Consider the following 144,179-nt stretch of genomic DNA (forward strand, 5'->3'; position numbering starts at 1 on the left):
GGATGTGTATGTGTGTGTAGAGACAGCAGAGGGTTGTCTGTGTAGAGACAGCTGAGGAATGTGTATGTGTAGAGACAGCTGAGGGATGTATAGAGACAGCAGAGAGATGTGCGTTTGTTTAGAGACCGCTTAGGGGGGTGTGTGTGTGTGTAGAGACAGCCGATGGATGTGTATGGGTAGAGACAGCTGAGGGATGTATAGAGACAGCTGAGGGATGTGTATGGGTAGAGACAGCTGAGGGATGTATAGAGAAAGCTGAGAGACGTGTAGAGACAGCTGAGGGATGTGGATGTGTAGAAACAGCAGAGGGATGTATAGAGACAGCTGAGGGGTGTGTATGTGTGTGTGTAGAGACGGCAGAGGGATGTGTTTGTGTGTGTAGAGACGGCAGAGGGACGTGGATGTATAGAGACAGCAGAGGGATGTGTATGTTTGTGCTCAGAGACAGCAGAGGGATGTGTATGTTTGTGTTTAGAGACAGCAGAGGGATGTGTATGTTTGTGTTTAGAGACAGCAGAGGGATGTGTATGTTTGTGTTTTTAGAGACAGCAGAGGGATGTGTATGTGTGTGTAGAGACAGCTGAGGGATGTGTAGAGACCGCAGAGGGATGTGTGTGTTTAGAGACAGCTGAGGGATGTAGAGACAAGAGGCTGTGTAGTGATGGCAAGAGGCTGTGTGGGCCGGGAGACTGCAGGAGGCTGTGTGGGCCGGGAGACTGCAGGAGGCTGTGTGGGCCGGGAGACTGCAGGAGGCTGTGTGGGCCGGGAGACTGCAGGAGGCTGTGTGGGCCGGGGAGACTGCAGGAGGCTGTGTGGGCCGGGAGACTGCAGGAGGCTGTGTGGGCCGGGAGACTGCAGGAGGCTGTGTGGGCCGGGAGACTGCAGGAGGCTGTGTGGGCCGGGAGACTGCAGGAGGCTGTGTGGGCCGGGAGACTGCAGGAGGCTGTGTGGAGTCTGCAGGAGGCTGTGTGGAGACTGCAGGAGGCTGTGTGGAGACTGCAGGAGGCTGTGTGGAGACTGCAGGAGGCTGTGTGGAGACTGCAGGAGGCTGTGTGGGCCGGGAGACTGCAGGAGGCTGTGTGGGCCGGGAGACTGCAGGAGGCTGTGTGGGCCGAGAGACTGCAGGAGGCTGTGTGGGCCGAGACACTGCTGGAGACGCGTGGGTTGGGCTAAGGGCAGAGGCGTCAGTGCTTAGAGGAATAACAGACAGTGTTACAGTTACACTTGTGCATTTATTTATTATTATCTGTTCAGCCAATAGAGACGCTTCGAGTGACAAAGGATCGACGTTCTGATTGGGCGTCATGTTTCACTTTATGAGAGACACCGAGCCACAAGACCCGGCCATGTTCCTCATGTGAGTGTGCGGCCAATACGACTGCCAGCCTTGTGTGCAAGTGCCACCCAGAGTCTCACACTGTTCCTCTCTTACAGGGACCCGTTCGCTCTGCATCGCCAGCACATGCGCCACATGTTCTCCGGGGACTACGGCGTGTCCCCCTTCCTGAGCCTCACCGACGGCAGTGTCAGGGGGCTTCCCCGGCCCGCCCCCTCGCGCACAATACAGGTCAGAGTCCCCCCTTTATGTCTCAGCCATGCTGCTTACCTCTGGGAACAACTGCACTCTATAGGTCGCTGCCAGTCACATGTTCTGTATGTGCTGAGTCTGTGCAACTGAACAACAGAAGCAAATGGCTGCCATTGTATCCTGTACCTGCCTGGCACATTCTGCTCAACCTCAGTGTCATTGTGCAAATACAATGGCTGGGAGTTACAGTTGAATTAAACCATTTGGGCAAATTACATATGGAGTAAAACATTACCGATGATGTTGCTCATAGCAGCCAATCAGATGCTTTGCTTTGGTTTTCTAATTGTTTTTTATTGCTTGAATGGTTGTTGCCATGGGCAACATCACTGGTAATGCTACACTTTTTACACAGCATGATAAGTATACCCCCTATAACTGTGTGTAAGCCCCCTTACACTTTATTTCTCCAACTTTAAAACATAGGAACAAAGAAAATAGTAATTGGGGGACGTGCTCCATAAACACTGATTTTCCAGGGTTCCTCACCCAAATCACCTCTAGGGTCCCATTTAACCTAGCAACCAGGCAGTGATTTGAAAGAGAGACAGGAATATGAATAGAGGAGGGCTTAGATAAAAAGATACGTACTAAAAAGGAAAAATAACAATAAAACTGTGGCCTCTCAGCAATAGTTTTTTGCTGCTGGGGTCAGTGACCCCCCCCCCCCTCCTATTTGAAAGAGTCAGAAGAAGGCGGCAAATAATTTTTTTTTAAAAAAACTATACAAACTAAAAAATGAAGACCAATTAACATACTAAAGGTTAACCTGAAGATGAGCCACCCCTTTATTAATAGGAAAGGAACATCCCAGTGCAATGCATTGTGGGTTATTCCGTTCCTGCATGCTGTCTGTAAGCTGTGGAGAAGTTGTTACAGTTTGTAACATCAATGTTTTAGTCCCTCCTCCCCTGCCAGGATTTCAAATGATACAGAAAGAGAAGAACTGTTTTGCAGCTGGATTTCAGCATATAAATGGTATTTATTCCTACTGTTTGAAGGAACAGATTACAGGGATAGGGATATTAGGGGTTTCTGTGTAGTTCCCCTTTAACCAAATACTGGCACGTAACTGTACGGTGAGTGTGGCACAATAATCTTTGGCTCACTGTGCTGAGAGTTTGCTTGTTTCCCTGTGTTCCTTGTTGTACTGGATTTTCTATCTCACAATGACTTCCTTTCCTTTCCATGTTCCCTCTCGGTGCTGCCGTCATCGTGGCCCTTACCAGCAAGGTGCGGTTACCCCTTATGGCATGATGGGAATGGTGAGTGCAACAGTAGCAAGCACGTGTACTGTACATTAAAGGGAAAATATACCTCTCAGATGTACTGTACATTAAAGGGAAAGTATACCTCTCAGATGTACTGTACATTGAAGGGAAAATATACCTCTCGGATGTACTGTACATTAAAGGGAAAATATACCTCTCGGATGTACTGTACATTAAAGGGAAAATATACCTCTCAGATGTACTGTACATTAAAGGGAAAATATACCTCTCGGATGTACTGTACATTAAAGGGAAAATATACCTCTCGGATGTACTGTACATTAAAGGGAAAATATACCTCTCGGATGTACTGTACATTAAAGGGAAAATATACCTCTCGGATGTACTGTACATTAAAGGGAAAATATACCTCTCGGATGTACTGTACATTAAAGGGAAAATATACCTCTCGGATGTACTGTACATTAAAGGGAAAATATACCTCTCGGATGTACTGTACATTAAAGGGAAAATATACCTCTCGGATGTACTGTACATTAAAGGGAAAATATACCTCTCGGATGTGCTGTACATTAAAGGGAAAATATACCTCTCGGATGTGCTGTACATTGAAGGGAAAATATACCTCTCGGATGTGCTGTACATTGAAGGGAAAATATACCTCTCGGATGTACTGTACATTAAAGGGAAAATATACCTCTCGGATGTACTGTACATTGAAGGGAAAATATACCTCTCGGATGTGCTGTACATTGAAGGGAAAATATACCTCTCGGATGTGCTGTACATTGAAGGGAAAATATACCTCTCGGATGTACTGTACATTAAAGGGAAAATATACCTCTCGGATGTACTGTACATTGAAGGGAAAATATACCTCTCGGATGTACTGTACATTGAAGGGAAAATATACCTCTCGGATGTACTGTACATTGAAGGGAAAATATACCTCTCGGATGTACTGTACATTAAAGGGAAAATATACCATCTCTCTAACCAGGAACAAGATTAGGGACAGGTTGAAAGACTCTGCCAGTCTGCATGGTGACGGGGAAAGGGTCTGTAGGAGTCAGAGGCCGACTAATCTCCTTTATCATGGTTTCCTCTCAGTCTGAGTAACTATGTCTGTCTGTAAAACAGACAGTTTCAATAGTGTTTAGGTACATTTTTTACATAAGGGTGCGTAATTTGCCCTTTTAATGAACAGAACAACCAGAAGCGCAGGCATTCAGACCAGTAATACATTTGTGTTATGTGGGTTGATGGAGTTCATTAATCAATTATGAAGCAATTATCTAAACCTCCTCGATAAAAATGAATCTCTTTACCAAAAGGCTTTTGGTAAATGAGGCTATGTTTTATAGAAAACATGTGTCCCCCCTGGAGGTGTGGTCTAATAGATCCCACAATCCACTGGGGGAAGATAATACTATTTTTGTCATATGTTTGTGCTCATTATACACATGCATTGGCACCAACATGGCCGCCTACAGCCGGAGCTCCCTACGTAGGTTGCACAGTGGCCCCGGGGGGCATTATCTTGCAAGAATAGTATTGTTTTCCCCAATTGGAGTCCAAGCTCTATTAGACTGGGGGGGAAACATGACACACATCCGCCTGTAAAGGAAATGCTAATACTGCTAACAGCCATGTAGGTAGGGAAATATTGCGGCCTGTTATAGATTAGACAAAAAAGATAAATCATGTAAAGAAATGTTTAGATTTTTTCTCTTGATGTGGTGGCATGATTTGTGTGTACTATAGTATGTAGGTCAGTGTGACCCGTGAGTCATGCCTTTAACTCTATAGCAACTCAGGCATTCGCTGTGCTCTCGGGGTTACGGCACCGTCTCTTTGTTTCATAGATGTGGGAAATGGATATTTTATGTGGTACGGAATGTTTGAGTCTGCTTTCAGATGAACTCGGGCTGGGGAATTGGTACATATTGTGGGAGGCACAGTAGCCATGCTGTCTAGAGCCGTCTTTTGTTGCCTTTTTGTTATATGGGGCCTAGATAGCTTGGGGGTGAGTATCCGTATCTAAAGTACAAGGTCTCATTTGCAGAGTGCAAAAACAATTGGCATGTTTTTGCTTGATGCAGTGGGTCCCTGTACCCCCTGACCTGCAGTACAAGGATGCATTGCACCCACAGTGCTGGGCTTTGTACCTTGTGCTAGGGTCAAATTGTAGGAACAGGCACAAGTGCCTCATAGATAGGCCCCAGTGTGGCAATGTTGCCCGTAGGATTAATGAATAAGACCTACAGTACAGACAGTTAGTCTTTGCCGGTTAAAGCCCAAAGAAGAGCAACTAAATGGTATGGAAGTGCTCCATAATGAGGAAAGAGGGGCAGGTTTTAATAAAGTCGCACTGGGGAAAAGGTGCTTAAGGGGAGAGATATTCATGTATTAATCCAGGGGTCCCCAGCCTCTAGAGAGCAACACAAGCACCATAGAAGTTCATGGAGGAGCCAAATAAGGGCTGTGATAGGGTGCATAGAGGCCCCTAATAGCCAATCAGCTTACAGGGGGCTTTATTTGGTAGTAACTCTTGTTTTTATTCAACCAAAACTTGCCCCCAAGTCAGGAATTCAAACATAACTCCCTGGTTTGGGGGCACTGAGAGCAACATCCAAGGAGTTGGGGAGCGACATGTTGCCCCCGAGCCACTGGTTGGGGATCACTGTATTCATTTATAAGGGGGCCTTATAATAAACACTCTGACACTTTATTCAGCAGAAGGCTGTTCCAACTGACACGAGGGCACCCATTACGATTAGTAGAAAGGAGGTTCCAACTAAATATTCAGAAAGGGTTTGTTGCAGAGAGCTGTGAAGGTATGGGATCAGTGGTACTGGCTGATACATTAGATAGCATAGCAGGAGGGGGGAGCCAATCACAGCCCTGCAGTCACATAAGCACAGACAGGCTTCAGTTCCCTATCAGGTCAGCCTAGCTGCTGATTGGTTCCTATCCTACAGTGCAGTGTGCTGAGTGCCGGCCCCCCCTGCCCAGAGAACTCAGCCAGCAGGAAGTGGAACAGGTGGGCGGGGCTAGTGGGGTTTTGGGGGAATTTCTCAATAAATTAGTCCAAAAAACAACTTTTTTTTAGGCGCAATCCTTCTATGTTTAGAGGAGTATAATTCCCTGGTACATTCCTAATATTTACATGATATGTCAGCAGATCTGTGGGAGGGAGGATATTCTGCGCTGTTCTGGTTGGGTCCATTAAAGGCTTATTTATTTATATCTGCTATTTTCAGGACCTTATGTGCCCCCTAATTGATTTGCACTTGGGAGCCCCACCCAGAGCAGCCATTATTGGACCAGTCAGTTGGTATAGAGCATAAGCTGCCCTCGTTCCATAGCTAATGAGCTCACACTCCATATTACAGGGCGACTTGGCACCTTTAGGAATACATTACAATAAGTGTGACATATAGACACGGGCCCCTCCTCCCTAATAGCAATGGTTCCAGTATGTAATGCTGTTTCCTGCTTTCTTAAAGGGGAGGTTTATCTTTATGTCAGCTTTCACTGTATTATAAGCAACATTTTAATTGGTCTTCATCTATTTTTTTTTTTTTACAGTTTTTAAATCAATCTGCAGCCTTCAAATGGGGGTAACTCACCCAAGCAGCCAAAAAAAACTATTGCTTTTTATTCCTTCTCTTTTCATACAGGACCTTTTCTATTACTCTATCAGTCTCAATTAAACCTCTCCCTGGTTGCTAAGGTAATTTGGACCCTAGCAACTGGCTGCTGAAACTCAAAAATGGAGAGCTGCTGAACAAAAAGTGAAATAACTAAAAAACTATGAATAATAAATAATGAAGACCAATTGCAAAGTGTCTCTCTCTATATCATTATTACTCTCTATATCAGTGCCCAGTTATCTAACCCTGACCTCTGTCTGTCTGTGCCTAGGGCGGCGGATTTATGGACATGTTTGGGATGATGAACGACCTTGTGGGTAATATGGTGAGTATCTTGATCTTCTTTATTGATTTTACCTCAGTTTTGTCACCGCCTACATGTATAACAACTTAGTGTTTTATTTAGATGCATGGAATACCTAATTCCTCCAGTTAGCTTCTTTGTGACCGTCCAATGAGTGGCTGCCCCCGGGGCTACACAACGGGGTATTTATATAAACTATAGTAGGGTTTCTGTAGCAAACACCCCAGCTGTACCAGTGCAGGAATGGCTGCCCCCGGGGCTACACAGCGGGGTATTTATATAAACTATAGTAGGGTTTCTGTAGCAAACACCCCAGCTGTACCAGTGCAGGAATGGCTGCCCCCGGGCTACACAGCGGGGTATTTATATAAACTATAGTAGGGTTTCTGTAGCAAACACCCCAGCTGTACCAGTGCAGGAATGGCTGCCCCCGGGGCTACACAGCGGGGTATTTATATAAACTATAGTAGGGTTTCTGTAGCAAACACCCCAGCTGTACCAGTGCAGGAATGGCTGCCCCCGGGGCTACACAGCGGGGTATTTATATAAACTATAGTAGGGTTTCTGTAGCAAACACCCCAGCTGTACCGGTGCAGGAATGGCTGCCCCCGGGGCTACACAGCGGGGTATTTATATAAACTATAGTAGGGTTTCGGTAGCAAACACCCCAGCTGTACCGGTGCAGGAATGGCTGCCCCCGGGGCTACACAGTGGGGTATTTATATAAACTATAGTAGGGTTTCTGTAGCAAACACCCCAGCTGTACCGGTGCAGGAATGGCTGCCCCCGGGGCTACACAGCAGGGTATTTATATAAACTATAGTAGGGTTTCTGTAGCAAACACCCCAGCTGTACCAGTGCAGGAACGGCTGCCCCCGGGGCTACACAGCGGGGTATTTATATAAACTATAGTAGGGTTTCTGTAGCAAACACCCCAGCTGTACCAGTGCAGGAACGGCTGCCCCCGGGGCTACACAGCGGGGTATTTATATAAACTATAGTAGGGTTTCTGTAGCAAACACCCCAGCTGTACCGGTGCAGGAACGGCTGCCCCCGGGGCTACACAGCGGGGTATTTATATAAACTATAGTAGGGTTTCTGTAGCAAACACCCCAGCTGTACCGGTGCAGGAATGGCTGCCCCCGGGGCTACACAGCGGGGTATTTATATAAACTATAGTAGGGTTTCTGTAGCAAACACCCCAGCTGTACCGGTGCAGGAACGGCTGCCCCCGGGGCTACACAGCGGGGTATTTATATAAACTATAGTAGGGTTTCTGTAGCAAACACCCCAGCTGTACCGGTGCAGGAATGGCTGCCCCCGGGGCTACACAGCGGGGTATTTATATAAACTATAGTAGGGTTTCTGTAGCAAACACCCCAGCTGTACCAGTGCAGGAACGGCTGCCCCCGGGGCTACACAGCGGGTATTTATATAAACTATAGTAGGGTTTCTGTAGCAAACACCCCAGCTGTACCAGTGCAGGAATGGCTGCCCCCGGGGCTACACAGCGGGGGTATTTATATAAACTATAGTAGGGTTTCTGTAGCAAACACCCCAGCTGTACCGGTGCAGGAATGGCTGCCCCGGGGCTACACAGCGGGGTATTTATATAAACTATAGTAGGGTTTCTGTAGCAAACACCCCAGCTGTACCGGTGCAGGAATGGCTGCCCCCGGGGCTACACAGCGGGGTATTTATATAAACTATAGTAGGGTTTCTGTAGCAAACACCCCAGCTGTACCAGTGCAGGAATGGCTGCCCCCGGGGCTACACAGCGGGGTATTTATATAAACTATAGTAGGGTTTCTGTAGCAAACACCCCAGTTGTACCAGGGCAGGGCAACAGTACATTATATTGTAATTACTTTTATACACTTTCATCATTTTTTGGTGTTACTGCCCCTTTAAGCAAACTAAAAAATCATTTAACCACTGAATAAACCCTGTAGGATTGTTAGTTACAAGGTTCTGCTTTATTATTGCAGAGAAAAAGGAAATTATTTAAATAAAAGATTATTTGCTTCTATGAAAGATGGCTTTCCTGTAATACTGAACTTTCTGGATAAGGGAGCCCATACCTGTATTTCATTCCTTGGCAATACTTTCCTGCTTGTTCCCTGTATTATTATGGGTCTTTTATGGTTTCTAGAATGTAGGAAACGAATGCATTTTGCACTATATGTATTTCCCCCTTTGTCTTGCTTGTTTCCTGCCTCCTACTCTATTGTCCTTTATTTCCCTACACCCGCTCTGTGCCAGCCGACCAACCCTGCCCCATGAATCAGCCGCGTGTGGGACCAGTAAGCCAGGAGCGAATCGGAGTGGGAGAGTTGGTATAGCAACTCGCATTAAGTGATTTGTCTGCTATTCCCACAGTGTCCATGCAAAGTGGCAAAATATACATTAAATAATAGTTCCCTTGTCCCTCAGCACTTTTGCCTTTAGTTATTTCCTCTCTGCTTTGTTTCTTTTGCCTTTATTCTCTAAGGGTGAAGACACATGGAGCTACTTAGTAGCAGCTACTTGTCACGGCTACTTAAATAGACAATGCTGATCATTTATTGATAATTGTCTCTACGTGTGTTTTAGCAGAGGCAATTCTCGGTATTGTCTATGACCGAACCCAAAAAACTGGGTTTGGTGCATCCCTACTAATAACTACCCCCCCAGTCATCCTCTGATCTGCACCTCTTACTGTTTTACAGGAGCAAATGACATCTGGATCAAACTGCCAGACCTTCTCTTCTTCCACGGTTATCTCATATTCCAACATGCCAGGGGGCAACACCCCCAAAGTGTATCAGGAGACCACACAGACTCGCATGGCGCCAGGGGGGGTAAGTAGCGCCCACAGCAATCCATTAGCCCCCTCTACTGTGGGACCATTTACTGGCCTGTCATTTCATGATGGGGATCTTGTTAGCTTACTGAAGTAGTAACAAAGATTTATTCCTAGTTTGAGTAGTGCCTTTGCTATTTTTAGTCTCTTAATTATTTCAATAATTGGTCAGCAGCTCTCCAGTTTGGAGTTATAACAGCTATGTTGCTAGGGTCCATATTACCTTAGCAACCAGGGAGTGGCTTGATTGAGAGACTGATATATGAATAGGAGAGGGGCTGGATAGAAAGATAAGGAATAAAAAGTAACAATAAAACTAGAGCCTCACAGAGCAATAGGTGTTTGGCTGCCGGGGTCAGTGACCCCCATATAAAAGCTGCAAAGAGGCAGAAGAATTGGGCAAATATTGGGGGAAAAAACTATAAAAATGAAGACTAATTGGGAAAACTGCTACAGATATGCCATTCCATAACGTAGTAAATGTTAAAATAAAGGTGAAATACCTCCTTAACTGGTACTTAGCCCTTTAATAGAGTAGGTGCTTCTAGTACATGTAGGAATGGCAGCTCCCCCCCCCCCCAGAGAGAAGGGTAAATGTTCCGCTGCGGAAGGTTCTACCCTGCCTGTTTGCATTGGGGCTTCCCTCCCATTCGCTCAGTGCTGTAGCCCCAGGCTTTGTCTGTGCTGTGATTTTTGCAATTTGCAAGTAATTAACACATCAGAGCAGGTAGCGGCCGCAGATGCCACAGGCTGGCAGTTAGGAGTTGGCAGTAACAGCCCGAGGGTGTGCAACATATGAGCATCCGTGTAACGTGACATAAGTGTTACTGGGGCTCTATCGAAGTGACATATGGCGGTGGGAAACCATGTGACAGCTCCGGGGGGGGGGTGGGGTGTCCTTGTAATTATTATAATCTGCTTAACCAAGTAGGGAATCCACCATTGTCCTTACACTGTGTGGCAATAGCATTCAGTACTTTCCTGTCAGGGCTGAATATCCTTATTCTAAATGCTCCCATTTAGCCCACATGTGCAGCTTACAGTCTAAGGTCCCTATCACATTCCCATCAGTCCCTGCCCCAGTGAGCTTACAATCTAAGGTCCCTATCACATTCCCATCAGCCCCTGCCCCAGTGAGCTTACAATCTAAGGTCCCTATCTCATTCCCATCAGCCCCTGCCCCAGTGAGCTTACAGTCTAAGGTCTCTATCTCATTCCCATTAGTCCCTACCCCAGTGGAGCTTTCACTCTAAGGTCCCTATCTCATTCCCATCAGTCCCTGCCCCAGTGAGCTTACAGTCTAAGGTCCCTATCTCATTCCCATCAGCCCCTGCCCCAGTGAGCTTACAATCTAAGGTCCCTATCACATTCCCATCAGTCCCTGCCCCAGTGAGCTTTCACTCTAAGGTCTCTATCTCATTCCCATCAGTCCCTGCCCCAGTGAGCTTACAATCTAAGGTCCCTATCACATTCCCATCAGCCCCTGCCCCAGTGAGCTTACAATCTAAGGTCCCTATCACATTCCCATCAGTCCCTGCCCCAGTGAGCTTTCACTCTAAGGTCTCTATCTCATTCCCATCAGTCCCTGCCCCAGTGAGCTTACAATCTAAGGTCCCTATCCCATTCCCATCAGTTCCTGCCCCAGTGAGCTTACAATCTAAGGCCCATATCACATTCCCATCAGTCCCTGCCCCAGTGAGCTTACAATCTAAGGCCCCTATCACATTCCCATCAGTCCCTGCCCCAGTGAGCTTACAATCTAAGGTTCCTATCACATTCCCATCAGTCCCTGCCCCAGTGGAGCTTACAATCTAAGGTCCCTATCACATTACCATCAGCTCCTGCCCCAGTGAGCTTACAATCTAAGGTCCCTATCACATTCCCATCAGTCCCTGCCCCAGTGAGCTTACAATCTAAGGTCCCTATCACATTCCCATCAGTCCCTGCCCCAGTGGAGCTTACAATCTAAGGTCCCTATCACATTACCATCAGCCCCTGCCCCAGTGAGCTTACAATCTAAGGTCCCTATCTCATTCCCCTCAGTCCCTGCCCCAGTGAGCTTACAATCTAAGGTCCCTATCTCATTCCCATCAGTCCCTGCCCCAGTGAGCTTACAATCTAAGGTCCCTATCACATTCCCATCAGTCCCTGCCCCAGTGAGCTTACAATCTAAGGTTCCTATCACATTCCCATCAGTCCCTGCCCCAGTGAGCTTACAATCTAAGGTCCCTAACACATTCCCATCAGTCCCTGCCCCAGTGGAGCTTACAATCTAAGGTCCCTATCACATTACCATCAGCTCCTGCCCCAGTGAGCTTACAATCTAAGGTCCCTATCTCATTCCCATCAGCCCCTGCCCCAGTGGAGATCCCTATCACATACACACACTAGGGTGTATGGCAGAGGGCAGTGGGTATTACCCAGAGCAGCTCATCGGGCAGCACCTTACACCTTTATATGACAGCAGACAGGTGGCTGCAGAGTGGCTGCTGGGAGACAGAGGGACTGTTGGGTTTATAGCGCTTTGTTCCCCTGCAGATTCGCGAGACACGGCGCGCAGTACGGGACTCCAACAGCGGCATGGAGCAAATGAGCATCGGCCATCACATCAGAGACCGATCCCACATTGTGCAGCGCTCACACAACCGACGTACAGGAGACCAGGAAGAGAGGCAAGAGTTCATCAACATGGATGAAAGTGAGTATTTGCCTGTCATTTACTGACGTTTATATTCCAGTTGCCCTGCCTCCAAGGTTGTCTTTGATTGGCTTAAGTTGCCCTTTAATTTTGCACTCCCCTTACCACTGTGTGCCTCTAACTAGCCTGTTATTTACAAGTGCAAACATACTGTCCCCCCTCTCGGGTTATGTGTGGTACACTCCGCCACTCGCTGGGCTGTACATGCCATGTGACCTGGGGAGGAGCCATAGCTGCGCTGGTTACTAGGCTTCCATGAAACCCAAATGCCTGACTAGTTGCTTCTCATTGGCTCGCCAGATGATGCTGCTAGTTTTGATGAAGAATGGAGCCGGCAGACGACCCGTTACAGAGGGCAGCGAGGAGTGGCTTACAGGAGACAGGGGGCTGCAGAAGATCAGCTCGCTATCCAGGGACCAGAAGATAACACTGCCAGGCCATCCCGCCGCTACGACTGGTGAAACTGTGAGTAAATACTGTCAGCCATGTATTTCTGCTTCTTTCCTTTCCTTTAATGCCCTTGGGCCAAACTCCCCCACCCTTTGTGCCCCACAATCAGGCATTGCTCATAACAAGGATAGCTACAAGAACCCCCCCCATACTGTGATACTGTGGGAACCTCTGATGTAAATGAAAGACCGGCGCTAACCCACCTCCAAAGGGCTCGAAACCTTCCCCTCTTTAGTTTTCAATAGAAGCCCCAGATATTAGATTTTTTTTTCTATTTACATCTACTTTCCATTATTTCTTTAGCATATTGCATGCATTTCCTAGAACGCTGTGCCTTTAAGCTTCTGCCAGTCCCTTGCTGACATAGTCTTCATAGTTATTCTCCCACTTGCCCTTACTTTCCCTTTCCCCCGCACCTGCTTAGGCTGCCATGTCCCTTTCTTAAACTTGCTTATTCTAGCGTGGCTCCCTCCCATCTCTGCTTGATTCCGCCCTGCCCTTCTTATTCTAGCTTGGCTCCACCCTACCTTGCTTTGTCTGCCCCACCCTGTTTGTTTTGGCTTGGCTCCACCTCAACCCCTGCTTAGTCTGGCTTGACTTCAGGCTTGCTTCCCTCCCTCCCGCCCCTGCTCAGCCGGGCTCGATAGACTCCCGCCCCTGCTCAGCCGGGCTCGATAGACTCCCGCCCCTGCTCAGCCGGGCTCGATAGACTCCCGCCCCTGCTCAGCCGGGCTCGATAGACTCCCGCCCCTGCTCAGCCGGGCTCGATAGACTCCCGCCCCTGCTCAGCCGGGCTCGATAGACTCCCGCCCCTGCTCAGCCGGGCTCGATAGACTCCCGCCCCTGCTCAGGCCGGGTCGATAGACTCCCGCCCCTGCTCAGCGGGCTCGATAGACTCCCGCCCCTGCTCAGCCGGGCTCGATAGACTCCCGCCCCTGCTCAGCCTGGGCTCGATAGACTCCCGCCCCTGCTCAGCCGGGCTCGATAGACTCCCCGCCCCCTGCTCAGCCGGGCTCGATAGACTCCCGCCCCTGCTCAGCCGGGCTCGATAGACTCCCGCCCCTGCTCAGCCGGGGCTCGATAGACTCCCGCCCTGCTAGCCGGTCGTAGACTCCGCCCTGCTCAGCCGGGCTCGATAGACTCCCGCCCCTGCTCAGCCGGGCTCGATAGACTCCCGCCCCTGCTCAGCCGGGCTCGATAGACTCCCGCCCCTGCTCAGCCGGGCTCGATAGACTCCCGCCCCTGCTCAGCCGGGCTCGATAGACTCCCGCCCCTGCTCAGCCGGGCTCGATAGACTCCCGCCCCTGCTCAGCCGGGCTCGATAGACTCCCGCCCCTGCTCAGCCGGGGCTCGATAGACTCCCGCCCCCTGCTCAGCCGGGGCTCGATAGACTCCCGGCCCCTGCTCAGCCGGGCTCGATAGACTCCCGCCCCTGCTCAGCCGGGGCTCGATAGACTCCCGCCCCTGCTCAGCCGGGCTCGATAGACTCCCGCCCCTGCTCAGCCGGGCTCGATAGACTCCCGCCCCTGCTCAGCCGGGCTCGATAGACTCCCTCTCACACTTATTCCGATGCTGTACTGCTTTAGTGTTTCGTATGGAAATTCTCACTACTGTTCTCATGCACAACCTTTTACTTTTGCAGTTTGAGATCTGCACATTTGGACTCAACAGATGGAGCAAGAAAACTCAGAATGTTCTGAATATTCCCAAAGGAATAAATCCCCCCTCCCCATGCCACTATTCCGCCACACCTCACTCCTTACCTTCCATACCCCGTTCCTCCCTCCCCATTGTCCCCCAAACTACCTCCAATACTCATCTTTAAACCCCCCTCCTTTTTCGCTTTTAATACCACCCTTCGTTGGTTGGTCACCCCTCGCCGTCCTGATGCTTCCCCCACTTCTACCTCTCGTTCCCAGTCTTTCCAGTGACTTTCCATTCCAGCAAATTTTATATAATTTTGCCAGCAGTAATGTATTCTAAACAATAGGGGAGGTTCAGTAGAGAGGGTGTGACCAAGAGATGGCGCTGTTTTTGTGGGGGGGAGGGGGGGGTTGCAGGGAATGACACTGATGCTGTGCAGGAAGGGGAGGAGTCAGAAAGGAAGAATAGCAGACTGTGCATGAATAGCATAAGGAATGACCCCCGGCCGACAGATGTTCTGCAGCAAGCAGAGACCTACTCATTGCAATGAAGGAATTATCCTGTGGGTGCTGAAGGATTGACGGCATAAATGCTCCGAAGGGCAGAGGGGGGTGACAGGCTCTGCAGAGTGGGGGAAATACGCTCTGCATTAAAGGTTAAATGACACACTTGCACACATGGTGGGAGAGCAGCTGTGAGGGTTTGGAGGGCAGGGTGGGAGACTGGAGCCGTACATCTGATAATGCGTAGGGATTGTAGTATAGTATAGGGTTTTTGTTTAATTTTTTGCAATGTTTATTATTAACTGTTCAGTTAAATTAATAAAGGAGAAGGTGTCACACCGTGCGCCTCCTGTCTGTCTGTCTGTGTGAGTAACGCGCCGCCCTGAGTACTAATATCCCTTGTCTACCCCCAAGTACAACCATGTCCGACTGCTCAGGGGGCTCCTGTCTGTCTGTGTGAGTAACGCACCCCCCTGAGTACTAATATCCCTTGTCTACCCCCAAGTACAACCATGTCAGATTGCTCGGGGGGCTCCTGTCTGTGTGAGTAACGCGCCCCCCTGAGTACTAATATCCCTTGTCTACCCCCAAGTACAACCATGTCCGACTGCTCAGGGGGCTCCTGTCTGTCTGTGTGAGTAACGCGCCGCCCTGAGTACTAATATCCCTTGTCTACCCCCAAGTACAACCATGTCAGATTGCTCGGGGGGCTCCTGTCTGTCTGTGTGAGTAACGCGCCCCCTGAGTACTAATATCCCTTGTCTATCCCCAAGTACAACCATGTCAGATTGCTCGGGGGGCTCCTGTCTGTCTGTGTGAGTAACGCACCCCCCTGAGTACTAATATCCCTTGTCTACCCCCAAGTACAACCATGTCCGACTGCTCGGGGGGCTCCTGTCTGTCTGTGTGAGTAACGCACCCCCCTGAGTACTAATATCCCTTGTCTACCCCCAAGTACAACCATGTCCGACTGCTCAGGGGGCTCCTGTCTGTCTGTGTGAGTAACGCACCCCCCTGAGTACTAATATCCCTTGTCTACCCCCAAGTACAACCATGTCCGACTGCTCAGGGGGCTCCTGTCTGTCTGTGTGAGTAACGCGCTGAGTACTAACATCCCTTGTCTACCCCCATGTACAACCATGTCAGATTGCTCGGGGGGCTCCTGTCTGTGTGAGTAACGCGCTGCCCTGAGTACTAATATCCCTTGTCTACCCCCAAGTACAACCATGTCTGACTGCTCAGGGGGCTCCTGTCTGTCTGTGTGAGTAACGCGCTGCCCTGAGTACTAATATCCCTTGTCTACCCCCAAGTACAACCATGTCCGACTGCTCGGGGGGCTCCTGTCTGTCTGTGTGAGTAACGCGCCGCCCTGAGTACTAATATCCCTTGTCTACCCCCAAGTACAACCATGTCCGACTGCTCGGGGGGCTCCTGTCTGTCTGTGTGAGTAACGCACCCCCCTGAGTACTAATATCCCTTGTCTACCCCCAAGTACAACCATGTCCGACTGCTCGGGGGGCTCCTGTCTGTCTGTGTGAGTAACGCACCCCCCTGAGTACTAATATCCCTTGTCTACCCCCAAGTACAACCATGTCTGACTGCTCAGGGGGCTCCTGTCTGTCTGTGTGAGTAACGCGCCCCCTGAGTACTAATATCCCTTGTCTATCCCCAAGTACAACCATGTCTGACTGCTCGGGGGGCTCCTGTCTGTGTGAGTAACGCGCCCCCTGAGTACTAATATCCCTTGTCTACCCCCAAGTACAACCATGTCTGACTGCTCAGGGGGCTCCTGTCTGTCTGTGTGAGTAACGCGCCGCCCTGAGTACTAATATCCCTTGTCTACCCCCAAGTACAACCATGTCTGACTGCTCAGGGGGCTCCTGTCTGTCTGTGTGAGTAACGCGCCCCCTGAGTACTAATATCCCTTGTCTATCCCCAAGTACAACCATGTCTGACTGCTCAGGGGGCTCCTGTCTGTCTGTGTGAGTAACGCACCCCCCTGAGTACTAATATCCCTTGTCTACCCCCAAGTACAACCATGTCTGACTGCTCAGGGGGGCTCCTGTCTGTCTGTGTGAGTAACGCGCCCCCTGAGTACTAATATCCCTTGTCTATCCCCAAGTACAACCATGTCTGACTGCTCGGGGGCTCCTGTCTGTGTGAGTAACGCGCCGCCCTGAGTACTAATATCCCTTGTCTACCCCCAAGTACAACCATGTCTGACTGCTCAGGGGGCTCAGCGCTTTTGCAGTTTCCTTTCATCTTCACTGCTTGTATCATGAATATGTGATAAGATTGCCCCCTGCTGTTGCTTACAGGCAGTGACCCGACAGAACTGCACCAGTTTAACCAACTGAAGTGTCCCCTGGCTCTTCCCTGCTCCTTTCTATTGCCCCTGTCACACTGAGTGATGAGCTGAGCAGAGAAGGCTCAACAGATGGTTCCTCTATAAGTAACTGAAGCTTTTGCTGTTCTGTCCAGCTCTTGTCCTGAGAGAACAGCAGGGGGCGCTCCTGTTACACATTCATTTTTATTATTATTAACATTTATTTATAAAGCGCCAACATATCCCGCAGCGCTGTACAATAAGTGGGTTTCATACATGGGACATACAGAGTAACATATAAAGCAACCAATAACCGATACAAGAGCTGAAGAGAGCCCTGCCCAAAAGAGCTTACAATCATGGTTTTAAACGAGCAAAGGAACATTAATTTAATGAAAGTACAAAGTAATACATAGTTACCCAGTAATAACTAAAGCCTCCCATACCATCTGTCAGTTTAATTGCTCTTCTCTATTTGTCTCTTTGGAGTACTGAGACCCAAACTGCAGGGTATATTCTACATTGGGCCTTATCAGTGCTTTGTAAGGGGGAAGAATGTCCCTCTCCTCCCATTAATCTATACCCATTTAAAGGGAAACTATATCCCCAAACAATGTAGGTCTCTCTCAAAATATATTGCATAAGTTTAGTAGTATGTGGGTATTACTAAATAGAAAGCCTGGGCGGGCACGGCTGTACGGAGTGTAGGTATTTCCCTATACTGAGCGCCATGCAGCATTGAGATGGAGACCATGGTTTCCTCCTAAAGGGAAATCCTGCGCTGTCTCATTAAACACACAAAGGAGACACAATTAGTCGGTGCCTAAAGGGCTTATTGGAATACGGTGGCGCAGCTGAACCCTCTCGGGGCGGCAGCGCTCACACAATGGCCACAGGGTACGTTCCTTGTACAAACACTGAGCCCCGTCAATCTCTGCTGAGCCATAAAGCAGCTGGGAGAATGCGGCTGAGCCAATGAATGGCACCGGCGGGTCTGGGGGTGGCGCTGTCACTGGGCCTGCTGGGGGGGCGGGGAGGAGTCCTGACCTGACCTGCAACTGCCTTATCTGTGACCTAATGGCCATCAAATAGGAAGTGCTGTTGCTGCAAACTGGAAGTGACATCGTCAAAATGTTACAATAGGGGGTACTTTATTCACTATATATTATAAGGAACTCCTCGGGGACTTATAATATCCCTATATGTTACAATAGGGGGTACTTTATTCACTATATATTATAAGGAACTCCTCGGGGGCTTATAATATCCCTATATGTTACAATAGGGGGTACTTTATTCACTATATATTATAAGGAACTCCTCGGGGACTTATAATATCCCTATATGTTACAATAGGGGGTACTTTATTCACTATATATTATAAGGAACTCCTCGGGGGCTTATAATATCCCTATATGTTACAATAGGGGGCACTTTATTCACTATATATTATAAGGAACTCCTCTGTGACTTATAATATCCCTATATGTTACAATAGGGGGTACTTTATTCACTATATAAGGAACTCCTCGGGGGCTTATAATATCCCTATATGTTACAATAGGGGGTACTTTATTCACTATATATTATAAGGAACTCCTCGGGGGCTTATAATATCCCTATATGTTACAATAGGGGGTACTTTATTCACTATATATTATAAGGAACTCCTCGGGGGCTTATAATATCCCTATATGTTACAATAGGGGGCACTTTATTCACTATATATTATAAGGAACTCCTCGGGGGCTTATAATATCCCTATATGTTACAATAGTGGGTACTTTATTCACTATATATTATAAGGAACTCCTCGGGGGCTTATAATATCCCTATATGTTACAATAGTGGGTACTTTATTCACTATATATTATAAGGAACCCCTCGGGGGCTTATAATATCCCTACATGTTACAATAGGGGGTACTTTATGTCACTGGGCAGATTTCTGTCCCTTTCTGCCGGCCCATTGGCCACAGAGTGTGTGTGAGTCCGGGGGCTCCAGTTTGCAGGCTAATGGCTCTCATATTTGCCCACCTTGGGATATGGGTTGCTCTTTCCGTCACGCTAGCGGCTGGGGAGTCGGACCCTACGGTACCTGCTCAGGTGATGGATGACTCTGTTGTGTTTGAAGCAGAAAGAACAAACACAGGGTAGCAGGCAATCTACAAGGTCTCCATTCATCACTGTGTTTGCGCACGTAGGGGCCCCGCGTTGTGCTTGCTAATCACATACGGATCCCGCCGGCTCAACCCAATACGGATTGTGGGCGACACCGCGCCGTTGGCCAAGCGAAGGTTCTGAGCGACGCTCACCTTTGTGCTGATCAGAACGATAAGGCCGTCTGAGAGCTGCTTAGAGCCATTAATGCCGTAGGTTTTTCAGTTTTTCAGTTTTTTAGCTTTTTGTTCGGCAGCTCTCCAGAATTTCAGTAGCTATCTGGTTGCTATGGTCTTGTTTACCTTAGCAGCCACACAGTGGGTTAAATGAAAGACAGGAATTGGAGAGGGGCTGAATAGTAAGATAAAAGTAACAATATTAATACATTTGTAAGTGCACGGATCAATAGTTTGTGGCTGTCTGGGTCAGTGACCCCCATTTGAAAAATGAAGGAGTGGAAGGCAAATAGTTTAAAAACTAGTAAAAAATAAATATTGAAGACCAATTGCAAAGTTGTTAGGACATTATATAACATACTAAAAGTTAATGTAAAGATGAACCACCCCTTTAATGCACTTTTTACCCCTTATTCATGTTCCTGGGCTGCTCTCTTTCCCATGGCCAAGCACAGGGCAGTTCTGACCAAGAAAACATGGGCTTCCTGACCTGCTCCAGAGAGGAAAGCAGTGTTTATGGGCAGATACTCACTGTAGGGGCCGATTGTCTATTAACCTGTTCACCAAGGTCAGCAGAATGAACTGCCTCCTAGCTCCGCCCTTCTACATGACCATGGGAAAGAGAGCAGCCCAGAAAGGAAGAGAAGTGATATGAGAAGTGATATGAAGGCACCTTTACCCAGAAAAGCTCAGGAAACTGTTGTGTCTGGCAAAAACCTAGTGAGGTGCTGCTTAATTTTAGTTTCTGGTTGGCAAGGAAACCGAGGCCTCATTGGCGCCGATTGTCGTAGCGTCTCGTGAGCGTCTCGCACAGGGATTAGAGGGGTGCGAATGAATTCCGTTACTACTTGTTACTCAGCAGCTTTGCCTTTTCCTCTTGTTGTTCTGAAAGAGAGCATCAGGGGTGCCATCTTTAACCCCCGGGGAGCCTATAAGCAGGATATTTGGGTCCATCTGAAAACTGGCAAATGTATTTCATGGTCACCAGGAAAGAGAGGGCTCAGTACAGCTAGGGGCTTCCTGTAATGACCCGGGGCAGCTGGGGCCCCTGAGTGGGTATGGGGGCCCCAGTGGGCCTGGGAAACCCAGTTGGACACTAGGGGTGATCTATGTGCCTGTGCCCAACCTGTGCCCCCCGCCAACGTATGTGCGCCTGTAATGCCTACTGTACTCTGAGTCTTATTAAAGTACCAATAACATCAAGCAATGGCAATTTATTGGCATAATATACTCTCCTTTGTAGCATTTGCAGCATTCCCAGAAAGCAAGGACCTTTACATTCTGCAGGGCTTTCTGACCCCGCCATGGAAATGTAACATTGTAACAGACCACCCGTTGCTTATAAAAGCTTGCAATCTAAAGGCCTGGGGAACAACTGACCCTTAACCTTTGTTGGAGAGACGTTGCCCCCCAGAGGGGGCCCCCCCTGCCGCTGGGTCTCCATGGAGAACTTCATGGTATAGTAGGGGGTATCGCACCCAGCCCAGCCCTACTTTATGGCCTCTACCCGGAACCAGGGTCGGACTGGTGTGTGTGGGGCACACAGGGGCCGCCCACACCCCCCAAGGGTTTACTTGGAAGGGTTGAACTTGATGGACTCTGGTCTTTTTTCAACCCTGTGTAACTATGGGAGCAGCGGTGGGAATCTGGTCTGGGCCAGCGGGGCCCACTAGGATTTTCCCGGTATCCAGCCCAGCCTGGAGCAACTCCCCTTTGATGAATCATACGTGGGTGGGATCAGCCACCAAAGGGGAGGGGTCTGTGCACCTACCTGAACCCGCACATGATCCCCCAAATTTCAACCCCCTTTTATGCCAAACCCTATGTGACCCCCCCACCTGTACCCACTCCCTGCCTGATTTGGTGCTGGATCACCATTGGCCCTATATGGGTGTGTGCCAAGGGGCCCATAACCTGGTGTGGGGGCAGAGCCGGGGTGTGACAGGGGCATATTGTGGGAGGAGTTAGAGGGGGTACAGCTCAGGGCCAAAGCAGCACTGTATCTATCACTGGGTAAAGTAAATGTGTGTGTATAGTACTCTCACCAATGTACAAGCAAATCCCTACACGGTTGCCATGGGTTACTAGACCTGCAGCAAACTTGACTTTGATAATATGAAGTTGTTCTTTAACAGCCTGTCAGCTCAATAGGAAAATGTAGCCCCCCCCCCCCCCCCCATTGCGGCCGCGTCCCATAGCCGCCACCCGCCGGACAAACACATATTTAATATTCTCTTAAATATTTTATTGGGTTTTCTCTAAAGGGAAAGCTGCGCCAAACTGTAGGGATGTGTAACCCTTTCTCTGCCATGTACTCTCTACGGAGGGTCCCGAAACGTTGCTCTTTGCTTGTTTTTATGTACTTGGGCAAATAAAATACAATTTTTTCACGATTTACATCTTCAGTGTGCTACTGGATTTTTTTGCTGTTGGATATTGACCCCCATGCAAGGTGAGGTTCTTCCAGTATTTGCACCTGATACCCGTTTGGGTAAGTTAACAGAGGGTTGAGCTCCCCAATACTGCTATTGCTCTCTACAGTGGGTGGCACCACAAGGGTTAAAGGTGAATCAAAATAAAAACCACTGGGAGGGGGGCAATTTGGCACCCCCAGGGATTTTTACCCCAGGATATGTGCCCCCCCCAGGATATGTGCCCCTGCAGGGTATGTGCCACCCCAGGGTATGTGCCCCCGCAGGGTATGTGCCACCCCAGGGTATGTGCCGCCCCCCCCAGGGTATGTGCCCCCCTAGGGTATGTGCCCCCGCAGGGTATGTGCCACCCCAGGGTATGTGCCGCCCCCCCCCCAGGGTATGTGCCCCCCCAGGGTATGTGCCCCCGCAAGGGTATGTGCCACCCCAGGGTATGTGCCGCCCCCCCAGGGTATGTGCCCCCGCAGGGTATGTGCCGCCCCCCCCAGGGTATGTGCCCCCGCAGGGTATGTGCCACCCCAGGGTATGTGCCGCCCCCCCAGGGTATGTGCCACCCCAGGGTATGTGCCGCCCCCCCAGGGTATGTGCCCCCGCAGGGTATGTTCCCCTCCAGGGTATGTGCCGCCCCCCCCCAGGGTATGTGCCCCCGCAGGGTATGTTCCCCTCCAGGGTATGTGCCCCCGCAGGGTATGTTCCCCTCCAGGGTATGTGCCGGCCCCCCAGGATATGTGCCCCCCCAGGGTATGTGCCGCCCCCCCAGGGTATAGACTGTATGTTTTGTGACAAAGTGCTGTCTCAGTGGGAATGTTCTGTTGGATGGCAGATATACAGCCCCAGGCTGGGCTACTGGCTCCTTTATCTCTCCAGGGCCGGATAGGCTAGCGCCCTGGAACATGGCTAGAGTAGACTGAAGCCAATCAGGCAACACATGGAGCCCTTATGGGGAGCCTGGCTGTGCGGCAGGGGTAACTGGGAGGCTGTGAGGGGCAGGCTGGATGCAAACTCCCCTCATTCTGGGACCCCCACAGAGAGACTGCCGGGCAGTAAGGATATTCTTGTTCCATTCATGGCAGCCACACGCTGCTGAGACTTATTGGCTGTGTGTTACTGGTATGTGTTTGGTACTGGGAGAGGTAAGTGGGCACAGGGTGTGTTTGGTACTGGGAGAGGTAAGTGGGCACAGGGTGTGCTTGGTACTGGGAGAGGTAAGTGGGCACAGGGTGTGCTTGGTACAGGGAGAGGTAAGTGGGCACAGGGTGTGTTTGGTACTGGAAGAGGTAAGTGGGCACAGGGTGTGCTTGGTACTGGGAGAGGTAAGTGGGTACAGGGTGTGTTTGGTACTGGGAGAGGTAAGTGGGCACAGGGTGTGCTTGGTACTGGGAGAGGTAAGTGGGCACAGGGTGTGCTTGGTACTGGGAGAGGTAAGTGGGCACATGGTGTGCTTGGTACTGGGAGAGGTAAGTGGGCACAGGGTGTGATTGGTAGAGGTGTGAGTTGGCACTGAATGTGATTGGTAGAGGTGTGAGTTGGCACTGAATGTGATTGGTAGAGGTGTGAGTTGGCACTGAATGTGATTGGTAGAGGTGTGAGTTGGCACTGAATGTGATTGGTAGAGGTGTGAGTTGGCACTGAATGTGATTGGTAGAGGTGTGAGTTGGCACTGAATGTGATTGGTAGAGGTGTGAGTTGGCACTGAATGTGATTGGTAGAGGTGTGAGTTGGCACTGAATGTGATTGGTAGAGGTGTGAGTTGGCACTGAATGTGATTGGTAGAGGTGTGAGTTGGCACTGAATGTGATTGGTAGAGGTGTGAGTTGGCACTGAATGTGATTGGCAGTAGTTGGCACAGCCAGGCTGAATGTGAGGCTTGTGGGCACAGACTGTTGGTACATGGGCACGTGGCAGGGATGGAGCAGAATTGACCCTTTAGATACTGGATGTAACCAGGGAATGTACAGAGAGAAAGGGAGGGGGGGAGTCAGGGCACAGAGACAGGAGTGGGGCGGCAGTCTCTCTCTCTCTCTCTCTCTCTCTATATATATATATATATAGAGGGGAGGGACATGGGGGTATGTAGCGCAGAGGCAGAGAATGGCCCCCCAGACACACAGAGAGAGAGAGAGAGGCGCAGTCAGGCAGTGACAGCCCAAACACGGCTATGGGAGGGGGCAGACAGGCACAGACATTCCTATAGAGACAGCGAGAGAGGGAAGTGGACATCTGGGAGCAAAGAAGAGACAGCTGGTATTAGTGATGCTCTCTCCTGCATCTCCATGGCAACCAGTGGGCATCTCACAAAGAGAGGGAGAAGGGGAGACGCAGCAAGAAACAGAGACAGAAGGAGGGATTTATAGAGACAGACAGACACTCAGTGTAACTGTATCCCCTGTCCCCTCTCCTACAGCAGAGCATCACTCCCCGGCACCGCTCACCATTACCCCATTAACCCCTTGTGTGCCAACAACCTCCCATGCCTGCCATAGACCTGCAGAGCATCTCTCCCTCACTCCTGTCTCTGCCACAGACCTGCAGAGCATCTCTCCCTCACTCCTGTCTCTGCCACAGACCTGCAGAGCATCTCCCCCTCACTCTTGTCTCTGCCACAGACTGCAGAGCATCACTCCCTCACTCCTGTCTCTGCCACAGACCTGCAGAGCATCTCTCCCTCACTCCTGTCTCTGCCTCAGACTGCAGAGCATCTCTCCCTCACTCCTCTCTCTGCCACAGACCTGCAGAGCATCTCTCCCTCACTCCTGTCTCTGCCTCAGACTGCAGAGCATCTCTCCCTCACTCCTGTCTCTGCCACAAACCTGCAGAGCATCTCTCCCTCACTCCTGTCTCTGCCACAGACCTGCAGAGCATCTCTCCCTCACTCCTGTCTCTGCCACAGACCTGCAGAGCATCTCTCCCTCACTCCTGTCTCTGCCTCAGACTGCAGAGCATCTCTCCCTCACTCCTGTCTCTGCCACAGACATGCAGAGCATCTCTCCCTCACTCCTGTCTCTGCCTCAGACTGCAGAGCATCTCTCCCTCACTCCTGTCTCTGCCACAGACCTGCAGAGCATCTCTCCCTCACTCCTGTCTCTGCCACAGACCTGCAGAGCATCTCTCCCTCACTCCTGTCTCTGCCACAGACCTGCAGAGCATCTCTCCCTCACTCCTGTCTCTGCCACAGACCTGCAGAGCATCTCTCCCTCACTCCTGTCTCTGCCACAGACCTGCAGAGCATCACTCCCTCACTCCTGTCTCTGCCACAGACCTGCAGAGCATCTCTCCCTCACTCCTGTCTCTGCCTCAGACTGCAGACCATCACTCCCTCACTCCTGTCTCTGCCACAGACCTGCAGAGCATCACTCCCTCACTCCTGTCTCTGCCACAGACCTGCAGAGCATCTCTCCCTCACTCCTTTCTCTGCCACTGACCTGCAGAGCATCTCTCCCTCACTCCTGTCTCTGCCACAGACCTGCAGAGCATCACTCCCTCACTCCTGTCTCTGCCACAGACTGCAGAGCATCTCTCCCTCACTCCTGTCTCTGCCACAGACTGCAGAGCATCTCTCCCTCACTCCTTTCTCTGCCACAGACCTGCAGAGCATCTCCCCCTCACTCCTGTCTATGCCACAGACTGCAGAGCATCTCTCCCTCACTCCTGTCTCTGCCACAGACCTGCAGAGCATCACTCCCTCACTCCTGTCTCTGCCACAGACCTGCAGAGCATCACTCCCTCACTCCTGTCTCTGCCACAGGCTGCAGAGCATCTCTCCCTCACTCCTGTCTCTGCCACAGACCTGCAGAGCATCTCCCCCTCACTCCTGTCTATGCCACAGACTGCAGAGCATCTCTCCCTCACTCCTTTCTCTGCCACAGACCTGCAGAGCATCTCTCCCTCACTCCTGTCTCTGCCACAGACTGCAGAGCATCTCTCCCTCACTCCTGTCTCTGCCACAGACTGCAGAGCATCTCTCCCTCACTCCTTTCTCTGCCACAGACTGCAGAGCATCTCTCCCTCACTCCTGTCTCTGCCACAGACTGCAGAGCATCTCTCCCTCACTCCTGTCTCTGCCACAGACCTGCAGAGCATCACTCCCTCACTCCTGTCTCTGCCACAGACTGCAGAGCATCTCCCCCTCACTCCTGTCTATGCCACAGACTGCAGAGCATCTCCCCCTCACTCCTGTCTATGCCACAGACCTGCAGAGCATCACTCCCTCACTCCTGTCTCTGCCACAGACCTGCAGAGCATCTCTCCCTCACTCCTGTCTCTGCCACAGACCTGCAGAGCATCTCTCCCTCACTCCTGTCTCTGCCACAGATTGCAGAGCATCTCCCCCTCACTCCTGTCTATGCCACAGACTGCAGAGCATCTCTCCCTCACTCCTGTCTCTGCCACAGACCTGCAGAGCATCTCTCCCTCACTCCTGTCTCTGCCACAGACCTGCAGAGCATCTCTCCCTCACTCCTGTCTCTGCCACAGACTGCAGAGCATCTCCCTCTCACTCCTGTCTATGCCACAGACTGCAGAGCATCACTCCCTCACTCCTGTCTCTGCCACAGACTGCAGAGCATCTCTCCCTCACTCCTGTCTCTGCCACAGACCTGCAGAGCATCTCTCCCTCACTCCTGTCTCTGCCACAGACCTGCAGAGCATCTCTCCCTCACTCCTGTCTCTGCCACAGACCTGCAGAGCATCTCTCCCTCACTCCTGTCTCTGCCACAGACTGCAGAGCATCTCCCCCTCACTCCTGTCTCTGCCACAGACTGCAGAGCATCTCTCCCTCACTCCTGTCTCTGCCACAGACTGCAGAGCATCACTCCCTCACTCCTGTCTCTGCCACAGACCTGCAGAGCATCTCCCCCTCACTCCTGTCTCTGCCACAGACCTGCAGAGCATCTCTCCCTCACTCCTGTCTCTGCCACAGACTGCAGAGCATCTCCCCCTCACTCCTGTCTATGCCACAGACTGCAGAGCATCACTCCCTCACTCCTGTCTCTGCCACAGACCTGCAGAGCATCTCTCCCTCACTCCTGTCTCTGCCACAGACCTGCAGAGCATCTCTCCCTCACTCCTGTCTCTGCCACAGACTGCAGAGCATCTCCCCCTCACTCCTGTCTCTGCCACAGACCTGCAGAGCATCACTCCCTCACTCCTGTCTCTGCCACAGACCTGCAGAGCATCACTCCCTCACTCCTGTCTCAGCCACAGACCTGCAGAGCATCACTCCCTCACTCCTGTCTCTGCCACAGACTGCAGAGCATCTCTCCCTCACTCCTGTCTCTGCCACAGACTGCAGAGCATCTCTCCCTCACTCCTGTCTCTGCCACAGACCTGCAGAGCATCTCTCCCTCACTCTTGTCTCTGCCACAGACCTGCAGAGCATCTCTCCCTCACTCCTGTCTCTGCCACAGACTGCAGAGCATCACTCCCTCACTCCTGTCTCTGCCACAGACCTGCAGAGCAGCACTCCCTCACTCCTGTCTATGCCACAAACTGCAGAGCATCTCCCCCTCACTCCTGTCTCTGCCACAGACCTGCAGAGCATCACTCCCTCACTCCTGTCTATGCCACAAACTGCAGAGCATCTCCCCCTCACTCCTGTCTCTGCCACAGACCTGCAGAGCATCACTCCCTCACTCCTGTCTATGCCACAAACTGCAGAGCATCTCCCCCTCACTCCTGTCTCTGCCACAGACCTGCAGAGCATCACTCCCTCACTCCTGTCTCTGCCACAGACCTGCAGAGCATCTCTCCCTCACTCCTGTCTCTGCCACAGACTGCAGAGCATCTCTCCCTCACTCCTTTCTCTGCCACAGACCTGCAGAGCATCCCACCATTGACATCTCCTTGGTCTAAACACCACTTCATTAAAATCTTCTCCCCCCCCCCCAACCCTGCAGAACATTGCTCCATTCACCCTCGCCACTGAGTGTCTCCCTTTTAACCCATTCCTTGCCACAGAGTAATACTACTGCACTCCATTTTTTTTATATATTTAAATCCCCCTTTCTTCTTCCTGCAGAACATTGCACCATGCACACTATATCCTTGCCATGGAGCTGCAGAGTATTACTACTTTACTTCATTTCCTGCCACAGAACAGCAAAGCATCAGCTGCTTTTTGACTCAGTAAAAACCATTAGAATCTCCCCACCTGTTCCCTCTGCAGAGCATTGCACTCAGTCAGGCCCCTCCGTTAACCCCCTCCCTGCCACAGCACAACAGACCCCTGTATGATGCAGTAATGGACAACTAAGGGTAAAGCAAAGGACGAGAAGGTGGAGAAACTGTGAGAGGGCTGGGTAGGGGGAGATGGAGATAATGTGCGAGAGGATGGAAGGGAGAGAGTGTGTGAGGGTGGGAGAGAGAGCGCAGTCATCCTGCCAGACAGTGCGAAAGAGAGAGAAGGATCAGACGCTCCCCCAGAACCAGCCTGCACCCCCAAACTGAGGTCAGAGCAGTGAGTGTGCAAGTTGGTGAGTGAGTGTGAGTGAGTGTGAGTGAGTGTGCAGCAGCTGAGTGTGAGGGGGAAGCAGCAGGTGTCTGTGCATTGCTTGCTGGGTAGGGTTGTTGCACAGATACAAGTAAGAAGTCTAATTTCCCCTTTATTTATACAGAGACAGGCTGCAGGGTTACATAAGTATATACATTATACTGGGGCAAGGGCACCCTGCTGCACTGGGGGGGGGGCAGCTGGTTTATCTGCGTTGCTGGTGCCCGGGGGGGTCAGTGGAACACAAGTGTTTGTTAGAGGATCAGCTCTGGGGTTATTAGCTTTGTTGCCTAGGTACTGAAGTGGTGTTGCCATGATGATATGGGGGTTTCAGAGGAGCATGACGAGGTATTACATTAAATACCCCCCCTGCCCGCTCCCCCCTCCATCAACTGTGACTTCTGCACCTCTTTAATTATCCCCCCCTTCCCTGCAGAACAGACACATCTCATTCCAGCCACAAGCTACAGGTATCTGGGCAGCCGGGGGGGCTATTGGTATTATACAGGAATGTCACTGGGAATGGGGGTGTTAGTATGAAAGGGTAAGTGAGCAGTGAATTTGGGGTAACTGTGCCCGGGAATGATGTTTGTGGGTACCCTGTGTGTGGCTGGGGGGGTCGGTATTGTGCCTGGAGTGAGTATTGGAGAGGCTGAAGGGGTTAAAGAAGTGTTTGTGCCTTTGGGGAAAGGACACAGTGTGTGGGTACCAGTCCCACTGAAGGAATGAGGGGTTTCAGGCTTGGGGGGGGGGTCAGAAGTGGGGGACCCTGGCAATGGGGAGTCTTGGCCCCGTGACTCAGAGGGTTACTGGGATGCTGGGAGCTGCTTTGCCTTGTGGGCCACAGCTTGGCTGATGGAAATACTGACGGTATCTACTAACTGTTGTGTTGCACAGTATAGGGGCCCCTAGGGTTCTGGGGGGGGGCCCAGGTCAGTTCCCCTCCTGCCCTACACTGAGACAGCAGGGCTGTACTACTGGGGTATTACTAACAGCAGGGCTGTACTACTGGGGTATTACTAACAGCAGGGCTGTACTACTGGGGTATTACTAACAGCAGGGCTGTACTACTGGGGTATTACTAACAGCAGGGCTGTACTACTGGGGTATTACTAACAGCAGGGCTGTACTACTGGGGTATTACTAACAGCGGGGCTGTACTACTGGGGTATTACTAACAGCAGGGCTGTACTACTGGGGTATTACTAACAGCAGGGCTGTACTACTGGGGTATTACTAACAGCAGGGCTGTACTACTGGGGTATTACTAACAGCAGGGCTGTACTACTGGGGTATTACTAACAGCGGGGCTGTACTACTGGGGTATTACTAACAGCAGGGCTGTACTACTGGGGTATTACTAACAGCAGGGCTGTACTACTGGGGTATTACTAACAGCAGGGCTGTACTACTGGGGTATTACTAACAGCAGGGCTGTACTACTGGGGTATTACTAACAGCAGGGCTGTACTACTGGGGTATTACTAACAGCAGGGCTGTACTACTGGGGTATTACTAACAGCAGGGCTGTACTACTGGGGTATTACTAACAGCAGGGCTGTACTACTGGGGTATTACTAACAGCGGGGCTGTACTACTGGGGTATTACTAACAGCGGGGCTGTACTACTGGGGTATTACTAACAGCAGGGCTGTACTACTGGGGTATTACTAACAGCAGGGCTGTACTACTGGGGTATTACTAACAGCAGGGCTGTACTACTGGGGTATTACTAACAGCAGGGCTGTACTACTGGGGTATTACTAACAGCAGGGCTGTACTACTGGGGTATTACTAACAGCAGGGCTGTACTACTGGGGTATTACTAACAGCAGGGCTGTACTACTGGGGTATTACTAACAGCAGGGCTGTACTACTGGGGTATTACTAACAGCAGGGCTGTACTACTGGAGTATTACTAACAGCGGGGCTGTACTACTGGGGTATTACTAACAGCAGGGCTGTACTACTGGGGTATTACTATCAGCAGGGCTGTACTACTGGGGTATTACTAACAGCAGGGCTGTACTACTGGGGTATTACTAACAGCAGGGCTGTACTACCGGGGTATTACTAACAGCAGGGCTGTACTACCGGGGTATTACTAACAGCAGGGCTGTACTACTGGGGTATTACTAACAGCGGGGCTGTACTACTGGGGTATTACTAACAGCAGGGCTGTACTACTGGGGTATTACTAACAGCAGGGCTGTACTACTGGGGTATTACTAACAGCAGGGCTGTACTACTGGGGTATTACTAACAGCAGGGCTGTACTACTGGGGTATTACTAACAGCAGGGCTGTACTACTGGGGTATTACTAACCGCAGGGCTGTACTACTGGGGTATTACTAACAGCAGGGCTGTTCTACTGGGGTATTACTAACAGCAGGGCTGTACTACTGGGGTATTACTAACAGGAGGACTGTACTACTGGGGTGTTACTAACAGGAGGACTGTACTACTGGGGTGTTACTAACAGCAGGGCTGTTCTACTGGGGTATTACTAACAGCACGGCTGTACTACTGGGGTATTACTAACAGCAGGGCTGTACTACTGGGGTATTACTAACAGCAGGGCTGTACTACTGGGGTATTACTAACAGCAGGACTGTACTACTGGGGTGTTACTAACAGCAGGGCTGTACTACTGGGGTGTTACTAACAGCAGGGCTGTACTACTGGGGTGTTACTAACAGCGGGGCTGTACTACTGGGGTGTTACTAACAGCGGGGCTGTACTACTGGGGTGTTACTAACAGCAGGGCTGTACTACTGGGGTGTTACTAACAGCAGGGCTGTACTACTGGGGTGTTACTAACAGCAGGGCTGTACTACTGGGGTATTACTAACAGCAGGGCTGTACTACTGGGGTATTACTAACAGCAGGGCTGTACTACTGGGGTGTTACTAACAGCGGGGCTGTACTACTGGGGTATTACTAACAGCAGGGCTGTACTACTGGGGTATTACTAACAGCAGGGCTGTACTACTGGGGTATTACTAACAGCAGGGCTGTACTACTGGGGTGTTACTAACAGCAGGGCTGTACTACTGGGGTATTACTAACAGCAGGGCTGTACTACTGGGGTATTACTAACAGCAGGGCTGTACTACTGGGGTATTACTAACAGCAGGGCTGTACTACTGGGATATTACTAACAGCAGGGCTGTACTACTGGGGTATTACTAACAGCGGGGCTGTACTACTGGGGTATTACTAACATCAGGGCTGTACTACTGGGGTATTACTAACAGCAGGGCTGTACTACTGGGGTATTACTAACAGGAGGACTGTACTACTGGGGTATTACTAACAGGAGGACTGTACTACTGGGGTATTACTAACAGCAGGGCTGTACTACTGGGGTATTACTAACAGCAGGACTGTACTACTGGGGTATTACTAACAGCGGGGCTGTACTACTGGGGTATTACTAACATCAGGGCTGTACTACTGGGGTGTTACTAACAGGAGGACTGTACTACTGGGGTATTACTAACAGGAGGACTGTACTACTGGGGTATTACTAACAGCAGGGCTGTACTACTGGGGTATTACTAACAGCAGGACTGTACTACTGGGGTATTACTAACAGCGGGGCTGTACTACTGGGGTATTACTAACAGGAGGACTGTACTACTGGGGTATTACTAACAGCAGGGCTGTACTACTGGGGTGTTACTAACAGGAGGACTGTACTACTGGGGTATTACTAACAGGAGGACTGTACTACTGGGGTATTACTAACAGCAGGACTGTACTACTGGGGTATTACTAACAGCGGGGCTGTACTACTGGGGTATTACTAACAGGAGGACTGTACTACTGGGGTATTACTAACAGCAGGGCTGTACTACTGGGGTGTTACTAACAGGAGGACTGTACTACTGGGGTATTACTAACAGGAGGACTGTACTACTGGGGTATTACTAACAGGAGGACTGTACTACTGGGGTATTACTAACATCAGGGCTGTACTACTGGGGTATTACTAACAGGAGGACTGTACTACTGGGGTATTACTAACAGGAGGACTGTACTACTGGGGTGTTACTAACATCAGGGCTGTACTACTGGGGTATTACTAACAGCAGGGCTGTACTACTGGGGTATTACTAACAGGAGGACTGTACTACTGGGGTATTACTAACATCAGGGCTGTACTACTGGGGTATTACTAACAGGAGGACTGTACTACTGGGGTATTACTAACAGGAGGACTGTACTACTGGGGTATTACTAACAGCAGGGCTGTACTACTGGGGTATTACTAACAGGAGGACTGTACTACTGGGGTATTACTAACAGCAGGGCTGTACTACTGGGGTATTACTAACAGCAGGGCTGTACTACTGGGGTATTACTAACAGCAGGGCTGTACTACTGGAGTATTACTAACAGCAGGGCTGTACTACTGGGGTATTACTAACAGGAGGACTGTACTACTGGGGTGTTACTAACAGGAGGACTGTACTACTGGGGTATTACTAACAGGAGGACTGTACTACTGGGGTGTTACTAACAGGAGGACTGTACTACTGGGGTATTACTAACAGGAGGTCTGTACTACTGGGGTATTACTAACAGGAGGACTGTACTACTGGGGTATTACTAACAGGAGGACTGTACTACTGGGGTATTACTAACAGGAGGACTGTACTACTGGGGTATTACTAACAGGAGGACTGTACTACTGGGATGTTACTAACAGCAGGGCTGTACTACTGGGGTGTTACTAACAGCAGGGCTGTACTACTGGGATATTACTAACAGCAGGGCTGTTCTACTGGGGTATTACTAACAGGAGGACTGTACTACTGGGGTGTTACTAACAGCAGGGCTGTACTACTGGGGTATTACTAACAGCAGGGCTGTTCTACTGGGGTATTACTAACAGCAGGGCTGTTCTACTGGGGTATTACTAACAGCAGGGCTGTACTACTGGGGTGTTACTAACAGGAGGACTGTACTACTGGGGTGTTACTAACAGGAGGACTGTACTACTGGGGTATTACTAACAGGAGGACTGTACTACTGGGGTGTTACTAACAGGAGGACTGTACTACTGGGGTATTACTAACAGCAGGGCTGTACTACTGGGGTATTACTAACAGGAGGACTGTACTACTGGGGTGTTACTAACAGGAGGACTGTACTACTGGGGTATTACTAACAGGAGGACTGTACTACTGGGGTATTACTAACAGGAGGACTGTACTACTGGGGTATTACTAACAGGAGGACTGTACTACTGGGGTGTTACTAACAGGAGGACTGTACTACTGGGGTGTTACTAACAGCAGGGCTGTACTACTGGGGTGTTACTAACAGCAGGGCTGTACTACTGGGGTATTACTAACAGCAGGGCTGTACTACTGGGGTGTTACTAACAGCGGGGCTGTACTACTGGGGTATTACTAACAGCAGGGCTGTTCTACTGGGGTATTACTAACAGGAGGACTGTACTACTGGGGTGTTACTAACAGCAGGGCTGTACTACTGGGGTATTACTAACAGCAGGGCTGTTCTACTGGGGTATTACTAACAGCAGGGCTGTTCTACTGGGGTATTACTAACAGCGGGGCTGTACTACTGGGGTGTTACTAACAGCGGGGCTGTACTACTGGGGTATTACTAACAGCAGGGCTGTTCTACTGGGGTATTACTAACAGCAGGGCTGTACTACTGGGATATTACTAACAGCGGGGCTGTACTACTGGGGTGTTACTAACAGCGGGGCTGTACTACTGGGGTATTACTAACAGCAGGGCTGTACTACTGGGGTATTACTAACAGCAGGGCTGTACTACTGGGGTATTACTAACAGCAGGGCTGTACTACTGGGATATTACTAACAGCAGGGCTGTACTACTGGGATATTACTAACAGCAGGGGCTGTTCTAACTGGGGTATTACTAACAGCAGGGCTGTACTACTGGGGTATTACTAACAGCAGGGCTGTACTACTGGGGTGTTACTAACAGAGGACTGTACTACTGGGGTATTACTAACAGGAGGACTGTACTACTGGGGTGTTACTAACAGCAGGACTGTACTACTGGGGTATTACTAACAGGAGGACTGTACTACTGGGGTATTACTAACAGCAGGGCTGTACTACTGGGGTATTACTAACAGCAGGGCTGTACTACTGGGGTATTACTAACAGCAGGGCTGTACTACTGGGGTGTTACTAACAGCAGGGCTGTACTACTGGGGTATTACCAACAGGAGGACTGTACTACTGGGGTATTACTAACAGCAGGGCTGTACTACTGGGGTATTACTAACAGCAGGGCTGTACTACTGGGGTATTACTAACAGCAGGGCTGTACTACTGGGGTATTACTAACAGCAGGGCTGTACTACTGGGTATTACTAACAGCAGGGCTGTACTACTGGGGTATTACTAACAGCAGGGCTGTACTACTGGGGTATTACTAACAGCAGGGCTGTACTACTGGGGTATTACCAACAGGAGGACTGTACTACTGGGGTATTACTAACAGCAGGGCTGTACTACTGGGGTATTACTAAACAGCAGGGCTGTACTACTGGGGTGTTACTAACAGCAAGGACTGTACTACTGGGGTATTACTAACAGCAGGGCTGTTCTACTGGGGTATTACTAACAGGAGGACTGTACTACTGGGGTATTTACTAACAGGAGGACTGTACTACTGGGTATTACTAACAGCAGGCTGTACTACTGGGGTGTTACTAACAGCAGGGCTGTACTACTGGGGTGTTACTAACAGCAGGGCTGTAACTACTGGGTGTTACTAACAGCAGGGCTGTACTACTGGGTTGTTACTAACAGCGGGGCTGTACTACTGGGGTGTTACTAACAGCGGGGCTGTACTACTGGGGTGTTACTAACCAGCAGGGCTGTACTACTGGGGTGTTACTAAACAGCGGGCTGTCTACTGGGTGACAGCGGGGCTGTACTTACTGGGGTGTTACTAACAGCGGGGCTGTACTACTGGGGGTGTTACTAACAGCAGGGCTGTACTACTGGGGTGTTACTAAACAGCAGGGCTGTACTACTGGGGTGTTACTAACAGCGGGGCTGTACTACTGGGGTGTTACTAACAGCGGGGCTGTACTACTTGGGGTATTACTAACAGCGGGGGCTGTACTACTGGGATATTACTAACAGCGGGGCTGTACTACTGGGGTATTACTAACAGCAGGGCTGTACTACTGGGGTATTACTAACAGCAGGGCTGTACTACTGGGTATTAGCTAACAGCAGGGCTGTACTACTGGGGTATTACTAACAGCAGGGCTGTACTACTGGGGGTGTTACTAACAGCAGGGCTGTACTACTGGAGTATTTCTAACAGCAGGGCTGTACTACTGGAGTATTTCTAACAGCAGGGCTGTACTACTGGAGTATTACTAACAGCAGGGCTGTACTACTGGAGTATTACTAACAGCAGGGCTGTACTACTGGAGTATTACTAACAGCAGGGCTGTACTACTGGAGTATTACTAACAGCAGGGCTGTACTACTGGGGTGTTACTAACAGCAGGTGCTGTACTACTGGGGTATTACTAACAGCAGGGCTGTACTACTGGGGTGTTACTAACAGCGGGGCTGTACTACTGGGGTGTTACTAACAGCGGGGCTGTACTACTGGGGTATTTACTAACAGCAGGGCTGTACTACTGGGGTATTACTAACAGGAGGACTGTACTACTGGGGTGTTCTAACAGCAGGGCTGTACTAGCTGGGTATTACTAACAGCAGGGCTGTACTACTGGGTGTTACTAACAGCAGGGCTGTACTACTGGGGTATTACTAACAGCGGGGCTGTACTACTGGGGTATTACTAACAGCGGGGCTGTACTACTGGGATATTACTAACAGCAGGGTGACTTGGGTTACTAAGGGGACTTACTGGGGTATTACTAACAGGCAGGGCTGTACTACTGGGGTATTACTACAGCGGGGCTGTACTACTGGGTTACTAACATCAGGGCTGTACTACTGGGGTATTACTAACAGGAGGACTGTACTACTGGGGTATTACTAACAGGAGGACTGTACTACTGGGGTATTACTAAACAGCAGGGCTGTACTACTGGGGTATTACTAACAGCAGGACTGTTACTACTGGGGTATTACTAACAGCGGGGCTGTACTACTGGGGTATTACTAACATCAGGGCTGTACTACTGGGGTGTTACTAACAGGAGGACTGTACTACTGGGGTATTACTAACAGGAGGACTGTACTTACTGGGGTATTACTAACAGCAGGGCTGTACTACTGGGTATTACTAACAGCAGGACTGTACTACTGGGTATTACTAACAGCGGGGCTGTACTACTGGGGTATTACTAACATCAGGGCTGTACTACTGGGTGTTACTAACAGGAGGACTGTACTACTGGGGTATTACTAACAGGAGGACTGTACTACTGGGGTATTACTAACAGGAGGACTGTACTACTGGGGTGTTACTAACATCAGGGCTGTACTACTGGGGTATTACTAACAGGAGGACTGTACTACTGGGGTATTACTAACATCAGGGCTGTACTACTGGGGTATTACTAACAGGAGGACTGTACTACTGGGTATTACTAACAGCAGGACTGTACTACTGGGGTTATTACTAACAGGAGGACTGTACTACTGGGTATTACTAACAGCAGGGCTGTACTACTGGGGTATTACTAACAGCAGGGCTGTACTACTGGGGTATTACTAACAGCAGGGCTGTACTACTGGGGTATTACTAACAGGAGGACTGTACTACTGGGGTATTACTAACAGCAGGGCTGTACTACTGGGGTATTACTAACAGCAGGGCTGTACTACTGGGGTATTACTAACAGCAGGGCTGTACTACTGGGGTATTACTAACAGCAGGGCTGTACTACTGGGGTATTACTAACAGCAGGGCTGTACTACTGGGGTATTACTAACAGGAGGACTGTACTACTGGGGTATTACTAACAGCAGGGCTGTACTACTGGGGTATTACTAACAGCAGGGCTGTACTACTGGGGTATTACTAACAGCAGGGCTGTACTACTGGAGTATTACTAACAGGAGGACTGTACTACTGGGGTGTTACTAACATCAGGACTGTACTACTGGGGTATTACTAACAGCAGGGCTGTACTACTGGGTATTACTAACAGCAGGGCTGTACTACTGGGGTATTACTAACAGCAGGGCTGTACTACTGGAGTATTACTAACAGGAGGACTGTACTACTGGGGTGTTACTAACATCAGGACTGTACTACTGGGGTATTACTAACAGCAGGGCTTGTACTACTGGGGTATTACTAACAGCAGGGCTGTACTACTGGGGTATTACTAACAGCAGGGCTGTACTACTGGGGTATTACTAACAGCAGGGCTGTACTACTGGGGTGTTACTAACAGGAGGACTGTACTACTGGGGTATTACTAACAGCAGGGCTGTACTACTGGGGTATTACTAACAGCAGGGCTGTACTACTGGGGTATTACTAACAGCAGGGCTGTTCTACTGGGGTTAACAGAGGACTGTACTACTGGGGTGTTACTAACAGCAGGACTGTACTACTGGGGTATTACTAACAGCAGGGCTGTTCTACTGCGGGGTATTACTAACAGGAGGACTGTACTACTGGGGTATTACTAACAGGAGGACTGTACTACTGGGGGTTATTACTAACAGCAGGCTGTACTACTGGGGTGTTACTAACAGCAGGGCTGTACTACTGGGGTGTTACTAACAGCAGGGCTGTACTACTGCGGTGTGTTTACTAACAGCAGGGCTGTACTACTGGGTTGTTACTAACAGCGGGGCTGTACTACTGGGGTGTTACTAACAGCGGGGCTGTACTACTGGGGTGTTACTAACAGCAGGGCTGTACTACTGGGGTGTTACTAACAGCGGGGCTGGTACTACTGGGGTGTTACTAACAGCGGGGCTGTCTACTGGGGTGTACTAACAGCAGGGCTGTACTACTGGGGTGTTACTAACAGCAGGGCTGTACTACTGGGGTGTTTACTAACAGCGGGCTGTACTACTGGGGTGTTACTAACAGCGGGGCTGTACTACTGGGTATTACTAACAGCGGGGCTGTACTACTGGGATATTACTAACAGCAGGGCTGTACTACTGGGGTATTACTAACAGCAGGGCTGTACTACTGGGTATTACTAAAGCGGGCTGTACTACTGGGTGTTACTAAACAGCAGGCTGTACTACTGGGGTATTACTAACAGCAGGGCTGTACTACTGGATATTACTAACAGCAGGGCTGTACTACTGGAGTATTTTTAACAGCAGGGCTGTACTACTGGAGTATTACTAACAGCAGGGCTGTACTACTGGAGTATTACTAACAGCAGGGCTGTACTACTGGAGTATTACTAACAGCAGGGCTGTACTACTGGATGTATTACTAAAAGCAGGGCTGTACTACTGGGGTGTTTACTAACAGCAGGGCTGTACTACTGGGTATTACTAACAGCAGGGCTGTACTACTGGGGTGTTACTAACAGCGGGCTGTACTACTGGGGTGTTACTAACAGCGGGGCTGTACTACTGGGGTATTACTAACAGCAGGGCTGTACTACTGGGGTATTACTAACAGGAGGACTGTACTACTGGGGTGTTACTAACAGCAGGGCTGTACTACTGGGGTATTACTAACAGCAGGGCTGTACTACTGGGGTGTTACTAACAGCAGGGCTGTACTACTGGGGTATTACTAACAGGAGGCTGTACTACTGGGGTTTACTAAGCCAGCCGGGGCTGTACTACTGGGGTATTACTAACATCAGGGCTGTACTACTGGGGTATTACTAACAGGGGCTGTACTACTGGGGTATTACTAACAGGGGGCTGTACTACTGGGGGTTAATTACTAACAGCAGGGCTGTACTACTGGGGTATTACTAACAGCGGGACTGTACTACTGGGGTATTCTAACAGCGGGAACTGTACTACTGGGGTATTTACTAAATCAGTGCTGTTCCTGGGTGTTCTAGGAGTGACTGTACTACTGGGGTATTACTAACAGGAGGGCTGGTACTACTGGGTCATTACTAACAGGAGGGCTGTACTACTGGGGTTTACTAACAGGAGGACTGTACTACTGGGGTATACTAACAGCAGAGGCTGTACTACTGGGGTATACTAACAGCAGGGCTGTACTAACTGGGGTATTACTAACAGCGAGGACTGTACTACTGGGGTATTACTAACAGCGAGGCTTGTACTACTGGGTATTACTAACCAGGGCTGTACTACTGGGGTATTACTAACAGCAGGACTGTACTACTGGGGTATTACTAACAGCAGGACTGTACTACTGGGGTATTACTAACAGCAGGACTGTACTACTGGTATTACTAACAGCAGGACTGTACTACTGGGGTATTACTAACAGCGGGGCTGTACTACTGGGTAATTACTAAGACATACAGGGGCTCCTACTTTTTACTACTGGGGTTTACTAACAGGAGGACTGTACTACTGGTATTACTAACAGGAGGACTGTACTACTGGGGTATTACTAACAGGAGGACTGTACTACTGGGGTGTTACTAACATTCAGGGCTGTACTACTGGGGTATTACTAACAGGAGGACTGTACTACTGGGGTATTACTAACATCAGGGCTGTACTACTGGGGTATTACTAACAGGAGGACTGTACTACTGGGGTATTACTAACAGGAGGACTGTACTACTGGGGTATTACTAACAGCAGGGCTGTACTACTGGGGTATTACTAACAGCAGGGCTGTTACTACTGGGGTATACTAACAGCAGGGCTGTACTACTGGGGTATTACTAAAGGAGGACTGTACTACTGGGTATTACTAACAGCAGGGCTGTACTACTGGGGTATTACTAACAGCAGGGCTGTACTACTGGGGTATTACTAACAGCAGGGCTGTACTACTGGGGTATTACTAACAGCAGGGCTGTACCTACTGGGTATTACTAACAGCAGGGCTGTACTACTGGGGTATTACTAACAGGAGGACTGGTACTACTGGGGTATTACTAACAGCAGGGCTGTACTACTGGGGTATTACTAACAGCAGGGCTGTACTACTGGGGTATTTACTAACAGCAGGGCGTGTACTATTGGAGTATTACTAACAGGAGGACTGTACTACTGGGGTGTTACTAACATCAGGACTGTACTACTGGGGGTATTACTAACAGGAGGACTGTACTACTGGGGTATTACTAACAGCAGGGCTGTACTACTGGGGTATTACTAACAGCAGGGCGTACTACTGGGTATTACAACAGCAGGGCTGTACTACTGGGGTGTTACTAACAGCAGGGCTGTACTACTGGGGTATTACCAACAGGAGGACTGTACTACTGGGGTATTACTAACAGCAGGGCTGTACTACTGGGGTATTACTAACAGCAGGGCTGTACTACTGGGGTGTTACTAAACAGCAGGACTGTATACTGGGGTATTACTAACAGCAGGGCTGTTCTACTGGGGTATTACTAACAGGAGGACTGTACTACTGGGGTATTACTAACAGGAGGACTGTACTACTGGGGTATTACTAACAGCAGGGCTGTACTACTGGGGTATTACTAACAGCAGGGCTGTACTACTGGGGTATTACTAACAGCAGGGCTGTACTACTGGGGTATTACTAACAGGAGGACTGTACTACTGGGGTGTTACTAACAGCAGGGCTGTACTACTGGGGTATTACTAACAGCAGGGCTGTACTACTGGGGTATTACTAACAGCAGGGCTGTTCTACTGGGGTATTACTAACAGGAGGACTGTACTACTGGGGTATTACTAACAGCAGGGCTGTACTACTGGGGTATTACTAACAGCAGGGCTGTTCTACTGGGGTATTACTAACAGCAGGGCTGTTCTACTGGGGTATTACTAACAGCAGGGCTGTACTACTGGGGTATTACTAACAGCAGGGCTGTTCTACTGGGTATTACTAACAGCAGGGCTGTACTGCTGGGGTATTACTAACAGCAGGGCTGTACTACTGGGGTATTACTAACAGCAGGGCTGTTCTACTGGGGTATTACTAACAGCAGGGCTGTACTACTGGGGTATTACTAACAGCAGGGCTGTTCTACTGGGGTATTACTAACAGCAGGGCTGTACTACTGGGGTATTACTAACAGCAGGACTGTACTACTGGGGTATTACTAACAGCAGGGCTGTACTACTGGGGTATTACTAACAGCAGGGCTGTACTACTGGGGTGTTACTAACAGCAGGGCTGTACTACTGGGGTGTTACTAACATCAGGGCTGTACTACTGGGATATTACTAACAGCAGGGCTGTACTACTGGGGTGTTACTAACAGCAGGGCTGTACTACTGGGGTATTACTAACAGCAGGGCTGTACTACTGGGATATTACTAACAGCAGGGCTGTACTACTGGGGTGTTACTAACAGCAGGGCTGTACTACTGGGGTATTACTAACAGCAGGGCTGTACTACTGGGGTGTTACTAACAGCAGGGCTGTACTACTGGGGTATTACTAACAGCAGGGCTGTACTACTGGGGTGTTACTAACAGCAGGGCTGTACTACTGGGGTATTACTAACAGGAGGGGTGTGTATGTTTAGTACCGGTGGTATATACATATTATAGGGCTGTAGTACTAGAGTATTACTAACAGCAGGGGTGTGTATGTTTAGTACCGGTGGTATGAACACAATATCCCAGCTGTACTATCAGGGTACTATGAGCATTATTCACGTAATTGTAGTTCTGAAGATACAGAGTATTAGCAATTTACTGCTTATAGGAGACATATCATGTAAATATTAGGAATGTACCAGGGAATTATACTCCTCTAAACATAGAAGGATTGTGCCTAAAAAAAGTTGTGTTTCAACTAGTCCCGCCCACCTGTGCCACTTCCTGCTGGCTGAGTTCTCTGGGCAGGGGGGCCGGTGGCACTCAGCACACTGAACTGTAGGATAGGAACCAATCAGCAGCTAGGCTGACCTGATAGGGAACTGAAGCCTGTCTGTGCTTGTGTGACTGCAGGGCTGTGATTGGCTCCCCCCTCCTGCTATGCTTCTGGCAGGGACTGTTAGGACACGCCCACCCCTTATCTGAAACCCAAACAGGGACTTGAGAGGATCTATAGGGAGCTCCAATAAAGGGGCCATTGTTACAGATAGGGTTAATGTTTAGCCCAAAGGGAAACCAGCACCGTATATTATTCATAATTGCCTACAGGGTTAGGGTTTTACCCCATTTATCCAGTATGTCTCCTTTAATCTTATGTTCTGGTTTGGAATGTCCGTGCCTGGTTCTAGCAAAGTAGCATTAGGGTATCATTTAGTATTAGTGCAGCCCTACTGAGTATTGCCCCCAGCACTGGGGTTTCAGTGTAGTATTTGCCCAATAGGGCTGTTCTGCCCCCAATAAGGGGTAATTATATCTTAGTTGGGATCAAGTACAGGTACTGTTTTATTATTACAGAGAAAAGGGAATCATTTAACCATTAAATAAACCCAATAGGGCTGTTCTGCCCCAATAAGGGGTAATTATATCTTAGTTGGGATCAAGTACAGGTACTGTTTTATTATTACAGAGAAAAGGGAATCATTTAACCATGAAATAAACCCAATAGGGCTGTTCTGCCCCCAATAAGGGGTAATTATATCTTAGTTGGGATCAAGTACAGGTACTGTTTTATTATTACAGAGAAAAGGGAATCATTTAACCATGAAATAAACCCAATAGGGCTGTTCTGCCCCAATAAGGGGTAATTATATCTTAGTTGGGATCAAGTACAGGTACTGTTTTATTATTACAGAGAAAAGGGAATCATTTAACCATGAAATAAACCCAATAGGGCTGTTCTGCCCCAATAAGGGGTAATTATATCTTAGTTGGGATCAAGTACAGGTACTGTTTTATTATTACAGAGAAAAGGGAATCATTTAACCATTAAATAAACCCAATAGGGTTCCCTTTCATGTTGCACCCCCATACCTGGCACAAACACACACTAATGCCAGTACAGCAATAGGAAAGCCATAAGTGCTTTTACTTAGAACATTTTGTGCTGCAAGTTGCGCGCCACCTACCAAAATGCAGCCATTGGTGGGCACAAGTACAGGGGCAATGGGGATGTATGTCTGAGCAGCAACAGGGCATTTTGGGCGAAAAAGACGACAGTTAGCCCTGATACTTAGCACTACTGCTACTAGAGGAATTCTTTATCTGTAGGAGGGTGTGGGGGGCTTGCAGACTGCACTAGGGTAACGGGGCAGTAATAGGGTGCTGCACACTATATCGGGGTGCAGTATCAGATAATTAGAATCACATACACATTGTTGGAAACTGTTTACATAAATGCCAACACAAAGTTCACTGTGCTGATTAATTGGTGGCATTAATAATTAAGCAATGACATAATGAATGTATTATTATACGTATATGGGCAGTGTTACAGCATTGATACTACAGTGATACACGGGGTATTAGGGAACTAGAGGGAATCGGGCAGTGTTACAGCATTGATACTACAGTGATACACGGGGTATTAGGGAACTAGAGGGAATCGGGCAGTGATACAGCATTGATACTACAGTGATACACGGGTTATTAGGGAACTAGAGGGAATCGGGCAGTGTTACAGCATTGATACTACAGTGATACACGGGTTATTAGGGAACTAGAGGGAATCGGGCAGTGTTACAGCATTGATACTACAGTGATACACGGGGTATTAGGGAACTAGAGGGAATCGGGCAGTGATACAGCATTGATACTACAGTGATACACGGGGGTATTAGGGAACTAGAGGGAATCGGGCAGTGTTACAGCATTGATACTACAGTGATACACGGGTTATTAGGGAACTAGAGGGAATCGGGCAGTGTTACAGCATTGATACTACAGTGATACACGGGGTATTAGGGAACTAGAGGGAATCGGGCAGTGTTACAGCATTGATACTACAGTGATACACGGGTTATTAGGGAACTAGAGGGAATCGGGCAGTGTTACAGCATTGATACTACAGTGATACACGGGGTATTAGGGAACTAGAGGGAATCGGGCAGTGTTACAGCATTGATACTACAGTGATACACGGGTTATTAGGGAACTAGAGGGAATCGGGCAGTGTTAGGGTGTATTGGAGAAATAGCTATAGTATTGGGGTGCTAGGAGTAAATGATATTGAGGGGATATTAGCAGGGGGAGAGGATTGCAGGCAGCGTGGGTGCCGTACAGCCGGCTGTGCTACACAGGGCAGCGTCTCAGCTTTGCAAGGAAAATGATGATAAATCCGTAATACTGGAGGGCGGTAAAATCTAATATGGGTTTAGTGCAATATCCGAACTATCCACAGGGGAAAATTAGAATCTAACAGGTTAATGGTGCGTTATCAGGATAGTGCAAGCTTTACTGGGGTACGAGTTTAGTATTAGTAAAGCAGAATAATGCAGGCTAAGGAAGGCAGGCTGTATTACAATAACACATAACTGTACATACACAGGCCCCCGGGCTAATGATACAATAACACATAACTGTACATACACAGGCCCCCGGGCTAATGATACAATAACACATAACTGTACATACACGGGCCCCCGGGCTAATGATACAATAACACATAACTGTACATACACGGGCCCCCGGGCTAATGATACAATAACACATAACTGTACATACACGGGCCCCCGGGCTAATGATACAATAACACATAACTGTACATACACAGGCCCCCGGGCTAATGATACAATAACACATAACTGTACATACACAGGCCCCCGGGCTAATGATACAATAACACATAACTGTACATACACAGGCCCCTGGGCTAATGATACAATAACACATAACTGTACATACACAGGCCCCCGGGCTAATGATACAATAATACATAACTGTACATACACGGACCCCTGGGCTAATGATACAATAACACATAACTGTACATACACAGGCCCCCGGGCTAATGATACAATAATACATAACTGTACATACACAGGCCCCCGGGCTAATGATACAATAACACATAACTGTACATACACGGACCCCTGGGCTAATGATACAATAACACATAACTGTACATACACGGGCCCCCGGGCTAATGATACAATAACACATAACTGTACATACACAGGCCCCCGGGCTAATGATACAATAACACATAACTGTACATACACAGGCCCCCGGGCTAATGATACAATAACACATAACTGTACATACACAGGCCCCCGGGCTAATGATACAATAACACATAACTGTACATACACAGGCCCCCGGGCTAATGATACAATAACACATAACTGTACATACACAGGCCCCCGGGCTAATGATACACGGGGCCGTACATGGAAGCCAATACGTGCCCGGCTGATCCGGTTGCTTCTCGTTCATGTACCAATTACAAAGTTCAATTAGTGGCAGAGGGATTTTTGCCAATAACGGCTCTTTCTGTGCGGCCGCCGTAGCATAAAGCAGGGCAGATAAACACCAGAACACATTTCCCACATCAATATTTTTAAGTGGAGCAGCTAAAAGAGGCCAATTTGGAGCTGGGGTAATTAAGGGGATGTCGGCGCACACAGGCTCCGCCACTGACGGATGCAGCATCAGAAAACGATGGCAGGAAGGGACTGGCCGACCGGGTAACCGTCCATGTGGAACGGGCTTACACAGGCAATCAGAACTGTCTCCCTGCAAACATATCTCCCCTCCCTCATCATTTATTGCTCAGGCGATAACCCAATCTCTGCGCCTTATCTCCCCGTCCCTCTGGTGGCCTCATTACGCAGGTAAATGGTGAGCCGCTTCTTCCATTTGCCGCTCTGGAGGTTAAATCTGCCTCATTACGGAGGATACATTGCTTTCCCGGTGCCCAATGCCAGCTGCCGTGCCACCGACACTCCCTATAAAATCATTATATGCGGCAGGAACCTCTTCAGCAATGTCGGGGATATATCAGGGGCTCCGGAGTAATGTTCTTACAACTCCCAGAGAAACCCCTACAGACCCCAAGCACTAAACTGCATTTATAAACCGTACGGCACAATCCCTACTGCCCCCGACTCCTCACATTCACTAAGTATTCAGGGACCAATTAAAAAAGCCCTTTGTAAATAACTGTTTTCATTTATATTCATTTGTATTCAACTTGCAACCCTCCAGCTAGTGATGTAACAATAAGGGAAAGGCCCAGGAGTGTAGGGGTACAGGTATGGGATCCCTTATCCGTAAACCTGTTATCCAAAAAGCTCAGAATTACGGAAAGCCTGTCTCCCATAGACTCCATTTTAATCAAATAATTCAGAATTGTAAAACTGATTTACTTTTTCTCTGTAATAATAAAACAGTACCTGTACTTGATCCCAACTAAGATATAATTACCCCTTATTGGGGCAGAACAGCCCTATTGGGTTTATTTCATGGTTAAATGATTCCCTTTTCTCTGTAATAATAAAACAGTACCTGTACTTGATCCCAACTAAGATATAATTACCCCTTATTGGGGGCAGAACAGCCCTATTGGGTTTATTTAATGGTTAAATGATTCCCTTTTCTCTGTAATAATAAAACAGTACCTTGTACTTGATCCCAACTAAGATATAATTACCCCTTATTGGGGCAGAACAGCCCTATTGGGTTTATTTAATGGTTAAATGATTCCCTTTTCTCTGTAATAATAAAACAGTACCTTGTACTTGATCCCAACTAAGATATAATTACCCCTTATTGGGGGCAGAACAGCCCTATTGGGTTTATTTAATGGTTAAATGATTCCCTTTTCTCTGTAATAATAAAACAGTACCTGTACTTGATCCCAACTAAGATATAATTACCCCTTATTGGGGCAGAACAGCCCTATTGGGTTTATTTAATGGTTAAATGATTCCCTTTTCTCTGTAATAATAAAACAGTACCTGTACTTGATCCCAACTAAGATATAATTACCCCTTATTGGGGCAGAACAGCCCTATTGGGTTTATTTAATGGTTAAATGATTCCCTTTTCTCTGTAATAATAAAACAGTACCTGTACTTGATCCCAACTAAGATATAAATAATCCTTATTAGATGCAAAACAATCCTATTGGGTTTAATTAATGTTTTATTGATTCTTTAGTAGACTTAAGCATTCTGGATAACGGTTCCTATACCTGTACCCAGTAAGGCCCTAGACAATGAGCAATATCAATATATCTTTGTAGAATAGGTCAATTTACCAATCTTTTGTTGCCCCAAAATGTAATTTGCTGGGGGCCCAGGGCCATGTTGGCGCGAGGGCCTGGCTACACTAGGTTTCTTGCCTGTGCTGCAGTGAATACATGTAATGGGATTGTAGGGCCCCCCTGCAAGATGGAGGGCCCCAGATACATGCTTTTAATATGTTATAGAATGTCATATTCCTAGCAACCTTGCAATTGATCTTCATTATGTATTCTTTATCGTTTTATAATTATTTGCCTCCCTCTTCTGCCTCTTTCCAGCTTTCAAATGGGGGTCACTGACCCCGGCAGCCATAAACTATTGCTCTGTGAGGCTCCAGTTTTATTACTGTTACTTTTTATTCCTTATCTTTCTATTCTGTCCCTCTTCTATTCATATCCCTGTCTCTCCATCAAACCAGTGCCTGGTTGCTAAGGTAAACAAGCCCCTAGCAACCAGATAGCTGCTGAAATTCCAAACTGGAGACAGACAAATACATTTGTAACGTGTATTTGTTTACATATCTTAAGTGGATTAAATACATTTAAGATCCGATTCTGCCAACGTCAGTATTTCGCTCGGGCTTTTCAGACAAGTCTAAGCGAGTCCGTCCGTGGAAACGCCAATCAGCCAATCTGGCAGATAGCAGTTTACATCAATTTGCTGGCTATTTACACAACGCTCCTAGTTTACAAGACGGGATCTCACAAGCTCGTGCAAACAAATCAAGCAACATCCAGCCATGAATTATTTATCTCTCCCAAACGCGCCCATATTAAACTCATGGCTTTGTATGAAAACAGAGATTAGAATGTAAACATAAAGGCAAATGGTTCTGTTTGCTGCCTATAGCAATTACAGGGGAACGCCAAGAGCGGCTCTTGTACAGGCACCTTTCCTGGGGGGGATAAAAGCCCCCGGTGCTTGGGATGATAGGAAATTGCCCCAGGCTGCAGGCAAAGGGGCGACTGATGCTGATTGTTTTAAAAGGGACACTGCCATGATATTTATGGGGCACTTTCTATTTCTAAATGACACTGTTACACAGCAAATAATTCCCTCTGCCATTTAACCTTTTATTCTTGTACCAACAAATGTATTTGTAGCTGTAATATTGGTGTGTAGGCGCCATCTCAGTGCCTTGTGCATTAGAACTGCTTTCAGCTAACCTATTGTTTCTCCTACTCCCATGTAACTGGAGGAGTCCCAAGCCGGACTTGGATTTCTTACTATTGATTGCTATTCTGATACCTACTGGGAGCTGCTATCTTGCTCCCTTCCCATTGTTCTGCTGATCGGCTGCTGGGGGTGAGGGGGGGGGATATCACTCCAACTTGCAGCGCAGCAGTAAAGTGTGCCTGAGTCTGAGCTTTCAGCCAGCGCTACACATTAGAACTGCTTTCAGCTAACCTATTGTTTCTCCTACTCCTATGTAACTGGAGGAGTCCCAAGCCGGACTTGGATTTCTTACTATTGAGTGCTATTCTGATACCTACTGGGAGCTGCTATCTTACTCCCTTCCCATTGTTCTGCTGATCGGCTGCTGGGGGTGAGGGGGGGGGATATCACTCCAACTTGCAGCGCAGCAGTAAAGTGAGACTGAAGTTTATCAGAGCACAGGTCACATGGCTGTTTAGAAGTTCAGAGACATGGAACGTGTCCCTGGTGTTATAAACTGAATCAGTACAGGGGAGCCAAGTTACAAAATTAGGGAGATGTCATTGATTCCATTTTGAAGACCAAGGACCTGTGCGCCTGGTTACGAGATACTTCATTGATGCCGTTTCTAAGATCAGAGATCAGTTCTGAGTCAGGCTGTAAAACCAGCGCTAATGCTCAGGAGCATTTATACCAACAGAAGGTCACATTCATGGGATTTAATGGGCAAGTCTGACATGTTATTAGGCCAGATATGTCAGTATCAGACTAACCTGCCTGTCCTCCCTGCAATTAACTGCTGCCCTATTGTGCACTAAATAGTGTATTGCTACTGCTTTACCCTATCCTCCCAGAATTCCTTGCCCAATTTAACCCTTAACATTAATGATTCAAGCAAAAGGCTTCTCCTGAAATGGAGTAACAATGGTATTGTTACGTCTTATTACTTATCTTTCTATTCAGTCCCTCTTCTATTCATATTCAAGTCTCTCTTTCAGATCACTGCAATTGAAGACCAATTGCAAATTGTCTCAGATTAGCACTCTCTACATTAGCACTCAATAGTAAGAAATCCAAGTCCGGCTCAGGACTCCTCCAGTTACATGGGAGTAGGAGAAACAATAGGTTAGCTGAAAGCAGTTCTAATGTGTAGCGCTGGCTGAAAGCTCAGACTCAGGCACACTTTACTGCTGCGCTGCAAGTTGGAGTGATATCCCCCCTCCCCCCCAGCAGCCGATCAGCAGAACAATGGGAAGGGAGCAAGATAGCAGCTCCCAGTAGGTATCAGAATAGCACTCAATAGTAAGAAATCCAAGTCCGGCTTGGGACTCCTCCAGTTACATGGGAGTAGGAGAAACAATAGGTTAGCTGAAAGCAGTTCTAATGTGTAGCGCTGGCTGAAAGCTCAGACTCAGGCACAAGGCACTGAGATGGCGCCTACACACCAATATTACAGCTACAAATACATTTGTTGGTTCAAGAATAAAAGGTTAAATGGTTGAGTGAATTATTTGCTGTGTAAACAGTGTAATTACAAATAAATTGCCCCTGATCTTCTAAACTGAATATAAGTAAACCCTTATCTTGTAACCCAACCCAATGAACTTGCCCCAATAATGTCACCTAACTAAAAGACCTTCTCCAAAATGAAGCCAGTTTCCATTTCATCTTTATCATGTAATCAGGGATCTCCCAGCCACCTATAGCATTGCAGAGTTGGTAACACATGGTTGTGTCAAACCACGGAGATAGGACCCCCAATGAGTCATAACCAGGCTCCATAACGAATAGAAATAACAGTCACAGAGGCAGAAAGTGGCTGATACATAAACATGTGGTTGGCAGTTAGAAGGTCACTCCTGATTGGGCAACACATGAAGTTGCGGCTAATTATCGCAAGGCCTTTATTTTTAGAAAATAGCAGAAATACATATGTTATACAAATAACTGCAATGATGCATCGCTTACTCCCAGGTTTAATGGAAAAAGAGCGAATAGTGTTAAACATTATTACTGAAAGTTTAGTCATACCTTCTGGTTACACAGCTACGGGTGTTCGACACAACCATAAGCGCAGACCCCGCTTTAACCCATTTAACACTGACAGACGCATTTCGCACTTCATTTGTATTAGCTGCGGGGCAGTTCTACATATTATGCGTCTTTTACTGGCAATTTCAGGCGGGAACGTTTACTTCATCTACGATAATGAAAACCCAACCCAAGTTTTCTAAATCTGCCTTTCTGTGTTATTCAACTTTTGCAATAAGATATTTGACTCATAAAAGCCTAAAAAAATATAAATTACCTATTTTCCAATACATACATTGTTTATTATATAAAGAAGCCCATTATGTCTTACAACAGGGGTCCCCAACCTTTCTTACTCGGGAGCCACGGTCAAATGTAAAAAGAGTTGGGGAGCAACACAAGCACCATAAAAGTTCATGGAGGAGCCAAATAAGGGCTGTGATTGGCTATTAGGGGCCTCTATGCACCCTATCAGCTTACAGGGGCTTTATTTGGTAGGAAATCTTGTTTTTATTCAACCAAAACTTACATAGTTACATAGGGTTGAAAAAAGACCAGTGTCCATCAAGTTCAACCCATCCAAATAAACCCAGCACTCACAACCCACACCTACCAATCTATACACTCACATCCATAAACTATAAATACAACCACTAGTACTAACTGTAGATATTAGTATCACAATAGCCTTGGATATTCTGATTGATCAAGAACTGATCCAGACTTGCCCCCAAGTCAGGAATTCAAAAATAACTCCCTGGTTTGGGGGGGCTGAGAGCAACATCCAAGGGGTTGGGGAGCGACATGTTGCCCCTGAGCCACTGGTTGGGGATCCCTGCCTTACAAGAACCCAGATACTAAATATAAGGCTGATGCCACACTTGGCGTTTTTACGCTGCGTATTTTCTAATTCTCTCGGCGGCTGAAAAACGCTCGATATCATCATCCATAGAAATAACTTAAACCGTCTCGATGGAAAACACACTATGTGTAAATACGCTAGAAAACGCCTTACCACGGACTTTTCATGCGTTTGCCGAAATACGCCGTTATTTGCACAGCAAGCTATTCCTATGTATACACAAAGGCAGCTGCCAGACCTAGCGGAAATACGCGGCGTTTTGTTACTATTTCGCACTATTAGCACCATGGGAAACGGGATTTGCTACGTCACCAGTACTAGGCTGAAAAACGCCATAGTCAGGGGCTGTGTGGCTTGTGCGGCGTTTTTAGGCATTGAAAATACACAGCGTAAAAACGCCACGTCTGGCATCAGCCTAACAGTTTTATTATTTTTATAAAGGCATAAAATAAATGATCTGGTTTAAGTGAAACTGCTTACAAGTTAAGCTTAAATATATACACAGGTATGGGACCCTTTACCCAGAATGCTCGGGCCTTGGGGTTTTCCTTCTGGGCAAATTTGGTGCAATTATTACATAACCCCAGATGCTAATAAGCATGCATTAGAAAGATAATGGCTATTAATGTGTAACCGTCTGTGACTTGTCGCTATACTTAGGGGGGGGTCCACCATAAAGACTTTTTTATAGGTGATTTTAAGTGTTTTCATGGGCACTGCCCAACGGCATTCCCATTTTGTGAGATGGTGGGGATATTAATTAGCTAATAGTTTTAAAATGCAATAAAGGTTACGTTTCAGTGCCAAGGCAGAATACTTTTGGGCAACTGGTACCTGAACTGGTCCAATCTCATATCATGAGGGAGATAATGATCCAATAGAGTAGATTTAACCTTGCACTATAGTATTATAGGGTGCACTAGAGATAATGATCCACTCCAGGACTTTTTGAGACCATATATCATGTAATCATTTGGGGGTGGTTTTGTAATAAAAGACACTAAGTTTGCCCAGGATCAGTAACCCATAGCAACAGGCCTGGATCTCCATGATGAGGGATTGGTTGACAGCTCTGCTGGTCCTTTGTTCTTGTGGGGCGTCTCCTATCCTGTCCGATATATCTTTTAAATATATTCTTTTTCCTGCTTACTTTATCACTCAGTTCTGACCCCTAATTAAACAGATTTGTTGTTACCTGCCCTAACCGTAATCCTGTTATTGGATCTGTGCCTCAGCTTGCTGCCAGCCTGGCCTTTGGTTCTTTTATATGGACTTCAGTCTGCTGTTACTTATTTCTGTCTTTTTCTTCCTCTCATTAAATCCTTCATAGTGCACAGTTACTTAAGGTGGCCATACACGTTGGCGAGGTCACCAAGCGAGTGGATCTTCTCCCAATATTCCCATATCGATATCAGGTTAATTTAGGCTAATTCGGTCGTTTATTAGAACGCCGGAATAGGCGCAGTCGGTTTGGTGACCACATCCAGGAGCCGATGCAGTCCCCGATCCGACTAAAGGTGGCCATACACGGGCCGATTGTAGCTGCCGATAGCGGTCACTTAGACTGATTCGGCAGCTTATCGGCCCATGTAGGGGCACAAACGACGGGCCTGCCCAACCAACATCTGGCCTGAAATTGGGCATATAGCGATCGGGCAGGTTAAAAAATTTAACTATTTGACTATTACCAGCGTTCTAATTCAATCTCTTGGCCCCAAGGCCAAACGACCGAATTAGCCTAAATTCACCCGATATCGCCCACCCGTAGGTGGGGGGATATCGGGAAAAGATCCGCTCGCTTGGCAACCTCTCCAAGCGAGCGGATCTTAATGTGTATGGCCACCTTAAGTAACTGTGCACTATGAAGGATTTAATGAGAGGAAGAAAGACAAAGCAATAAGTAACATCAGACTGAAGTCCATATAACAGAACCAAAGGCCAGGCTGGCAGCAAGCTGAGGCACAGATCCATTAACAGGATTAAGGTTAGGGCAGGTAACAACAAATCTGTTTAATAAGGCCATGGGTCAGAACTGAGCCGATTTCAGGCCAGATGTCGGTCGGGCAGGCCCGTTATTAGTGCCCCTACACAGGCCGATAAGCTGCCGAATCTAAGGGACCAATATCGGCAGTACAATCGGCCCGTGTATGGGCACCTTTACTCCACTAACATATGTAAACATGGAGCCCATAGCCTCCTGCCTGCCAATCCCACACCTGTGCCTGGCACTAGTGCTGCCAACTTTGTTTTGGAAATAAATACTGACCTGTCTCTGCCGCCTGTCTTTTCTATTATAACATTGGCACGGTGTATCCTGACGCCGGCCAAGCCACACACATACTAGCCAGGTGCACTCTCATTATCAACAACAGCCGGAGCTTTCCAGGTTGGATGTAAATATAATAAACATATCCAACAACTATGACATAAATAAATCCCGTGTACTCATGGTGTGTTGTGGAATTGAGGGCCCGGGGCTAATGTGCCTAATACAGACCCTGTGGAAGTCCCTTCCCCACACACACAGCTCAGTGACAGGAAGTTCTTATTTACAGGGCCTCACAGCGCAGCGCCATAGTTACCGAGCATAAACATGCCTACAAAATGGAAACTGCTCCACAGGCCCTGTCATTTTCAGAGAAATGAGTGTGCGCTGCGTGTAATTCACTGACAAACTGTACCACAGAGTTTCCATTCACAGGAAAACAAACGCGCCGGCCCATTTCTGTGCCTGGGAGCCGTCTCAATGAGTCCAATCCAGCCTGATGCCGCTGCGCCATGACGCTCTCTAATTGCTCACATTCACACGCAGGAGCCGCACTATTTATAGCTTGTTGCTCTTGTCGTCGTGTCAGTATATTGGGCAGAAAGTGGGTGTTTGCCAGGGTATATGTATAGGGCACAGCAGAATGCCAGTACATGTATAAGGCTTGCGTTAGGGCAGTAAGTACAGGGTGGCAGTGAGCCTGTGTTGCGCCCAGGGGGGTTCCCTCAGGTGTCCTGGTGCCCTGGCAGTGCCCGCCCCAATCCCTGACTGACATTTTGTGAGTGTTAGAGACACACTGGCCAATCATGACCAGCCCAGCATTTATCCACCAGCAGAGAAACGGCACAACATAGCCCTCAAGGCGGCCATACATGTTACAGTGACAATCTTTCCTGCGACCACTGGTCCCAGGAAAGATCGTTCGTCCCCTCCACTAACGTTAAGAGCTGAATCGCCAGATATGCAGGTAGGAACACTAGGAATTCTACCCCTATCTGATTCAGCATTAAAGGAGACATAGCCTATGAAAATTAACAATGTACCAGTGAATTATACTCCTCTAGATATAGAAGGATTGTCCCTAAAAAAAGTTGTGTTTTGGACTGATATATTGAGAAATTCGCCCCAAACCCCACTAGTCCCGCCCATCCATTTCACTTCCTGCTGGCTGAATTCTCTGGATGAGCTGGGGAGCCGGCGGCCCTCCGTACCCTGCACTGTAGGATAGGAACCAATCAGCAGCTAGGCTGACCTGATGGGGAACTGAAGCCTGTCTGTGCTTGTGTGAGTGCAGGGCTGTGATTGGCTCTCCCCCTCCTACTGTGCTTCTGACAGGGACCGTTAAGACACGCCCACCCCTCATCTGAAACACAGACAGGGGCCTGAGAGGATCTATAGGGAGCTCCAATAAAGGGGCTATTGTTACAGATAGGGTTAATGTTTAGCCCAAAGGGAAACCAGCACCGTATATTATTCATAATTGCCTACAGGGTTAGGGGTTTTATTCATTTATCCTATATGTTTTCTTTAAAGTATAGGCGCTATTCAGATGCCTTCAAAGATGGACAAGACAACCAATATCCATGGTCGCCTCATCAACCCACCATACAAGCACCGAATATCATACAAAACATCATTTTGTACAATAATATTGGTGCGTGCATGGGCTCCTTATTGGTAACTACATGGTTACAATAGTAACCTCAAATAGTCCAATACTTAACAATACATTTGAACCTAGATTTGTTGTAAACTCTCCTTAAAACTGCCCCACTGTGCCCCCTAGTTCTAATGTTACATATCGTATAGTTACATATAGTTACATAGGGTTGAAAAAAGACCAGAGTCCATCAAGTTCAACCCTTCCAAGTAAACCCAGCACATGACTTTTTATTTACCTTGTGAATTAAGGGTAAAAACACATGGAGCTACTTAGTAGCAGCTACTTGTCACGGCTACTAAATGCCAGAAAATATGCTGCCATGGACAATAATGAGAACGGCCACTGCTAAAACACGTGTATCAGTAAATGATCAACATTGTCTGTTTCTGTAGCCGTGACAAGTAGCTGCTACTAGTAGCTCTGAGTTAAAATGACAGTTGCTGGGTTGGATTTGGGGGGGTGGGTTTTAGTTGATTTCTGTGATTTTGCTGATCACTTTGTACATACAAATTGTGGATTTGGCGCTTCTCTATTACAGATGCAAGACAATTCTCCAATGAGGATTTTGGTGACCATTAAATGTATTAGGGTGAAGACACACAGAGCAACTAGTAGCAGCTACTTTTTCACGGCTACTAAACGCCAAAAAATACCCTGCCATAGACAATACTGAGAATTGCCTCTGCTAAAACACACGTAGAGACTGTTCTCAGTAAATGATCAGCATTGTCTGTTTTAGTAGCCACGACAAGTAGCTGCTACTAGTAGCTCTGTGTGTCTTCACCCTACAGATGCAAGAGAGGCATCTTACTGTTATCTCACATACAGAGATGCTTCTGTTATTGTGGCTTCATGCTCTGACACAGGAATAAGTCATCAGGAGGAAGGCCATACTGCTTCTTTGTTGTGTGTTGAAAGCTTCCAGCTCAAGTAGCAGGAACAAAGAATTTACATTTATCAGGTGGGCTTCTTATTGGAGGGTTCTTTCGCATTTTATATGCGGGGACTGGCATTTAAACTGTATTGTTCGGGATAGCTTTGAGCATACATTGAGGTTGCTGGACTACAGCTCCCAACATGCTTATGGGTGAAGACACACAGAGCTACTAGTAGCAGCTACTTGTCATGGCTACTAAAATAGACAATGCTGATCATTTACTGATTTAATTGTCTGTGTGTGTTATAGCAGAGGCAATTCTCAGTATTGTCTATGACAATATTTTCTGGAATTTAATAGAAAAGTAGCTGCTGCTAGTAGCTCAGTGTGTCTTCACCCTAATTCTGCAAAATGCGAGAAAGGTTTGGCTGAGCAATCAGCTTTTACATCATCATTTACCAGTCTCTGACCAATGAATTAGCCCCATATTTTTGAATATATGAATTTACGAAGTCCGCAAACAGATGTATTTGGGCGACAAATTTACCCACAAAACTTCAGTGCTGTCTTACGTGCCTAATTCTTCCTTCATAGGTCTCGACTAGGTGGGTGAATATGTCACCCAAGGAAAATCTTTGCTGCAGACGTAGCTCCGGTGAGGAGGCAGAAGCTGCTGAGAGGGGGCGGCTAATGTGACATTGCTTTTGTCTTCCATGAATACCCCCTGTACCCTAGGGAGGTGGGTTTCCTGAGATCTCTAGGCACTGTGTGTGCATATATAGTGAGCGTTATCCTAACTGATAACTTTAATAAAAGGGCAAAAGGGGCATTTGCCCAGGACCCACGGATTCTGGGGGCCCACTGTGTCTGTATTAACTTATCCCACAACCCCCAATAGTTTAGTCTGAATGTAACCAGTTTTGTGTGGGACTCCTCTTGACTATAGCTTGCCTTTCATTTTATTATGGTTGTGCAATAGTATGTAGAAATATGTGTGAATTTAGTGAGAAAGGCTGCTGGTATGAAAGTGATCATTGTTCATTTTCTGCAGTCATTTTCCCTGCATGTCTGGAATTGATATGCTCATAATCCATCGTCTGTAGTGATTTTATCGGCATAACTGGGATAAATATGGTCATTGCCTGTATTGCAGTTATTTTTGAGGCATGTCTGAAACTATAGTATGTACAAAATAGGGCATTGTTGCTGGGAATAGAACGTGAGTAAGGGAGACAGGCAGCTCTCTGAATATATTTAATAAGCGCAGATGCACTTTTGAAGAGAGAGTATGTATAACTGCCATTTTAGGCAAGATGATGTGAAGGAAGGGTTGCCTGTGTAGAGTGAAGGGGCTCACCAAGTGGTTCTTTGCCCAGGGCCCACCTAGACCTTTTAACAGTTAGGACAGAGATTGAACGATGAAGAGCCTTTATAATGTAATGCAAAAATCTGTTTGTGCCAAATATTTGAATTGCAGTAGACTAGTAAATACTAACTGCTGATTGGTTGCTATTCATTACTGGACTGGACATGAAGTTATTGCTGTTAAAGATGCCTATTTGATTTCATATCTCCGCAGGAAATGATCAACCCATGGTGCGGGTAACCTGCTGCCCAAGATGAAGTGGTACGTACGATTGTTAGCGGCAAGTAGGGACTGTGAGCGTGTCGGGATGATTAAACTGAATACTATTACCTGATGGTAGGCAGAAGGGCACGTGGGGGGGATTATCCAATGATGCACTTTTAAGGCCTGTCGACCAAACAAGTAGACAAAACTGGGCAAACCCTGTAACTTCTAGGTTAGTAGGTAAGCTCCACATACGTTTATCTACCCAACCATATTACCCCATCCATGGCCACCTTTACTGAGTCAAGTTTTGGGAGATTTTTGATGAGCATCTGGCGTTGCATTGAAAGAGCTGTGCTATGGAATTCCCAGTAAGTGGTCATCAACATAACATCACTAACATAGAATCTAGAACTGGAGTTTGAAAAAGCAGTAGTAAGATGCTGATGGTTGACTATAGGTAGGGAGGACCTGGCTGTTGACTCCAGACAGCATCATCATTCTGGTTCCCTAGGACCCTTAGGAAGACATATTTATGGGCTTACCATCACATGCATGTCTCATGTGGTGGTGGGGTGGGGAGCAGGGAAATGAAGGACCTTACTTCCACCCATGGTCTTTCCTTTGTAAGGTGGGGCCACTGACTATAGGGATGAGGAACAGTTTAAAGTGCTGACTGTATGTCGGAAAATAGTAGTTCATTAGAGCAGTGCTGGCTGTGATCTAAGGTGGGATGAGGGTGGACTATGGAATAGTGGTGGCAGCAGACTGCAGGGTGAAGAGCAGTAGAGTAGTGCTGGCTATGGACTGTTGGGGAGAAGCAGTAGAGTAGTGCTGGCTATGGACTGTTGGGGAGAAGCAGTAGAGTAGTGCTGGCTATGGGCTGTTGGGGAGAAACAGTAGAGTAGTGCTGGCTATGGGCTGTTGGGGGGTGGGAGAGCAGTAGAAGAGTACTAGCATTGGATTGTTGGGGAAGGAACAATGGAAGAGTGTTATTTGTAGAGTGTAGAGAAGTTCTAGCTGTGGACTGTAGGGATAAGGAGCAGTAGAAGAATGCTGAATGGGGACTGTAGGGATAAGGAGCAGTAGAAGAATGCTGAATGGGGACTGTAGGGATAAGGAGCAGTAGAAGAATGCTGAATGGGGACTGTAGGGATAAGGAGCAGTAGAAGAATGCTGAATGGGGACTGTAGGGATAAGGAGCAGTAGAAGAATGCTGAATGGGGACTGTAGGGATAAGGAGCACTAGAAGAATGCTGAATGGGGACTGTAGGGATAAGGAGCACTAGAAGAATGCTGAAATGGGGACTGTAGGATAAGGAGCACTAGAAGAATGCTGAATGGGGACTGTAGGGATAAGGAGCAGTAGAAGAATGCTGAATGGGGACTGTAGGGATAAGGAGCAGTAGAAGAATGCTGAATGGGGACTGTAGGGATAAGGAGCAGTAGAAGAATGCTGAATGGGGACTGTAGGGATAAGGAGCAGTAGAAGAATGCTGAATGGGGACTGTAGGGATAAGGAGCAGTAGAAGAATGCTGAATGGGGACTGGTGGGATATTGCCGGCCATGGGATGGCTCTATAGTACTAACTAGATACACAGAGAGAATGAGTAACCCAAGTGCCAGTGTAAGCATTAGTTGGCTAACAGGTACCAATGTTGTCTCTTTCTCTCCTAGGCCTGGTAGCGCTCCATCCTCCCCCCTCTTCTATTGTTTACTCTTGATTGGCACTTGCTCAGTGTTTCCCTTCCATACATTACCCCACCCATCTCTCACCTCCATGTCGGCTGCAACCCGACATCCACATCCCTCCTTTCAGGCTGCTCAGTACCAAGCGCACCCTCCTTTCCATCCTACCTCAGATCATTCACACTTGCCTCTCCATACAGCCGCCCGGCGCTCAGCCCATCTCCTCCACTCTGCCCCTCACTCCCCCTTCCCAGTGGCCCAAGCACAAAAGCTGTCAGCCAGGACAGCAACTTTACCCAAAAAGGAGCCTCACCATCTTCATCACCATTCAGGGAGCCCACGGGGAAAGCGCCAGTCCCCTGCGCCCAGCGTTCTTTTCCCAGTTGCCTTTGAAGGAGCAGCTCCTCCTTCCCAATACCCCTGGGCCATTGTGTGGGGTCCCACAGTATCAGATGAAGATGGGGGCGCACTGAGCTCGGCTTCTTCCACGCCTCGTTCTGGTTACCACCAAGATGGGGGCTCCCATGAAAACAAGAAGCCTATAGGTCTGGACCTGAGAGGAGCACCAACAACTTTACGACCCCCAATCTACCCGCCTGTAGATGAGGGTAAGAACGCCTTCAGCTAATGTAAATAAAATACAGTCGAAAGATTCCCTATGCGCAATATGCAGTAACTGTCATTCTGTCTCCAGAAACTGACCCCCAGTTGTACGTCACCATTGTCATCTCATTGCTGATCGTGTTGGCGGCCACTGGAATTATTATCAAATTCTGGTAAGTCATCGGCTGGGGAAATAAAGTTTGTAAGATAATAAAACTGATCTCACCCACAATCCACTGGTTTATTTGGTTGCTGGGGTCAGTGACCCTTCTTCAGGTGCAGGCTAGAAACTGACAGAATAGGAAGGTTAATCATTTAAAACATATATAATAAATAATGAGGACCAGTTTTGCTTAGAATAGGTTGTTCTATACTAATAACTTACATATGTTATAGAAAGGTGAACTTCCCCTTTAACTATGGAAGTAACTTTGTAATCTGGGCAGAGGGAGAAAAGTAAATCCTAATTTCCTGCGTTTCCTCTCCAGCTGTGAGCGCAGACAAAAGAGAAGGCGCCACCGCAGCGACCGCTGCCCTTTACCCGAGGAGGGGAGCCTGCAGCCTCTAACGGACCTCTCCCCGGACACCGATATCTCTGGGCTTCATGCTCTCAAGCTTGGCGATTCCAAGAGTGGGCCGGATATACGGATTGGCCCCTGCAGGACAAGCAAGTAAGGGAAAGACTTGGCCCACAGAGTAACTTCTATATTTGATGATAGGAACGTTAGTATAACCAGTAATAGAGAAGACAATGTTCTTATTTTTACCAAACTACCCCCCCCCAGGCAAGCTTATGGGGCATAACAAGGCCTAGTTGGACACAGGGCCACCATTAGAAATCATGGAGCTCCATACCACTTAAGGCCCCCATACCCGAGCCGATTGTAGCTGCTGATATGGGTCCCTTAGACAGATTCGGAAGCTTATCGTCCCGTGTATGGGCACTACCAACAGGCCAGATCTCGATCGGGCGGGTTAGAAAATCTAGTCAGATCGGGGACCGCATCGGCTCGTTGATGTGGTCCCCGGACCGACTTTGCCTATACCCGTCGTTATAATTCGATCATTTGGCCCCAGGGCCAAACGATCGAATTACCCTGGATTCTCCCGATATCGCCCACCCGTAGGTGGGGATATCGGGAGAAGATCCACTCGCTTGGCAACATCACCAAGCGAGCGGATCTGAAGGTGTATGGCCACCTTTAGTTAGGGCCCAGTTGTCCCTTCCAACTAAGAATGGGCGCCCAAAGAGGTTCCTTTCCTGAACAGCAGGTGGTGCTGTTGTTTCTAATATTACCATATCAGCGGTTTAAAAACTGCTAATATCTTGAAAACTGGCAACAAATTTGTTCTAAGGGTTAAGATTACCTTTACGTCTTCTACAGGGGAAAAGGGGAGACCTTGGCCCCTTATCAGAGGCTGCAGGGAGGCATTTAACACCTTCAGTCCCAAGCAGGGAAGGGAAAGCCAACCAGGCTTGTTGTACTGTACAGAATGAGTTGCAAGTACAGGAGCAGGGGGTGTACCCGTTCCCCTAGTATATACATCTCCTTTAGGCCTTGGAAAGGCAAGTCGCAGGAATAGGACTGAGGCGCTTAATGTGCAAAGCACAGAGTTTGTGTGTCTGTACAGGAGAGCATTATGCCTCGTCATTGATTTCCAATAGCAATCAGTTGGCTGTCTCTCGCTCTGTTTGTCACTCTCCATCTGTTATTCTGCTGATCTCTCACTCGCTGCCGGCTTCTCCCAGTGTCCATCATTATGTCGGCCTCTCTCTTCCTGTTAATAGAATTTAATTACGCCGTCTTGGCTCTCGCTCTCACTGTCAGTTCTCCCCATCTGCCTCTCCGGAGTCTGTGGCTGTTACAGTAACTGCCTGTCCCAGTGCCTATGGTTACCAGTACCAGCCCTTACCCGCCTGTTCCTATACCTGCGTCTTGCCTTGTGTTTCCATCCTTCCCTTTGTTACTCCAAGTCCTACTTACAGATGTAACCAGTAGGCACGGGCCCCCTGCAGCCTGGACTTTTGTTTATTTCTTTATAATTGACAGTTTGGTCATTTCCCTATGAGACCAAACTGTAAATTATATCCTTATAAACAGTGCTTAGTGATGTTATCTGTCACATGACTTACTGAAACTTGTATATTAGAATAAATAAAGTACCCCTTGTTGTAAAATATGAAGATATTAGCAGTCACCTCGGAGTTCCATGACCTCGGCCTTTGGCCTCGTCCCTTTATATAGTAATGCAACTTCTCTGTGACTTATAATATCCCTATATGTTACAATAGGGGGTACTTTATTCACTATATATTATAAGGAACTCCTCTGTGGCTTATAATATCCCTATATGTTACAATAGGGGGTACTTTATTCACTATATATTATAAGGAACTCCTCTGTGGCTTATAATATCCCTATATGTTACAATAGGGGGTACTTTATTCACTATATATTATAAGGAACTCCTCTGTGGCTTATAATATCCCTATATGTTACAATAGGGGGCACTTTATTCACTATATATTATAAGGAACTCCTCGGGGGCTTATAATATCCCTATATGTTACAATAGGGGGCACTTTATTCACTATATATTATAAGGAACTCCTCTGTGGCTTATAATATCCCTATATGTTACAATAGGGGGCACTTTATTCACTATATATTATAAGGAACTCCTCTGTGGCTTATAATATCCCTATATGTTACAATAGGGGGCACTTTATTCACTATATATTATAAGGAACTCCTCTGTGGCTTATAATATCCCTATATGTTACAATAGGGGGTACTTTATTCACTATATATTATAAGGAACTCCTTGGGAGCTTATAATATCCCTATATGTTACAATAGGGGGTACTTTATTCACTATATATTATAAGGAACCCCTCGGGGGCTTATAATATCCCTATATGTTACAATAGGGGGCACTTTATTCACTATATATTATAAGGAACTCCTCTGTGACTTATAATATCCCTATATGTTACAATAGGGGGTACCCCTACCATAGAAGTATGGCAGCATAGGGATTCCCCTGTACTAAGCACAATTCAGCAGGAACAGCCCCCTAAGTTTGCACATAGCCTGTACAGAGAGATACCATAAAACTATGGCACATAGTGATTCCCCTGTACTAAGCACAATTCAGCAGGAACAGCCCCCTAAGTTTGCTCATAGCCTGTACAGAGAGATACCATAAAACTATGGCACATAGGGATTCCCCTGTACTAAGCACAATTCAGCAGGAACAGCCCCCTAAGTTTGCTCATAGCCTGTACAGAGAGATACCATAAAACTATGGCAGCATAGGGATTCCCCTGTACTAAGCACAATTCAGCAGGAACAGCCCCCTAAGTTTGCTCATAGCCTGTACAGAGAGATACCATAAAACAATCCCGTTATATGTATATCTGTACTGACCTGTAATCAGACTCTGTTCCCTCCCATCTCTCAGGATACCCGTAGTGACCATGTGATTAGACTGTTAGCTCAGAAGACCTGCATGAGGCGGTACGTGAAGGACAGAAAGGCTACTTGCTCTGCCCCGGCTCTTAATACCCTAGGGGTCAAATCCTTATTATTCCAAGTACCCCGTGGATTTGTGTCCGTATGACCAGGAGGAAGGAACTATGGCCTGCTGGGAGTCAGAGACAATGGGGCGCCCCCGGCTGGGCAGCTCTGCGGGGATATGTATATATGTGTATGTATCAGGGCAGTGGTGCCAGTCTCCGTGTAGCTGTGCCTGATGGTCCGTGTGTTCAGTAGAAACCATCGTGATAAAGGGCTTCCCCACACTGTGTCTGTGCCAAGCATCCACGGGAACCATCGCTACCACTCGCTATTGCACATCCACTGGGCTCTCTGCATTTTTATTTGTGTTTTTAATAAAATACGTTTGGAGTGGAATCTGCGATTGGAGAGCCCTTCTGCTGCCGGCCCTGAGGCTCTCTAGGGGGCGCCATATGGGGGAAAGAAAGACTATACCATTGATTGCGCCCTATAACAGTGAGGCTGGGCATCCTGCAGGCTCCAGTAGGGGCGCTACCCGAATAACACTGGCTATTATACCCCTGGCCCTGCCTGCTGCCTCAGCGGGAGGTTGACAAGGACACTTTCAGCCCCCCAAAACCCCAGTTTGACTTCACTGGCGTAGTTGGCAAATCAGCAGGTAGGGCCAGTGCCAGTATTACAAATGTTCTGCCAATATATGTTCCGGTAAATATGTAAGGGCCACAACCCTACCCATAATCCCTCCCTTCCTTGACTCTCTTATGCAGCCTTTTATATAGAGGCCTATGCCACGCCCACTTCTCCTCCCATTGCCCCACCCCTAAATGATATCACAGCTCGCCCCCACTTTGGTATGTTATAGAATGGCCAATGCTAAGCAACTTTTCAACTGGTCTTTTATTATTTATTTTTTATAGTTTTTTTAATTATTTGCTTTATTCTTCCGACTCTCTGCAGTTTTTAAATGGGGGTCACTGACCCCGGCAGCATTATGGTGAGGCTACAGTTGTATGGTTATCGTTACTTATAGCTTATTTTTCTATTCAGGCCCTCCCCTATTTATATACCAGTCTTTCATTCAAACCACTCCCTGGTTGCTAAGGTAACTTGGACCCTAGCAACCAGATAGCTGCTGAAACTATAAACTGGAGAGCTGTTGAAAAACAAAATAAAATGACTCTCCCAGTCATTTGGCCTAGAGCCAATCAGATCATCCTGATCTGACCCAGTGGGTAGGTCACCAAATGAGCGGATCATATAACGCACACCCACCCTAATTACAATGATAAATATAGCAGGAGTGTAACGTCCCCATGACTATACATTCTGCGTTTGACAAGCCGACAGCCCCCCAGTCAGAGCTGGCAGGTAATTAGAGCGCTATGAGTCTCCCGGGGGCCGGGGAATCTACTTATTCCTAATGTCATTCTCAGCCATCATTAGAACAACTGCAGGGAAAGCGGCGGAGAGTCCCTGTTTGAGCGCTCGCGGCCTAGGAATAAGAATGGGGGGGACATCACACATCCTCTCTCTGTAGCAAGTGATTTATTCAGCAATCAATGGCTGCCTGTTGAACGTGCCCTTCACTTTAGTGCTGCCGGGGCGCTACGGGGATGGCGGGGAAGGTGCACGCAGGGAGGGGGCTTATTGATTCACTGGCTCTATACATTATACACAATAATCCCTCCTTTATACTACATTACATAGAGTGATAGATATAGAGATAGATAGATAGATAGATATAGAGATAGATAGATATAGAGAGAGAGATAGATGATAGATAGATGGGTGATAGATACAGTAGATATAGAGAGATAGAGAGATGATAGACTGACAGATAGATGATAGATAGATAGATTGATTGATAGATATAGAGAGAGAGATATAGATAGATAGATAGATAGATAGATAGATAGATGATTGATAGATAGATAGATAGATAGGTGATAGATATAGAGAGAGATAGCTATAGAGAAAGATCGATAGATAGATAGATAGATAGAGATAGAGAGATGATAGACAGACAGATAGATGATAGACAGATAGATAGATGATAAATAGATAATAGATAGACAGACAGACAGACAAATAGATAGATAGACAGATGATAGATAGACAGATAGATAGATGATAGACAGACATAGATAGATATATGATAGATAGATAGACAGACAGACAGAGAGATAGATGATAGATAGACAGACAGACAGATACAATTAATGGGTTTATACATTAAACATACAGACAAACATACAAAACAACCAATACCTGATCCAATAGGTATACAAAAAGAGCTTACAATCTAAAAGACTTGGACCTTGCATTGTGCTGTCATATTGGCAGATAGGGGCCTGGGCTTTATTTTCCTGTCGGATTGGGGGCCGTATCGGCTCACTGAGGCAGTCCTCAGCTCGTATCCCCCACCATTGTAATGCAATAATTTGACCCTAGGGCTAAACAATTGTATTAGGATGATATTGCCCACCAGGTTGGCATACAATGGGATCTGCTCTATTGGTCCCCTCACGGAATGATTAGATCTTATAGTGTATGGCCACCTAAAGCCCCTTCAGGCCGAGGCGGCAGTTTATCTGCCCTTCCTGACAGACAGGGGAAGGGAGATATGCATCAGCTTGTTGCAGTGCCTGCATTGGCCTTCTTTATGATCCAATCATTGCCGAGGGCCAAACACATGGATCAGCCTGATACGGCCCAGCAGATAGGCGGCCATACTGGGCAAAGATACGCTTGCTGGTGAGATTTTATTTGGAAATAAATTAGATTTTATATTTTCCTTTATTATGCAAACAGCAGTTTTTGGGTTTTCTTTACAGAAAGGGGGTGTCCGTTTAAAGAAGGCTGATGGTACAAGGGCTCCCTCTAGAGGCCAGAGCTCTATCAGCAGGTTTTGCATTGGTCACAGAGAGAAATGATAATGAGCCCCAATCAGCATCTCAGTGTGTTCCTCTCCCCCCTTTATATGAATCCCCACTGACCCCCCCCTTTATATGAATCCCCACTGACCCCCCTTTATATGAATCCCCACTAAACCCCCCTTTATATGAATCCCCACTGAACCCCCTTTATATGAATCCCCACTGACCCCCCTTTATATGAATCCCCACTGACCCCCCCTTTATATGAATCCCCACTGACCCCCCTTTATATGAATCCCCACTGACCCCCCCTTTGCCCCCTGGCCCTTTATATGAATTCCCCACTGACCCCCCCCTTTATATGAATCCCCACTGACGCCCTTTATATGAATCCCCCACTGACCCCCCCTTTATATGAATCCCCACTGACGCCCCTTTATATGAATCCCCACTGACCCCCCTTTATATGAATCCCCACTGACCCCCCTTTATATGAATCCCCACTGACCGCCCTTATATGAATCCCCACTGACCCCCCCTTTATATGAATCCCCACTGACCCCCCTTTATATGAATCCCCCACTGACCCCCCTTTATATGAATCCCCACTGACCCCCCTTTATATGAATCCCCACTGACCCCCCTTTATATGAATCCCCACTGACCCCCTTTATATGAATCCCCACTGACCCCCCCCTTTATATGAATCCCCACTGACCCCCCTTTATATGAATCCCACTGACCCCCCTTTATATGAATCCCCACTGACCCCCCCTTTATATGAATCCCACTGACCCCCCTTATATGAATCCCACTGGACCCCCCCTTTATATGAATCCCCACTGACCCCCCTTTATATGAATCCCACTGACCCCCCTTTATATGAATCCCACTGACCCCCCTTTATATGAATCCCCACTGACCCCCCTTTATATGAATCCCACTGACCCCCCTTTATATGAATCCCCACTGACCCCCCTTTATATGAATCCCCACTGACCCCCCTTTATATGAATCCCCACTGACCCCCCTTTATATGAATCCCCACTGACCCCCCTTTATATGAATCCCCACTGACCCCCCTTTATATGAATCCCCTGACCCCTTGATCCCCCCCCCTTTATATGAATCCCCACTGACCCCCCTTTATATGAATCCCCACTGACCCCCCTTTATATGAATCCCACTGACCCCCCTTTATATGAATCCCCACTGACCCCCCTTTATATGAATCCCCACTGACCCCCCTTTATATGAATCCCCACTGACCCCCCTTTATATGAATCCCCACTGACCCCCCTTTATATGAATCCCACTGACCCCCCTTTATATGAATCCCCACTGACCCCCCCTTTATATGAATCCCCACTGACCCCCCTTTATATGAATCCCCACTGACCCCCCTTTATATGAATCCCACTGACCCCCCCTTTATATGAATCCCACTGACCCCCCCTTTATATGAATCCCACTGACCCCCCTTTATATGAATCCCACTGACCCCCCTTTATATGAATCCCACTGACCCCCCTTTATATGAATCCCACTGACCCCCCTTTATATGAATCCCCCCCCTAATGACCCCCCCCCTTTATATGAATCCCACTGACCCCCCCTTTATATGAATCCCCACTGACCCCCCTTTATATGAATCCCACTGACCCCCCCTTTATATGAACCCCCACTGACCCCATTTGCTAAGTGCTGTTTGTTCCTCAGTATTTGGCCACGTTTGGCTAATGGAGCCATTTGTATTATGACTGGATCCACTCTTGTTCCAGCACAGGCTTTTGTATGGGAGAAGCGGATATTATAGGAAAGGCTGCCTTTAGAAACCCAGACTATAAGGGAACAGTGAAAGCATTAGTGCAGGGAAACGTAGTTCATGTGACTCATCTAAAAGCCACATATAATAGGTCATTTCTCTGAAGAGGTCCCCTGGCCAATCATAGCGCAGCGGGCTTTTGAGCACGGTCGCCATTAGAAACCCACTAAAAACTCCACAGACGCAATAGAAATACAATATTTAGGGATGGTTAGGGTTTTGGGGAGAATCCCTATTTGCTCTCATAGATACACCTATAAACCCAACCTGACAGCCAGTGTTTTTGGGTAAAAACCTATTTAATGTCCCAGATATTGGAGCTAATATGTTCCTTTATTTGGAACCTTGTTACAAGCTCATTTGGGGAGGTAAAAAAAAAGTTTTTTTCTAATTACTGATTCTGGAAAATTGCTTTGAATAACATTTACAATCATTAGCCGAAAAGCTTTGGTAAAGTTCCCCTTTAATCATAGATAAAGCGCTGCTGAAAGAGTGTATGTGGTGCTAATATAATTAGCCTTGGGGAGGGGCCTACGCAGGCGACAGTTAGTGTTATGGAAAGGCTGAATAATGTGTGTGGGAATGAGCAAGGAAATAACAAGAGGAGCCGTGGGCTATCAGTGGGTGGGCAACCTATACAGCCGAGGGGAGGAGGGACCGAGTAACAGTGCTGCTTACTCCCTACTGCTGGCTGGCACACACACAGTTAAACATATATATAAGGAGGGGTCAGAACTACACATAGGGCCCAGGTTCTAGATTAATAGGCCCCAGAATGTGCTTTATTACTTGCTTTCCTCTCCTGTGCCTTTAGCTTTCAAATGGGGGTCACTGACCCCGGCAGCCAAAAATACTATTGCTCTGTGAGGCTCCAGTTTTATAGTTAGTTATTATTACTTATTGTTCTACCCAGACCCTCTCCAGTTCATATTCCAGTATCACATTTAAACCACTGCCTGGTTGCTAGGGTAATTTGGACCATAGCAACCGGCGGCTACAGTGCTACACTGGAGAGCTGAACATAAAGCTACATATTTCGAAGACCAACTGCAAATTGTTTTAGAATTGCACTCACCCTCTACATCAGGGATCCCCCAAACTTTTTTACTCGTCAGCAACATTTATATATAAAAAATGTTGGGGAGCAACACAAGCATGAAAAAAGTTCCTAGGGGCGCTCAATAAGGGCTGTGATTGGCTATTTGGTAGCCCAGTTGACTGTCAGCCTACAGGAGGCTCTGTTTGGTAGTACCCTTGCTCTTTATGCCTCCAAAACAGGCACCCCCACTGGGTGGGGATCCCTCAGGTTGTGGGCATGACCTGCCCACTACAGGTATCAGACCCCTTATCTGGAAACCCGTTATCCAAAAAGCTCCGAATTAAGGAAAGTCTGTCTCCCATAGACTCCATTTTAATTAATTAATTCAGAAATTTAAAACGGATTTCTTTTTTCTCTGTAATAATAAAACAGTACCTGTACTTGATCCCAACTAAGATATAATTACCCCTTATTGGGGCAGAACAGCCCTATTGGGTTTATTTAATGGTTAAATGATTCCCTTTACTCTGTAATAATAAAACAGTACCTGTACTTGATCCCAACTAAGATATAATTACCCCTTATTGGGGGCAGAACAGCCCTATTGGGTTTATTTCATGGTTAAATGATTCCCTTTTCTCTGTAATAATAAAACAGTACCTGTACTTGATCCCAACTAAGATATAATTACCCCTTATTGGGGCAGAACAGTCCTATTGGGTTTATTTAATGGTTAAATGATTCCCTTTTCTCTGTAATAATAAAACAGTACCTGTACTTGATCCCAACTAAGATATAATTACCCCTTATTGGGGGCAGAACAGCCCTATTGGGTTTATTTAATGGTTAAATGATTCCCTTTTCTCTGTAATAATAAAACAGTACCTGTACTTGATCCCAACTAAGATATAATTACCCCTTATTGGAGTTAATTAATGTTTTATTGTATTTTTCGTAACTTAAGGTATGGAGATCCAAATTACGGAAAGACCCCTTATCCGTATTACCCTTGGTCCTGAGCATTCTAGATAACTGCTCCTATACCTGTACAAGAAGCCTCAGAACAATAGCCTCTGTCTACACAATACCCTAAATCTGCCCCGCCAACCCAGGAGGGGTCTATCTCTATATATATATATATATACAGTATATATCTATCTATGCTGGAAGTGGCATGAGCAGCCTTACGTAGGGGTCAGACTAGAGAAGGCGGCTCAGAGAGAGAGAAGGAAGGGGCTGCCCGCGCCCATATGCCATCTCCAATCCATCAGAAGGCGGATGCACTCACAGTAGCCACTCAGCATTAGGGTAAAGGAGCAGATCCACTGGGAAAACAAGGGAAATGCATTTACACACCCCGGGGCCCCCATTGATTGCAAAATAGTCAAATGCCTGGGAGAAGCCAGTACTGGCAATGCCTGGGCTAGCTGCCACTCAGTATGGCCGAGACTCTTATAGAAGCCCTGTTTGCCTCTGTATTTGCCTAATGGAAGTATAAGGAGAGATACCTATTTCCCTGACTGTGCCGGCACAGTGCTTCTGTCCTTCTCTGCCTACTTGTCTAATTCCCACGGACATAAAAAGCTGAGCCTGTGATTGGGGGGTTCGGGGCTGCCCCTGGGAACTGACAGTCAGGAGCCCTGACAGGGGCCATCCCATCCTGCTAACCATACATGAAATAGGCACATTCTGAACACTGTTCTATGTCAGTCCATATCAGTATGATGTAGAGAGTGTTATTCTGAGACAATTTGCAATTGGTCTTCATTGTTTATTATTTGTGGGTTTTGAGTTATTTTGTGTTTTTTTGTTCAGCAGCTCTCCAGTTTGGAATTTCAGTAGCAAGCTGGTTGCTAGGGACCAATTTAACCTAGCAACCAGGCAGTGGTTTGAAAGAGAGACAGGAATATAAATAGAGGAGGAGCCTGAGTAGAAAGATAAGTAATAAAAAGTAACAATAGCAATAAAACTGGAGCCTCACAGAGCAATAGGTTCGTGGCTGCCGGGGTCAGTGACCCCCATTTGAAAGCTGGAAAGAGTCAGAAGAGACAGGCAAATAACGCAAAAACTATAAATAAATAATGAAGACCAATAGAAAACTTACTAAGAATAGGCCATTCTATAACATACTAAACATTAACCTGAATGTTACCCCTTGGGACCAGGCTCGCGCCTATAGGGTGCAGATCCCCCCCCATCTATATTGCTCCTGGGGAGAATGGCTGGCCTGAAGGCGTGTGGGTAGCCGGAGCAATTGATCCATAGAAGCGAGGAAGGGTTCCAGCCATGTCCCGGGGATGTTCATGGGCAGCGGGGCTATAAATACAGCAGGCTGGGCACACAGGCATTCTGGTGGCACTGACCCTTCCTGCGCTGGTTCCATCTATTCACTTTCATTTTATGGGTCAGTAACGTGCAATTCCTTTGTAGCCATTCCCCATAACTTATTCCTTTGCCTCCCGTCTCTGCACCGGCCCGGCTGTGTGGGCGCTTATTATACTGGAATTGGTTTTAAGACAACTAATAGCTCAGAGTTCTGATAAAAACCCAGTCAGATCTGGGATTGCGCTGATTGGGATAAAGGCCAGCAAATAACCTTCACATGCTGCTGCTTTACTGATTATTATTTATATAGTGCAGGCATTCTGTAGTGCTGCACAGAGATTATACTGCATCCCCATCAGCCCCTGCCCCAGTGAGCTTACAATCTAAGGTCCCTATCACATTCCCATCAGCCCCTGCCCCAGTGAGCTTACAATCTAAGGTCCCTATCCCATTCCCATCAGTCCCTGCCCCAGTGAGCTTACAATCTAAGGTCCCTATCACATTCCCATCAGTCCCTGCCCCAGTGAGCTTACAATCTACGGTCCCTATCCCATTCCCATCAGTCCCCTGCCCCAGTGAGCTTACAATCTAAGGTCCTATCACATTCCCATCAGTCCCTGCCCCAGTGAGCTTACAATCTAAGGTCCCTATCCCATTCCCATCAGTCCCTGCCCCAGTGAGCTTACAATCTAAGGTCCCTATCACATTCCCATCAGTCCCTGCCCCAGTGAGCTTACAATCTAAGGTCCCTATCACATTCCCATCAGTCCCTGCCCCAGTGAGCTTACAATCTAAGGTCCCTATCACATTCCCATCAGTCCCTGCCCCAGTGAGCTTACAATCTAAGGTCCCTATCACATTCCCATCAGTCCCTGCCCCAGTGAGCTTACAATCTAAAGTCCCTATCACATTCCCATCAGTCCCTGCCCCAGTGAGCTTACAATCTAAGGTCCCTATCCCATTCCCATCAGTCCCTGCCCAGTGGAGCTTACAATCTAAGGTCCCTATCACATTCCCATCAGTCCCTGCCCCAGTGAGCTTACAATCTAAGGTCCCTATCACATTCCCATCAGTCCCTGCCCCAGTGAGCTTACAATCTAAGGTCCCTATCTCATTCCCATCAGTCCCTGCCCCAGTGAGCTTACAATCTAAGGTCCCTATCACATTCCCATTAGTCCCTGCCCCAGTGAGCTTACAATCTAAGGTCCCTATCACATTCCCATCAGTCCCTGCCCCAGTGAGCTTACAATCTAAGGTCCCTATCCCATTCCCATCAGTCCCTGCCCCAGTGATCTTACAATCTAAGGTCCCTATCACATTCCCATCAGTCCCTGCCCCAGTGAGCTTACAATCTAAGGTTCCTATCACATTCCCATCAGTCCCTGCCCCAGTGAGCTTACAATCTAAGGTTCCTATCACATTCCCATCAGTCCCTGCCCCAGTGAGCTTACAATCTAAGGTCCCTATCCCATTCCCATCAGTCCCTGCCCCAGTGAGCTTACAATCTAAGGTCCCTATCACATTCCCATCAGTCCCTGCCCCAGTGAGCTTACAATCTAAGGTCCCTATCACATTCCCATCAGTCCCTGCCCCAGTGAGCTTACAATCTAAGGCCCCTATCTCATTCCCATCAGTCCCTGCCCCAGTGAGCTTACAATCTAAGGTCCCTATCACATTCCCATCAGTCCCTGCCCCAGTGAGCTTACAATCTAAGGTTCCTATCACATTCCCATCAGTCCCTGCCCCAGTGAGCTTACAATCTAAGGTCCCTATCTCATTCCCAGCAGCCCCTGCCCCAGTGAGCTTACAATCTAAGGTCCCTATCACATTCCCATCAGTCCCTGCCCCAGTGAGCTTACAATCTAAGGTCCCTATCACATTCCCATCAGTCCCTGTCCCAGTGAGCTTACAATCTAAGGTCCCTATCACATTCCCATCAGTCCCTGCCCCAGTGAGCTTACAATCTAAGGTTCCTATCACATTCCCATCAGTCCCTGCCCCAGTGAGCTTACAATCTAAGGTCCCTATCTCATTCCCATCAGTCCCTGCCCCAGTGAGCTTACAATCTAAGGTGCTCATCTAACTGCTCAGTGATGTTTCTAAGCAGTTCTGCAATTTGCATTATTTATTTTTTCATTTTTAGAGGTATTTAAGTTAATATTAACTGCAAATAAAATGACTTTTGTAACAACAGCACCACCTACTGGTCAGTTCCTGTAGCTGTACAGGCAAAGAGATCTACCTTCAGAAAAAAAACAGGGAAGGGTTTTGATGTTTTCTGCTCAGAAAGGAGATTGGAAAGGGCATCTGAGGCTTCTTCCCAAGGCAGAGCAACATATAAAAACTTAAATACCTCTGAAACCGAAATACATAAATGATAAAAATTGCATGAGTACTTAGAAAAGCACTCATTTTAGAAAAAAAACTGGCACATCGTTACCACTGAAATAAGGTTTATTGCTTGTTGCAGCACATGTATGTGATAAATATGAAATGATCCCAGATATAAATGGGCTCGGAGAAGCTTGTTCCGCAAAACAAAATAAAATTGTGGTGAAGCTGAAATGTTTAATTATGCTCTTTGATAAAGAGAAATAGTGAATGTAGGAACCGAGAGAGGATCCTCTGGGGGCTGAGCGGATAGACCAATGGGAAGGAATAGGAAAGGCGGTATCCGAGCCTTGCACAGAATCCTTTCATTGATTTGCATGTAACCGAGGGGTCAGGGGATATTGATTCGTCTAATAAAACAACAAATAATGACTGATAATCACCACTGGAGAGAGGGAGGCTTTGAAGGGAATGTAAAGAAAGTCATTAAAGGATTTCGATAAATGTTGTAATTAGGGATAAAATGTAATGCGTGGACTAAATGTAACGAGATGATGGAATCATAAATTCCTTTTATACCTGGTTTAGGAGAATCAGAGTCAACAGTCTGGGATCATGGATCAAGCTTTCCAAACTGAGGGTCATATGGGTACCCAGACATGCCCATTAATGGCACGGGGGGTAGAGGGGGCACCTATGGTTACAGGGCGGAGCTTCATTGCACTGAAAAGCACGGCAATCTGTGCACTGCAATGCTCTGTAAATATTTATACATTTATATATAATATCTATGGCCCAGTGACCATGGAAGACAATGCCATTAGCAGGGCACACAGCTGCTTTAGTATCTTCCCACATTTTTATTAGCGTATTTGTGTGCAAGTGACAAATGTAGTTCATAAGGCACAAGGAACCTGTGTCAGATCAATAGGCTGCCGGGCTCGCTAGATCAGGACACACCAGCGCCAGTCTCGTGTCTCCCCCTGCTCTGAATTACAGGAGGCAGAATCTGCATCGGCTTCCCAAAGATCCAAATCTGAAAAACACAAACTTAGACTTTTGTTTTCCAATAATCAATATACTGAGGGCAATTCTGTTTATTTCTATACCAGGGATGTCCAACCCAATGGCCCTCTGGCTGCTGTTGTACTACAACTCCCACAATTCCACATTACCAGGTTCTGTGTCTTAGTACTGTACGGCCGCCCTTACTATAAAGTGCTCCAAGCAAGCCCTTAGAAGCTGAAAGACTCAGTTGCCTATGAATAAGAATGAGAGCAGAGCACACACTTATGTTAGAGAGCTATTCAGGAATCAATATTTCTGCTGCTGAAACCTGCAGAACATCAGTTCACGTCACAGCCCCAATCCCTTGCTGAGCTGCTTACAAAATTTATGGAGAGGAAAGGAAAAGATGCTAAACTGGGAGAAAAGGGGTAGAGAAACAAGAAGATACCCACAGAAAGGCAAGGGGTATATCAGAAGAGAAAAGAGGAGGCAAGAGTAGATGGGACGGGGGGGGGGATGTAGGAGGGGGCAGCCAAAGGGAAAGGAGAAAAAGGGGAAATATTGGGAAAAAACTTAAATATGCACAATATGGCCAAAAGTATCTGGACACTCTGTCTAATATAACATCCTCGGTTGGAAAAGTTCTCGCCTCTTTGTCAGCACAAGAACTATTTGAAGGGACCTTGGAGCTAGGTAATCAGGCAAACAAATTTAACATCACCATTTGCCATTCCAAGCATCTCCTGGGGTGGTGTAAAGGGCACGGCGGCCATTGGACTCAACCTCTGGTGCTTTAAATGCCTATCTGGAAGACTATCAGGGAAAATGCCTGGAGAACACTATCTGCCAGAGCGCATAACACAGGCTATAGACTATAATTGTGAGTGTTTACATTTGGGAACATTATGTGCTCCTACTTTGTGGAACAGTTTGCGGGGGAAGCTTTGCTTTTTTAAGCACAATAATGCACAAGCACAATAATGGGAACCTTCCCAGAGGAATAAGGGCAGTTATATCAGCAAAGGGAGGGGCAAATCCATATTAATCACCTTGCTTTGGGAATGAGAATGATGTTGGATAGACAGGGGTCCAGATCATTTTGTCTATATACTGTAGTGTACTTGAGTGTCCTCCTTAGAAAATTCATATCTTCTAAGTTTTAATGTAAATGTAAATATATGGGGCCAAATCAAAACATTGTCCACCAGTATTTGATGCAAATAGTGACCTCTGCTCACCTTCCTCTTCCTCGGATTCTGTGTCTGGAGCTGGTTCCAGGAAACCTGAGCAGAACTGAAACTGCAAAGCTTTTCTGTAACAAAGTACACAACACTGAGAGATCAGCAGGCTGCATGACAACACACACACACAAATATGGACCCAGTCTGGTCTGACTCTGGAACTGATTGCCCTGCACTAGGCCCACACTGCACATTTCAGCCACATTTTACCATTATTATCAAGCACTAAACACCTAAATGTAAAGAATGATCCCCATATATATATATATATATATATATATATAAATTGCAGTATGAAACAGTACCCTAACTGTAATCATAGAAATACACTACATTTGCCCCATTTTCATTCAGTAAAGGTGCAGTGCCCACAAATGATCCCTTCAAAAGAGGGAATATCACACTTTTCTAACTCACTCGTCTTGCAGCTTGGTCCCCTTTGGGCATTCCTCCCACAGCAATAACTCCCGTCCCCCTGTCACCCAACAGGAGCGACCATTTAGTCTTTTGGAAGCATAAAGACACATGATGCGGGGAAGATCTGGATGTGAGAGCGTGCCCAGGTACCTTCCCGTGTCTCCATTACGAACTTCGAACAGCCAGGGCAGGAAAAAAGAAAACAAGAAATGTTGGCAAACAGGTAAAAATTAGAAATGATTTGATATATATGAAAAAAGATTGTTTCTCTTTTTAAATTCAGTGTGACTGGTCGGTTTGAGGTGCTATAAAGGTGTCTGACAGCAGTGCATGATTGATCAGTGTGAGGTGCTATATAGGTGTCTGACAGCAGTGCATGATTGATCAGTGTAAGGTGCTATATAGGTGTCTGACAGCAGTGCATGATTGATCAGTGTAAGGTGCTATATAGGTGTCTGACAGCAGTGCATGATTGATCAGTGTAAGGTGCTATATAGGTGTCTGACAGCAGTGCATGATTGATCAGTGTGAGGTGCTATATAGGTGTCTGACAGCAGTGCATGATTGATCAGTGTAAGGTGCTATATAGGTGTCTGACAGCAGTGCATGATTGATCAGTGTAAGGTGCTATATAGGTGTCTGACAGCAGTGCATGATTGATCAGTGTAAGGTGCTATATAGGTGTCTGACAGCAGTGCATGATTGATCAGTGTAAGGTGCTATATAGGTGTCTGACAGCAGTGCATGATTGATCAGTGTAAGGTGCTATATAGGTGATCAGTGTGCAGTTTTTTTATACAGCACCTACCATTAAGGTATCCGTATCCGTGGTCAATATTATAACCAGAGGCGATCAGAAGATTGTCTGATGTGAGAGCGACAGAATCAACAAAACCAGAGTCGTGAAGGTGATTAGATAAACGCGTGAGACAGTCTGAGGGCAAAAAAATGGGAAATAACTCAGAATTACCTTATGGCAAACTGAGGTGAGGCCAAAGCCCATGTTGGCTTACAGCGTGTATGGAGAAGAGCAGCTTGGTGCAGCTAGAAGATACAGGAATTACAGAATTTACTAGGCAGGAAAGGCCTAGAACAGGGAAATCCACAGCCTACAGCTGATGCTCACTGTCAGCTCTCAGTGCCATTATAAACCTCATTAGGGTAATTTAATGATGAAACCCGGTACTTAATTATCTGTACTTCCTATTCTGGTTCGATCTTGTACCCCCATCTAAGAGGCTAAGAGGGGTTTCCTACTGTGCTGATTACTATGAACGAGAAAAGCAAAGTAAAGCAGTTTATGGCTGAAGAGTGCCCTCAAGTGGTAGCATTTAGCCTGGCCAAAGAGATCACAGCTTTATTACCTTGCTTTAAGGTGCATCTTTATATTATATGATCATCTAGATCATCTAGAAACCTTTGAAATTAAAAGCCTTTAAAATCAGCCTACTGGATAGCTATATAGTAAATAGTTACCACTGCTGCATGGCTGGAAGTGCCCCTTAGGATGGGGGTTGTATATGTCTCTGCTTCTGAATTAGTGATCTCCAACCAGTGGCTCGGGGGCAACATGCTACTCCCCAAACCCTTGGATGTTGCTCCCAGTGACCTCAAAGCAGGTGCTTATTTTTGAATTCCTGACTTGGAGGCAAGTTTTTGAGGCATAAAGACAGTTGTGTTGTCAAACAGAGCCTCCTGTAGGCTACCAGGCAACATAGGTACAACCATTTAGCCAATAAAAGCCTTTTTGGCACCCTTAGGAATGTTTTTATGCTTGTGTTGCTCCCCAACTCTTTTTACTTTTGAATGTGGATTTCAAAAAGGCACATAGGGGGTGATTTATCAATGGTCAAGTTTGTTTTTTGCCAAAAAAACTTGAATTCGAGTTTCTATAGAAGTCAATGGGAGTGGTCCTAGGCAAAGTCAAGCCATATCTTCAATCTGAGTTCACAAATTTTATTTGAGTTTGTTTCGAGTTAGAAACTCAAACATTTGAGTAGTCGAATTTTTTTTTATTTGCACAAATTTACCCTGGTTCCTGGTATAATGACACCTATCAAACCCGAACAGTTAAAGGCTGGAATCTCTATACCCCAACAGCCTGAGGCCTGCCTGTTTGATAGCCATTATCTAGAGAGAACAAGCCCTTACCCTGTTTCCAGTTGAACACCTTCATGGTTGCCCTACGTGTCGCTATGTACACATTGCCAGCAGCCACACAGAGGGAGGTCAGGCCTCGCAGAGAGTGCATCTGAGCGTCACTGGAGTGCAACAGACTGAGCAAACCTGAACAGGAAATCCGCCACACTTTCAGGCAGCCGTCAACTGAGCCAGAGTAAAGGAACTCAGAATGAACCTGTAAATGGGGACATTGGATGAGAAGATCACAGAAGCCATAGTCACACAATGTATCCTCGCTCATGTTACCTCTACCTGTAATTGCAATATCACTTGCTTCTCTGCTAATTGTCTGTTATGGGTATTAAAGGGGGTTGTTTACCTTTGTACAACATTCACAAATTTACATTAATAGAACAATCTTTGCCATATACATAGTTAACAACAAATGTGCAGTTGAAGAGATATTCCCCTCAGAATCATCCCTCTGCTGATCCTTCACTTCTGCATAGGCCCTATAAATGCTACAGTCGCTTTTTTACTTCCTCATATGATGTCATACATAGTACTGGAAGCAAACTTAGCTCCTATTGGCTGTGTCTTCTGTTAGTCTGGCATTGCTTCCTGTGCCTGTGACTGACAGAGTGCTGCAAATCTGACATTATTATTATTATTGTGTGTTAAATTTGTTAAATATGCCGAGTCTGTTTGCCTGTGCAATTGCAAGGGAGAAATTAACCAATGACTAATGACCATTGGTTGCACAACGGTTTACCAATGAAATGGTCCAATAGGAAAAAAGTAAGGGCAAGGCCTGGATGATGATGATGTAAGCATATAGGAAGTTCTCAGGGTATCAGGTTCAAAATAGGCCCCTCCCATCCCTTCAGAAAACTGATCAGAAAGACAGAAGAAGGACGTGTATAAAATGATTTTACGATGTCCTATTTACTTTCTTATTGAAAAATTGATTTTCTAACACGCCGATAGCATTGTTGGTGCTTCAATAAGATTTGGACATTAAAGGTAAACAACCCCTTCATTTTGAGACCTGTGCTACTTGGATATTACCTTGTAAGTTTCCCTAACATTGTCTTAAAGAAACGGTAACACCAAATGTTTTAATACCAAATTCCCCCCAAAACAGCTATAATGATAGGTGAGGCTTACTCCCCCTTTGATTTATTTTAAACTATTGGCTTGAATTTTACTTGCAAAATGTCCCATAGCAGAAAGACGAAAAGGCGAATTGAATTCCTCTGTGGCTGAACCGGAAGCTTTTCATCAGCATCTGCAGTTTCAATTCATGTTTTTATTTCTTTGGGGGTAATGTTGTGAGCATAAATTTAAACTGCAGATGCTGATAAAAATCTTAGGTGCTTTAGGTCTTCTGACTTCCAGTTCAGTCACAGAGGAATTCAAGCTGCCTGTTGCCTTTTTGCTGTGGGGCATTTTGCAAGTAAAATTCAGGCTGAACATTTAAATAAAATCCAAGGGGAAGTAAGCCTTACCTACTACTAAAGCAGTTTTTTTTTTGGGGGGGGGAATTAAGTGTTAACCTAATTTGGTGTTACTGGTCCTTTAACAATACCCTTTGCTACCTACAGGACTGGCACAGTGTCCCTGTAAGGCTAATAACTCAAGCAAACTGGAAACATTGAAATCCTGAAGTCTGCTTTGGCCATAGGAACTCTTGTACAGCGCTGCAGAATACATTGGCGCTTTATAATACCTGTAAGGCTGTCACTGCCTCATCGTGGGCTCGCTTGGAGAATACCGTCCCTTGAGTGTGAAGATCCCAAACTTCTACTTTCCCACCATCTGTAACACACAAGAATAATATCAACCAACCCTCAACTGCCATTATTAAAAGTCAGACGCTGCAGCCCCCTGGTAATTCCAATACTGCTCCTTTCCATACTCCCTCCCTGTCCCAGAATGCATTTGGAAGTCTCACCTGATCCAGATACCAAGAGCGGCGTATCAGGAATGTGCGTGAGAGAGGAGACCCCTGAGTATGTGTAGATACTGAGCACTTGGTGACCTAAAAGGAAAAGAGAAGCTCATTGGGTGAGTAAGCAGCTGCGCAACAGGGAGAAGGCAGTACAGAGAGGCAGAGGTCTGCTGAGCAGAATACTACACCTATGACTCCTAATGAATGTAGTCTTCAAAAGAACTGCCTGGTAAGATGTGATGTGATTCATTTTGCTGTGCCCTCATAACACAGTAGGTCTACCTTGTGTCCAGCCAAGCTTGCCATTTCTGCCTAAAGCTATTAAAAGGTAGTAACTCCTATTTATACTGTATATTTACAGTATAAATACCAGTTTACCCTATTGGTGTAACAACAGGACCACCAAGTGTGGCTTCAACTTCAACCAAATTTAAAACCTATAAGTGCTTCTGTCCATTGTTCCTGTTCCCTAACATGTCCATTGTGGTCTTCAATTAGCTACAGCCAAGGCCAGAAGATTGCACACCAATGGGCAAGGTCACCTGAATGGGCTGGAAAGCTTGCAGCTCTGGAAACTGAAGGCCACATGTGGTAAGCTTTGGGGGCAATGTCTGCTCTAGATACATATGAAAGACTATTCTCAAGGTAAATTAGAGTGAAATTTGAGGTGAAAAACAATCTGATGTCTTAATTATTCTTGGATATATGGCTAAATGACTGCTACACCAATGGTTTCCTATATCTGTAACCTTGTTATGAGCTAAGGGGCGCCCTGACAACAAATGCTGGGCCTCCAAGGGTGACTTAAACTGCCCATTACTTCCTTCCTTATTCCTATTTCCTACCATGTGTATTGCTCTCTCTTCCTAATACTTGTCATATCCATTATTATTTTTCTATTACATGCCAGTTCCTCTGCCTTCTTGTTTATATTACTTATCACTTCCTCTGTTCCTATTACAGGTATGGGATCCGTTATCCCATGCAAAAATAATTACAATTTTTAAAAATTATTTTCTTTTTTTCACTGTAATAATACAGCAGTACCTTGTACTTGATCCGCACTTAGATATACAGTAACTAATCCTTATTGGATGAAAAACAATCCTACTGGGTTTATTTAATGTTTAAATGATTTTTCAGTAGTGGAGATCCACATTACAGATAGACCCCTTATCCAGAAATCTCAGGTCCTGAGCATTCTGGATAACAGGTCCCATACTTGTACATGTTATTTCTTCTAAACTTTACCATTTCCTCTGTCCACTATTACCAGTACCTGAAATTTCCTACATCTGATGTTCCTGTTACATACAGTACCTCTGGTGTTAACCCCTACTACTTCCCCTACCTGCCACTTCTTCCACCCTTTGTTATCTATCACTTACTCTTCACTGCCGGCACCTACAGCTATATTGGGCACATCCAGGTCCTGTGTGCTCCCTACCTGTATTCAAGTTCCACACTTTGATGCTGCAGTCCGACGATCCACTCGAAACAAGCTCTTCATTAGGTGCTACAGAAGACGAGCCTGATAAATAGCAAAAGGATATATATATATAATCATCCAGCATCTGGAAAAGAATTAAACTGTGAATAGGCAGCTCTGGAAGCTGCAATTCCCCAAAGTTTCGCTAAAAGCACAAAATGTCGCTCCAACCTACTTAACGCTGCAGCTCCAACTTTAGAGATAAGGGTGAGACAAGTGACTCCTCCAGTATGACCACATAATGTCTTCAACTCTGATCCAGAAGAGATATCCCACACACGGACAGATGTGTCACAACTGTTGGTGAAGGAGAGAAGCGGCTCAGTGATAAACAGGGGCATGCAAGTATTAAAGGGGAACTCAACCCAAACACAACCTAAGCTTTTTAAAAAGTAAACATAATTTCAAGCAACTTTGTAATATACATCAATTAAAAAAATGCAGCCTCTTCATGATTTTTTTAAGTAATAATATGGTTTGGAACAGTTCCCTAAGCCCCGCCCCCTGTTCCCTCCCCTACTGATCTGGCTGACTAGTTTGAGACTTAAATAAAATGTGACAGCATACGTAATGTCAATAAGGAAAGGAACATTACAGTGCAATGCATTGTGGGTTATGTAGTTCCTGCATGCTGTCTGTAAGATGTGGGGAAGTTGTTACAATTTGTAACATCAGTGTTTTAGTCCCTCCTCCCCTGCAAGGATTTCAAATGATGCAGAAAGAGAAGAATTGTTTAGCAGCTGGATTTCAGCATATAAATGGTATTTATTCCTACTGTTTGAAGGAACAGATTACAGGGATAGGGATATTAGGGGTTTCTGTGTTGTGAAGGGCTCTTTAACAAAAAGAATAGTTCCCCTTCAAGAAGGATAAATGCTTAGGTATAAACTAAAATGATGAGAGGACATGGATGAAAGGTATCCAGAGTCTGAAAACCAGAATGTAACAGTGTCACAGAATCGAAAATCTTACCTTCCTGATACTATCGATGTCCCGTGTATAAGGGCACATGTCACCATATCATTGTGTCCCTTTAAAGAGCGAACATGGAACCTGGAGTTTTGCAAAGGAAAAGAATCTAGAAAAACGTAAAGATTTACTGTTAGTGGATGCAGTGCTAAGGGCAAAAAAGTGAAAATCTGTGCACAATAAAATGTCGCAGAGAGCTATCGATTCACTTTATTACCGGTGGGAAGGCATTTTGGGAAGATTATTCGCCTACAGTAGTGACTAATCTGTGGGCGACTAATCTCTCTCTGTGCCCCTGCCCTTAGCAGGGAAGATCTGTGCTTCTAAAGATGCCCCCAGTAGCCCCCCATCTTGTTTTTTTACTGATTCACTGTACAGGCTCTGGGCTGCTGTCACTTACTGACCTACAATATACAGTATACAGTATATATGCAATATAACATTCACAATACAAGGCTAATTTGCTATTAATGTAGATTCACATTACATGGCGGCATAGAAACCAATGGGTTCTGCATCACAATAGATTAATAATCCACAGGGAGCTGCTGAGGACAACTTTGAAAGACTGAATCATTGCTGCTTTAGGGCTGATAAACCTTGGGGATTATATAGTAAATAAATAAAATACAGCATTTCTAGCCATATATTGTATATTAACCGCTCTCTGTATATGCAATATAATTGTACTGACCGCTATGCCACCAAAACACTGCCAGTAAAATATATCTGTAGGCAGATTGAGGGTTATAGAATGTAATGGAAGCAGCCATGTACCAAAAAAACCATATATCTATATAGTGAACTATTTACCTTATAGACTGCTTTCTTCACAATAATGACACTAGATTTCACAATTCTACATGGAGCAAGGAAGGGGTGGAATGTAACACTCCTACATTACGTAAAGACTCCATCAAACACAGGGATTGTAATGGGCAGTTGTACCACGACACTGATGAGGACACAAGCAGAATAAGAAGGGCCGGCAGTCCTTACCTTTAACGGGTGGAGTACGTCTTGGTGATGATTTAGAAGCAGGGGGTGAGGAGAGATTGTTGGAGGGTTCTAAGGCATTGTCAGCAGGTTCAGAATGAACAGGTAAGGCCAACCTGCAAAGACAGCAGCATGATACAAACACTGGGGTTAGGGTTAACCAAGCTTCACTGACCTAAAACTCCCAGACACTCTTAGTTACTTAAAGGGGACATATTATGAGAAAAACAACACTGTGCCAATTAATTGTATATCTAAATATAGAACAACTGTGCTTTAAAAAGTACCAGCCTCACCCATTTGCCCCACTTCCTGCTGCCTCCTTTCCCAGGCTGTGCAGGGGGGCCGGTGGCACTCAGCACACTGCACTGTAGGATAGGAACCAATTAGCAGCTAGGCTGACCTGATAGGGAACTGAAGCCTGTCTGTTTGTGTGACTGGGCTGTGATTGGCTCTCCCCCATCCAACTGTGCTTCTGGCAGGGACTGTTAGTACACCCCCCATCCTTTCATTTGAAACCCAGACAGGGACCTGAGAGGATCTATAGGGAGCTCCAATAAAGGGGCCACTTTTGCAGATAGTTTTAATTTTTAGCCCAAAGTGAAACCAGCACCGGATATTATTCATAACTGCCCACAGGCAATCCTGGGGTAATCCTGGGAGTTGTAGTTACAGAAGCAGCATCATTGTCCAGTTTGCATCATTACTATTATGCATTAAAGGCAAACAAAGCATTATCATCCTGCAGACCTATCAGGGGCCTCGGTACGTGCTTTCTCTTTCTTGGAATCCAAAGTCACACCCTTAGCCAGCAGTTCCTCTAGTTCACAGCGAAGGTCTAATTTCCGGGAAACCTGAATATCAAGGGAAACAGAAATTAAATCAAACTCTTGTGGTTCCCAACTTTTTTCTCCAAGCTCCCACAGATTTACCATGGTCAGTAGCCCCCAGGCCTCACCCATCTGAAACTACAGTAAAAACATAAAATGCATGGTTTCTGCTGTCTGACCTTATCTCTCTCGCTTGCTGTTAGTTCCCTCGGAAGGTGCTCGAGGGTCTCGATTTGTCTCAGCTTTTTACGGATCTTTCGCAGCAGAACGGCATCCATTACGGAACCTGTACGGAACACCGCATGTGAGAAGAGATGCTGCAACAGAATGGTATAAAGATGGGTGACTTTCATGCAGCTTTATTACTCCAAATCTGGCCTGAAGTGTTAATCTATGAAATGACTTAGGGTAGCAAGGGCCTGTACCAACTACTATAATCACAGCCACTTGGGGGACTGTTGGGTGAGGTTGTGAGGTTACCAGGGACTACTGGCGCATTCCTTTATATCAGTGCTGTCCAACTTCTGTTGTACCGAGGGCCGGAATTTTTCCGACCTATGTGGTGGAGGGCCGATAATGGAAGCCAGTTTTGACCGCTCCCCTTTTTGAAACCGCACCCACTTGAAACCACACCCATGTTATCACATGACCATACCCATATTAATGGTTGTAGTACAGCAGAAACCTGCCATACTCTGCCTGCCCTACCCTGCCTGTGTGTGCCATACTCTGCCTTCCCTACCCTGCCTGTGTGTGCCATACTCTGCCTTCCCTATCCTGCCTGTGTGTGCCATACTCTGCCTGCCCTACCCTGCCTGTGTGCCATACTTTCACTGTGTGTGCCATTCTTGGCTGGTTTGTGCCATACTTGGCCTGTGTGTGCCATACTCTGCCTGCCCTACCCTGCCTGTGTGTGCCATACTCTGCCTTCCCTACCCTGCCTGCGTGTGCCATACTTTCACTGTGTTTGCCATTCTTGGCTGGTTTGTGCCATACTTGGCCTGTGTGTGCCATACTCTGCTTGCCCTATGATGCCTGTGTGTATGGCACACACAGGCAGCCTACAGTGACACAATGCTGGCACTGCTCCTACAGTCTGCACAATAACTATATATTAAAAAACTTTTTAATTGCAGTACCACCTCAGTTCTTTTTGTAGTGTGCAGGGATTATTTGTGGGTTTCTACTGCTCCTGAGGTGTGAACAGGGGAACAATATTGGTGATTACAGCCTGAGCCTGAGGTGTGAACACTGCAGGGGGTGAACAATGCAGAGATTAAAAGGTGTGAACAACACAGGGGATTACATATTTAAACAATACAGGGGGATTACAGCCTGAATCTGAGGTGAGAACCATGCAGGGGGGGCAGTTAATCACAGTACTGATACCATTCAAAGCTTATACAAGAGTAAGCCATCAAAGCAGCCAGACAGGTGGGGGGCCACACAGAGGGGGGTCGCGGGCCGCATGCGGCCCGCGGGCCGCCAGTTGGACAGCACTGATGTAGAGGATGCTGAGAATTGCTAGCCTGTGCGGCCCTCTCTCCCTATGCTAATGCAGAGGAAGCAGAACATTGAGGAGGCTGAGGATTGCTAGCCAGCAAGGCGACCTAGCCTGTGCGGCTCTCTCTCCCTATGCTAATGCAGAGGAAGAAAAAAATAGAGGACGCTGAGAATTGCTAACCTGTGCGGCCCTCTCTCCCTATGCTAATGCAGAGGAAGCAGAAAGTAGAGGGTGCTGAGGATTGCTAGCCGGCAAGGCTACCTAGCCTGTGCGGCCCTCTCTCCCTATGCTAGTGCAGAGGCAGCAGAAAGTAGAGGACGCTGAGGATTGCTAGCTGGCATGGCTACCTAGCCTGAGCGACCCTCTGCGGCCCTCTCTCACCCTATTCTCCTCTCCTCTCCTCTCCTCTCCTCTCCTCTCTCCCTATGCTAATGCAGAGGCAGCAGAAAGTAGAGGACGCTGAGAATTGCTAGCCTGTTCGGCCCTCTACCCTATGCTAATGCAGAGGAAGCAGAAAGTAGAGGGTGCTGAGTATTGCTAGCCGGCGCGGACCTCTCTCCCTATGCTAATGCTAATGCAGAGGCAGCAGAAAGTAGAGGATGCTGAGGATTGCTAGCCGGCAAGGCTACCTATCCTGTTTTGCCCTCTCTCTCTATGCTAATGCAGAGGCAGCAGAAAGTAGAGTATGTTGAGGATTGCTAGCTAGCCTGTGCGGCCCTCTCTCCCTATGCTATTGCAGAGGCAGCAGAACATAGAGGATGCTGAGGATTGCTAGCCAGCAAGGCGACCTAGCCTGTGCCGCCCTCTCTCCCTATGCTAATGCAGAGGAAGCAAAAAGTAGAGGACGCTGAGAATTGCTAGCCTGTGCGGCCCTCTCTCCCTATGCTAATGCAGAGGAAGCAGAAAGTAGAGGGTGCTGAGGATTGCTAGCTAGCCTGTGCGGCCCTCTCTCCCTATGCTATTGCAGAGGCAGCAGAACATAGAGGATGCTGAGGATTGCTAGCCAGCAAGGCGACCTAGCCTGTGCCGCCCTCTCTCCCTATGCTAATGCAGAGGAAGCAAAAAGTAGAGGACGCTGAGAATTGCTAGCCTGTGCGGCCCTCTCTCCCTATGCTAATGCAGAGGAAGCAAAAAGTAGAGGACGCTGAGAATTGCTAGCCTGTGCGGCCCTCTCTCCCTATGCTAATGCAGAGGAAGCAGAAAGTAGAGGGTGCTGAGAATTGCTAGCCGGCAAGGCTACCTAGCCTGTGTGGGCCTCTCTGGCCCTCTCTCTCTATGCTAATGCAGAGGCAGTAGAAAGTAGAGGATGCTGAGGATTTCTAGCTGGCAAGGCTAGCTAGCCTGTGCAGCCCTCTCTCCTTATGCTAATGCAGAGGCAGCAGAAAGTACAGGACACTGAGGATTGCTAGCTGGCAATGCTATCTAGCCTGAGTGACCCTCTGTGGCCCTCTCTCTCCCTATGCTCTCATCATCTCATTCTCCTCATCTCTCATCTCTCATCTCTCATCTCTCATCTCTCATCTCTCATCTCTCATCTCATATCTCTCATCTCTCATCTCTCATCTCTCATCTCTCATCCTATGCTAATGCAGAGGCAGCAGAAAGTAGAGGACGCTGAGAATTGCTAGCCTGTGCGGCCCTCTCTCCCTATGCTAATGCAGAGGAAGCAGAAAGTAGAGGATGCTGAGGATTGCTAGCCAGCAAGGCGACCTAGCCTGTGTGGCCCTCTCTCCCTATGCTATTGCAGAGGAAGCAAAATGTAGAGCAGTGCTGTCCAACTTCTGTTGTACCGAGGGCCGGAATTTTTCCGACCTATGTGGTGGAGGGCCGATAATGGAAGCCAGTTTTGACCGCTCCCCTTTTTGAAACCGCACCCACTTGAAACCACACCCATGTTATCACATGACCATACCCATATTAATGGTTGTAGTACAGCAGAAACCTGCCATACTCTGCCTGCCCTACCCTGCCTGTGTGTGCCATACTCTGCCTTCCCTACCCTGCCTGTGTGTGCCATACTCTGCCTTCCCTATCCTGCCTGTGTGTGCCATACTCTGCCTGCCCTACCCTGCCTGTGTGCCATACTTTCACTGTGTGTGCCATTCTTGGCTGGTTTGTGCCATACTTGGCCTGTGTGTGCCATACTCTGCCTGCCCTACCCTGCCTGTGTGTGCCATACTCTGCCTTCCCTACCCTGCCTGCGTGTGCCATACTTTCACTGTGTTTGCCATTCTTGGCTGGTTTGTGCCATACTTGGCCTGTGTGTGCCATACTCTGCTTGCCCTATGATGCCTGTGTGTATGGCACACACAGGCAGCCTACAGTGACACAATGCTGGCACTGCTCCTACAGTCTGCACAATAACTATATATTAAAAAACTTTTTAATTGCAGTACCACCTCAGTTCTTTTTGTAGTGTGCAGGGATTATTTGTGGGTTTCTACTGCTCCTGAGGTGTGAACAGGGGAACAATATTGGTGATTACAGCCTGAGCCTGAGGTGTGAACACTGCAGGGGGTGAACAATGCAGAGATTAAAAGGTGTGAACAACACAGGGGATTACATATTTAAACAATACAGGGGGATTACAGCCTGAATCTGAGGTGAGAACCATGCAGGGGGGGCAGTTAATCACAGTACTGATACCATTCAAAGCTTATACAAGAGTAAGCCATCAAAGCAGCCAGACAGGTGGGGGGCCACACAGAGGGGGGTCGCGGGCCGCATGCGGCCCGCGGGCCGCCAGTTGGACAGCACTGCTTTATATGATAGCACTGGCCTATTGCTGGGAGAATGCCTGAGACTTGGTGCTTATTGCCAGCCTAGGGTGGGAGCTGATACAAGAGAAGCAATGAATGAGGGATCTGAGGGTATGGCCCAGCTAATGGAACATCTACAGTGAAAGGCTATACTGATTATATAAGCCTGACTTCTTCTTGGGCCTTTATTTTCTGAGTGCCTGTGATATATTTGTGATATTCTGAATATCTGCATATTGGCATCTCTCTAAAGTATAGCACTTGTGTAATATCATACTGAGCATCTCTATAGCACAGCAAATGTGTTTATTCTTTATCAGCAGATCTCTCTGTATTACAGCACACTGTATATTATTATACTGGGGGTCTCTATACACAAAGAACATTGCACACTGTATATTATTATACTGGGGGTCTCTATACACAAAGAACATTGCACACTGTATATTATTATACTGGGGGTCTCCATATCGCAGAACATTGCACACTGTATATTATTATACTGGGGGTCTCTATACACAAAGAACATTGCACACTGTATATTATTATACTGGGGGTCTCCATATCGCAGAACATTGCACACTGTATATTATTATACTGGGGGTCTCCATATCGCAGAACATTGCACACTGTATATTATTATACTGGGGGTCTCTATACACAAAGAACATTGCACACTGTATATTATTATACTGGGGGTCTCTATACACAAAGAACATTGCACACTGTATATTATTATACTGGGGGTCTCTATACACAAAGAACATTGCACACTGTATATTATTATACTGGGGGTCTCTATACACAAAGAACATTGCACACTGTATATTATTATACTGGGGGTCTCCATATCGCAGAACATTGCACACTGTATATTATTATACTGGGGGTCTCTATACACAAAGAACATTGCACACTGTATATTATTATACTGGGGGTCTCCATATCGCAGAACATTGCACACTGTATATTATTATACTGGGGGTCTCCATATCGCAGAACATTGCACACTGTATATTATTATACTGGGGGTCTCTATACACAAAGAACATTGCACACTGTATATTATTATACTGGGGGTCTCTATACACAAAGAACATTGCACACTGTATATTATTATACTGGGGGTCTCCATATCGCAGAACATTGCACACTGTATATTATTATACTGGGGGTCTCTATACACAAAGAACATTGCACACTGTATATTATTATACTGGGGGTCTCCATATCGCAGAACATTGCACACTGTATATTATTATACTGGGGGTCTCCATACCGCAGAACATTGCACACTGTATATTATTATACTGGGGGTCTCCATACCGCAGAACATTGCACACTGTATATTATTATACTGGGGGTCTCCATACCGCAGAACATTGCACACTGTATATTATTATACCGGGGGTCTCCATACCGCAGCACACTGTATATAATCATATTAGCAGAGGGTCTCTATACCACAGCAAACAGCACACTGAATATAATAATATTGGGGGGGGGGGGTTGTTCTCTATACCACAGCACACTGCACACTGTATAATAATGATAATACAATAAATATATATATACATACGGGGTACCTGCCTACCTGTCTTCACAACTTTGTGCCTCCTGTCAGCTAGTCAGGCTTCAGCCCATCCCGGGAGAGTGAATGAGAGGGAGGCACAGGGCTGAGAGCACAGATTTGCAGGAGAGAGAGGGAGGGAGGGACAGAGAGAAGGAAAGCAAAATGATTGGTTGAGAGAACAGAGAGGAGGGAACAGAGGAAGCCGAACACTATTGGTGGGGAGACGGAGAGGAGGGAGGAGAAAGAAGTAAAGAGAAATGATTTGCTGGGAGGATAGAGAGGAGGGTGCAAAGTGGAAAGGAATGAATATGATTGGTTGAAGGGGATAGGAAGCAACCTATTACAGACTAGTAGAATTTAATACAAAATCCATGAAAGACAGTGTGGCGTGACGTGTCTGAAAACTCACTATTCTGTCACTTAGTTACTGTCTGTCAGAAAAGAATATATGTTCCCCTAAAAACCACTGTTCAGTATAGGAAATTGTAATTTTAAGCGACAGAATGCTATAACTTTACATTTTTACTGATATTAATGTTAATGTAAATATAATGTCTATCTATCCCTTGCTGTTCTGCTGGTTCTGACTTCTGAAACAAGGTAGTGGCAATAAAATAATAGTGTAGCTGAAGCAGAACCGGCAGGCCTCTGAAGATTGGTTTTGACCAATAACATTAAATGGGAATAAAATGAAAAGTTAAGGAAAGCCCCATCTTGGATAGCTGCATGGAATCTCCAGGAAAACTGGGAACATGGGGGCTCCCAGCCCAGGGGTAAAGTACACCAGCCCTGCATAGGGTTCCTGTGGGCTGAGGGGGCTCTGGGGAAGCCACATTGTTTAGACTGTAAGCTCTACGGGGCAGGCACCTCCTTCCTACTGTGTCTCATACCCCATGGCACTTATTCCCTGTGCATTTATGTGTATTTATTGTATTTATTATATCACTTATCTTCCCTGTGTGTAATTTTGTATTCTGTAAGACTGTACAGCGCTGCGTACCGTTGTGGCGCTTTATAAATAAAGTTATACATACATACATTATCTGGACAGGGGTCTAAACACTAATGCAGCACAGGGCCCAATGCTCTATTTAGGGTTGCCATGCTTGCTGGAGAAAAAAATCCAACCTTTCTATGTTTTATTAGTATTTTCCCCTGAACAGTTCTGTGATAATATATTTACTATCAATTTTCCTCTCATTCTAGTATGTGTTTGTGCCAGATAATGTGCCCCTACTCCCATTTATAAGGATAATCGGAACTCTGAACTTTTAAAAAATTACAATAAGGGTTACATTGCTCTTTATATAAAATTCTGGACCTGTTACAATACAAGGCAATGCAAGGTTGGACTGGGGGGTGCAGGGCCCCAAGGTGCCTCCTCTGACCGCATCCCCCACAGGGGCCCCCGCCATGCACCCCTAAACCCTTTTTCCCCCGCAGGGGCCCCTGTCCAACGTCCTCCCCTGACCACATATGTGAAACGCGTCAGGGAACGACATCAGAGGCCAGAGGAAGCAGCAATAGAGTCGGGTCTGGGCCACTGGGGCCCGCCACAGGTCCGGTTCCCACCGGGTATTTTCCCAGTGTCCTAGTGGCCCAGTCCGACCCTGAGGCAATAGCAGGGTAAGACAATTTGCAATTGGTTTTAATGATTTGATGTTTTGCACTTCCCCAGATTGGAATTTCAATGGTTATTGAATTTCAATGGCCCCACTTATCCTAGGAAATAGGCAGTGGTCTTGAAGGAGACACAACCAGTGAAAAGTAACCATAAAATATAGCCTCACAGAGAAACCATTTTATGGTTGCCAGGGTCAGTGACCCCCAACAACCAGAATGCATTTTAAACTGTAGGCTGGAAACAGGCAGAACAGAAAGGAATAGCTTCCTATTGCATGTGAGCTCTAGTGTTACAGAAAGAAATTAACGTACAGGGAAGCCATTCAGGTTTTCTGTATTTCCTTATCTTTGGCTGATTACTCACTGCAGATATTTGGGCAATATTTCACATGGTATAAGCTAAACAGAGGTACATGATATCTAGATATGAGGTATATTATTAAACAGCTTGGCAAAGGCATCACTTGCCTTTTTTTCTGTCATATAGTATAGCTGAATCAGTGAAGGCAAAGAAAACCTATATATATATATATGCAAAGCACCTTGTATAAACTATAAATCACAGGTCCTGCCCACTTACCCATCACAATGTGTTCCATGGTATAACTTCACTAGTGAAGGCAGAATATAGGTATGGGATCTGTTATCTGAAACCCGTTAGCCAAAAAGCTTCAAATTATTAAAAAAAAAACCTTCTTTCAGAGTCAATTTTAAGCCAATACAGTATTTTAATGATTTTGTTTTTATCAGTAGTAATAACTCAGTAAATTTTACTTGATGGTAACTAAGCCACATGAATCCATATTGATGACAAAACAATCCTATTGGTTTTATTTTATGTTTAAATGCTTGTAAGCAGCCTTAAAGGAGAAGGAAAGGCTAGTAAAGAGTTAATCCCAAGCTGCAGGCATACCTTCAGTTGTATCAATAGTGCCCTTAAGTCTCCCCCATATTTCTCCCGTTCAGAAGATCTGACGCCAAACAGTTAGAAAAAACACTGAGCTGGGTAGAGAAGATTCCCATAATGCCTCGCTCCTGCCCAGACTTGGCGACTTGGGACTGTAGGCGGCGCATGCGCACCCCCCCTAGCGTCCGGGTGCCATGGCGTGTATGCAGCGGCACAGAAGAACAGACAGCCGGCAAGCAGGTGCTGGTGGGGGGAGAGGCAAAGGGGGAGCGGACAGGTGAGAGAGAGCGGACGGGGGGGTGGGGGGATGTGTGCTGACAAAACGCGAAGCGAGCGGGTGGTGTGTGACAGCCGGCAAGCAGGTGCTGGTGGGGGGAGAGGCAAAGGGGGAGCGGACAGGTGAGAGAGAGCGGACGGGGGGGTGGGGGGATGTGTGCTGACAAAACGCGAAGCGAGCGGGTGGTGTGTGACAGCCGGCAAGCAGGTGCTGGTGGGGGGAAAGGCAAAGGGGGAGCAGACCGAAAGAGCGATCGGACGGGGGGGTAGGGTGCTAACAAAGCAAGCGGGTGCTGGTGGGGGGAGAGGCAAGGAGGGAGCGGACCGGAGAGAGAGATCGAGCGGAGGGGGTGCTGACAAAATGGGGGCGCCGTTCACTGAAAAAAGTATGTAGAATGTAGCAGGTGTATCTCTGTAAATCTTTCATTAGGCAAGCCAGAAATATAGCGTTTTTACACAGCAATAGTAGCTCTATTTAATAGTGTGCTTAATAGGTTTGACTTTCCTTGTCCTTAAAGGTCTGGTGATTCATAATAAAGAAAGAGCCCTTATAGTAAACCCCCAGGTCCCCAGCATTCTGGATAACAAATCCCATACCTGTGTATCTAAGTCCCTTGTACCTCGCTTATGACTAAAGGAGGCCTGCGTTATTTATTTAAGAATCACACCAGTTCACTGAAAATCCTATTTTTAATCGGTAGGAAACAGCACAGGCAGGGCATCAAAGCTACCCTCATAGCACATAAGTGCCCCCAGCAGACCCACATATAGGGTGGGTAACATATCCGGTAAGGTTTCCTCCTATACCCAAAAAACATACAGACAGGTTAATTGGTTCCTATTAAAACTGATAAAAGTGACTTGCAAGCTCCCCTGAGGCAGGGAATGACGTATAATCTATAATGAATGATGATGCTCTAGAAAACTCTCTGCAGTGAGATATTGTGCATCAGTACCTTATCTGTAATGGGTGACATAAACCCTAGAGTATGGCATGTAACAATATAGAGCAAAGGCATTATAATTGGTGTTTTAATATACATTTTAAAGGGGTTGTTTAACATACTGTATGTAATAAGAGACACTTAAGGTGGCCATACACGAGCAGATCCACCTACGGGTGGGCAATATCAGGGAGCATTTAGGTAAAAAAAAAAATAATCGGATTATGTGGGCGGCAATGGGGCAGTCGGATCGGCGACCGCATCAACGAGCCGATGCGGTCCCCGATCCGACCGGATTTTCTAACCTGCGCGATCAAGATCTGGCCAATTTCAGGCCAGATATCGGTCGGCCAGGCCGCTCTGCTCTCCCCATACACGGGGCCGATTAGCTGCCGAATCGGTCCAAGGGACCGATATCGGCAGCTATAGTCGGCCCGTGTATGAGGACCTTAAGTTTGCCCAGTAGCAGTAAACCATAGCAACCAATAAGATGTTTGCTTTTAAACAGGTGATTGGTAAATTGGGGCAAACTTAGTGCCTTCTATTACATAACCCCTCTAAAAGTGAAAGAATTAATACTAACTTGAGGTGGCATACACCCTTTTATTTGTACCTTACCAAAAAAAAAACCAAAGTATTGGTATAAATACGTAACCACATAATGTGGATAGAAGGTTTATGGGCAAAAAACACTAAAAATATTTCTGAATGATGCCCTTTGTATAACTATTTCATACCAAAAGTAGGTATTGACCAATATTATCTACACTCAAAACACCTATAATTTATCCAAAACACCTATAATTTATCCAAAACACCTATAATTTATCCATATCTTAGTACCCAAACTGCCACGTCTAATATTTTTTGTAGTTGTGACAAAAATGTGGCCATTGTAACACTGGATCTTTTCAGAGGACAACAGAAAATATTGAGAAAATGCCGTGTATCTGAAAGGACAGTGATGACTTCACCCTAGTAGACAAGATAATATGAAATAAAGTATTAAGTGCTATGAAAATGATCTTACTGGAAGACATAGTAAATGATGGAATGAGTCTAATTGAAGACTTACGGGAAGAGCCCGGTGACAAATCTCATCTCTCAGAAGAGGAAATCATGATCTGTGACAAATATGATGAACATTGTATAAACCCCAGTCTTTTTGAGTAAAATAATCAGGATTTTTTATCAAATCATTTCGCTGTTGAGAAGCTAAGCTTAGCGGTGATTAGAAATCATCAATAATTTAGCAGAGACTGAGATTATAGCTGTCATAGAAGCTGGTGCTAAAAGGCTGATTATTAATCAATTCTCATGCAGAATGCATGATTACGATCGTGCCATGTAAAATGTGAATTACTAATCAGCCTTAGATCATGAAATATATATTATATATGCTGGCATGGGATCCATTATCCAGAAACCTATATTACAGGCTATCTTCATTGTAACCAAATAATTAAATTTTTTCCCTCTGTAATAATAAAACAGTACCTGTACTTGATCCCAACTAAGATATAATTACCCCTTATTGGGGGCAGAACAGCCCTATTGGGTTTATTTCATGGTTAAATTATTCCCTTTTCTCTGTAATAATAAAACAGTACCTGTACTTGATCCCAACTAAGATATAATTACCCCTTATTGGGGGCAGAACAGCCCTATTGGGTTTATTTAATGGTTAAATGATTCCCTTTTCTCTGTAATAATAAAACAGTACCTGTACTTGATCCCAACTAAGATATAATTACCCCTTATTGGGGCAGAACAGCCCTATTGGGTTTATTTCATGGTTAAATGATTCCCTTTTCTCTGTAATAATAAAACAGTACCTGTACTTGATCCCAACTAAGATATAATTACCCCTTATTGGGGGCAGAACAGCCCTATTGGGTTTATTTCATGGTTAAATGATTCCCTTTTCTCTGTAATAATAAAACAGTACCTGTACTTGATCCCAACTAAGATATAATTACCCCTTATTGGGGCAGAACAGCCCTATTGGGTTTATTTCATGGTTAAATGATTCCCTTTTCTCTGTAATAATAAAACAGTGCCTGTACTTGATCCCAACTAAGATATAATTACCCCTTATTGGGGCAGAACAGCCCTATTGGGTTTATTTAATAGTTAAATGATTCCCCTTTTCTCTGTAATAATAAAACAGTACCTGTACTTGATCCCAACTAAGATATAATTACCCCTTATTGGGGGCAGAACAGCCCTATTGGGTTTATTTCATGGTTAAATGATTCCCTTTTCTCTGTAATAATAAAACAGTACCTGTACTTGATCCCAACTAAGATATAATTACCCCTTATTGGGGGCAGAACAGCCCTATTGGGTTTATTTCATGGTTAAATGATTCCCTTTTCTCTGTAATAATAAACAGTACCTGTACTTGATCCCAACTAAGATATAATTACCCCTTATTGGGGGCAGAACAGCCCTATTGGGTTTATTTCATGGTTAAATGATTCCCTTTTCTCTGTAATAATAAAACAGTACCTGTACTTGATCCCAACTAAGATATAATTACCCCTTATTGGGGCAGAACAGCCCTATTGGGTTTATTTCATGGTTAAATGATTCCCTTTTCTCTGTAATAATAAAACAGTGCCTGTACTTGATCCCAACTAAGATATAATTACCCCTTATTGGGGGCAGAACAGTCCTATTAATTAATGTTTAAAGGATTTGAGAGCCAAATTACAGAAAGACTCTTATCAGGAAAACCCAGGGCATTTGGATTACGAGCAATGTACAGGAGAGGAGTAGCTGCACCTTCCACACTTAAGGTGGCCATACACGGGCCGACTATAGCTGCCGATATCGGTCCCTTGGACCGATTCGGCAGCTAATCGGCCCGTGTATGGGGAGAGCAGAGCGGCCTGGCCGACCGATATCTGGCCTGAAATTGGCCAGATCTCGATCGGCCAGGTTAGAAAATCTGGTCGGATCGGGGACCGCATCGGCTCGTTGATGCGGTCCCCGATCCGACTGCCCCATTGCCGCTCACATAATCCGATCGTCTGGCCCCAGGGCCAAATGATCGGATTATTATTTTTTTTACCTAAATGGTCCCCGATATCGCCCACCCGTAGGTGGGGATATCGGGGGAAGATCCGCTCGCTTGGCGACATCGCCAAGCGAGCGGATCTGCTCGTGTATGGCCACCTTTAGGTGTTAAACTCAAGTAATTGTAGACAGTATTTGGCAAAGAGATATTAGAGTGGAGATAAGAATCCCCGGGTAACGTGTAAATGAAGTAAGTATATACACATTCTGGATAACGGGTCCCATACCTGTACTGTATATTGTGAGTCAGTCCGTAAGCTCAGATGATTGAGAGCAGCCCAGTGGACCTTACATGGCTATTAGTAAGTCTCTACTGAGCCTTTTCTTTATTGTTTATAAATACTCCAGACACCGGTACTGTTGTTGTTGTTTTTTTTCAAACAATACTACCAAACCATTAAGCCTAATTAGAAAAAAAGAAATCATTTACTAACATTGGTACTAAATTGCACTTGTGTAGATACGTATAGCAACCAATCAGCAATTTGCTCACCCTATTGCAATTTAGAAAATTAAACATCAGGTTGGTGGCTGTGGGTAACCATCCAGCAGTTTAGAATATACACTAGTAAAGAAGCTCCATTCCCTGCAGGTTTCTAAAACTGTCCAGCTGAAAGTATACAGGTGCCATTGGACACATATAACATAGTGAATAAATTACCCCCTATTGTAACAAATAGGGATATTACAAGTTATAGAGGAGTTCCTTATAATATATAGCGAATAAAGTACCCCCTATTGTAACATATAGGGATATTATAAGCCCCCAAGGAGTTCCTTATAATATATAGTGAATAAAGTACCCCCTATTGTAACATATAGGGATATTATAAGCCCCCAAGGAGTTCCTTATAATATATAGTGAATAAAGTACCCCCTATTGTAACATATAGGGATATTATAAGCCCCCGAGGAGTTCCTTATAATATAATATATAGTGAATAAAGTACCCCCTGTTGTAACATATAGGGTATAATAAGCCCCTGAGGAGTTCCTTATAATATATAGTGAATAAAGTACCCCCTATTGTAACATATAGGGATATTATAAGCCCCTGAGGAGTTCCTTATAATATATAGTGAATAAAGTACCCCCTATTGTAACATATAGGGATATAATAAGCCCCCGAGGAGTTCCTTATAATATATAGTGAATAAAGTACCCCCTATTGTAACATATAGGGATATTATAAGTCACAGAGGAGTTCCTTATAATATAATATATAGTGAATAAAGTACCCCCTATTGTAACATATAGGGATATAATAAGCCCCCGAGGAGTTCCTTATAATATATAGTGAATAAAGTACCCCCTATTGTAACATATAGGGATATTATAAGTCACAGAGGAGTTCCTTATAATATATAGTGAATAAAGTACCCCCTATTGTAACATATAGGGATATTATAAGTCACAAAGGAGTTCCTTATAATATATAGTGAATAAAGTACCCCCTATTGTAACATATAGGGATATTATAAGCCCCCGAGGAGTTCCTTATAATATATAGTGAATAAAGTACCCCCTATTGTAACATATAGGGATATTATAAGCCCCCGAGGGGTTCCTTATAATATATAGTGAATAAAGTACCCCCTATTGTAACATATAGGGATATTATAAGCCCCCGAGGAGTTCCTTATAATATATAGTGAATAAAGTACCCCCTATTGTAACATATAGGGATATTATAAGTCACAAAGGAGTTCCTTATAATATATAGTGAATAAAGTACCCCCTGTTGTAAAATATAGGGATATTACAAGTCACTGAGGAGTTCCTTCACCGTATAAAAGCACGAGGCCAAACGCCAAGTACCTTTATACGGGTCATAGAACTCCGAGATGACTTATCCTCATATTTTACAACAGGGGGAACTTTATTTATTACATTACACAAGTTGTAGTGAGTCATGTGACAGAAATGACATCACTAAGCTCTTATTATAACTGATGACGTGCTGGGAGACTGTTATCAATCTATACTGCAGTTAATAAAATGTTGTAATAGTTATGCTCATATTTAACATCATAGATATTGGGGGAAGAATAACTACCATTAGCCGATCTGGCTGAAAGGCACCCTAAATCACCCTCTTTTCCTTTGAATGGGAGATGCCCAGCAGGGCCAGTACTGATGATTTCAGCCCCAAAACGTTTTATTAAACACACTAAAAGAGCCCAAGCATTTGTGTAATTTACTTAAACCCTTTTCTTGATTAACCATTTTTAGAAAAAAAATAAATAAAACTCCCATCAAGTGCCTGTGAGATGCCGGGAGTAACCAAGAAAACCTGGTGGAATGTGTGAATAAAACCTATAAGTTAGCAGTAAGAGTTCCAGAGACTGTAACAAAGCCCAGGCAGCTTTCCCCTAATGCCTGCCGCCTTTCCCAGCCTCAAACCAACCCAACGTAACAGGGACTGAGCTCTTTCTGAGGCACCATCCCCGCCAAACATGAACAAAGCTTCAAAGCTTCCAAATTCTGGCGTCAAGTTTTTAATATTAATGTTCTTATCATTTTGTCAATAAAGATAATTTGCTGCAAAAAATGGCGGACTAAAAAAAAAACCCGCCTCATCAAACAGCAGGGGGGCGGAGCGACATTGCTAGCTCCCATTGCCTTAGGGGGGACGTCACCACGCTGGTTGAGGACGTTACCGCCATGTTGGGCATGGGCAGCGGATAAGAAGGCGGGCTTTTATTTGCCGTTAATAACTACGTTGCTCGGAATGACAGAACACGGAGCAAGTGATACCGGGCAGCTCTTCCATTCTGAGGCTTAGCTATTCCTAAGCGCCAGGCCGGGAATGAGTTTGCCCAAACTCCGGATGACAGCTTCCGGTCTGGTAACTCCTGGGCGCGTTCGCGCTGCAGGAAGTCGAGGGAGCGTGGGTTTGGTGAACGCGCCTCCCCCCCTCCCCTCCGCGGGGACCGGAAGCGGAAGCGGCGCGAAGAGTCTGGGGGAACCGGAGACTGAGGGAGAGCGAGGTGTTAACGTGTGAGGTATGTGGGGATCTCCGGTGCCTGCGGGGGCCGCGCCGGGACTCGGGATAGCGCTGAGCTGCTGGGGGGCAAACAAGGTGCAAGTTGGTGCAGATTAGCAGCAGTCCCATTCACTCTCACACTGCCTGTGCCCATGGAGTGAGTGTGTAAATCCCCTCACTATACGAACTGCTGCCCCCCAGCTGGGGCTCAATGGCTCCCCACATGCCTCAGTGTTAGTAGCCCATGGGGGCCATACATGGGGGCTATACTCCCCTATAGACTCAGCGGCTCATACTGGCGCTAAAGCCCCTTGCAGCCAACTAAAGGGCAAGTTAACCTTTCAACTTGTATCATGTTATAACAGAGGCACCTATTGTAAGCCATCTCTTTATTGGGCTTTGTTGTATATGATTTTCCAGTTATTCTGCTCTTTCTAACCTGCTATCTACTTGGTCTTTTGCTGTATGTATAACTTTATATAGCGCCAATATATAGCGCAGCGATGTACAATATACACAATTACACACAGGGAGGGCGAGTGTTATAAGAAATAAGTATAAATACACAGGGAGTAAGTGCCGCACCGTAGGAAGGAGGTCCCTGCCCCATAGAGCTTACAATCTAATTGGATCACCTCAGGCCCTCTTGCGTTCATCCCCCCCGTCTGCCTTACAAGCTCCATTTCTAGCCTTAGTAACCGGATAGCAGCTGAAATTCCAAGTCCAAGTTCAAACAATGTATATATGATTAAAAAACCCCATAAAAAGTAGCAATGGCAAGTTGCCTTAGATCCGTGATCCCCAACCAGTGGCTCAGGGCAACATGTTGCTCCCCAACCCCTTGGATGTTGCTCCCAGTGCCCCCAAACCAGGGAGTTATGTTTGAATTCCTGACTTGGGGGCAAGTTTTGGTTGAATAAAAACCCAATATAATGGCAAACGGATCCTTCTGTAGGCTGACTGTCCACATAGGGGCTATTAAATAGCCAATTATAGCTCTTATTGGCACCATCAGGAACCCATTTTATGCTTGTGTTGCTCCCCAGCACTTTTTCCATTTGAATGCGGCTCACGGGTATAAAAGGTTGGGGAACCCTGCCTTAGATACATCAAAAAAAGTTAAAGGAGAATGCAAGTCAAAATGTAAAAAGCATACTGCCCAATAGCCCTCCTATTGTTTAGTAAAAACGCCACACTTTTGGCTCACCTAATCAAATACTTACTCAGTCACACTTACTTCACATTTTCTAGAACAGGCAGCCATCTCTAAAAAGGTATTCTCCCTTCCTTTCCCTCCTTGCTTCATACTACACATGTGTTTCATTTCCTCCCCCCCTCCCCTCTGCCAGATCCGCTTCTGATTGGCTGGTGGGCATGTGTAGCTCAGAACAGGAGAGAGGATCAAGTTACACACATGCTCAGAGAATAGGAAGGCTGCCGCTGGCACCTACAGGAAGGGGAGAGAGATTTCAGTTATGTCACTGTAGGCTTCACACTGCTGTAGGCTGCCAGCACCATATCTCAGAGAAGCAAGCAGGGATCTGGGAATTTAGATATGCAGTAAGTACTTAAAAAGAATGCCTTTAGACTTACTTTTAATTTATATTAACCTTTCATTGTTCTTTAATCTAAAGGGGAACTACCCCTTTACATATCATACGTACAAACAAAGGTGGAATTACTGGGAAGTCTCAAGTTGATAGGCTCCTAGTGATTCTGGGAATTTACTTGCAAAACCAGGTCGGTAACTGTTTGCACTGCAGGGTGTTGTAGTTTAGCTACAGAAAGCTCAGTAGTAGGGAGGATTGTGGGCAGCTTTGTCCAAATTGCTGCATGTTTTTGGCCAGAATATATCAAAATAATAAAGACTTACACAGCAGGACATTCAAGCTATAGGCAGGTAGGCTGCCCTACACAGACCCTGCAGGGCCACATCTGCCACATCTGGTGGCATTATCCATATCCATTGGTCGCAGGAAAGATCATAATTATAACATGTATGGCCACCATTACAATCTATATAAATTCATAGGCTCTGGTGTAAATATCTGCAATATCTATAAAAAAGCTTTCTTTAATACTAGAAGCAGTTGGACTGGTCTAGATAAGCTCTTATTTTTTAATAGAAAAAGACAGTTCTTACTACGAACATTCAAATTGTAAACCAATAGCTAAAAGGGGAACTTTACCCAACACGGATGTTTGCTTAATGGAAGAAAATGTTATTTTAAGCAGCTTCCCAACATACATGGATCATACATTCTCTTTGGTTTTAGGGTGAAGACACACGGAGCTACTTAGTAGCAGCTACTTGTCACAGCTACTGAACGCCAGAAAATCCCCTGCCATAGACAATACTGAGAATTGCCTCTGCTAAAACACACGTAGAGACTGTTATCAGTAAATGATCAGCATTGTCTGTTTTAGTATCTGCTACTAGTAGCTCCATGTCTTGACCTTTAGGGCTCTGGCACACGGGGAGATTAGTCGCCCGCGACAAATCTCCCTTGTCATGGGCGACTAATCTCCCCGAGTTGCCATGACCCGCCATCCCACCGGCGAACATGTAAGTTGCCGGTGGGATGGCACACGCGGCGGCACGATTTTGGGAAATCGCGCCGCCGCGTGTGCCATCCCGCCGGCGACTTACACGTTCGCCGGTGGGATGGCGGGTCATGGCAACTCGGGGAGATTAGTTGCCCGCGAACAGGGAGTTTTGTCGCGGGCGACTAATTTCCCTGTGTGCCAGAGCCCTAAAAGTTATTAGTAGTTAAAAGCAATGTCTGCCTGGCTGTTTACATTCTTTGCACTGCAGGTTCTGACTCCTGAAACAATGTAGCCAGAAGCCAGCTGATTAGCAGACCCTGAAGGAGATGTGACACCTGTACCATTTAAAAGCTCAAACTGGAGAATAGAAAGTGTCAGACAGATAGAGCTTTTAGCATGGACATAACCACCATACTTGCCCGTACTCCTGTCTTTATGCTGCTCTGCACTGGTCCTCCAATTAGTTTTGGGTCAAAATAAAGTGAAAGGTATTTTTTTTTCTAATTTAATGGCAAAACTGTTTATTTTGAGTACTTCAGGCACGTAATGGCATTTTGGCTGCTGTAGCACCGCAATGGTGACTTCAGTTTTTTTTGTCAGCCCATGCAACTGCTGAATAGTTGTTTCCTTTGCCTTAACAGTTCTTATCTTGCTCACCCTGCTTGAAATCTTACTTTGGTGGAAATAGTTGGTTACAAATTGGATTTTAGACTATGGTGCTGTTCATGCTTTGCTGCAAAGATCTGTGCCACTGTGACAGAATGCTCTGTTATACAGATAGCTAGAATCTCAGCCATAAAGCAGGGCAGGACTGCTGCTTACAATGGGGGGGATCAGATAGGATCTGTGCCACTGTGACAGAATGCTCTGTTATACAGATAGCTAGAATCTCAGCCATAAAGCAGGGCAGGACTGCTGCTTACAATGGGGGATCAGATAGGATCTGTGCCACTGTGACAGAATGCTCTGTTATACAGATAGCTAGAATCTCAGCCATAAAGCAGGGCAGGACTGCTGCTTACAATGGGGGGATCAGATAGGATCTGTGCCACTGTGACAGAATGCTCTGTTATACAGATAGCTAGAATCTCAGCCATAAAGCAGGGCAGGACTGCTGCTTACAATGGGGGCATCAGATAGGATCTGTGCCACTGTGACAGAATGCTCTGTTATACAGATAGCTAGAATCTCAGCCATAAAGCAGGGCAGGACTGCTGCTTTGCAAGAGATTCAAACTTTATCCTGTTTTAGCAATAAATACCCTGTTCTGGTCTGACACAGCATAAAGAACTCTACATAGAGACAATTCTAGTTTGCATAGAAGTGAGTAAGGTTACAAGATGTTCTGGCTAGCAGCACAAAGGTACAGGCAACCAATGCAAATCATCTTATTTACAGGTGACTATGGTATCCTCTCCCAGCATTGGCAGCTCTGTCCTGCTTCTACTATAACTTTATTTTCCTATAAATATGCAGTCAAACGTATTGATATTCATTGTTCTGCCAGGGGACCCTCATGCCTTTGGGAATATGAAAAGCCACCAAAACGGCCACTATCCATTATACAAGGGTGTCTGTTACTGTCCCCTAAATCCTGCGGTACCTCATATTTAATGGCCATATCTTTCCCTGTGTCTAGCTTTATTATGGGTGTTTGGGAGATTAGTAAGCATTATTCATTGTGGGGTTTTTTTAACTTTTAGATGATGTTATCTGTGTGACAAGAATATTATTTGAGCAGTGGAAATGGTAAGTAAATTCTACTCATTTTCCTTTATATGTGTACATAGGGTATTTGTATGTATGAGCTGCCATATTGCTAACCGTGGCTGGGGGATGCTATATGGCCCTCAGCAATGATAAAGTCGCCCATTAAACTTACCCATTATGGGAAATGCCTTGGTACAGGCGAGCAGTAGGGGCACTCATGCATGCAGATATGCACAGGAGGAATGTTGCGCTGTTATTGTGCAAAAATGAGCCGGGGGCCTATCTCCTTTAATATTAAACAACCAAAAAGCGCACTATTTAAGCTGCACTGTAGGAATTGCCCCACATTATACAGAGCTCATGCATTGGCCACACAACTGACTGGTGCATCCAAATCACTATACAATCACATGATTACCCAATCATTTCTGTTGTCAATAAATTCAAATGTGCCGACTCCTTCTGTTTTTCATATCATCAGCCTAGTGCCTATACAAACAGCTGGTTTCATCATGAGCATGTAATGTCATAATAATCACTGTGCAATGCAATAAAAGTGATAATAATGGGACAATAAATAGCTCAACAATAAATAATGCACTGATACATCATATAAAGCCGCGTGTGTGTGGATAGATTTGTTTTTTTTTATACAGCTATCACAGGATTTAGAGAATTGCCAAACAAAAATGTAAATTTAAAAAAGTGAAAGGTTTATTATTTATTTTTTTTCGTTTGCAAGTTCTTTAAATTCTTTAAATCCTATATATTTTATTTGTAGTAGCACCAAGGTTTGTTTGGTAGACAGACAGACACACAGGTAGATAGACTATCCATCTATTTACACACACAGGTAGAGCAGACGGGCTCGCAGGTAGAGCAGACGGGCTCGCAGGTAGAGCAGACGGGCTCGCAGGTAGAGCAGACGGGCTCGCAGGTAGAGCAGACGGGCTCGCAGGTAGAGCAGACGGGCTCGCAGGTAGAGCAGACGGGCTCGCAGGTAGAGCAGACGGGCTCGCAGGTAGAGCAGACGGGCTCGCAGGTAGAGCAGACGGGCTCGCAGGTAGAGCAGACGGGCTCGCAGGTAGAGCAGACGGGCTCGCAGGTAGAGCAGACGGGCTCGCAGGTAGAGCAGACGGGCTCGCAGGTAGAGCAGACGGGCTCGCAGGTAGAGCAGACGGGCTCGCAGGTAGAGCAGACGGGCTCGCAGGTAGAGCAGACGGGCTCGCAGGTAGAGCAGACGGGCTCGCAGGTAGAGCAGACGGGCTCGCAGGTAGAGCAGACGGGCTCGCAGGTAGAGCAGACGGGCTCGCAGGTAGAGCAGACGGGCTCGCAGGTAGAGCAGACGGGCTCGCAGGTAGAGCAGACGGGCTCACAGGTAGAGCAGACGATCCATCTATCTACACACGCAGGTAGACAGACGGACTCGCAGGTAGACAGACGGACTCGCAGGTAGACAGACGGACTCGCAGGTAGACAGACGGACTCGCAGGTAGACAGACGGACTCGCAGGTAGACAGACGGTCCATCTATCTACACACTGGTAGACAGACAGACTCACGCACAGGTGGACACACAGACAAATATTCCACTACCTGTCTATCAGTGCACTTTTAGCTGAGAATTCACATTACAGCTGATTAATACATGTCATGCTATGTAGAAGTATTCAGTCCTAATGGGGTGTTTAGCACTGACTTGAGCAGCCTGTGACTGTTGGTGATATTTGGGTAATTGCACCCAACATGGCAGTGCTCTTCAAGAAAGTACCCCGGGCCTGTGCCATTTTTATGGAAAACTCATAATGGCCTTGGCCACAGGGTTATTGATTTGACCCTGTTGGAGGGGGGGTGCCCGACATATTGATACCCCCTGTGCTGTTTAAAACTGTTTAAAAACTTCTTTTTAAAATCATTTTATCCTAACACGTGCTTTATGGGTCCCTGACGGTCTGTATTCATACACTGGAGCAGCCACCTGTCATTTTCCCATAGCACAGTCTAGTTGTTCCAGATACACTTTGGCCTACAGTTGTATCAGATAAGGATGCGGAAAGGCAGAAAATATAACTTACCTGTCACACGTAACCTAGAATTTCTGTTATCTCCCTAGAAACCATGGAGCTCATATACTAACAGCAGACCATTTTGCACCAGCGTAGTAACATCTAAGCACTGAATATAAACATTTACTAGTGTAAGGTTTGTGGGTCTGTTCTCTACCCCCAATAAAGAATAAGAAGTGCTCCCCCTTTCAGTTTCTATCAGCGGAGGAGAACAAGTGCCCCACTGAGTGCAGGAACACAAACCATATTTGCACAGGTTATTGTGCAGCCTCCTCTCTCCCCATATCTCTGTGTATTTATATCACTCACAGCAGCTTGGTTTGCTGGGACAAAAGCCCATCCATTGGCCAAGCGCCTGCTGGCTAATATTCCCTGTTATTTTTACACAGAAGCTGCTATGAAATTAGCCACTTATTTATAAAGATTTAGCATGTGGATTAGAAAATCCTCTTCTGACAGGTCTGTAGGCCAAATTATACAAAGCCAAAGTCACCAAACCAGGTTATCACTAGTGGTAGAATTCATGCCTGGCATTGCCAAGCAGTTACATTGGAGCTAAGCAGTGCCCAGATGCGCGAGTGTTATTCATAACCATATACAGTATGGGCTCTAGGTCTCTTAAGCTGCAGTTGTGTTTATAATCAAATCATTTGTCATCATTGCCTCACATTGTTTTATGTCCTGGTCCTGTGCCTTTGGGACAAGATGAACTGCAGTTTACTTTGCCTTGAAATCATATTCCCATATCATTTTATATATATATAATATATGTATGTATACTCCCAGTATCCACAAGTTTGAGTCAGGATGAACATTTTTGCTCCTGGGATTTGTCCAGCCTTTTTTTTTTTATATATAATAATTCTGGGGTTCAGGCCCAAAAGGTTTGGAGACCCAATAGCTCGGGAACCACTGCCTTTTAAGAAGCTAGAAGAGTGTTAACAACCCACGGTTGGCCCATAGCCTGTGTAATGAACAAGCGCCTATGTTTTGCACAACCAGTACAGAGAGTTGAGCCTGAACTAGAACCCTGTTATGGCAACCTACATGGTCATGGAATCTTCAGCAGTGGGGCAAATTGCCATTGGTTTGGGGCAAGTAAATCCCTCCCAGCAGTTCACATGGTGTGCCTAAGGGGGATAATTCAGTAGTAACTGGCAGTAGAGATAGCTGATGATTTCTCCTTTACATGGGACACGATTGTCATTGTGATGTTTGTATTTTAACAGGTTTAGGTTCCAGACCTTGTGCAAAGCGTGAGCACAGGGACCCAGTTCCTACATAAAGCCGTGTTCCAGTACAGAGAGGTGGATTAAAGGACAGAACGTTGCCAGTTTACAGGTGCCGTAAGCATGCCGATTTGATGGTCTCCTTCCCTGCGAGTGACGGTTTGCAGTTTGAGGCCTTCTCCATGAACTGACCACAAAGCTGCCATCCTGTGAATGCCGTGCTGACCACCCTAGTGAGTAACTGCTAAAACGCAGAGAGTGGGGTGAGTGGCTGCTTCTTTGCACACCTGGGTTAACCTCTTATTTGTGCAAATTGGCTGCACCCACCCTGCGCCTCTTATTCCTATTCTGCTTGTCTTCTGTGTGCCATGGTTCCCTGACTCTTTCATTTCTCTCCCCACAGAAAGGCAACATGGAGGAGTCTCACTTTAACTCCTCGTATTTCTGGCCTGCAGTGCCCACAGTCTCTGGACAGGTAAGTCCTGCTTCTCTTCTACACAAAAACTGCAATCTTTCCTGTACTTAAAATGAGGCCTGTCGGGTGGCCCCATACACGATTTTTGGCAAGGTATCGATCCAGAGGGCCCATTGGGTGGCCCCATACGCCATTTTCTACCTCGTATCGACCGGGGAGTCCCGTTGGGGTGGCCCCATACATGGGCAGATAAGCTGCTGAATTGGTCTAAAGGACTGTCACTCATTATAAGGGATAATGTACCTCCTACTGTAAATTATAAGGATATTAGCAGTCACTGAGGGGTTCTGTGACCATATAAAGGCACAAGGCTGCAGGCTGAGTTATACAGGGAACTCTGAGTATCACTCATGTATTATAAGGGATAATGTACCCCCTACTGTAAATGGTAAGGATATTAAAACTGGCTGAGGAGCATTTTAATTTGGCTGCCTATATCAGGAATGTTTAGCCCTTTAGCTCTGTTGAAGCTGTATATCCCTTGAGGTGTCGGGGTGCTGGCATGTAGTTTCCAGGATGCCATACTGGTACATTCCCGGTATCGGAACATGTTGGTATTACTTGGGGAGCAAAAACCCATTTGTTTGGAGACTCTCTTTACATCAGTGTTTTACGTATATATATTTTTAAGCACTGCTTTCAGGCCTGGGGCAGGGTTAAGTAACCAGAAGGTAATAATAAGCATTGCTGTTTTAAAATATAGATAGAGATACATTAGCATTTATAATACATAAGGGATATAGTAAGAGTGACATTGTAATAATTGTATTTACAATATCAGGAAGCGAGTCTAACATTGTTGTAGAATAGAACTGATGGAAAGAATTGCCACTCTGGTACTGTGTACCTTTGGCACTTTCAGCAAATCTGCCTACCCCATGCCAACCCCCCATTACCATATTGTTTTGCCCCCTGCTCATCTGGATAAGAATATTGCACTGTTTCTAGTGCACTGCCGTTCTCCTGTTTGTGTTGGTGCATCTGCATAAAGTTTCTCCCTGCTGATTTCAACCAGTGTGCTTAAAAACAATAATCCTCAGCATAGCGGTGACATTATTTCCCCATATTAGACAATACCACACTCGTATCCCTCACAGCAGATTGACAACTCCATGTTCCTGAACAAAGTCAAGGAGCAGCTGATCCAGGAGAAAGGATGCAACCTGAGCTCCCATTACCCGACGCTCCTGACCGTACCCACCTCCATGTCTCTGCCCGCGGGGATCAGTATGGACACGGACAGCAAGGTGGAGCTGCATGGTATCCAGCATAGCCAAGCGTCTGTCACGCAGAACATCACTGTGCTACCTGTGCCCACTACTGGGCTTATGACTGCCAGTAAGTAAAGATAACGGCCATGGCGTGCCAGCCGTGGCCTGGGTCATTTTGGAAAAAGACTTCACATTCATGTTAAATATGATCCAGTCGACATTTGCTCCCCATCTTATTAGGCCGTCTTTTGATTGATTCCGCACATGCTCAGTGTGCTTTGGGCTGCTGTTGAGAAGTTAAGCTATGCAGAAAGTCCCTAAGCCCAGTACCTGGCAGCAGCCCAGAGCATGTGCTGGAAATGTTGGGGAGCTACTGGGGGCATCTCTGGCACCACAGGTCCTTTCCCCTATAAAGGGCTGTGTTTGCCCTGGGCTGGTAGAGAACCCCAAAACATATTATATAGCTAACTATACCCCCAGAATGAATACTTAACCAATAGATAGATGATATTATGTTAAGTGACCTATTAAAGAATCTCCCCAAACTGGAATATATATATCAGTAAATATTGCCCTTTTACATCCTTTCCCTTGAGCCGCCATTTAGTGATGGGCTGTGTGCTCCCTCAGAGATCACCTGACAGGAAGTGATGCAGCTCTAACTGTAACAGGAAGTAGTATGGGAGCAAAAGGTAGAACCCTGTCCATTCATTGGCTGATGGGGCCTAGCATGTATGTGTGCACTGTGAATCCTATGATCCCAGGGGGCGGCCCTTAATTTGTAACATGGCAGTTTCCTATTTAGGATTACCCAATGGCACATACTACTAAAGTATATTTATATGAAGCAGGGTTTTACATATGAGCTGTTTATGCAATATATTTTAGAGACCTACATTGTTTGGGGGTATAGTTTTCCTTTTAAGCTTTAGTTATTTTTGAAATGGTGGAGCTGAAAAATAATTTTCCCTCTCCTTATATCGCAGTATACTATTTCATAGCATCAATTCCTATAGCATTTATTTGGCTTCTCACACTGCATTCAATCTCACCTCCCAGCAGGCCTGGTGATTACGTCTCCTTCCGGATCCTTGGTGACCACGCCATCATCTTCATGCCAGACGTTTCCCATCACTGCCCCATCCACCATGATCGTCTCCACTCTGCCCGGTTCCCAAACTCTGCAAGTGGTGTCGGATCTCACGAAGGCCAAAATCTCTGAATTGGGTGCCACAGGGACTCTCAAATCTGGCCGGGGGCGGAAGAAGAAGCGTCTCCCAGAACCCACTCTGCCTGATCTTAATGACCCCTACGACCTTTCCAATGAGGATGAGGATGACCATCAAAAGGATGGGAAGACCTATCGGTGAGAGCTAGAGCAGCTTTGTTTAACCAGTAATAGTGTTGGGATCACTTTCATCCGTGAGGGTAATGGCACAAGTTGCATTGGTCAACTGGCCAAATAAGTGGGTCAGTGACCAGTGTTTGCAGAATGTATAGGTTTAAATCAATAGTTTGGGATATTGCAGTTGCCTAAATAACTACATCACATAGAGAGCCATTAAGTCCTTTTAACTGCTGGCCATTTAGATGTGCCAGGTGTTGTTCACCTTTAAATAACTTGGTATGATGTAGTGCTATTCTGAGGCAATTTGCAATTGGTCTTCATTTTTTATTTTCCGTTTTTGAATAATTATTTAGCTTTTTCTTCAGCGATTCTCCAGTTTGAAATTTCAGCAGCTATCTGGTTGCTAGGGTCCAATTTAACCTATGAACCAGACAGTGGTTTGAAAGAGAGGCAGGAATATGAATAGAAGAGGGCATACATAGAAAAATAAGTAATAAAAAGTAACAGTAACATTGTAGCTTCACAGAGCAACAGTTTTTTTTGGCTGCTGGGGTCAGTGACCCCCCCATTTGAAGGCTGGAGAGAGCCAGAAGAAGAAGGCAAATACATTTAAAAACTATAAAAAAATGAAGCCCAAATGAAAAGTTGCTAAGAATAGGGTGTTCTATAACATATTAAAATTTAACCTGAAGGTGAGCCACCCCTTTATCATTCGTTAGAATATTATAGGCGCAATGTCACCTTAGTCCCTAACGATCCTGTTTGCCTTTCAGGTGCCGCATGTGTTCCATCACCTTCTTCTCCAAATCCGAAATGCAGATTCATTCGAAGTCTCACACGGAAGCAAAGCCACACAAGTGCCCGCACTGCTCCAAATCATTTGCTAATAGCTCCTACCTAGCCCAGCACGTGCGCATACACTCGGGGGCTAAGCCCTACACCTGCACCTACTGTCAGAAAGCCTTCCGCCAGCTCTCTCACCTCCAGCAGCATACACGGTAAGGGGGCTCGGGGGCCCAAGTGTCACTAGGGAACATTCTAGTGCTTTGCCTGTGGGAAGATTCAGTCTGCCAAGTTGAAGGGGTGGGGTGGATTTGCCAAGCCTGGGAATGTTGGTACAGTTAGAGAATGAGGGGTTGGAAGGGGGCAGATTTATACGTTTGGGGAAAGGTAGGTGTTGAGGGTGTCCTAAAATAATGCGTGAGCACGGAAACAACTACAAGATATGACAGCTTGGAACAGGTCTATGAATATGTGGGGTATTAACCTGATGCTGAAAAGGATAATGTGGAGATAGGTGTACAATACATATAGGCGTCCCGAGAGACATAAGCATGATGCACATTTAATGGAACAGTTGAGTGTCAAAATGAAACTGGGTAAAATAGATAGGCTGCGCAAAATTAAAAAATGTTTTCAATATAGTTAGGCAGAATCTATAAAGGCTGGAGTGGGCAGATGTCTAACATAATAGCCAGAACACTACTTCCTGCTTTACAGCTCTCTAAGCTGTTAGCAGTCAGTAGCCAATCAGTGACTTGAGGGGGCATATGGGACATCACCGTTTGGTTAGTTTGCTTTTGAATCTGACCTGCGGGCTCACAAACTAACTGACAGTTATGTCCCATGTGGCCCCCCTAAAGTTACTGACTAACTAAAAGGTTAGAGAGCTGAAAGCAGGAAGTAGTCTTCTGGCTATTATGTTAGACATCTGTCCACTCCAGCCTTTATAGATGACATTTTTGCCTAACTATTTTTATTTTGCGCAGTCTGTCTGTTTTACCTAGTTTTTTTTTTACGCTCAATTTTTTTTTTTAACAGGAAGGGGTCAGAGTAATGTGTGTGCAAGGCCATATTTCATTAGGGCTTATAACAAGGTAGTAAAGGTTATTCGTACCCCTTGGTAATAGTACAGATGGTTGTGTGGGCAAGGTGGCCAGCTTCATCAGCGCGCTTTCAGTATGGACCGCATAGGCTTTGTGTGAGAGGATGTTTAGCCCACTCGTTATCATTGTGTGGAACTCAGTAATGTGTTTTGTGAGTCCTTGTTGGGGTTATTGTATAACACATTGTGATAGGTTGACTGTGTGCAAGGAGAATTCCTGAGTGACAGTGCTGACTATATAGCTGTGCCCTGGTCTCCTGGGGTTGCTATGTCAGGGCTAGTGGAGGGTATTATACACAGAAAGGGTGAAGACCCTTATTCCTTATATTTCTATTTAGACCCTCTTCTATTCATACTCCAGTCTCTCATTCACACCGCTGCTTGGTTGCTAAGGTAAGAAAGACCCTAGCAATCAGCTGCTGAAATTCCAAACTGGAGAGCTGCTAAACAAAAATCCAAATAACTGAAAAACTACAAAAAATTAAAAAATATTAAGTGTAGTTTGCTGAATGTCACCCCTGTTACTTTCCCTAATCATCTCAATATAAGATACAAATGATGTGTCCTCTACATGTGGGAAATGTAGATAATGTGAGGGTCTCACTGGGTGAGAGGAACCCATAAATACACATTAATCCTTCCCATCGGTAATGCAGGAAGCATTAGCATTTCCAGGCAATAAGATTTTACTGTGTGAGCCTCTTGCATTTGGTTATGGGCAGTAGGGTATTTACAGGTGAGTGTTATTGACTCCCAGCTCTCGCGGCTGCTAAGCGGCGCCATTCTGACCACATTATCCTCCTGCTCTGAAGGGTTTCTATTATTTCAGCTCCATGGGCTGCAGGAGCGCAGTTATATCACAGTAACAATGTTCCAAATGGTGTTGGTTAAATCTAAAGTTTGGATTAAATTATATAAAGTGCCTGAATGCTGCATTTGTGTGACCATATAGGACATCACTATGATACTGTTTGTGTAACATATGGATGTGCAGCATCACTAGGCTTTAGGTGGGCTAGTGCTTACTGCAGGGACAGTCAGTTTGCCCCATCTTTACATTGAACAGGTTGCTCCCCCCGCCACTTCATAAACCACCAAAACTCAAAGTGCCTCATTGCAGTCACTAGTGCTGCCTAAGAACTCTTTTCTTTCTTTCTGCCATATCCCATATGTAAAGTTACTCAGTTGTAGATTTCCCAGCTCACAGCGTCCTGATTTCCAACAAGCACCTTGGCACCTATCAGTGCTGACCAGTGCCCACATAATCTTTTGTTTATTGCCCAAATGTATGGCTCAATGTGCCCCATCTTGTAGCTGCTGGCAGGCAAAGTGGGGAGAGATTGTGCAGTCTGTACCAGTGGAGGTGAGGAAAGAATGAATATGGCCAGACAGACCTGTGAAGGTTAGGGTAAGGGGGAGTGTGTGTTTTATTTACTAGTGTGGGTGAAAAAGGGGGGGATTTGTACACTCTGTTGCAATGAAGATATGAAAGGAATTTGAGCATGGATTGCATATTATTAGTGGAGCTGAGGAAGTATTACGAGTATTGGGAATGTTCCACCAGAGATGAGGAGCTAGGGCTGTAGTTGTCAGAAGACTGTTCCAGCAGAGGTAAGGAAAGGGTGAGTGTATGCTGGCTGTACCATTTAAGGTAATGAAAGGGTGAGTGTGTGCTGGCTGTACAAAGCTGGGGAAGGGATGAGTGTGTTAAATGTACTGGTAGCAGTGAGCAGATATGGGTGTGAGTGCAGACTGTACCATTTAAGGTAATGAAAGGGTGAGTGTGTGCTGGCTGTACAAAGCTGGGGAAGGGATGAGTGTGTTAAATGTACTGGTAAGCAGTGAGCAGATATGGGTGTGAGTGCAGACTGTACCATTTAAGGTAATGAAAGGGTGAGTGTGTGCTGGCTGTACAAAGCTGGGGAAGGGATGAGTGTGTTAAATGTACTGGTAGCAGTGAGCAGATATGGGTGTGAGTGCAGACTGTACCATTTAAGGTTAGGAAAGGGTGAGTGTGTGCTGGCTGTGTAACTAACAAAGCTGGGGAAGGGATGGGGATGAGCGTGTAGAATGTAGTGGTAGAAGTGAGTAAGAATGGGTGTGGGTGCAGAGTGTAGAAGTATTGTGAGCAGACTATGGAGATGTTCCAGGAATGCCGTTGCTGTAGGTGAGAAAGGGATGAACATGTGAAGGTGGGGAAGGAGTGGGTGAGTTCCCACTGTAGCAGTAGTGAGTGGTGGTTGATTGTGTGCCGGCTGTACCATCAGTGTGGCTTAATGAATGAATAGATGGGATGAGTTGTTGTGTTCACCAGGAGGTTGTGATGTATGAATAAGGAGGGACAGTTTCCATTCAGACTCTGTGCCTTTAACATAAACTGTGCCCCAACTTTTCAATTTCCCTTGATTCGGCTACACTGTTTCCAATATTGGTCCATAAACAGGAGCAGCCCGTTGCACACGAGTAAAGCTCACGTACAGCAGGTTACATGCCTGCTCCTGTCTATGGCACACACACACACACACATGCTGAGCAGCGTACATTCTACACGTGCCGCATACCTTCCCAGCACACACACGCCTTGCCCGGACACGGCCCTTTGCACAATGACATTCACACGCAGTTAGTTTAGCGGCCGCTGCCTCGTGGCCCCCCTGTGCTGTATAGTGGCACCACATTCATCTACCCTTTCATCTAGCTCATTGTCCCATTTAGTGTCCAAACTCCATTTGAGCCAAAGACCTACCCACTGTGTCATTCCGGCAGGATCCACCTGAAGGTGCACGGTGCTGTGTCCAAGCCCCACAAGTGCCCGCACTGCTCCAAAACCTTCGCCAACAGCTCCTACCTGTACCAGCACGTGCGCATCCACTCGGGGGTAAAGCCCTACAACTGCAGCTACTGCCAGAAGGCCTTCCGCCAGCTCTCTCACCTCCAGCAGCATTCACGGTAAGGGGGGCAGGAGAAGAGAGCTGGTCATCAGGCGATACCTGTTCCTTCAGTGAAAACACAAGCTGCTCCTGTAATACAGACAGTTGTGTAACTTGCGCTTATAAGCAACCATTATTATTTTCTATTATTGAATAAAATGTATGGCATTGAACATTTTCTAGGGAAAAACCAAGATCCATAGTGAGAAAAAGATCCTTCATACTCTCATGCACAACACGAAGGGGTTTCCTAAATATTGGGCTGTTACCAAACCCTCTCACATAGCAACCCATTTACTTTGGTTCGCATATAAATGGTGAAGAGGTGGGAATGAATGACAACCCTAACCTCCCTGCCTATATAACACCGTGTATCTGTGCACTGCCGTTTTATAGCTGTGCTAGTTACAGACTATCAGCCTTAGCTGTCCATTATCAAATAGGAGCTAATTTATAAACAATGGGCAGATTTGCACCTAGGCAGTAACCCATAGCAACCAATCAGCAATTAGTGTTTTTTCAGCCAGCTGCAGGTTGAACTCTGAAAGCAATCATCTGATTGGTTGCCTTAGGTTACTGCTCAGGTACAACTTTGCCCAGTGTTTATAAATGATCCAGCCCAGGTGACTAGGAACCCCCCAATCACAAAGCTACTTAGTGTGACATGTAAAGCCCCTGCAGTACATACACATACGTGCCCTGCCTTTGGATCAGCTCCAGCATTTCTTTATGCGCCCTAAAGCATTCAGCATGTACCCTCTGTCTCCCTGCGCTACAGAACCCAGCCCATACGGACTCCTTTCTTTTCTTTCAAGTAAAAATTCACCTCTCCGGTGCCAGACTTCACACTGCTCTTGCTGCCCTTTGCCTTGCTCTTTTATACTTGCCTTTGTGAGATGCAAGGCTATGATTGGCTTAGCAGTGTCAACTGTGCCTGCAGCCTAGCAAAACCTTTCTTTTCCCTTTGCATGCTGAGAAACCCATTTTGCAGGAGATTAGCCCAGAACACCATCCTTGTTTTGCAAACTCCAGTGTTTAGGGTTGTTTCGATTACCTGGCATACACAAGGGCACACATCAATTCGACTCCATCTTCACAGGGGCTGGCACCAAATAGTAGCAATATGGCAGAATGCAGACACCTAGGCACCTGTATGAGACCCATCACCCAGTCACACACCTCCGCCATTGCTCACAAGAGTGTACACTAAATGGCAAAGACACAAAATGGCACTGAAGGGAAGTGCACAACTATGCAGAATATGATAGGATCTATGCTAACAGTAAAGGTTAAGCCCAATTTCATGGACATTACCCTTTAGGCAGCGTTGCCTGGTTGGCATTTATTTGGGTGAATACAGGCAGCTAGTAGCAGCAATAGAGATGATTTGTTGGGACAGTGAATGTAGCGTTCATGTGTGGATAGGGTTGTGGAGTGTGCATGAGTGGAGCAGTGGTATTGTCAGGGCTCGGGCACACCTATAACCAGGAGGAGTGAGTTTCCATTCAGACACGGTGCCACGTGCCCTTGTTATGTAAGCTGTGCCATAAGATGGAATGCTACAGTGTGCCACGTCTCCATTCAGCCTGCCGCCACATTAACACACATCATATTCCCACGTAACACACCAGGAATAGTGTCCCGGGGGTGCCTTCATCCGAAGCCAGCTGCTTTCTGTGTCACACAGCTTCCCATTGGCCAGCTAGCCAGGCTCCTCACCATCTTAGCCACCACGGTGCCATACACAGCACTTTCTTCTATGTTGCACAGCTAGGTACAAATGTCCGCTGTCCTATCCTCTTCATCATTGCCCCATGCAGTTGTGAAAGTCCATCTAAACTGCCTGATAAACCCCAAAACCTACCCACTGTGTCGTTCTGGCAGGATCCACACGAAGGTGCATAGTATTGTATCCAAGCCATACAAGTGCCCGCACTGCTCCAAAACCTTCGCCAACAGCTCCTACCTGCACCAGCACTTGCGCATCCACTCGGGGGCAAAGCCCTACAACTGCAACTACTGTCAGAAGGCCTTCCGCCAGCTCTCTCACCTCCAGCAGCATACACGGTAAGGGGGGCAGGAGGAGAGAGCTGGGGGAGCCCCGACACCAAGCATGTTCCCTCCCCCCCTACCAGCTGCATGCACACGTGTCTGAATGGAAACAGGGTTAGGGGAGGGATATCATCCTGTCTGTCCATTTCACCCCCATTAATCCCTCCCCTGCCTCCCTTACTAGCAAACACTCTGTATTTGTTTCTACTCCTCTAACCTGTCTCTGTCTTTCTTAGGATTCACACCGGAGACAGACCCTACAAATGTGTTCATCCCGGCTGTGACAAAGCCTTCACCCAGCTTTCCAATCTGCAGGTATGTACCCCTCGCCTTCTTTTGTCAGTGGATTTCTTTCCCTTTGTTTGTGACTCTCCAAATATAGAATTCTGCCTCCTCTCCACCAACCCTCTCCTTCTAGAAACCAATCTATCTTCTCATGGAAACCAGTCTTTTCTTCTATTCTCATTTTCTAGAAACTCATCTTTCCTCCCCCAGCTCTCTCCTCCTGGGACCTGTCTCCCTTCTACTAAATCTCTTCTCTTAGGAACCCATCTTCCCTCTGCCAACTGTCTCCTTCTGGAACCTGTTTCCCTTCTCCCAGTTCTCTTCTGGGAAACTGTCTCCCCTCTCAATCCTATTTCCACTCTCCCAACTCTTCCTCCTGGGAACCTGTCTCCCCTCTCCCAACTCTTCTCCTTGGGAACCAGTCTCCCTTCTCCCAACTGTCCTCCTTGGGAACCTGTCTCCCCTCTCCCAACTCTTCCTCCTGGGAACCTGTCTCCCCTCTCAATCCTATTTCCACTCTCCCAACTCTTCTCCTTGGGAACCAGTCTCCCTTCTCCCAACGGTCCTCCTCCTGGGAAACTGTCTGCCTCTCCTGGGAATGTTTCCCCTCTCCCACCTCTTGGCCTTTCTGTGAGCCTCCTCTATCAATTCTCTTTCTCTGGGAACCTGTCTCCCTGTTTTGCCAGATGTAATACTTGTTCAGTTGTAAGAGCAGCCTGTTGATATAAATGAGCTTGTATAAGGGGAGCCTTAGGTTGAATAGAGATTTCTGTAGACTGCAACTGGAGGATGAGGCTCTTTCTGCTTTATTAGGATTGTCTCCCTTGCATGAAGGAGTAGAAAGCACACTTGGTCTATAAAATGTCTCTTGTCCAGTAAACTCTCAAATACCAATGGTAACAACACTGGGCAAGCCAATGTTCTATTAAATAAATCCCAGACCATTAGGCATGACTGGCAAGACGGGCATGTCTGGTTGTGGGGAAGCAGTGCCAAATACTTTCCCTGGATGTTTTTGCTTTTTATCCTTTTTTTTTTTTTTTTTTCCCCTTACCTCTTTGTTACCCCACTAACGTTTGCCTTCTCCATTCTGCCTGATAGTCTCACCGGAGGCAGCACAATAAAGACAAACCTTTCAAGTGCCACAATTGCCACAGAGCGTACACTGACGCATCTGCCTTGGAGGTCCACCTGTCGACGCATACTGTCAAGCATGCAAAAGTGTACACGTGTTCCATCTGTAGCCGGGCATATACTTCGGTACGTATCATAAACTCTTCCCACTTTCCCTCTACCCTTTGTTTGTGTCTTCATCCCCCCCCTCTTTCTGAACATGGTGTAGAACATCTCAGGCGCATTCTGTCCAGTGGCGGCAAATGTTCTTTCCCTCTTTATTGCCACTTCTACTCATCCTTCACTCCTTCTTTCTCCCCCAGGAGACTTATCTGATGAAGCATATGAGAAAACACAATGCTCCTGAACCCCAGCAGCCGCCTCCAACGCAAGTGTTGACTTCACAGGCACATTTCACCCCAGTCTCTCAGGCCTCTGATGGGCCTCAGTGCTCCTTTGACATGAATCCCTTCAAGACTGATCATCACAAAGACTTGTGTCTGACTGTGGCCACCAGCACAATCCAAGTGGAACACCTTGCCAGCTCCTAGTTATATGTTAGGGGACATTTTGGCCCCTATGTTAAGATGATAGGGGGGGACTTTGGACCAGACCCATTGTAGGAAGAAGAGAAAGAATGGGTTCTAGGCTAGCCTCAACTTTTGGGTGGGATGGGGGTTAAAAAGGACAACAAAACACAGCCCGATATTATAGGGGGAGGGCGCTACTTTGAGGAAGCCTTAATTTGAGGGAAGATGAATTAAACATTACGCTTACCCCAGCTGTGATGTGTAGTGGGGTGCAAGCTGTTGCAGTTTATGGGCAGAATGAGAAAACTTGTTCTAAAGAGCAGTTGGTGGAAATTGAGCTTGTGGAGTTGCTTTAATGCCACCCTAACACCAGAGGGCAGTGGCTGTGCTCCGTACGTGGGCATCACGGTGAGGCAGCAGTGGCACCTCGCTGAGTGTGAAGTTAGTAGCCAGTCATTGCTTACCATGCTTTGGTGAACATCCAGGACACCCAAACTTGGCAAGACCCTCACTGGGGGGCGAGTTCCGGGCTTCCCCGGTGTAACAAAGCTGCCATTGTAACCTTTCCCCGGAGTGGAGGCAGTAGCCCTGTTAACACTTCAGTTGCCTCGTGCTTTCATGTAACCACCATGGAACGTGTAAACCCCTCAACACAGGACATTGGCAGACTCTCCCAGTCGGACTAAAGGAGAGAAGAAAATTTGGGCTTCTTGGACTTAACTATTTTATACCCTGAGAATTAAATGGGGACCGGGGGGGGTTACACTTTGTATTATGTATTATTATGTTATCCTTATTTGGTTCCAATTCTTCCTCCATTGACGAGCCCTACCTGGAAGCGCCCATTGCAGAAGGGTCCGGGGGGAGCTAGTTTTAAGGACTGACGCTACGGATCTCTAGCGAGGGAGGAGTTCATGGATTTACGCTCTGCATTAAAAATTTATATTAGATAGTTCTGCTAATCTGCCAGGCAACGAGCGTGCAGCCTGTATCCTGGATATAATTATGTATAAATATATACAGAACAAAGTGTATTTAACTGCTGTCGTCCACTTACTGCTATTGCACATTTGCCTCATTTGTGCAGACGTGTAGGGAAGCGATTCATTGGCACCCCTTTCCTATCCTGCATTATCGACCCCCCCCAACCCCAGTCTGTGCTATTGGATTCTATATGCACCAATCCGGAGCCTGCTCTCATCTGTATACAGGAAACCATATTTAGGGTACAAAACTGGTGTCATGTAATATGCATTGGGCACACACGTGATCTGTCATATTACATGTCTGCAGGGGGAGGGGACACTCACGCCTCACACACGTCTCAATAATCCGTATAAGGAGCAGTTAAAAAGTTCATTTTGCCCCCAGGTAAGGAATGAAAACTTACACACGCGCATATCTGTTGAAAGGGTCGTTTTCATTAGTGATTTCCTAAAATGTATAGTTTGCCTTTTTTTGAAAAAATAAATTTTAACCCTTTTTTATATGAGCTATACAGATCATGAGCAGTCCCCGTTTTGTTTGGTTACATGAGCAGCACTCGGGCTGACTTCCTGCACTGGGTTAGCACAGAGGGAAGTTGCCCAGAATGTACAAGCCAATGTAAGTTGGCACCCATTGCATTGGGCCTGGGCTTCTAGGTGGTGTTTGGATGTTCTCTGTGGGTATTGGCCAGTACATTGTAGCTTGCAGCCTATGAGCTTGCAAGATTTGACAAACCCTATGATCAACCTATTGCTTTACTTAGCAGGGAGTTACAAATTGGAGTGCTATTCCCTCCCCCCCCCCCCCCCTTTCCCTCCCAGCAGCCGATCAGCAGAACAATGGGAAGGGAGCAAGATGGCAGCTCCCAGTAGGTATCAGAATAGCACTCAATAGTAAGAAATCCAAGTCTGGCTTGGGACTCCTCCAGTTACATGGGAGTAGGAGAAACAGTAGGTTAGCTGAAAGCAGTTCTAATGTGTAGCGCTGGCTGAAAGCTCAGACCCAGGCACACTTTACTGCTGCGCTGCAAGTTGGAGTGACATCACCCCCCCTCACCCCCAGCAGCCGATCAGCAGAACAATGGAAAGGGAGCAAGATAGCAGCTCCCAGTAGGTATCAGAATAGCACTCAATAGTAAGAAATCCAAGTCTGGCTTGGGACTCCTCCAGTTACATGGGAGTAGGAGAAACAATAGGTTAGCTGAAAGCAGTTCTAATGTGTAGCGCTGGCTGAAAGCTCAGACTCAGGCACACTTTACTGCTGCGCTGCAAGTTGGAGTGATATCCCCCCTCACCCCCAGCAGCCGATCAGCAGAACAATGGGAAGGGAGCAAGATAGCAGCTCCCAGTAGGTATCAAGTCCGGCTTGGGACTCCTCCAGTTACATGGGAGTAGGAGAAACAATAGGTTAGCTGAAAGCAGTTCTAATGTGTAGCGCTGGCTGAAAGCTCAGACTCAGGCACAAGGCACTGAGATGGCGCCTACACACCAATATTACAGCTACAAATACATTTGTTGGTACAAGAATAAAATGTTAAATGGCAGAGGAAATTATTTGCTGTGTAACAGTGTCATTTAGAAATAAAAAGTGTCCCATAAATATGTCCGTATCCCTTTAAAGGAGAACAAAAGTGTACCTATACCCTTGGGCTCCTGACCCAACCCTCACCTACTGCTTTACCTGCTTAAAAAATAGGTCAGCGGGATTAGCAGGTGGTATCTCCCCAGAGGTGGGCAACACAAACATGCCCAGTTGGATCCAGGTCCAGATCAGCCACCATGAATACCCATTTGTTTTGCATGTTCGCCAATAAGTGGATCAATTAGTGTATGCCCAGCTTTATTTATGGAAGGCCCCCTTGTTAAAGGTGTTGTTTACCTTTACATTAACTTTTAGTATGATGTAGATGTTGATATTTTGTGACAATTTGCAATTGGTCTTCATGTTTTATTTGCCATTTTTAAATGATTTTGCTTTTTGTTTAGCAGCTCTCTAGGCTCTCTAGTGCCCGTTTTATCCCAGCAACCAGGCAGTGGTCTGAAAGAGAGGAATATGAATAGAGGAGGGCCTAAATAGAAAGACAATAATACAAAGTACCAATAAAACTGAAGCATCACAGAGCAATTTTTTGGCTGCTGGGGTCAATGACACCCCCCCCCCCTCAATTTCATAGCTGTACAGCTTCAGAAAAGGAAGACATATAATTCAAAACTATAAAAAATGAAAAGTTTGTAAGAATAAGTTAACCTGAAGGTGAACCACCCCTTTAAGTATGGTGTAAAGATTCAATGACCAGCCAGAGGCTCCTCTTCAGTAAACAGCTCTGACTTACCCATTAATGGAGGCACACGTTATACAGGTTGGACCAGCGCTGTTATCCATATATAGCACAATATTGGACCGATTTATGATGAGTCTATGGATTGGACAGGCCATAGACTTGTGAATATTGGAGTTATGTCTGCATGGCAACACAAATGGTCTCATCTTGGTCTGTGTCCTGCTCAGTTTACAGATAAAGCTGAAGTTCATTTCTGTAACACATGCAATATGCCTGGATCACTTTTGAGGCTCTTCGGCCCCCAAGCAGGGCCACTTTTACAGGCAGCAGAGCATGAGGTAAAATAGGTTCTGACCATTGGCCCTTATGGTGAAGACACACCAAGCTACTAGTAGCAGCTACATGTCAGGGCTACAAAAATAGACAATGCTAAATATTTACTGATATTGCCTCTATGGGTTTTTAGCAGAGGCAATAAGTATTGTTTATGGCAGGGTATTTTCAGACATTTGGGTAGCTGCTACTAGGTAGCTCAGTGTGTCTTAGGGAGGTGGCACACAGGGAGATTAGTCGCCTGAGATAAATCTTCGATACCGCGGGTGACTTCGGAGAACCAAAGCCACACGTATGCCACATACGCCCACTGGCGATTTACAATCTTGCCAGTGGGATGGCATTTTGGGAAGATTAGTCGGCACCGGTAGCGAAGATTTATCGCTGGAGACTAATCTCTCCATGTGCCACCTCCCTTATACAACTCCCAACAGCTTTATGTTGTAAATCAACTACAAATAAAGAGACATAGGTTGGGCAATGTAGTGACGGTGCCCCCGTGTTGCCTTCACGCTCTGCTATACTAAAGGCCTAAAGTATGAATCCGAATCACGAAATCTGATAGTTTCTGATGTTTGCAAAAGTCTGTGGAAAATTCCATTAGTTTGAATGCGAAGATTTCGTACTTACGTTCCGAAAGTCCCGAAATTTTGGTATTGAACCGATCGTTGGTGAATGGCGATCCGACAGTCACAAAGTTATCGTATCCGAACGATCGTAAACGGCGGGGAAACCTTTCTGACTTTGAACCTTCAGTCATACCCCCCAACTGTCCCGCTTTTCGCGGGACAGTCCCGGTTTTTACAGCGCGTCCCGCTGTCCCAGATTGTTCAATGAATGTCTCGCATTACAGAAATGCAGAACATTCATTAAACTATCCAGGCCAGCGGGACGCGCTGGCTACAGCGGAGCGCTCCGGCTCCGTCTCTTCTTGGGCTCCTGCTCCTTATTCGGCTCCTCGTACGGCGGCTACAGGTCCTTTTATAAGGTTGCGCACGTGTATGGGGGGCACTGTGTAAGGAGGGCTACTGTGTATGGGGGGCACTGTGTGTGGGGGGGGCTACTGTGTATGGGGGCTACTGTATGTGGGGGGCTACTGTGTATGGGGGACACTGTGTGTGGGGGGGCTACTGTGTATGGGGGGCACTGTGTATGGGGGGGCTACTGTGTATGGGGGGCACTGTGTATGGGGGGGCTACTGTGTATGGGGGGGCTACTGTGTATGGGGGGCACTGTGTATGGGGGGCACTGTGTATGGGGGTGACTGTGTATGGGGGGCACTGTGTATGGGGGGGCTACTGTGTATGGGGGGGCTACTGTGTATGGGGGGCACTGTGTATGGGGAGCACTGTGTATGGGGGGGGCACTGTGTAAGGAGGGCTACTGTGTATGGGGGGCACTGTGTATGGGGGGGCTACTGTGTATGGGGGGCACTGTGTATGGGGGGCACTGTGTATGGGGGGGCTACTGTGTATGGGGGGCACTGTGTATGGGGGGCTACTGTGTATGGGGGGCACTGTGTATGGGGGGGCTACTGTGTATGGGGGGGCTACTGTGTATGGGGGGCACTGTGTATGGGGGGGGACTGTGTATGGGGGCACTGTGTATGGGGGGGGCTACTGTGTATGGGGGGCACTGTGTATGGGGGGGCTACTGTGTATGGGGGTCACTGTGTATGGGGGGGACTGTGTATGGGGGCACTGTATGGGGGGGCACTGTGTAAGGAGGGGCTACTGTGTATGGGGGTCACTGTGTATGGGGGGCACTGTGTATGGGGGGGACTGTGTATGGGGGCACTGTATGGGGGTACTGTGTAAGGAGGGCTACTGTGTATGGGGGCACTTTCTATGGGGGCATTGTGTATGGAGGGTACTTTCTATGGGGGCACTGTGTATGGGGGCTACTGTCTGTGGGGCAATTGAGGGCATGGTCTATGGGGGGGGTACTGTTTATGGGGGAAAATGGGGCACTGTGTATGGGGGGCACTGTCTATGGGGGTGCCGTCTATTGGGCCATCGTGGGCACTATTTTAAAAATGGGGTGTGGCAATTGGGGCGTGGCCAAAAATTGCTGCGCTGCTTTTTGTCCCTCTTTTCATTTTTCAAATGTTGGGAGGTATGCCTTCAGTGCATGATTTTGGAAGCCTCGCAAGTACTTTCGTACTCGGCGCGACAAATACGATTTTGTTGCATAAATTGTCACAAAGTACAAAAAAGTTGCGCAAATTAACGAAAATATTGGAGAAAATACGCAAAAGTTGTAAACTTTAGAAAAAATACAAATTTTTTATATTCGTACCTGTCGTACTTTAATGAATGGGCCCCCAACTATATCCCAATCCTTTGCCTACAGCTGCAGCTTTCCTGCGCCCCAGCCCCACTATACTTGGGGCCCTGCCAATGATAGCTAGGCCCCTACATTCTCCATTACAGAAAATCATAGTATGTCCAAGTACAGCCTGTGGCCCTCCAACAGAGATTGTGTTTGCCCCCCCTGACTGACAACCATTACCCTCACTGAATGATAATAGCATTACAAACTAGTCCTTTAGCCTATACTATAATCAATACTTTGCCCTGGCCACAATAAGAAAGTATTGCTAAATAGAAATGCCACTGCAGTGAGACTTTTAGTTTTATTTATAAACAAGCCAAGTGCTTTTTATAACGAAAAATGTGCTGGAAAGTATAAAATACACGAATGTTTTACTTTTCACAGCAATTTTAGCGCGCTTCTCACATAATTGCCGCCAGAGGGCATGAATTAACAGGTAGGGACGCTCACTTCCGCCCCAGCCAATATGGCGGCTAACTGGGGCCCGCAGAGCGCTTCGCATTTCAACCACAGACCGGAAGTCGGTTTGTTGTCTGTCAAGATGGCGGCTGGAATGTATTTGGAGCATTATTTGGACAGTAAGTGATTGCGAGTGTATTTTAGCTATGTGCTGGAGGTGCGTACTTGTGTGTGCAGGGAGGAGTGCCGGCAGGGGAGTGGTGTATAGTTCAGCAAGCGCCTGAGGGAACAAGTGCTTTGTATGTACAGTAAGGAGGGAAAGTGAGACTTCTGTGCAAGCAACAGTGAAGCCCAGCTGCCTGTGTCAGTAGGGAGCCTACACATTTATAGGGGGTATTTAGCCTAAAACTAAGGGGAAAAATGTCATTCTGCACAATATACACTCATTCTGTTAGTATTCTAGTTGTGCGAATGAGATTGCTGCAGAAAGCTGTGTCTCTTTATCCCTTTCTGTTCTCTGCTTCTGGCTTTTACAGTAATGTCGCTGAACCCAGTCTGGGTTAATAAATCATTTCCCATTATTACAGGGAACAGACGCTGATATCAATAGCGACTGGAAATCACTTGCAAGTCACTATAAATGTGCCTGTATAATGTAAAGCTTCTGGGAGTGACGTGTGTTCCATTAGGCAAAACAGAACGATCTTGGGGTCTCTCAATAGATTTTGCCATATGGCAGAGTAACTGGTAGGGGCGCCGGGAATGGTAGGGCTTGTCGGTAAGCGTTACCCGTCCTACATGAAAAGTATTCCCCGTTCTGGGGCTGTAGCGTATGGCGTGGCTTTTGCCAGGTTCTGGGGCTGTAGCGTATGGCCTGGCTTTTGCCAGGTTCTGGGGCTGTAGCGTATGGCCTGGCTTTTGCCAGGTTCTGGGGCTGTAGCGTATGGCCTGGCTTTTGCCAGGTTCTGGGGCTGTAGCGTATGGCGTGGCTTTTGCCAGGTTCTGGGGCTGTAGCGTATGGCCTGGCTTTTGCCCAGGTTCTGGGCTGTAGCGTATGGCCTGGCTTTTGCCAGGTTCTGGGGCTGTAGCGTATGGCCTGGCTTTTTGCCAGGTTCTGGGGCTGTAGCGTATGGCCTGGCTTTTGCCAGGTTCTGGGGCTGTAGCGTATGGCCTGGCTTTTGCCAGGTTCTGGGGCTGTATCGTATGGCCTGGCTTTTGCCAGGTTCTGGGGCTGTAGCGTATGGCCTGGCTTTTGCCAGGTTCTGGGGCTGTAGCGTATGGCCTGGCTTTTGCCAGGTTCTGGGGCTGTAAGCGTATGGCCTGGCTTTTGCCAGGTTCTGGGCTGTAGCGTATGGTCTGGCTTTTGCCAGGTTCTGGGGCTGTAGCGTATGGCCTGGCTTTTGCCAGGTTCTGGGGTTGTAGCGTATGGCCTTGGCTTTTTTGCCAGGTTCTGGGGCTGTAGCGTATGGCCTGGCTTTTGCCAGGTTCTGGGGCTGTAGCGTATGGCCTGGCTTTTGCCAGGTTCTGGGGCTGTAGCGTATGGCCTGGCTTTTGCCAGGTTCTGGGGCTGTAGCGTATGGCCCTGGCTTTGCCAGGTTCTGGGGCTGTAGCGTATGGCCTGGCTTTTGCGGTTCTGGGGCTGTAGCGTATGGCCTGGCTTTGCCAGGTTCTGGGGCTGTAGCGTATGGCCTGGCTTTTGCCAGGTTCTGGGGCTGTAGCGTATGGCCTGGCTTTTGCCAGGTTCTGGGGCTGTAGCGTATGGCCTGGCTTTTGCCAGGTTCTGGGGCTGTAGCGTATGGCCTGGCTTTTGCCAGGTTCTGGGGCTGTAGCGTATGGCCTGGCTTTTGCCAGGTTCTGGGGCTGTAGCGTATGGCCTGGCTTTTGCCAGGTTCTGGGGCTGTAGCGTATGGCCTGGCTTTTGCCAGGTTCTGGGGCTGTAGCGTATGGCCTGGCTTTTGCCAGGTTCTGGGGCTGTAGCGTATGGCCTGGCTTTTGCCAGGTTCTGGGGCTGTAGCGTATGGCCTGGCTTTTGCCAGGTTCTGGGGCTGTAGCGTATGGCCTGGCTTTTGCCAGGTTCTGGGGCTGTAGCGTATGGCCTGGCTTTTGCCAGGTTCTGGGGCTGTAGCGTATGGCCTGGCTTTTGCCAGGTTCTGGGGCTGTAGCGTATGGCCTGGCTTTTGCCAGGTTCTGGGGCTGTAGCGTATGGCCTGGCTTTTGCCAGGTTCTGGGGCTGTAGCGTATGGCCTGGCTTTTGCCAGGTTCTGGGGCTGTAACTTAGGGGTAGGCATGGGGGGTGCTGCACACTTCTTCTGCCCGAATTCCCCTAGTTCAGCTTTCCCTAATAGCTTTTGTTTGCCGCTCTCATTGCTTATACACATCCCCCCTGTCACTTCTTACATCACTTGGGGGGTCCCTGAGGGAGCACTACGATGCGCATTGGCGATCCTGCTCGCTGCCACCCCCTCTGCTCTTATCTCTGCATAGCCCCCACCCAGGGTTGCCTGATTTATCTTTCCAGACTAGCCAAAGTCAGTCCTAAAACCAGCAAAAAACTAGCCAAAAGCCACTTTGAAACTAGCCCAAAAATAATCCAATATGCGCAATGAAAAAAAAAATCTTAAAATTTAAAGTGTATTCTGGAAAACCTGCCTTTTTAAATCATATAATCACTACCCATGCTCTGTGCCCCCTCTCCAGTTACTGTGATGGCTGATAATTCCCTCTGTGCCCAGTCCAGCTGGGAAGTCACTACAGAAATACATTCCGAATGTTGCATTAACCCCAGATTTCATATACATATGGGTGCGTTAAACTACAACTCTCAGCAGCCCCAAGATATCCGGAAAGTTATAGCTTAAGGGTCAACTGCAGAACTGCCCCACATCCCAGTAGAAAGTAGCGGTACAATCACATACCCTATAGAACAGGGAGCAGGGGGTAGAACTGCCCCACATCCCAGTAGAAAGTAACAGTACAATCACATACCCTATAGAGCAGGGAGCAGGGGTAGAACTGCCCCCACATCCTAGTAGAAAGTAACAGTACAATCACATACCCTATAGAGCAGGGAGCAGGGGGTAGAACTGCCCCACATCCCAGTAGAAAGTAACAGTACAATCACACACCCTATAGAACAGGGAGCAGGGGGTAGAACTGCCCCACATCCCAGTAGAAAGTAACAGTACAATCACACACCCTATAGAACAGGGAGCAGGGGGTAGAACTGCCCCACATCCCAGTAGAAAGTAACAGTACAATCACACACCCTATAGAACAGGGAGCAGGGGGTAGACTGCCCCACATCCCAGTAGAAAGTAACAGTACAATCACATACCCTATAGAGCATAGAGCAGGGGGTAGAAAGTAACTACAGCCTATAGAGGCCCCACATCCCAGTAGAAAGTAACAGTACAATCACATACCCTATAGAGCAGGGGTAGAACTGCCCCACATCCCAGTAGAAAGTAACAGTACAATCACATACCCTATAGAGCAGGGAGCAGGGGGTAGAACTGCCCCACATCCCAGTAGAAAGTAACAGTACAATCACATACCCTATAGAGCAGGGAGCAGGGGGTAGAACTGCCCCACATCCCAGTAGAAAGTAACAGTACAATCACATACCCTATAGAGCAGGGAGCAGGGGGTAGAACTGCCCACATCCCAGTAGAAAGTAACAGTACAATCACATACCCTATAGAGCAGGGGGTAGAACTGCCCCACATCCCAGTAGAAAGTAACAGTACAATCACATACCCTATAGAGCAGGGGGTAGAACTGCCCCACATCCCAGTAGAAAGTAACAGTACAATCACATACCCTATAGAGCAGGGAGCAGGGGGTAGAACTGCCCCACATCCCAGTAGAAAGTAACAGTACAATCACATACCCTATAGAGCAGGGAGCAGGGGGTAGAACTGCCGCCACATCCCAGTAGAAAGTAACAGTACAATCACATACCCTATAGAGCAGGGAGCAGGGGGTAGAACTGCCCCCATCCCAGTAGAAAGTAACAGTACAATCACATACCCTATAGAGCAGGGGGTAGAACTGCCCCACATCCCAGTAGAAAGTAACAGTACAATCACATACCCTATAGAGCAGGGAGCAGGGGGTAGAACTGCCCCACATCCCAGTAGAAAGTAACAGTACAATCACATAACCCTATAGAGCAGGGAGCAGGGGGTAGAACTGCCCCACATCCCAGTAGAAAGTAACAGTACAATCACATACCCTATAGAGCAGGGGGTAGAACTGCCCCACATCCCAGTAGAAAGTAACAGTACAATCACATACCCTATAGAGCAGGGAGCAGGGGGTAGAACTGCCCCACATCCCAGTAGAAAGTAACAGCTATAGAGCAGGGGGTAGAACTGCCCCACATCCCAGTAGAAAGTAACAGTACAATCACATCCCTATAGAGCAGGGGGTAGAACTGCCCCACATCCCAGTAGAAAGTAACAGTACAATCACATACCCTATAGAGCAGGGGGTAGAACTGCCCACATCCCAGTAGAAAGTAACAGTACAATCACATACCCTATAGAGCAGGGGGTAGAACTGCCCACATCCCAGTAGAAAGTAACAGTACAATCACATACCCTATAGAGCAGGGGGTAGAACTGCCCCACATCCCAGTAGAAAGTAACAGTACAATCACATACCCTATAGAGCAGGGGGTAGAACTGCCCCACATCCCAGTAGAAAGTAACAGTACAATCACATCCCTAGAGCAGGGGGTAGAACTGCCCACATCCCAGTAGAAAGTAACAGTACAATCACATACCCTATAGAGCAGGGGGTAGAACTGCCCACATCCCAGTAGAAAGTAACAGTACAATCACATACCCTATAGAGCAGGGGGTAGAACTGCCCCACATCCCAGTAGAAAGTAACAGTACAATCACATACCCTATAGAGCAGGGAGCAGGGGGTAGAACTGCCCACATCCCAGTAGAAAGTAACAGTACAATCCTATAGAGCAGGGGGTAGAACTGCCCCACATCCCAGTAGAAAGTAACAGTACAATCACATACCCTATAGAGCAGGGGTAGAACTGCCCCACATCCCAGTAGAAAGTACAGTAAATACATACCCTATCAGCAGGGGGTAGAATGCAACAGTAGAGAGCAAGGTTAAGTAACAGTGCCCTATAGAGCAGCAGTTCCCAGTAGAAAGTAACAGTACAATCACATACCCTATAGAGCAGAGCAGGGGGTAGAACTGCCCCACATCCCGTAGAAAGTAACAGCATTACCCTATAGAGCAGGGGTAAACTGCCCCACATCCCAGTAGAAAGTAACAGTACAATCACATACCCTATAGAGCAGGGCAGGGGGTAGAACTGCCCCACATCCCAGTAGAAAGTAACAGTACAATCACATACCCTATAGAGCAGGGAGCAGGGGTAGAACTGCCCCACATCCCAGTAGAAAGTAACAGTACAATCACATACCCTATAGAGCAGCAGGGGTAGAACTGCCCCACATCCAGTAGAAAGTAACAGTACAATTACATACCCTATAGAGCAGGGAGGCAGGGGGTAGAACTGCCCCACATCCCAGTAGAAAGTAACAGTACAATCACATACCCTATAGAGCAGGGAGCAGGGGGTAGAACTGCCCCACATCCCAGTAGAAAGTAACAGTACAATCACATACCCTATAGAGCAGGGAGCAGGGGGTAGAACTGCCCCCACATCCCAGTAGAAAAGTAACAGTACAATCACATACCCTATAGAGCAGGGAGCAGGGGGTAGAACTGCCCCACATCCCAGTAGAAAGTAACAGTACAATCACATTCCCTATAGAGCAGGGGGTAGAACTGCCCCACATCCCAGTAGAAAGTAACAGTACAATCACATACCCTATAGAGCAGGGAGCAGGGGGTAGAACTGCCCCCACATCCCAGTAGAAAGTAACAGTACAATCACATACCCTATAGAGCAGGGGGTAGAATTGCCCCACATCCCAGTAGAAAGTAACAGTACAATCACATACCCTATAGAGCAGGGGGTAGAACTGCCCCACATCCCAGTAGAAAGTAACAGTACAATCACATACCCTATAGAGCAGGGAGCAGGTTGTAGAACAGACAGGTTGAGCCTAAAAGAGCAAAAAGGAATACAAAACGAAGCCTCTGTCTATACTGTCCAATTGCATGCTGGGTATTGTAGTTGTATATTATCCTAGCTGTAGGCTAATTGTTAGAAACAAGTGGAACAGGCACACTAGGGGAAAAAACTTTGGCTAGTTTACAAACCCACTAAGGCTCCAAAAAAAAGGCAAAAACTGTACCTTAGCGGGTTTGTACTTTGTAAACCCGCCAGTGCTTTAAATTAGTAGTGCAATTTAGCAGGAAAACCGCCAACCTGGCAACCCTCTGCGCCACCCACTAGTTACTTAACTTTGTGGGGAGGGAGTTCAAAGGTGGGGGGCGCTGCCTGGGTTTGGCCCTGCACTGGGTTTTATAGCCCATTTTCCTGAATTTTACACCATAATGTTTTCCTGATTGGTTTGCCCTCTGGGAAATAAAGCTGGTTAAAATGCAGTACTAACCTGATAAAATGTATATTTATAGTTGCTGTGTATTTGTTACAGGTATAGAAAACTTACCCTTTGAACTGCAGAGGAACTTTCAGCTGATGAGAGATCTTGACCAGAGAACAGAAGGTGAGTACTTGGGCCGCCGACTCTATAACAGGCTGCTCTGTGTTTGTGGCCCTTGCCTTTCTCACATTCTCATCCCTCATCAGACCTGAAATGTCACATCGACCGGTTGTCCTGCCAGTACATGAGCAACGCTCGCTCCATGAATTCTGAGGAGAAGCTGCAGCTTCTGAGGCAAGTGCAAGAGGCTTATGGCAAATGCAAGGAATATGGCGACGACAAAGTTCAACTGGCTATGCAGACGTATGAGATGGTAAGGACAACACCTGCAGGACATATAGCAAGCCCATGGTTGTTATATAAATGTGTTAATGAGCCGGCATGTCTCCTTATTTGCAGTAATATAGAGAGCAAAATTAGTTTTAATCAAATAATTCAGATTTTCAAAAATAATATCCCTTTTCTCTGTAATAATAAAACAGTACCTGTACTTGATCCCAACTAAGATATAATTACTCCTTATTGGGGCAGAACAGTCCTATTGGGTTTATTTCATGGTTAAATGATTCCCTTTTCTCTGTAATAATAAAACAGTACCTGTACTTGATCCCAACTAAGATATAAATAATCCTAATTGGGGGCAGAACAGCCCTATTGGGTTTATTTAATGGTTAAATGATTCCCTTTTCTCTGTAATAATAAAACAGTACCTGTACTTGATCCCAACTAAGATATAATTACCCCTTATTGGGGGCAGAACAGCCCTATTGGGTTTATTTAATGGCTAAATGATTCCCTTTTCTCTGTAATAATAAAACAGTACCTGTACTTGATCCCAACTAAGATATAATTACCCCTTATTGGGGGCAGAACAGCCCTATTGGGTTTATTTAATGGTTAAATGATTCCCTTTTCTCTGTAATAATAAAACAGTACCTGTACTTGATCCCAACTAAGATATAAATAATCCTTATTGGGGGCAGAACAGCCCTATTGGGTTTATTTAATGGTTAAATGATTCCCTTTTCTCTGTAATAATAAAGCAGTACCTGTACTTGATCCCAACTAAGATATAAATAATCCTTATTGGGGGCAGAACAGTCCTATTGGGTTTATTTAATGGTTAAATGATTCCCTTTTCTCTGTAATAATAAAACAGTACCTGTCCTTGATCCCAACTAAGATATAATTACCCCTTATTGGGGCAGAACAGCCCTATTGGGTTTATTTCATGGTTAAATGATTCCCTTTTCTCTGTAATAATAAAACAGTACCTGTACTTGATCCCAACTAAGATATAATTACCCCTTATTGGGGCAAATCAGCCCCATTGGGTTTATTTTTTATTATAATGATGTTCCAGTAGACTTAAGATATGGTAATCCAAATTATGGAAAACCCCGTTATCTGGAAAACCCCAAGAGCTGAGCATTCTGAATACTGGGTGTAATGTAATGTTAATGTAATACCTGTATAAATAGATTACCCTGCTGCCCCTGTTCCTGCAGGTAGACAAGCACATCAGAAGGCTGGATACAGACCTTGCTCGTTTCGAAGCTGATCTGAAGGAGAAACACATTGAATCGAGTGACTATGACAGTTGCTCCAGCAAGGGCAAGAAGAGTGAGTATATTTCTGTTTGTAACGGTGACAGATTAGGAGCCCATTACAGACACCACCTACCTCCCTTTATGTTTCTGTCCTGCTACTACTCTAGGGTCATTTTATTCCCATGCCATTCCCTTACCTTGGGACCCCTAGCCATGCCAAACTGCCCCCTCAATTGTGTTTTCTTAACCACTAGATATGGTTCTTTACCCCCATAGTTCCTGTCCTCAACTGGGATAACACTTTGATTATCCTCCCTGCAGAGGGCAGAGGACAGAAGGAAAAGAAAGCTGCAAAAGTGAGGTCCAAGGTCAAGAACTCAGATGATGAGGCTGCAAAGAACACTCAGAAGAAAATCAAACTCGTACAGACGTAAGTTTGAGAGGAAGAGAGTTCTTCTTATATAAGCTGGGGTTAATATCTGTAGGATTTGTAAGGCACTGCTGCTGTTTACATAAAGCAGGTTAAATAAAACTCAGTCACTTCTTTCTTATCCTCAGGGCTGAGTATGGGGCCCCGGCAGGAAATTTCGGAAAAGTGCACCCATCAGATGTTCTGGATATGCCTGTAGACCCCAATGAGCCCACCTACTGCCTGTGCCACCAGGTCTCTTATGGAGAGATGATCGGCTGTGACAATCCAGACGTGAGTATGAAATCCTTTGCGGGGGCTTATTCTGTTCAGTTGATGGCCACCAAGCTGTGTTACCAAAAGCCAAACCACAAAATGTATCCGTAATTAGGGGGAGGTTCTAGAGTTTTGTATAGGGATGTGGGTCTCTGCAGGTCCACTTCTAGTTGAAGGAAAGTGTTTCAATTCCCTAAAGCCTTTGAAATATACATAAATATTACTTTTGACTCTGCTGATACCATGAATGACTGTTGTCAAACAGCTTAATTTACTGAAGCAGGAAGCATCTCGTGACACTTCTGTGCCCAGTAGTATGGCTCAGTGTTTTTGGTATGAAGTACGTGTTTATGGAGGGACAGAGCTGCCATCAGGAACTTATTTATATGGGCCCCCCATGAGCACAAATGCACAGTGCCAACATTTTGGCCACGCCCCTTGTGTGTGCATTATAAACAGCTGATGTTACTCTATATTAAGCAGTTCATAGACAGAGATTAATTAATGTGCTAAATAATGCTCAGTTCAGTAACAGTGGAGTTTGCCCTAAATGTAATCTCCTTCCTGCCCCGGCCCTGCCATTGCTTGGTATGAAAGTTATGTACGTTTTTGCATAAGTCACGTGAACTGCGTATGTTTAGGGGCTCAATAACTTGTCAGTCTTTTCATTGGGGGTCAGTGGTGTTTATACATAAGTTATGCAAGTTTCTGTGGAAGTAAAGTAAGTTTTTGCGCAAGTTACGTAGATTGCGTAAGTGTAGGAGCCCAATGATGTTGCTGTGGGGCCCATTAAAGGAGACATATCCTATAAAAATTATGAATGTACCAGGGAATTATACTCCTGATTTATTGAGAAATTCCCCCATAACCCCACTAGCCCTGCCCATCTGTTCTATTTCCTGCTGGCTGAATTCTCTGGATGAGCTGGGAAGCCGGCGGTCCTCCGTACACTGCAGGATAGGAACCAATCAGCAGCTAGGCTGACCTGATTGGGAACTGAAGCCTGTCATTGCTTGTGGAGTGCAGGGCTGTGATTGGCTATCCCCCTCCTACTGTGCTTCTGGCAGGGACCATTAGGACACGCCCACTCTCCATTTCAAACTCGGACAGAGAAGAGATAGGATCTATAAGGAGCTCCAATAAATGGGCCATTGTTACAGATAGGATTAATGTTTAGCCCAAAGGGAAACCAGCGCCGTATATTATTCATAATTGCCTACAGGGTTAGGGTTTTACCCCATTTATCCAGTATGTCTCCTTTAACCAGTCATTCCCCTGCTGAAACTTCATATAGGAAATACTAATAAAATTCAGTAAAATAAACAGCTGGTGTTTCACTATAATAGTTGATATAAATAGTTAAAATGAATAATAAATGTGCTAATAAGTGAGTCAGTTCATTGTGGGAAGTAGAATTTACCTATAAGTTGTTTAATTCATTGGGGGGGAGTGGAGTTTGCCCCTTCTGCCCCTTCTCTACTTTGCCTTTTGCTTGTACGCAAGTTTCCTAAGTTGCTAGGCAAGTTACGCCAGTTTCTTACGTTTTCTTGGCATCTTTTGCGGAAGTTACGTAAATTGCGGAAGTTTCAACGTAACCTTATATACAACTTACGCAATTTGTGTAACTTTCACGCCACGGCCGGGCCCCCCTTCCGAAGCAGATTTTTACGGAGGCCCAGCACAACAGCACCCCTTCTCCCTCCCAGACAGCGGCCCTGTGGAGGGATAGGTAGTTAAATACAGACTTAGTCACATGTAAATGTACTTTGAGGGAGAATTATAAAATGAAGCAACGTATGACTTTCTCACTGTAGCACCCTTCCTTACATAGATACATGTATGTACAGATCATATATGACCTGCTTATGTCTTTACCAATCTTTTCATAGTGCTCCATCGAATGGTTTCACTTTGCTTGCGTCGGACTTGCCACAAAACCTCGCGGGAAATGGTGAATATCATCTTTTTATTTTATTTTTTTTTTATACATATTTTTTTTACATTCCCACATATTCATTTTTTCATGCTCATTTCTCCTTCCTACTTGGTTTCCCAGGTTTTCAGCCAAATCCACTGTCCCACTTACTCTTGCTGCTTACGTTTGTCCCTTGGTTGATAGGATGGTTCCCAGTTGTACCCAAAGCACTCGCCTAGGGCTTGAATAGCTGAGAAATCATTTAAGGAGATTACTGAGGTTGATAGTTAAAACATTTAATAGTAAATCTGAGGTTTCTCCTCATATTGGTTTCTTAAAATAGCATCCCAGCTTCTCTTGGCCATTCTGGTAATAGTCCCCTTGGAACGTGTCTCTTTCCTTGCACTGCTCAGTGACACGGGGGAGGCTGATTTCTGCTGGATTTAGTTACTGTGTGTGAGACTGGCAGGCAGCCTTGTACAAACTGAACTGCTTTCTTCTCTTCCAGCACTAAGGTATCTCTCTGTACAGGCTATGAGCAAATTTATGGGCTGTTCCTGCTGAATTGTGCTTAGTACAGGGGAATCACTATGTGCCATAGTTTTATGGTATCTCTCTGTACAGGCTATGAGCAAACTTAGGGGGCTGTTCCTGCTGAATTGTGCTTAGTACAGGGGAATCCCTATGCTGCCATAGTTTTATGGTATCTCTCTGTACAGGCTATGAGCAAACTTAGGGGGCTGTTCCTGCTGAATTGTGCTTAGTACAGGGGAATCACTATGTGCCATAGTTTTATGGTATCTCTCTGTACAGGCTATGGGCAAACTTAGGGGGCTGTTCCTGCTGAATTGTGCTTAGTACAGGGGAATCCCTATGCCTGCCATAGTTTTATGGTATCTCTCTGTACAGGCTATGAGCAAACTTAGGGGGCTGTTCCTGCTGAATTGTGCTTAGTACAGGGGAATCCCTATGCTGCCATAGTTTTATGGTATCTCTCTGTACAGGCTATGAGCAAACTTAGGGGGCTGTTCCTGCTGAATTGTGCTTAGTACAGGGGAATCCCTATGCTGCCATAGTTTTATGGTATGTCTCTCTACAGGCTATGAGCAAACTTAGGGGGCTGTTCCTGCTGAATTGTGCTTAGTACAGTGGGATATTCTATAGTTTCATGGGATCTCTCTGTACAGCCTACTAGCAAGATTGATTTTCCAGCTCAGAAATATAATGATTTATGCCTCTCCTCCTCACCTCGTTACCATTTCACCCCCAGCTCTTGCCTTTGCCAAACATACTGTATGTATTCCTGTCTGTCACTTCTCACTGCGTTTTCATTTCCCCTTTAGGTTCTGCCCACGCTGTTCCCAGGAGCGGAAGAAAAAATAGGGTTGGAAGCGCGGATTTCTCCGGGGGGGGGGGGGGGTTGGGGGCACGGATTACTTGGGTGGGTGTACTCCTGTGACCCTCTGCTGTGTCTTCCAAGAGAGACGTATTGCAGCTTATGTTACTGACAGTATTAGGAGCCCCCCCCCCCCACTGCCTCTTGGCTGCCCTCTCGTTGCCCAAGGCAGGAGTCCTGTGTTAATGTCAGAGAACATGGCTCTGTAACTGCCTGCAGGGTATTTTATAAAGTGGAAAGGGAGTACCTGTTACACAGTTATACCTGGAACCCCCCTTATTCTTACTGTATCTACGTGCAGTTGTTTGTACTCACTACAGACAGGGGAATCCTCCTCATGTTACTGAACTTCTACGGTTGTTGGGGGGCAAAGAATTGTAGTTCAGCAGCATCTGGCGTGCCACCAATTACCCTGCACTACAGCTCATCTTTCGTTTTTATTATTCACATCTTTTGTAGCATAGTGACACCCCCCCGTTAATTTCTACCGCTGTGCCAAACCATTCATTGCTGTTGTATGACAGCCCCCACATTATTGGGCTTAGAATACTATATACAGGAGTTACCCCTCCTAACACAAGGGCAGAAATGATATTCAGTGTTGGGGGTGTCCCTTGTTTCCCCTTGCGCTAGGGTTTTGGGGGTATGAGTAGCTATGGTCTCACTAAGCATAAAAGGGTTGTTCACCTTTGCGTTAACTTTTAGTATGATGTAGAGAGTAATATTCTAAGACAGTTTGCAGTTGGTCTTCATTTTTAATATTCAGGAGCTCTGAATTTGGAATTTCATCACCCCTATGTGGTTGCTAGGGTCCGACTTACCCTAGCAACCACATAGGGGCTGAAACTCCAAACTTAGGGAGTGGTTTGGATGAAAGACTGGTATATGAATATATACCTGAATAGAAAAGAAACTTACAGAAAGTAACAATAAAACTGGAGCCTCACAGAGCAATAGTTTTTTTTTTGCTGCTGGGGTCAGCGACCCCCATTTAAAAACGGCAAAGAGTTGGAAGAAGGTGGCAAATAATTCAAAAACTATAACAAATAAATAAGGAAGACCAATTGAAAGGTTGTTTAGAATAGGTCATTCGATAACATACTAAAAGTTAACTTTTTCTGCTTTGAGTGAAACCGTTTGACATATAAAGCATAGAAATAACTGGTATGTCCTTACCAATTCCAATCATTGCATCCACTACCGCAGGGGTCCCCAATTTTTTTTTTAACCCATAAGCCATGTTTAAATGTAAAAAGACTTGGGGACCAACGCAAGCATGAAAAATTGTTCCTGGGGTGCCCAATAAGGGCTGTGATTGGCTATTTGGTAGCCCCTATCTGGACTGGCAGCCTATAGGAAGCTCTGTGTGGCAATACAGGTGGTTTTTATCCAACCACAACTTGCCTCCATGACAGAAATTCAAATGTTTATTTGTTTCAGGTTTATGAAGTAATTTCATATCTTCTGGCTTTATTTCCTCTAGATTTCTGCTCTGTACATGTCCCTCCAGCTGCTTATTATCTTCATACCCTCCTGTAAGAATCTCCTTACTGATCTCCCTCTCTGTAGCCTTACTAAAGTAGTAGGCTAGAAATGCTACACGTTAGGGCAGGGATCCCCAACCTACTGGGGAGCCACACAAGCATGAAACAAGTTCCTTGGGGATGCCAAATAAGGCCTGTGATTGGCTATTTGGCCCCATGGGGACTGTTAGCCTGCAGTAGGTTCTGCTTGGGGTAAAATTGTGTCTCTGTGCCCCCAAAACTTGCCCCCAAGCCAGAAATGTAAAAATGGCTCCTACTTTGAGGCCACTGGGGGCAACGGCAAAGGGGGCGGTGAGCAATATATTACCCCATAGCCACTGGTTGGGGATCACTGCATTAGGGGATCATTTATAAAAGTACCCGCACGTGAAGGTGCTCTAAAATAGACACAATTAGGCAGTTAATTAAGAAATTAATTAAGAGTCAATCTGCAGCAAAATGCAAGCACAGTTGTAGTCATTTTGATGCATCAGACACAGTTGTGGCAGCTGGAATTATGGGATAAAAATATATATTCATGATACAAAGCCGATTATTCATGAATTCCAATTCCCATTACATGGCAGCTCAGAAACCAGTGCATTCTGCATCAGAATGTAATAGTAAGCCCTGTAGAATCTGCTTTGGTGGTTGAATGACCCCCTAAGCTTGTCAACAACAGCCCCAAGCAGACTGAGCACGTGCTGTGCCACTGACATACAACAGAGGGGCCTATTAGGAGCCAAGCTGGAGAGGTCCTATGGAAGCTGGATCTGTTATAGGGCTGCTAAATCTCTGCTGGTACAGTAAGTTCAATACATTAAAAAAACAGCATTTCTAGCTTTATTCTTTGTAGGGTTTAGTTCCCCTTTAACGTGAGATATCGGAGCAGCACATTTGGCTTCTCACATTCCATTGGGTCCGGCTGTTACTTTCCTGCACATTTGTGCTGGCTTTCTGCCTGGCTTTCACCCAAACACTAGAACCCCTGTTCTTTCCTTATCAGAGTTGGTGCTAAACAGTTTTCATTGTGTCCATATGTGCGCAGTGTTTCCTATTGCAACGGTTACACAGGAACCTGGCCAAGTGTGTGAGTGTTTGGATCTCTTTGTTAAAGGGGCGGTTCACCTTTTAAGATATCTTTTAGTATGTTATGGAATGTACTACTCCTAGCAACTTTGCAATTGGCCTTTTTTATAGTTTTTGAATTATTTGCCTTCTTTGTACATGTTTCCAGCTTTCACATGGGGGTCACTGACCCCGCTAGCCAAAAAAACTCAATTTTATTTTTGTTACTTTTTATTCCTTATTTTTTTTTTGTGCCTTTTCTATTCATATTCCGGTCTCTCATTCACACCACTGCCTAGTTGCTAAGGTAAACAGGACCCTAGCAACCAGATAGCTGCTGAAAAGCTACAAAAAATGAAAAGCAAGTGCAAATCTGTCTCAGAATACCAATGTCTACATCATACCAAGTTAATTTCAAGGTGAACTACCCCTTTGAGTGTGTGTTATTCGCCATGTTAGGTCAGCGCATCCTTATTTATTTACCTTTTTAACATTAACTACATTTTGTATGTCCCGGACTCCCCTCGCCGAACCCTCTGACAATCTGTTTACTGGATCAGCTGGACGCTCTCTAACACTAACGCTCTCTGTACTGAACACTTCGACAGAACTCCTCTCCCAGCGCCGAGCGCTCATTGGTCCAATAATGTTTTTTGTTTTTTTTTTCTTGTTGAAAATAAACTGATAAAGAAAAATCTGTATTTTGTTTTTCCTTTATTCCGATATAGTTTTTGGTTCATAAAATGGACTTTTGTGGGTAGATCAAAATGTAAGAGAGTTTTAACCACAGAAAAACGCACACAATTCCTATAGGACTTTTAGGGGCGTATTTATCAAATGGTGATCTTTAACTTTTACCCATTGATAAATACACTTCTAAAAATCCCATAGGAATACATAGAAAGTTGGTGAATTTTCCCACGGTGAGCTTTTTAATCTGCATGATGTACATAGGGAAAAATCAGTCACAGTTTCAATGATATCTGGGACAGCAAATACATTCACCCCAAATCTTCCCTTAACTGACCATGTCGCCCGCCACAAATCTCCCTTGTCACGGGCGACTAATCTCCCCGAACTACCATCCCACCGGCGAACACGTAAGTCGCCGGTGGGGTGGTACACGCTGTGCAGGCGATTTCGGCAAATCGCCGAAGTTGCCTCGCGAGGCATTTTCAGCGATTTGCCAAAATCGCGCTGCCGTGTGTGCCATCCCACCGGCGACTTACGCGTTCGCCGGTGGGATGGCAACTCGTGGAGATTAGTCACCCGCGAACAGGGAGATTTGTCGCGGGCGACTAATCTCCCCGAACTACCATCCCACCGGCGAACATGTAAGTCGTCGGTGGGATAGTACACACTGCACAGGCGATTTTGGCAAATCGCCGAAGTTGCCTCGCGAGGCATTTTCGCAGATTTGCCAAAATCGCGCCGCCGCGTGTGCCATCCTTACATGTCCGCCGGTGGGAAGGCAACTCAGGGAGATTAGTCGCCCGCGAACAGGGAGATTTGTCGCGGGTGACTAATCTCCCAGTGTGCCAGAGCCCTAAGGGTGAAGACACACAGAGCTACTAGCAGCAGCTACTTGTCGTGGCTACTAAAATAGACAATGCTGATCATCTACTGATAACTGTCTCTGTGTGTTTTAGCAGAGGCAATTCTCAGTATTGTCTATGGCAGGGGATTTTCTGGAGTTCAGTAGCCGTGACAAGTAGCTGCTACTAATAGCTCTGTGTGTCTTCACCCTAAAGCTGGGCTTTCAGGGGTAAGAAAATAGCCAAAATGTCACCCTAGCTGGCTGAGCCGCCCCTCCCCCCCCCCCAGTACCAGGTATCCCTACAGATTGGAATGGCTGATACAGTCTGATAAAGTGCAACATGTGATTAAATGGTTATTGTCTATCATGTCACAGGAGTCAGTTCTCCCCCAGCTGGCTTGCAACATTTTTTTGAAGGAGTGCAGAGACTCTACACAGGCAGACATACTGCTTGTAACAGCAACTGCACAACTTCAAAAAACACATTGAAACATCTAAATTTTCTTTAATTGTCTAAATGTTCATACTTCAAATTGATTAGGTTTGCCGTACACATACATTCACATGGATTCTCAATTAGAAAGTACGCATAACTTTACTAGTGCTGTTGCCCACAGCAACAACATTTCGTTCAATTTAATAAGTTGCCAATAAGTTGCCACGGAGGATTGGACAGGTAAGCTTTAACACCAGCATTAGAAAAGTAACCGTTAGTTATAGGCATTTGGAGTCTGCGTTTTAGCGCAAAGTATAAGAAACCATTGCCTCATATCCCAAAACGCCCTACTGCAAGATGTCCGACATACGCTTTAGCGTACTACCCACGTCTCTTATATTGGCTTCTTTGTCCCGCCCACTCAGCTGCGCGGCTATTTGTTCTTAGTCCCGCCAATCACCCTCTTCCTGTTGCTTCGTGATTGGTAGGTTCATCCATCGCAAACCCCGCCTCACGTTATTACTAAAAAAACTACGTGCTCGCTAAGTGGCTGGTCGTTTCCTTGACGTTCCCTCGAGGTCTGCTGCGATTGGTGGAATTTTGGCGGGAGGAGCGAGTTTGAAGTAAAGCGCTCACTTTCTGCGTCTGCGTTTGTTTGCTCGGTGGGCCGCTGGCGTTCGCTCTGCCGAGAGGCTAAGGGGGTTCTGTGTGGGGAGTTTGTAAGGTAAGAGGGTTTCTGG

The 144,179-nt window shown here is 46.4% G+C and overlaps 6 protein-coding genes across 21 annotated transcripts in view; 5 read left to right on the top strand and 1 right to left on the bottom strand.

The window, feature by feature from the left end:
- mlf2 (myeloid leukemia factor 2) overlaps positions 1-15,271 on the top strand; it is a 20,655-nt gene extending 5,384 nt beyond the window's left edge. For 2 of the 3 annotated variants that reach the window (XM_018095411.2, XM_018095412.2), the window contains exons 2-9: positions 1,255-1,357; positions 1,435-1,567; positions 2,818-2,853; positions 6,748-6,801; positions 9,489-9,620; positions 12,161-12,320; positions 12,621-12,785; positions 14,413-15,271. In XM_018095411.2, the coding sequence (XP_017950900.1) occupies positions 1,305-1,357; positions 1,435-1,567; positions 2,818-2,853; positions 6,748-6,801; positions 9,489-9,620; positions 12,161-12,320; positions 12,621-12,781 (729 nt within the window). In that variant the 5' untranslated portion in view covers positions 1,255-1,304 and the 3' untranslated portion in view covers positions 12,782-12,785; positions 14,413-15,271. 3 annotated transcript variants of the gene reach the window in all.
- Positions 15,272-28,330: 13,059 nt separating this feature from the next.
- On the top strand, positions 28,331-64,332 carry pianp (PILR alpha associated neural protein). 3 transcript variants are annotated; one of them, XM_012966756.3, is made up of 6 exons: positions 28,331-28,455; positions 58,132-58,179; positions 59,801-60,420; positions 60,507-60,588; positions 60,904-61,086; positions 63,881-64,332. In XM_012966756.3, the coding sequence occupies exons 2-6, from the start codon at positions 58,172-58,174 to the stop codon at positions 63,900-63,902; spliced, it is 915 nt and encodes a 304-aa protein (XP_012822210.2). In that variant the 5' UTR covers positions 28,331-28,455; positions 58,132-58,171; the 3' UTR covers positions 63,903-64,332.
- Positions 64,333-74,437: 10,105 nt separating this feature from the next.
- Positions 74,438-91,343, bottom strand: LOC733932 (novel protein containing four WD domain, G-beta repeats). 3 transcript variants are annotated; one of them, XM_012966702.3, is made up of 14 exons: positions 91,212-91,343; positions 85,534-85,671; positions 85,275-85,378; positions 84,528-84,640; positions 83,532-83,637; positions 82,735-82,856; positions 82,518-82,601; positions 81,074-81,160; positions 80,849-80,937; positions 79,150-79,354; positions 77,807-77,932; positions 76,999-77,170; positions 76,579-76,652; positions 74,438-75,368 (listed from the first exon to the last, which is right to left on the bottom strand). In XM_012966702.3, exons 2-14 carry the CDS (start codon positions 85,630-85,632, stop codon positions 75,277-75,279), a joined length of 1,473 nt encoding a protein of 490 aa, XP_012822156.2. In that variant the 5' UTR covers positions 85,633-85,671; positions 91,212-91,343; the 3' UTR covers positions 74,438-75,276.
- Positions 91,344-100,746: 9,403 nt separating this feature from the next.
- On the top strand, positions 100,747-121,890 carry znf384 (zinc finger protein 384). Of its 9 annotated transcripts, none has more exons than XM_012966379.3 (12): positions 100,747-101,026; positions 105,258-105,303; positions 108,559-108,791; positions 108,962-109,033; positions 110,104-110,371; positions 111,307-111,610; positions 112,366-112,590; positions 116,244-116,426; positions 118,292-118,474; positions 118,696-118,774; positions 119,846-120,004; positions 120,181-121,890. In XM_012966379.3, exons 4-12 carry the CDS (start codon positions 108,971-108,973, stop codon positions 120,406-120,408), a joined length of 1,692 nt encoding a protein of 563 aa, XP_012821833.1. In that variant the 5' UTR covers positions 100,747-101,026; positions 105,258-105,303; positions 108,559-108,791; positions 108,962-108,970; the 3' UTR covers positions 120,409-121,890.
- Positions 121,891-126,775: 4,885 nt separating this feature from the next.
- On the top strand, positions 126,776-142,163 carry ing4 (inhibitor of growth family member 4). Of its 2 annotated transcripts, none has more exons than XM_012967634.3 (8): positions 126,776-126,900; positions 133,321-133,392; positions 133,476-133,642; positions 134,838-134,952; positions 135,156-135,309; positions 135,438-135,582; positions 137,454-137,515; positions 138,823-142,163. In XM_012967634.3, the coding sequence occupies exons 1-8, from the start codon at positions 126,789-126,791 to the stop codon at positions 138,860-138,862; spliced, it is 867 nt and encodes a 288-aa protein (XP_012823088.2). In that variant the 5' UTR covers positions 126,776-126,788; the 3' UTR covers positions 138,863-142,163. The 2 variants fall into 2 exon arrangements, with proteins under 2 accessions (XP_012823088.2, XP_012823089.2); XM_012967635.3 differs by having other exon boundaries at positions 126,777-126,900; positions 135,201-135,309.
- A 1,833-nt stretch (positions 142,164-143,996) lies between these two features.
- The window catches only part of ncapd2 (non-SMC condensin I complex subunit D2), a 19,112-nt gene continuing 18,929 nt past the window's right edge, over positions 143,997-144,179 (top strand). Inside the window, exon 1 of the mRNA XM_002941686.5 lies at positions 143,997-144,163. The gene's annotated coding sequence lies outside the window, so the exon portion shown is untranslated. The remainder of the gene's footprint in view (positions 144,164-144,179) is intronic.

The sequence above is a fragment of the Xenopus tropicalis genome, chromosome 7 (genome assembly GCF_000004195.4).
Source record: "Xenopus tropicalis strain Nigerian chromosome 7, UCB_Xtro_10.0, whole genome shotgun sequence".
NCBI classification, from domain to species: Eukaryota; Metazoa; Chordata; class Amphibia; order Anura; family Pipidae; genus Xenopus; species Xenopus tropicalis.

Bases quoted from the DNA above. Each gene is read 5' to 3' on its own strand.
- pianp (XM_012966756.3), top strand. The intron at 60,421-60,506 runs GTAAGAACGCCT...TTCTGTCTCCAG, and splicing joins CTACCCGCCTGTAGATGAGG to AAACTGACCCCCAGTTGTAC. The intron at 60,589-60,903 runs GTAAGTCATCGG...TTTCCTCTCCAG, and splicing joins GGAATTATTATCAAATTCTG to CTGTGAGCGCAGACAAAAGA.
- LOC733932 (XM_012966702.3), bottom strand. From the start codon at position 85,632: ATGGATGCCGTTCTGCTGCGAAAGATCCGTAAAAAGCTGAGACAAATC. The intron at 85,379-85,533 runs GTCAGACAGCAG...CTTGATATTCAG, and splicing joins CAGCAAGCGAGAGAGATAAG to GTTTCCCGGAAATTAGACCT. The intron at 79,355-80,848 runs GTATTATAAAGC...CCCCATTTACAG, and splicing joins AGGCAGTGACAGCCTTACAG to GTTCATTCTGAGTTCCTTTA.
- znf384 (XM_012966376.3), top strand. From the start codon at position 108,971: ATGGAGGAGTCTCACTTTAACTCCTCGTATTTCTGGCCTGCAGTGCCC. The intron at 112,591-116,243 runs GTAAGGGGGCTC...TCATTCCGGCAG, and splicing joins CACCTCCAGCAGCATACACG to GATCCACCTGAAGGTGCACG. The intron at 116,427-118,291 runs GTAAGGGGGGCA...TCGTTCTGGCAG, and splicing joins CACCTCCAGCAGCATTCACG to GATCCACACGAAGGTGCATA.
- ing4 (XM_012967634.3), top strand. From the start codon at position 126,789: ATGGCGGCTAACTGGGGCCCGCAGAGCGCTTCGCATTTCAACCACAGA. The intron at 133,393-133,475 runs GTGAGTACTTGG...ATCCCTCATCAG, and splicing joins TCTTGACCAGAGAACAGAAG to ACCTGAAATGTCACATCGAC. The intron at 134,953-135,155 runs GTGAGTATATTT...TTACCCCCATAG, and splicing joins CTCCAGCAAGGGCAAGAAGA to TTCCTGTCCTCAACTGGGAT.